The sequence below is a fragment of the Haemaphysalis longicornis genome, unplaced genomic scaffold (assembly GCF_048455015.1).
Source record: "Haemaphysalis longicornis isolate Haplotype H1 unplaced genomic scaffold, Haemaphysalis longicornis Haplotype H1 scaffold_7, whole genome shotgun sequence".
Classification (NCBI taxonomy): Eukaryota; Metazoa; Arthropoda; class Arachnida; order Ixodida; family Ixodidae; genus Haemaphysalis; species Haemaphysalis longicornis.
This window is the reverse complement of record NW_027526422.1, coordinates 67,976,801-68,083,224: the sequence shown is the minus strand read 5'-3', so window position 1 is coordinate 68,083,224 and position 106,424 is coordinate 67,976,801. Positions and strand designations below refer to the sequence as shown.

The 106,424-nt window shown below is 47.3% G+C and overlaps 1 protein-coding gene and 1 pseudogene across 1 annotated transcript; both read left to right on the top strand.

The window, feature by feature from the left end:
* The first annotated feature begins 29,934 nt into the window (after window positions 1–29,934).
* On the top strand, window positions 29,935–100,787 carry LOC144144430 (uncharacterized). The gene is made up of 7 exons (XM_077675869.1): window positions 29,935–30,164; window positions 54,382–54,467; window positions 65,951–66,028; window positions 73,683–73,857; window positions 81,855–81,937; window positions 92,601–92,678; window positions 100,127–100,787. Exons 1-7 carry the CDS (start codon window positions 30,008–30,010, stop codon window positions 100,523–100,525), a joined length of 1,056 nt encoding a protein of 351 aa, XP_077531995.1. The 5' UTR covers window positions 29,935–30,007; the 3' UTR covers window positions 100,526–100,787.
* On the top strand, window positions 88,602–88,732 carry LOC144147432 (U1 spliceosomal RNA; annotated as a pseudogene).
* Window positions 100,788–106,424: the final 5,637 nt, after the last annotated feature.

Sequence of the window (106,424 nt, the reverse complement as noted above, 5' to 3'; positions counted from 1 at the left end):
GGCGATTTCTTCTGTAGTGTCGTAATCAGGCCCACAAGAAAGAAGTTGAGCTTTTGTCTTTTGTGGCAAGGCAAATAAATGGCGCAAAACATCGGGACGCCAAGGATGCGACACTTTGTCACACATGGCCCACAAGATTTTAACGCTGTGTTTCGCATATAGCCGGTTTTATTGGGGCGTGTTCAGTCGCCGAGGGCATTTTTCTTGCTTTTCGGCATACTGCCTATACGAGCACAATAGCATACAACTATCCTTAATTAACGGCCTGTTGATCGCTTTAGCGAATTGATGCACAGAACCTAAAGCCCGACAGCAAGAGAGAAAAAAAATGTCCAAGAAGTGCCTATTCACAGTCTGCAGACAACGGTCAAGCTGAGTGTTGGGGCCTTGCGAACGAGGACTTGACAGTAGAACTTCACAAATGTTCATGCTGTTAACAGGAGAACGCCGGTATGCTTTTTCTGTTCGCAACAATTCTGTGCTCGCAACAATTTTTTGTTGTGTTCGCAACAATTATTACAATTAAGGGGTGCCATCTTAGACTGAGTGGTTATGTTAGGATTTGGTTGGAACTGTGAATATTCACCACTCTAATCAAACGCTTCTCTCAAAGAGTCTAGAAAGAGACTGGTAAATAACGAGTCCGGTTGTTTTGTCATGCGTGGCAAACAACGCCTCTTTCTGATTGCAATTGGGGGAGTTGGGATTGCGTCATGAAAAGCCTCTAAGAAAGAAAATTGCCGGATCGAACACATTGGTGGGAATCGAGGTAACGCGAAGCTTTCATCGTGGCATAATTGAGTTGAAGTGAAATGGCGTGTGGCATTTTAAGGTGTGTTACTGTGCTTGGCATACTTACTGATTTTTGAGAACGGTGAGCAGTCGCGAGTGCGCTGAGTGAGAAATATGAGACACAACTAGAGACATTCAACATCTCAATCTGCCTGCTGAATACGTTAAAGCCCTGAACAAAGAGAATGTGATACACGCCGGACTCTCTCTCTCTCTCTCTCTCTCTATCTCTCTCTCTCTCTCTCTCTCTCTCTATCTATCTATCTATCTATCTATCTATCTATCTATCTATCTATCTATCTATCTATCTATCTATCTATCTATCTATCTGTCTGTCTGTCTGTCTGTCTATCTGTCTGTCTGTCTGTCTGTCTGTCTGTCTGTCTGTCTGTCTATCTATCTATCTATCTATCTATCTATCTATCTATCTATCTATCTATCTGTCTGTCTATCTATCTATCTATCTATCTATCTATCTATCTATCTATCTATCTATCTATCTATCTATCTATCTATCTATCTATCTATCTATCTATCTATCTATCTATCTATCTATCTATCTATCTATCTATCTATCTATCTATCTATCTATCTATCTATCTATCTATCTATCTATCTATCTATCTATCTATCTCCCCTGCTAGTCGCTTCTTCGATTACCTCTGGAGTCTCGTACGGGGAGGCTAGCGTTATCTCGTCTCACTTCCCCGAGCACCCGCACAAGTTGCTTTCTGGGCCCCGCGGGTGTCATACGCTGGGGCCAGTGCTGTCTGGAGCATCCGTCTTGGTAGCAACAGCAGCAAAATCTTTCCAGCAGCACCTCCCAGCAAATCCTGCATAATAGCCAAAGAAAGCTTCAGTTTAAAAAAAATACAGTCTCGATAATGCTACTGTGTAAGACTAGAGACAGTGTAAGCATAGACGACAGGTGCGCGACCGTGTCGCGTGGATTTCTTTTTCAAGCGTCAAAACACACACTGATGCATGCATGCACGACCAAGGCGTATGTTTTGGAACAGCATGTACACCCCCCGGTTGTCATGAAGAAAATCACGATGAACTCCTGGGCGTTTGATAAGGTATGTCCGTCCCTTTGTGTTTATTTGCTGGACTAAGCTTGCACTGTTGCTTACGGCGACGCAACCAGGCCGTTCCTCCACAAGTCTCGTCCAAACATGTAGGCTCTCCACCCTCGAACCTGAACTAGAGAGAGATAGGGAACTACAATAACAAGGTGCAGCCGGAATTCATCTCCGCTGATTGTCTTGTAATGCGGAGCGTTCTTTATTTTGAGAGAGTCGCTCGATAATACCTTAGAAGCACCCAGATCGTCTTCTGTTTGGACTGTCTCGACCCCAGCCGCCTGTGCTTTGTAGAGTGTGGTTGGGAGTGGCCTTCACGGAAGCCTACTCCTTCCCCATCGGGATGGCCAGAAACCCCCGCCGTGACGCCCTTTCCATCCTTTTTTCTCCTCCTCACAGATCAAGATATTTGGATCTATGCAGGAAAGAAGTGTTGTAATGCGAGTACGATGCGGGAGAATAGTGCGGCTAGTAGGAGTAATGTGTATTGTTCAAATTAATGCCAACATTTGCTTACCGCCATTACACTTTTTCTCTTGCGAGGCACCCTTTACCGGCATTCCGGAGATAGATGATTCGGCGAAAGTAGCAAGAAAGTCTCATTGCCAGCCAGCGTAATATACCAAAAGTTGGTATATTATACCAAATTAATATACCAAAAGTTGGCCCCTAAAAAACCTTGTTTACCCCCTTTTGTGCAAGCGGCTGCTGTGGACCCAAGCGCGATTTAGACAACCACCACGCCTTGTTCGTGCACACGCCTGGATACTTCAGTCGAAGACGCTGTTTCGCCACACATTTCAATCATCTGTGCTGTGGCTGACGCGTCCACTACGGTTCCACTGCAGTCACCGCATTACACCCACGGGACGCATGCTTTGTCACTCATTAGCAATCACGACGAATGCCCGCGTCCTCCGACGAGCTGCCCCCGTCCCATACGACCTACTGGTACCAGGACACCGATGGTAAAGGCGGCGTCACCGACAACCTTCTGGACCATGCGACCAGCCCCGGCCAGACGACTCTACATTGCAGTTTTACCATGGCCAGCATGGCTGAGTGGACGCGGAATTTGCGAGGCACAAGTACCGCACGTCCTAAGAATCAGCCACAAGGTCAATGTGTCGAAAACAATTCCTCTCTTGACTTGACGCCACCCCGCAAGCAGTCATTTCCGCCGTCGAGCTTAAACGGCACCGCCGACGTCGGAAGCGCTGACTACAAAGACGGTATTCGCTAGCACTACAAACATGTTTGCTCCGAATATGTCGCCTGGGCTACACTCGTCGTCGGTTTCGCACTTAATGTCGCCCCCTTTCGGTGATAACCCCAAAACGAACATGCGTCGTCTCACGGTTCCGCGTAACTGTGTGGTAGATTTAGTAACGTTTGTACAGCACAAAAAAAGCCGCAAAAAACCTCTCGCAGCCCTCTTTCTTGACGTCAAGGGTGCCTATGTCAATGAACTTCACAAGGCTGTGCTAGACGCCATTCAGCACTTTGAACTCGGTGGGAAACTTACAAATGGATACGCAGCTTTTTTTCATTTTTTTGTAATGACAGAAGACGAGGTAACATCGCATCACACCATTCAAAGTGGTGTTCCTCAAGGTGGGGTGCTAAGCCCAACCCTTCTTAACCTAGCTATAATCGGGCTTATACACACTCTACCGAAGACTGTCTATGTATCCATGTACGCCGATGACATCTGCCTGTAGGCTTCGCGTGTTAATCGACCTCAGCTGCGAGCACGGCTTCAAAAAGCGTCCAATGTGACGAAGGACTACCTCCGAAGCAGGGACTCAGCATTTCTAGTGACAAGTGCGCGGTGGTTGCACTTACCCGCAAAACCATGTTCCGATATCCCATAACCATCAATGGAATGTCGATACCTCACTCCAGAAGTCACAAAATTATGGGCGTGGTCATCGACAGGAACATGCCATGGAGCGCACATGTGTCTTTCTTAAAGAAGAAACTCACCACCATCACCCACAATTTCAGATTTCTCGCAGGAAAGACGTGGGGCACATCGGTCAGAGGAATGCTGCAGCTGTACCAGGCACTTTCCGGGGAGTTTTGTGCTACAGCTTGCCAGCGACATCCAGTATATGCTCTAATAACCTTCGGGCGATCCCGAGTATCCAAGCGCAGTTTCTCCGCACGTGTCTTGGTTTGCCGCGATGTGCGTCAACAGTGGGAACAATATACATTGCCCAAGACTATCCTACAGCAATTTATGTGACCGCTGACCGAGGCTACCATGTCACCACCTTGCTCAGCTTCCTCAGTGTCGACCACGCTCTTCCTTTGCAGCCATTGTCGCAGCGCACAGGGTTGAGGTACCGTCAGGTTACTCGCCTGTGGTCACACCGTTCTCCCTGTTGTGGTGCCTGGCAACACCGGAGATTCGTCTCCATGTTCCGGGCATCGGAAAAAAGGCCGACTTACCGCCACTGGCTCTCAGACAGTTTTCAATGCAGTTACTGTACGAACAACACCATGACCGGAAGCATGTATACACAGACGGTTCTGTGACGTCCTCGAGTTCGGCAGGTGCGGTGGTTATACCATCAGAATCAACCAAGATTCGATTCCGTGTCGCCCATGTGGCGAGCTCGACGTCTACTGAACTTGCAGCCATCCGTGAAGCTCTTCAATACATCATGGAAGCTTCTCCCCAAAAATGGTCCATTTTTACCGACTCCAAAGGCGCCCTGCAAAGCTTCCGAGCAGCCCTGCGCTACGGTCCTTTGCACCAACTTGCGACAGAAATTCGGGAATTATTTCACCAGGCTGTCATAAAGAGCCATAATATTGTATTTAAGTGGCTTCCAAGTCACTTTGGAATCACCGGCAATGTCTCGGCTGATGCGGCTGCCCGGACAGGCCATGTCAGTGAAAGGACCATCTTCTTTCCGCTTTCAAGGACTGATGCCGCTAGGATGCTTCGTGAGTTCGCGCGCAGGACCTGCATTACTCAATGGAATACACCGGACTTTGTGCATCCGCGCCTCCACAACCCCGACCATGTACTACAGCGCCGGCTTCCATGTGGGCTGTCCCGATCACAGTCCCTTTACTTTGTACTGTGGTTGGGAGTGGCCTTCACGAAAGCCTTCCTTATCGGGATGGCCAGTAGTGCCCACTGCGACGCCTGCGAGGTTGAAGAGACAATCGAACATGTGCTTTGTTGTTGCCCCTAGTATTCATCGGAAAGACGCGTTTTGGCCGCCGAGCTCAACCGATTGGACAATCAACCGTCCAAAGTAGAGATAATTTAGGTCGTAGACGCTTATAATGAACTTTGCACAAGGCAACAAAAGCCCTTCTGCGTTTCATGAAGGACACACGCTTGGATGAAAGACTATAGTGCCCACAAAAGGACTAAAGTGTGCGCGCGGCCCCGCTCCTATCCCCTCTTTTTCGCCTGCACTATCTTTCATCCTCTTAACACATCTTCCCAAGTGCAGAGTAGCAATCAGCGCTCTAAGCCTGGATATCCTGTCAGCCTTTCCGTTTGATTTTCTTCTGTAGATCCACTTCCCCTCCTCTAGATCCCCGATCAGTACGTATTAAATTATAACCCGGTGGTACCAGCTCGTTGTCCAAGATTTTCGTCCGTAGCCACGTTTCGTTAACAACAACTGTGCGGATCATGACTGAGCAGTGTATGCTCTACTTCAGTAATTTTGTTTACCGCCCTTCTCTCATTAAAATTGATAAGCCTCAGATTCGTTCCTCGTGAGAGGGGATGAGGTCAATGTTCGTCTGCTGCGGGAATATCTTTCTTGACACGGCGAATTTTCACTCAGAGTGTCCTTAGGAAACTCCCAGCAGTACAAATAATTGTCGACGAGTAGCTTATCCATACGCACTTTATTTCCCTCCTCTTTTATTTCAACGCAGCTTGCCAGAGAACCTTGCGCTTGCGGAATAGTTTCCTTTGAATAGCCATCAGCAACAGACAAACTCGCACCTTTTAATTTTTTACAGTTCGCAAATATTTTATTTTTCGTTGTAATCGTAAAGCTTTAGTATTGACTGGACGTGGTCGTAAGTTCTCTCCGGAAGATGATTTCCTGAGTGGTTTCCAGTCCGGTGGATTCGTTCAAGTGAGGTTATTGCGACACCAAGTTCTTGCTGAAAAATGTCTGTTATAACCTTCCGGTTCAGGTCACCTGGGGTTTCTTTTTCGCTTTCTGGAATACCGAAAACTATCAGGTTATTCCGCCTACATCTATCCTCTAAATTATTCAGTCTTTCTTCTTGTTTTTCCAAAGCTTTGTTCATATCGCTAACTGTCCTTTGCAACTTAGTTGTACTATTTGCTTGGTTTCTGCAAAGCTCCATGACTTCTTCTAACTTCCTAAGCCTGTCATTTCGGTTCCCAAGGTCTGATTGTATGGCTTTCTGGCCTTCACAAAGTTCTTTCAGGAACACTTTTGTATCGGGTCCAGGGTTTACTTCAACATCCCTGCCAGCAGCAAACACAAACATGCAAACATGGAAAATAGCAGGCTAAAAATAAAATAATGAATGAGCAAACAATGAATATAAAGTACAAGATAATAGATGTAGTTATGGTCGCAAAATTAACTGAGCGCTATACATTTCCTTGAGTAGTAAATTAGTGCTTAATAACACTCCCATCCGGTACAATTAGGAATGAGCAATCCTTAAAGCGCTTAGTTGCATTTTTGCACCGCAAATTATATCTTTCAAAGCATTTTGATGAAATTTATCGACGGCTTTGCGTACCAACCACTTTTTTTTGTTAAGCTGGATTTCTGTTTCTGATTGTGTGAAGTTCAATATGCCTGAAGATACTCGCCGCTTTACTTACATTTGAATGAAAACTGTATGTTATTTCTTTACAAATGCTGAATAAGGGCAGTAACTGGTATTAAAAACTCTTTCTACGCTATAAATGTCCTCCACCCCCCGCAAAAATTTCATCCTGGAGCAGGAACAGTTCATCGGTACGTAGCACTGTGGCTCACCCAAAGAATCCACACACGTACATGTACATAAAGCCCAGCAGACAGGAAGTAGACAATCACCTTTGCACGGTTCGCGGTCTGGTAGCCAGAGGACTTCATTCCTTTGTAATTCCGCGTCTCAACGACGAGACTTCGTGAAGCCAACTACCCGGAATGCCGGCCAGCCTTTTTATCTTCGTCGCTTTTGTTATGGGTAAGGAATGTAAATCATATGTTGTTTATTAACTTGTGCAGCTTCGGTATTGCTCGTAAAAGGAGTCATTTCTTATGATCTCCATATTTAGGTATTTTGATATGCACAACAATTTCTCTATGCCTTCGAGGCGCTACTCATCTCACTAATGTGGGAGCCCGAAACTCTCATGCCGTAGATATTCTATACACTTCTATTTTTCAACGGGTTTACGCTCGCGAACATCTACTGTCTGCATTATGGTCTGGCTTGAGGGTCTCATCAATAACCGAATGCACAGGTCAAACCAGTTGCCTAGCTGCATATGTTCGAAATCACATGGTGAACCCACGTTGTGTTTGACCACCTAGACATTATAATGACAAACAAACCTGCCACTTGCATTACCACAATCCCCAAATATCCTAAGATCTATAAGACGCATGTGAACTTTTGTTGTTCGCAGGGGGAAGTTGTTTTTCTTTAGCAGCAGATTTCTTGTCGAGGCACTTTTTTGTTTCAAGCACAGGGTTCTAATTTAGGATAATCGAAGTGGTGTTTTTTCAGCATGGGACAATCAAATGTAGCAGGGCATACGAATATTCTTTTCTCTGTTGATTTAAATACTCGCCGAACCGTTGACGCGATTTAATTGCGGCGAACCATTTACTAAGCCCTGGTATTTTAAAAAAAAGTTGCATCAGCGCGAATATTAACAGCGATGCTGTTTAAGCTGTTGGTTGGGCAGGCGAACGTGCGCAGAAAACCTCGTCAAGTGATGACGTGATGGCGCGCGCCGGAACCGTAGCTTTGTCTCGCCGCGCTCGGGCGTGACTCGTGTCACCACCTGTCAGAGGCGCGAGATAACTGGTACAAGCAGGGCTATGAAACGCGTCGCGCGGAGGCTCGCTCTATCCCTTGTTGCGACGAGTGGTTCAGTTTTGACGGGGCAAAGAAAAAAATTGATGCAAAAATGAAAGAAGCCGAAAGACACAGAAGCGATAACATTAATCAACTTCCTAATTAGCGTCCCACACGCCAGACCACAGATGGCGAACGGTGGTCACAGAAGAGTTTAAAAATTTTGAGCAAACCATCACCCCGCTGCATCCTCCGGTACTCTTGGAGCTTCCCGCAAACCCGGAGGGCACGCGTACATTGCACATACTTTAATGACCGAGTTTTCATTGCTCGTTGGGGGGCTAATGGCGACTCCACGCAGAAAACTTGACCGAATCTCCAGCGTAACTACGCAGAAAACTTTGCCGAGTGTCCATATAACCGCGCATAAACTTACCCGAACCAAGAATAAGCTAGGAGGGGCCGCCAGCTTCGCTGTTTGCATAGTCTTCAAGCCACTAGTGCGAAGGTGCCCCAATGTTTTGGCAATTTCCAGAATATACAAAAGTTCTCAAAATATGGTTATAATTATGTTGTACGTGTTCATGCAAGGTGCTAGAAAAAAATCAAGCTACGCCTACGTAATTATTAGGAGAGATTAGTTCGTTATACACAATTAAAGGAAGTGTGGTGTAAAAGCATAGACTCCTCTATAGCCGTAATAAAGGAGGGTATGGTATCACCCAGGCGTACTTCCAGCAATGATTTATGGAGCCGAAGCGTGGATCCCCACTAAACCCCCCGAAAGGGATTTTAGGTCATACTAACGGGCCACAGGAAGAATGGTATTAGTGACACTTACGCATAAGGTACCAGCCTCATAGATTTTAGTAAAATATGGGGGGAGGGTGGGGGCGGAGTCAAAGCCCGATTTACGTCAAAAAAGTGCGGTTGAGATGGTCATTTATTCCTAAAGACAAGCAAGACGTGAACACCGATTTAGTGGAATGGCTACCGCGGGACGGGAGAAATAATGCAGGAAGACAAAGCTTGATGGAGGAATGAGATGAGGAAATTTACGGGCAATGAATGGACTCGGAAAGTTCTGTATAGGAGCTGCTGGAAGTCTGCGGGAAATGGTTTGTCCTATAGGGGATCCAAATAGGCTGATTATGAATATGATGATGATGGTGCTGTTATCAACAAAAATATTGGGCAATAGTATCAAGGGCGCCCCCTAAAAAACTTTGGCTGAACAACTCATATTTGACAAACCCCCTTGGGAATCCCACCCTACACCTCATCAAATCCTTCCCAGTCCTCCTCTCCCCGTACCCCTTGGCTACACTTCTTACCCCACTCTCCCTCATCCTTTGCTTCTCTCTCGCTATACGGCTGCACCTTTTCCCCTTTCTCCTCCCATTATATCTATCAACTAAGCGTCCTCCCCTCTCCAGGGTCACGTCAGCCACCAATGATTCACGGGCAACGTATAAGTAGGTCCATAGTTGGTAACCGGTGAGTCCCTAAATATTTTGGGTCAGCAGGGATAGCCGACTATTCACCTGCAGGCCCCATGACCCACTAGGGAGCCACGGGTCGCCGATGCGTGTGACACTAATCCGTCACCATTCGGTCACTGACCAATCAGTTGGTCAGTGACCGATTAGTGAATGGGCTCACCTGTAACGTTACAGGCTGGTTCGGGTGACTCATACATACAGACAGACATATCAAACTCTTAGCACTAAAGTTGCCCACAAAAGGCTATCGTCACTATTGTTGAGCCACGCTTTAAACCTGGCCATCAGAATAAAGCAATAAACATTTGAAATAAAACCAAAAAAGCTGCGGAAGAAACGTTACCGTGTTAACCCATGGGATTCCGAAAAAAGGCTGAAAAGCACGCAATTTGGATTTTTGCACTGCAATGGCGACCTGTTACAGGGGCCATCAGGGCTATGGCGTCATAGCTAGCTACAGCCAAGGCAGGAACTTTTTTGCAGTTGTTAATTTTGATCACTACGACTGGATGTGTTCCTTCCTTTTGAGGGGTGGGATATGTACTCAGCTTTGTAGCTTTTTTAAACCCCGCTCACCTCAACGTCATTCCATTTTCTTGAGCTCCTGGAGGCTCAGCTCAGCGGAATAACCAATCCAACCGCACCATCATAGATTACATATCACGCTGTCAAGCCTCTTTCTGGGCACGTTCAACACGGGCGAAGCCCCGCCACAAGTTTTTTTTTTTGGCTCTCGAGAGCCATACCTTGTGCACAAGTTTCTCGGCGGCAGCGAAAGTCAACGGCGCGCCGTTGGCACTGACATAACGTTTCACCACGCTGTTCGATAGGGAATGCACCCAGCTTGAGAGGGCGGGCGCCAAAGGACACCGTTACCAGATCTCTGCGCGGAGGCATTCGTTTCGCATCCGAAAAGAAGTCCGCCCTTTCTTGTATATATCTTCGTAAATGGTATTTCATGGCTCGGCGTTTAGTTGGTCCGAAGGAAAACGCGACTTCTGCCTCCATTAACCAGGTCGGAACTTCTCTTTTCTGCACTGATGTCGGTGGCAAGTTTCGCAGGCATACGCTATGAGCTTATACAGTGCCCGTAGGGATGACCGGGTGGCTCGATGCTTGGCAACAATCCTTTCGTATACCTCTTCTCAAACAACAGGCGAACCTACGATCTCTGTAGTTATTTACAGTGCCTTTCATTCTTCGACGTCCGCCCTTTGACGAATTGATTTTCGCTGCCCAAATACACAATATTCAACTGGCTTCCCTTTCTAAATGGAAATGCAAACCAGTTTTTAACACATTGATGAGAAGCGGCCCCCCCGCGACGCCCCTGGGTTTTCAAGGCAAACGTTTTCCTTGTTAGGGCCACCATTTATACGCGTTTCTTCTAGCTAGTATACCACCCTCAAAATAAAGCCGCTTGAAGGTAGAGCTTATGGAAACTGTAGATTTTTACGCGGGCGCTTATATGGCTCTCGCTTCGGAGGTACACGTCGCGGGTGCATCAAATCAGGCTATAAAAATTGGCAAAGCACCATGAATGAGGTCTGTGGTGCAACTGACACGGTTAAATTATGCAAAAATATGGTGGTCTTCAAGTGGGTTAATATACAAGAAATAATTAGGCAAACAATAACGTGAACAATTACATGAAGAATACACGAATGACTATTTAAACAATGGCGGCAGAAAAGAAGTAAAGTACACTCAGCGAAACACGGGTTCACTTCATGAGCGACCTTTTAATTTTTTCTTGCATTACTACAGAATTACCAATCGGGCTTTTTGTACTTCAATCCTCTGAGTAGGTACATGCCATTTTTTTTATTTTAAAGATTATGCGTGATGCGAGCTCACCACTGGGCTCAGATTCAATCACGACTGCCCCAGATACCAAAGTCCGCCGTATGGCCCGTGCTCAGGGGCTAAATCCACATCGGTGTTGTACTCGCCCACTGCAGCGACTTTCAATTCGGGATGGAACTAACGAGAACACCCCCAGTGAGGACTTAAAAGCCAACGCATGCCCCGTACAGTCACCGACAGCCTGTCTTCAACTTCTGATGGCTATCGTAAGACCGCGCACGATGACGTTTACTGTACCGCCGCGGTGAAGAAAAGCAAACCCTCATCAGCGAATATCTAGTATTGGGCTTTGCGTGACGCACAGCGGGATAGAGTAATTATCCGGCATGTTTGGTCTGAAGTGCCACTAATATCTGCGCTCTAAAAATCTTAACTGCGATGACGACGGAACATCCACTCTACACTAAAATGCTTGAGCCCCCGTGCCTTCTATTAAATACGTTTTTTAAGGAAGTCTAAAGGCAAATCATTTCGCACCTAAAGCAACCAAAAGATCAATGACAAGCAATACCGCAAGTTGGTTGAGGAGGTACATGATTGAAAACTTCAAAGCGCAGAAATAACGGGGACTACAGGAGCGACACACACAAGCACTTACTCGCAAGTGTCGGTTTATTGAAAAAACACAAAATTTATACATGAACACAAATAATAGGTTCTAGAAACATGGTGCCGATTAGCGCGTGCTCCTTTCCGTGTGAAGGAGCATAGATACGTAACGCTGGTCAGATGACGCACTAAGCATTAACAGAAATTTCGTGCTCTGCTCTTTTTTTATTATTTGCTTCAGTTGCGTTCGACGGGGTCGCACTATTACCTCAACGTCCACCAACAGATGGTAGTCCAGAGTGTAATCAGCCCTCAGTAAGTAAATGAACTCAGCCGTTTATTTGTCTATATGCTTATTCCGGATAGTACTATATTAGACATGCATAAGACAATATCCAAAGCAAGATGAGCATTTACATCGCTAATCCCTAAAAGCCTTCGCTAATTCTTGTCACTGGAAAACAAGCCGTAATTAAGCATCACGCATTTTCATAAAGTTAATAAGTTGCCACGAAAACATCGGTAAACAAACGTTTACGCATCTAAAGCACAGACGTGGTAGGAAATGCACAGACCTAATAATACCGACGAAGACCATGCTAGGTCTTATTTTATAAAGCGTGTCAACCACGAGAAGTTAAGGCCTGTATGCTAAATCGAAAAAAAAGCCGGAAACTTTTAACGGTTCATGTAACAATTGGTCAACAATTTTACTGCAACCAACTGTAAAATGCTGTGCATATGAACGAATTCTTTTTTTCCCTCTATTACCTCATGAACCGTGTTTTTATCAGGTGTTCCTACCATACTCCCCCATCTAATTCTTCTAACCCGTGATATTTATTTAAGAGCTAAACCTTGCGTTGTTGTTTATTTAATCATCGCATATCAATACTTCCTATTGTTATTTATTTTCTTTAGGGTTATGTCTATCGAGAATGCACAATGAGATGCAACGGCGATGGTATGATTGTACTTAATGGTAATCAGACATGTTATGTAAGTATGCAAGCATGCACTTTGTGTTGCACTTTGTGGTAGGCTAGAATGCATTTTCTGCCTGTATTTTTTATGCATTACACTCAATGAATGAACAGACCCCATTAGAACCATATATGACCGCTACTCTCCAGCTTAACCAACAAATATATAGAAACAAATAATGAAAACAGCAAAATACATGACGGTGATTTGCGGAACACGGTGGAATTTTTACCGAGCTTCGATCGTAATTTTAAACGGTTCTGAATTAATTTAGTTAAAAATGTTTATGTAATCTTTAATTTCAAAAGCCAGTTCGATTAAACTACGGGCTCGAGAGACACAGACATACGGGAAAGTAAGTGTTTAACGGAGGGGCTATTTCTTTCACCTCGTTAGAGCCTGAATTGCTAGAAAGTCTGAAAATTGTTTACGACATACACGCCAGCAATCTTTAAAAGCATAAATTCTCGACATTAATTTAAAAGCATACGGAACATGTTGGCCCTCTTCATTTGTTACGGCTAAAGTGTCCGAAACTACTGTAGTTTTTAATGCGAAAGCCTTGTATCACTATGGTCCATGGGACGCGTGGGGTATAGAAAAGCATACAGAAAATGTGCCTTACAGACAATCGGAGAGCGAGCCAGTGCTCACGCGAAAAGAAATGGAGCCAGCAGCGCTGGAGGAAGGTCCTAAAACAGGGCAATGAAGCACGCCGGGATAGAACGTTTTGGACATGTTAATGCGTCGCCGCGTGGGCTCAGAGCCTGACTCCATATCTCTATGAGTGGCAGCACACTATAGCCCCTGTGGCAACCTGAGAAGACCGAGAAAGTGCGCCTCGGCAGTAGAGGCTAGAGCAACTGGAAATGCCTCCAGTCGTGACCGCTGCCGGGAGGAAGCGGCTATGGATGAAGCTAAGGGAGCGGCCCGACGAGTGCAACTGAATGTTCAATAGAAAGTTCAACAGCGGATCAGCAGAAGATCCAACAAAGCTTTCGCGTTCCTATTCCTAGAAAGTTCTAGGCACCCCCTGTAATTTTTAAACACTTCTATTACGAACATTCCAATGCCTAACAGATATTATCCGTCTACGTACGTAAAAAGTATGAAGTCCCCATCGACAACACGATTAAGGTATTTGCGCCTTAAGGAGGACTATTTGCGGTGATCCCGCTTTACTTAGCGTCTACCTACGTTGGCGAAATTTGTACACCCAAAATTCTAAGTCCCTACGATGGGAGATGGCGAATAAATTAATGAACCAATAAGTTGATCGATAAATCACTCAGTCGGTCGGTCGGTTAGTCGGCCCCAGCTCCATTCGAATAGGCTTCCCGCACTGGTCTTGATAAAACGTGGTTCAATATTACTCAAGTAAACGCATTAGAATTTCCGAAGAAATTTTTTAGTAAAGTTGTTTGGCATACAATACCAAAAAGGTCTCGGTAGCCCGGAACTTTCCATAAATACCCTTCACTCTAAAGCGACTGTTTTGCTTATTGACCATTCTCGCGTCGAAAAGAGGAATGACGCCAATTATGGTGTTTTTTGGAAGGAACGACGAAGCAATCGCGCAATAGATATCTTGGATCAACCAACCAATATGTAATAGCCGAGACCATCACAACAACAGATGACGCTGTTATATGTGAAAATAGAAAAGAAGACCTTGTGTTCTTTCAGGAGAAATCTAATGACGTGTTATATTAAAAGATGAACTCAGCAGTAAAGCTGGGTTGTTACTAACGCAGTATGACTAGGTTGTTGTCGATACCAAGAGTAAAACCGAAAAAATGTAATTTTTTTACTACCTATCGTAAGCAGCGTTTCGAACTCCGGTGCAATTTATTATTGAAGTTTCTGTAGAAGCAAGCGTTATTTTTAGTCTTTAACAATACCAATACCACTCAAAAATAAAATTGGGGCTAACGTTCACCCAGCACGCAAGCGGGAATGTTCATTCATCCTCTTTATCCGCCTCCCACCTCTCACTCCCTTCCCGCCAACCGTGTGCGAGAAACAAAACATTAGCGCTAGTAATTTCCAATTTATTCTTCTTCTGAAATAATTACTACCTCTATTTCCCCCTTCCCACCTCTCACCCTCGTCTCCTCCACTCTCGCTACACAATGAATTTTTGATCAATTCAATTCAATTTTCCCGAGTTCGTATAGCTCCCGCGCTACCAGTTGGAACAGCGCGCCGCTTTTTGTTGCGAAAATTCCTAATTGTGTACACCTCAATTGCAAACTAATTTGTTATCACGTGTAAGCAACACGTTTAGCTAAACCAAACATATTGCCCATTTTTCTTCGAAAATGGTCATATCATATTCGTTTTAGTTAGCGTAACTGCACTGAAGCCTTGTGTCAGTTTTTGTGACCCTGTTTGTATGCAGCTTAACGGGGCAATAACGGTGCCAGGACAAGTCATGACACTTCCACGTATGGAGACTGGAGAAAGAGCAAGAGGAACCTGCGTAGATGGAGAATGCGTACCTAAAAACAAAACTCAACCTTGGATTCATTGAATCGTATGTTCTTTAATATCAAAATGTGTTGAAAATAATAAAGTATTCTTTGTTTCACGAAGTTTCTGATTACCTTTTGATGAACCAGCTAGTTTCTGAACATGGTTGGTACAAAAGTCAACTGTAATACCGTCTTCTTTGATTTCACGCAGTTTTTTATCCTTTTGGAGATATGATAACTTCCAACGATGCCTTAGCAGCTCTAACCAGCGGCAAGGCTTAGACCGTCAACCTTCAACCTTAGCAGCTCGGTCTGTTTACAACTCTAATAGTTACAATGCACGGGTATTCTCTTGCATGCAACTTTTAGGGTTTTCAGATGCATAGCGTGGCTTTACAGCGTTATAGCCGACCCTAATCGACGTGATTTTGCCGTTCGAATGATAAATTCACTAGCAACTAGACCGAATTCAGTTTCATTGTACTGAAACGGTCCATATAAGTTTAGCGTTATCCGGGATGGAGCAGAAAATTTCTGTCAATTTTATGGCTGACATACATGCCAGATTACGTATGAGACATTTTATGTCTCCGTTGGAGGGATATAAACGTCCATTTTACCCGAATTGAAGTCAGTTTTGTATGGTATTGAATAAAGTTCGACCAGCAACACATGCAGAAGTAGAAAAGTATTGAACATAGCAGAAGTCGTAGTTTATAGTGTAACGATTTATGGAGGAAACATGCGGCGCAACCTCCTATCTGGTTCGCCTTTCGCGGCTCCTGACACGTTTCTGACGCGTTAGCACACTTTGATCGTAATGGAAGCGTGTTGAATTGAAACGTTTTGAGAAATCTTGCCCATACATAGGAACCTATAGCCAACGAGCCTCTAAAGATTCCCTCCGAAAGAATAAAACACCCACCATCAGCGTCGTCAAGCCCGCTTCACGAAACAAGCCGCCACCTCAGATGTCGCTGCTCTTGCACCGTGCAAGTCTAAGTCATTGGCTGCGGAGCTACCTAACGCCCCTTTGCGATACCCATGGAAGTTTCACGAAATCGCGGATACCCGGCCTGTTGCCGGCACCCATCCTGCAGGTGCTCCCATTCTACTGTCCGTAAATGCCGGCAGCACTTCGTAGACCCTAATTTTTGAAGACCCAAGTCCATCCAATACTCTCTTTTATACCGCTTTACTTTGTCCTAAACATGGCATTCTAATATCACGTGGCAGTACATAGCGATAATGAAGTGCCTGTCCACCGAAGCAGCGTTGCTCGCGCTGCGGGACGCGCTGCTATACATACAACTACGTTTCTGTCTGCAGCTTCAACAAAGCGACATCTACTCTGACACATCAGCTGCTGTCCGAGGGCTGCACGGGACTTTTACGTACAGTGTACTTGGCCTCGGTCGAATTTGACTCGGTCGATACCCTAGCAGTCATTCAGGCATTACGGAACGAGGGGGTAGATGAGCATTATGTAAGAATACTAGAGGATATCTACAATGGGTCTACAGCTATCATCATCCTCCATAGGGAGAGCAGTAAAATACCTATAAGGAAGGGTGTCAGACAGGGAGACACAATCTCTCCAATGTTATTCACAGCATGCTTACAAGAAGTGTTCAGAACGTTGGAGTGGGAACAGGTGGGAGTAAGGGTTAATGGAGAATACCTCAGTAACTCAGTAACCGGTGGCAGCGATGGCGTAGAGGTAGAACACCCGCCTCGCGTGCAGAAGGACCGTGGTTCGAATCCCGGTGCCGGACAATTCCCACCGGATTAAAAAAAAAATCCGCGTATTGATGGAATTGCACAAAGGGGCTTGGGGTGCGGCCTGACCCCGGCGACCATTGCCGGTAATGCACTCCCTCACCAGAGCAGGATTGGCCACCCTGGTGTAGTAACGGCCACAACCTCCCATGAATACGCCAATTAACCCTCGGCCCTCAGTCCCCAGCGGCTGCGAAGCAACTGACCACGGCGGCGGTCAGACCTGTGACGCAGCAGAGGGTGCTAAGAATCCCTGGATCCGGACAGGCCGCCAATGGAATCTGAACCTGGCAACGTTTAACGCGCGAACCTTATCTAGCGAAGCAAGTCTCGAGGTATTGTTCGAGGAATTAGAGGGCATTAAATGGGATTTAATAGGGCTTAGCGAGGTTAGGAGGGCAGGCGAAGCCTTTACGGTGCTGAAAAATGGACACGTCCTATGTTACCGTGGTCTAGAGGACAGAAGAGAACTGGGAGTGGGATTTCTAGTCAATAAAAGCATAGCTGGCAACATAGACGAATACTATAGCATTAACGAAAGGGCAGCAGGTCTTGTAATTAGGCTCACTAAGAGGTACAAGCACAAAATGGTGCAGGGCTACGCGCCCACATCCAGCCACGACGACCAAGCAGTGGAACGCTTCTATGAAGATTCGGAATCGGCAGTGGCTAAAGTAAAAACACAGTATACCGTAGTTATGGGGGACTTCAATGCTAAAGCTTTCACTTCAATGCCAGCTTTCCCACTAAGAAAACGGAACTTCCTTTTACTAGTCTGATGAGCTATTCAAGCGGTGTGGATATGGCGAGTCTACAACTTGCCGTTCGGATTTAAGTGCGAAGCTTGTGGTCGGTGGTGTCCCATACACACCCGATAGACTCCTGGAGTCGGTACGTTCTCGTCGGAATAGTATCTCCTGAAAATATTTACCTTCGTCTCTGCAATACTGGGACGCAGCGCAATTTCCAGACAGTTTTGCGCATTCTATTAATGTGAAAACCATACATTTCACATTGATGGGAAAGCTGGTGTCCGGTGCCTGCAGCAGCAAAACGACTCCTACCCCTGCCGTCAGCTGCAGACGGTAGAACATACCCGCCGAGGTGTATATAGCGTTGCGCTAATGCGTTCTGATTAGCCCCGACGAGGCGTTCTGTCGGACGGCACTGCCCTTCCGACAGTGCCCTTGGGGCTGACCTGCCCCAAGGGCACTGCCCTTGGGGCTGTCCCTTGGGGGGGCATGCCTTTGGGGCTGACCTGGAGCGCTGTCGGACAGCACCGTAGATAGTGCGTTTTAAGCTAAGCTTGCTACTCCAGGTACAAATTCAGGAAGCGCCTAGGTACGCCCTCTAACCTTCAAGCTCAGCCAAGGTCAACCAAGAGCTTGGTTTCTAGGCGGTTTAATTCGCCGACAAAACCAATTCGTGGTGCTGACTGTTTAGGGGTGAAAACATCTAATCACTCGTGCGTTACAAATGGAGGGATGCGTAGAGGGGGATAGCGGAAAGAATAAGAGAAAACTCAGCCAAGGTAAACTAGCGCTTCCTGCGCGGCCGCAGTGAATGGGTCTAGTCGTTAGTTCCTTCTGAGGGGCGGGATGCGGAGACGGTGATAAGGGGAAACAGCAGGTGCAATGAGAAAATGCTACAAAGAAGCACTAAATGCACCGAAGTTCACTGCGCGTTCGAGCCTAGAGCAGCAAATGCGCGGAGAAGCGTCTATGATAGTCTGGGTTGTGCGAGCTGTCGCCCGAACATGTCGCTCGACAAGCTTAGTTTAACTGGGTTCAACCTGCAAAGAACTTGTGGCTATGGTCGCGTGTATATATCATGGCCAAGACACAAAACTATTTCTGAGCAACGAGCGCCACCAACGCTCGAGCGAACTGACATTTCCTCATATCATTTCTCCTAAATTCGGTGTCACCTCAATGTGATGTTAAAAAGCTCCTCCGGTCGCGCACCTTCACAGAGTTGAATGGCTGATCTTTTTTTCATCATACCTTACCCCTGCTTGATGCTTACGTTACAATAAGGGATGCCAATAACACTTTGCTGAACGCCACTGCCTCTTCCGGTCCTCACTTCAACGCTAAAGCATGCGGAGGAACAACGACCACATTTGAGCTTTTGTTACCTTGTTTCACCAGTTTTCAGTCATCTCCTTTCGGAAACTTGGCTTTCCAGCTGTGATAAAGATCTCCAACTCTGTGGGCTACAGAAGTGAATATAGCCATAACGCCGGTTGCCCGTACGGAGTCTCAGCCATTTAAGTTTTGAAGAACACCACACATAAATAGCATGTTGAGTGAAATATATATTTTTGTTCTTTTTGTGATTTTGTTTCGTTAAAATTTCAAGCATTTTGAAAGAAATATTCGCCTAATATTGTATGTGGCTCAATATCGCTCCCACTTATCTGATCCTGCTATTTTTGTAGCGTGCTGTAGGGTATGCTTCAGCAGCTTTATCTAAAAACAAAAGCATTTTCATTTTCGGAACCAATGACATTAATATTTTTGGCGATTTTATCCATGATACCCTGAATGGTTCCCGGGCCTAACACCCTGCCTGCAGGTGCCCAAATCATTGCTCACGATCAATCCCTAATTTACCCCATTCTGTGAAATTTCAGTCCAACCGTAGAAGCAAGTGTAACTGAAACTGAAGTTTCTTATTATTACCCGGTATTAAAGACCGCTAATGTGACGGTTCCTGTTATCATCAAATCATGCTTTAAATCGATTTTGTTGCGGAGAAATACACAAAGATTACGTACGTATAAACTGCTCTGTAACAGTTGATATAATGAACCCTGAAATAGCCGTGCGAAAGATCAGTGAGGTCGTTTTAACAGCTACTTCGTCCTCTTCTATAAGTTCATGTGGCCAAAAGACGCTACCACGTCCGCTGTTGTCCTTTGCTATTGACTACTTTCTAAGTTCTCAACGAGAAAAATGGCAACTTATCTAAAAAATTTCACCATTATTCAGCTCCGTGCCGTTGACCATTCAGGTTGTATTCGTGACACGATGACACGTCAGTTCCAATTATTTACATCACACGTTAAATGAATTTTTCGTGGCCGCAGCCCCGTCACCGTTTTGACGCCGTCTCTTGCGCCTTTCCTCCCGCGCCGCCAGATATGTGCGACGTTGACGGTTGCGCTCACCGTCAGAGCACCGTTATGCTTCCTGGTCCGCCGGATCGGCCGGACGGTGACGCCTACATTCAATTGGGCGCGCTCGCGGTCTCTCCCCGCCGTGGTGGCGGCAGTCACATATTCCCGTCGCTTCTCGCAGCGTCGTTCCTCGTACCAACACACGAACCGCTGCTAGAGCTCTGTAGCTACACTGGCCTAGGTTGAGCAGTTTCGCGTGGACCTCGAAGGGCCATGCTGCACATGCGTGAGGAGCATTGCATTGGATTGGATTGGATTCGAATAAATTGGATTGGAATGGATTGGAATCCAATCCAATTGGAGTACGGGTGTGTAGAGAATTGAGTCTCCACATTCGCCGGTCTGTGCATTCCAGAGGAGTGACGTCATAGCCGCGGCGTGACCAGTTGTGCGCCTCCGCTGCGCAGTAGCCAAGTCTAACGCTGCGCTGTAGCTGCTTGATAGCCGTTTAGCGTGGCTCCTAAAGAGCCGTGCAGCGCATGCGTGAGGAGCAGTGACTGGACTGGAATGGATTGGACTAGACTGGACTGGAATGGACTGAACTGGACTGGATTGCATTGGATTGCGTTAGATTGTATTGGATTTGAAATCGTTTTAGCAGCAGTAAGCATGATAATCAGCTAATCCTTGACAGCCAGGAAACCTAAGAATAACCAGCTGAACCTTAGCTCACGCTACGAAAATCGCAGTTCTCCGTGGCTTAGGTGCATGTGCCACTATCCTACCGCGACGTTCATCTGACACGCGATATGAAGTCAAGTGCCGCAACAACAGGCTAACCTTGACACGTGCTGCGTATCGTGATGGTGACACACTACGGCTCAGTTCCAGCTCAAAATGTGTTTGTAGCGGACCTGCATTAGGATTTCCATACATTTTTCAATGCCATTACATCAAAACGCCTTGCAGCAAAGCTGACTTTAACTACGCGTCTTTGAAGTGCGAGGCGTTCCATTGACCAATGTGTTCGTGTGTGTCCATCTGCGTGTTTGCCAGCTTGCTAACTTATAGGATGCTGTTTCTGTAGGAGGTGTCCAGCAGTACAAATTTTACTCTCCTAGCCGAACATGCTACAGAAAAGCATCAAGGTGACGTGCAACACAACCCATTTTAAAATTAACTTCTTTTGTGCGTTGTTACTCGAAGGCAAAGTAATGTCTGAACTCCCTCACGCCAAGGACGTGGAAAATTTCCAATCGTGTACGGCGTCTCTGTGCTTAGAGGTGTCGTGCCACGATTGTACACCACGAACCGCTACGTGCACTTCTTGATTCCAGGCTCTGCATTGTCTAGGATTGAATCGCATCGAGTAACGCCTAGTTGTCACACGACTTTTAATGCGTGCCATTCTTTTTCGAGTAACCCCTCGCCCCCCCCCCCCCCCCCCCACCCCGCCACAAACGTGTGACGCCCTGCATTTGCACAAACATGCGTAATTGGCGTAGGTGACACTTTTAATAGTTATAATACCGAATATGGAGATAATTTGTTCAACAGAATATTAAAAAAGCAGCACAGCTATAAAATAACCATAAAAATAAGAAATACTAAGTCAACTTTCAAATAAAAAAAAATTCAGAGAAGCTTGCACTCCCGCCCAAGACCTGAATGACGAAGCTGTTATAGGTGAGCATTGTAGGACACAAAGTTGAGCTTCAGTATAATTGTGCATTTGCATAGTTGCGGTGCTAGTAATCGCGGCGAGTATTCTTCGCCGCGAGTGGTTGACGGAAAATCATCCTCAGCATTGTAGACTTCCACCAGCTGAACCGGCGAAGCCTGCAAAAAGCCGCGCACGGCTTGAACCATAGCGAAGCTCCAGGATGTCTTTATACGTGAACACTGAAGGCCACACCCCCACGCATTTGTGGAAGTTTGAAATTGTTTATTTACATGTTCCGTTGTCCCTTCGCACTGTGCTTGCAGTATACGTTCATATACATCCATATCGTCGCGTGTTCCTCAGGCCAAGTACTACATGCGCGGTAGCGCTTGACGACAGCGTTGGCTTTTTTTTTACAGCAAAGCTGTAAATGGCTAGGATCCAGCAGATCGTCTGCGGTCCCAGAGCGATGTAGACAGGAATCGCTAGCTAGCGTGGCGCCACGTTGCGGAGCCCACTCAAATCCCCGGAATCGTAAAACTGCGCGCCACACCCCCGGGGAATGGGAAAAATCATACAAAATAAAAAAAGTGCTAGGGCCTTCATAGAGCATGTGCCGTGATTACCATACCCGCGCTATAATAAATTTCTACCCACGATTCCTGTATGTTTTGTAGCGTAAGCTACACTGGCGGAGGTTGAGCAGTTTCGCGTGTGCCGTGAAGGGCCGTTCTGCGCAAGCGCGAGGGGCATTGGATTGAATTCAATTGGCTAGGCTTGACTTGGCTTGACTTGAATTGGATTGGATTAGATTGGATTTAGATTGGATTAAAGTGGATTGTGTTGCGCCACAGCCGCGGCAGACGCACTGGCACCGGCGCGTGCCCAGGTGTGCGCCTCAAGTGCGCAGTAGCTAAGTCTGACGCTGCGTCCGAGCCGCTTGATAGCCGTTTCACGTGGTTCGTGAAGAGCCGTGCTGAGCATGCGCGAGGAGCAGTGGCTGGACAGGACTGGACTTTCAGTTAATAACCAAGAACAATGCTCAATCGCAAATTTCAAACAAACGTGTTTTGCTTCGTGCACCCCTTGGACTACGACCCAGTCAAACCTCACGTTGAGGCTCGGCACCGCAGCTTTGCTGGCCATCCCTCTTCACGGGGTGGAAGGGCTCTGAATTTTTTTTTTTTTTTTTTTTGTTAAAGCTACTGCGTGAGCCGAGGACTCGGCGGTCGCCGCGAGGGACGCGCTCTCGACCACTCGGCCTTTTTTCGCTCCTGATGGTTTTTGCCAGTTCTTTATTATTATTATTTTTTTTTTTTTTTTGCTAAACCACTCTTACACAGGGAACGCTCGGCGGTTGCCGCGAAGCGCGAGCTCACGAGTACTCCGCATTTTCTTGATATTTTTTTCTGCAACACCGAAGGCTTGTAAGTTGTAAAATGGCTCCGCTGTTAAAAATAGGCCGTGTCTAGAGTGCCGTCTGACAGTATTATAAACACTCCACTATATCGACATCCACCGGCGTTTTATAACGATACTGCCGCGTCTGGCAGTACATCGCTCTAGATAACGTAAAGCTAGGCAACCTAACCTAAACATAACATAAGATAACCTAAGGAACACAAGAAATTATTTAAAACACCAAAACTAACCTAAGGCATAAAAATTACACTTCAATTAAATAATGAAAAAAAAAAACCGAGGCAAGACCCAGTCTCGAACCTACTTCGGGATCAAGAAGCTAAGACGGATCCTCTACACTACAACGACAGACGTTTTGGCCGGTGCAAGCCTACTGTTCAATATTCAATGTTGTCGGGCGGCACACTAGCTATGCCTGCAACGATCAGCTAGAGTGCCGTTGGACGGCACTCTAGACACTACGTTAAAAATATGGATCTTTTTCCCACCCCTCCCCAAAAATAATGACGAGAAATTGACCAGGGATCGGCAATCTTTTGAGACGGAGGGTCGAGTTGCATGAAGCCGAACGGCAAGTACCAGATTGGAGTTGCATGTTTGGTTCAGGTTATGGAGGTCTAGGGTTCTAGCCTCGAGGTTTCCTCTGTTCTCTTTCCGTTTGAAGTTTAATGCCCTAGGGCCTAGAGGAAGAAAGGGAAGGCGTCATCTGGCTAAGTGTGAAGATGCGGGCAGTGCCATCTGTAATCCATCTTTCTTTGTTCCCGTCTAACCCCACTGCAGGTCAAAACTGCCATGTCGGCATTCTGACAGGAAGTAATGAAGGGAGGGGTTGACGTGGTGCCGGGGGCCGCATGTACCCCACGGATCACAGGTTGCCGACCCCTGACATAGACCTAAAAAAACCCCACTGAAACACGAATAAAAATCGTGAAAACCGGCAGAACCCTGTAACTCCTCTCATTTACGCTAAAAAGCATAATTACCGCAGTTATTAAAGCAATCAATGGCTATAATAGGGTCAATGTACATCATTTACGATAAAGAACTAAGTAAAGGTGAAGAAAATAAAATAAGTTCTAAGCCAATAATTGCCAAACCAAAATATTCATAGCCAAACCTGGCTATAAAAAATTCACACTGCTGACATCTCACTGATCCCCAAACCTGGCAAACCAATCGAGATACCAACCTGCGTCCCATCTCCCTTACTTCATGCCTCGGGAAACTGCTTGAACACATGGTTTCCAATCGCCTTACGGCGTACATAGAAGATAACAACCTCTTCCCCACGACCATGTACGGCTTTCGACCTCAACTGTCTACCCAAGACGTCCTCCTGCAGCTCAAGGAAGACCTTCTCAATAACCTTCCGAAGCATCACAAACACTGTATCCTCGCTCTCGACATCAAGAGCGAGTTCGATAACGTTTCCCACGACGCGTTACTAAACAGCCTGGCCACTCTCCATGTTGGGACACGACTATACAACTATGTGAGAGCCTTCCTTACCAACCGCACCGCTACAGTGGGGATCTCTCATTTACGCACACCCTCCTTCCCAGCGCTTCCCCGAGGAACACCACAAGGCTCCGTCATTTCTCCTTTGCTATTTAACATAGCTCTCAAAGATCTGCCTCCGCTACTGGACACCGTCCCATCCCTCCACCATGCCCTATATGCCGACGACCTTACCATATGGACCAACACAGGTTCCATCGGCGAACAACAAGAATCGCTTCAACGAGCCATCGACATCACTACCATATATCTCTCTAAATGTGGTCTTACCTGCTCCCCGGAAAAATCCGCACTGCTAACCCTTCAGCAGAGAACTCGTGGACGACACACGGCGCCGACGCCGGACCCGGCTCTTACTATAGAGACTCGCCCCGTTCCTGTAGTAACCCATCTCAGGGTACTCGGACTGACAATCCCACGAGATGGCTCCGGCTCGCACACCATCCTCGCACTTCAACGCACAGTTACTCAATTGGCACAACTAGTTAAGCGCATCACCCACCAACGTACTGGTCTCAAAGAAGCTGAAACTTCCCGTCTGGTTCAAGCTTTTCTCATCTGTCGCCTTACATACGGAGCTCCTTACCTGTCCCTCAAACCAGCAGAGCACAAGAAACTTGACATTTTAATTAGGCAAGCATACAAAATTGCACTCGGCCTCCCCACTAACACCTCTACTGACTTGTTTTTACGCTTGGGAATACATAATACTTGGACAGAGCTGTGCGAAGCTCAACGAACTTCGTAATTCCAACGCCTTAAGCTTACACCCACTGGCTGTAGTACTTTAGCTCGCCTGGGCTATCCGACCCCGACTCAGCCTCACCGCCTGGCACGTCTTCCCCCCCTACTACGCGCTCGCATTAAAGTCGCCCCGCTACCCCGGAACATGCACCCAGGCATCCACGATGGTCGTCGCACAGCGCGAACCAACTACATCCGCACCCACTACCAGCATCTGCCGGACACGCTTTACGTCGATGCATCCCCATACCCCAACCGATCGACTTACGCCGTCGCGACTGTAGATAGTCAAAAACGTACCGTCGCCACTGCCTCCACGCGAGCCTCAACACAAACTGAAGCGGAAGAGATAGCCATTGCGCTGTCCCTTACCTCCACTCGTCGTGACTACGTGACAGTAATCACGGACTCGCAGGAAGCCTGCCGACACCTTCAAAAAGGTCTACTCCCTCGCACTGCCCTACGCATCATTGAACACTCCTCTTACCTCCCTGAGGAGTGCCACATTTTATGGACCCCTGGCCATTGTGGGTTGGCCGGCAATGAAGCGGCGCACGACGCGGCCCGAGAAGTGGTACACCGGGCCATTGCCCCCGACCCCCCTCCTACCACCCTGGATGCCCACCCCCTACTCACCTACAATGACATACTCACACACTACAAGCTCTCTCGTAGCACCTTCCCTCCACCTCACCTGTCTCTAACAAAAGCGGATGAAATCACTCTCCGTCAACTTCAAACCCGGACCTTCCCTCACAATACACTTTGGCATTTGATTTTCCCCACCTCTCACTCACCACAGTGCAAGTTTTGCCCCGAAAGGTGTACACTGTATCACATCGTATGGGAATGCTCCCACACACCCGACCTCCCTCCCAATCCCCACCCCTCCCCTTCACAGTGGGCGGCGCAGCTGTCCAGCTCTGAACCCGGCTCCCAGCTTAACCTGGTGAGACGGGCCCGGACTGCCAGCCAGAGCCAGGGACTCCTGGACTAAGGAGTCTCCCCGCTGGTCTGCCTCCACACACGGAGTCAGATTGGGCCTGAATAAAAGTTTATTCCTCCTCCTCCTCCTGAAGACAAACGGTGTAAGAATGGTACGCATTAGTAGAGAAGCATGCTCTGAATTTCTGCTAACTTTTAGTTGCGGTGCCACCATTCCTATGAGTGCAGTGGGTGATTTCAATGTGGATGTGTCGGGCCGACAAGGGGGTGATATGAGCATTTTGTGTCGGAAATATTTGGTTTGCAATGCCACCCCGATGCGACCTAACCGACCACTCAGCGGCGTACGGGCATCGAGTTGACATAATATAAGAATGTGTGTATCGGTAGCTGCTAGTATGCCGCGGCAAAGACGCCATTGGGATCGTGGTTATTTATTGTCAATTATTTGCAGCTCCGCGGGTCGTCCGCAGGGCGGTATGATTTTGAATTTATTTAGCGTCAGGCAAAAAAAATGGTACTTTTTTTTACCGGGCAAACAACGCAGGCATACGGCAGCGTAAGGTACTTAAGTCTCTCACTAGTAAAAAGTAGCATAAAGGTGCTATAAGCCGTTAGCCTCTGTCTTTGTGCTGTCGTAAAGTTGTTTTTCCGTTAGTCTCGTCCCCACAGTATTAGGCTTTTCGAGCCTGTTTGATATTTTCAAGAAAGAACTTTGCGTTGTTGCCTCAGACATGAAGGCTCAGCGATATTATTTTCAAGATCAAAATGAAGCTCTGATGGTTGAGGGATTTGACGAGCGGCGCAAACGACTAATCAGGAAGTTGAAAGGGCTTTGAACTCTGCACGTCCATCGCCATACTAAAATTAACAAGATGTTCACTCGTCTACGGGACACGAATGCCAAGCGTTGCCTTCTCCCGGACATGTACACATACTGAGCTGTGGCACTGATACAGACGACACAAATTACTGGAACTTTGGGAGGGGGGGGGGGGGGGGGGGGGGGGGTAGCGAACTGACTTTCACGTACACGGGACTGTCTCCATAAAGATAATTTATGCATTAGACACCTGCTTTCGAGGAAGGTTAACTGAAATTTCATAGGCCTGAAGGATTCCTCAAATTTATTGTTTTAATAAAGAGATGAGAGTGCCTCCTCAAACCTTCACATCATCATTCAGATAACCGTAAACCTAAAAAATGTTTCTTTTGTACCTCCGAGAAGCCATTCACTGAGTTTAAATTATTGATTTTTTATTGATTTCGCACTGTCATAAATCAATTCACCAGGTGAGCGTCGTAAACTCTCTCTGTTAAGTGTGAAAAGATAAGGAAGCGAAAAAAAAACCTTCACACAAATTCACCGTCAAAACTGGACGCCATAAAAAAATCACCTTCAGGAAGGCAACTACCTTTATGCTGTAGTTTTTACGGCGTGTCATGACGTACAATCTTCCGATTAATACTTTCATAAATCACCAAACGATGCAAATAAAAGGTATCGCTTAACATTTGTGTATAAATATAATTAACCAAACAGGCAATTGAAGTGGCGGAAAGACCCACCTAAACGTAATTAAATGGCCAGAATAACGATGTCTTTTTATTGGAAGGATGTCCATGAGAAAGAAGAGTCAGCGATTCTTTTACAAGATACGAGCTTGTGTACTGAGGAGACAACAGGGATCAACAAAGCGAACTCTTGAAATCTTATTAGTGTAGGTAAAAAGCTGCGTGGGGAGTGTGCCGATGTGAACTAGGGGAAAAATACCTCCCACTAATCGGTTTCACCGAAAGACAGAGCAAAACATAAAAGTTTACAATCATCTTCAACTCTCATCTTGTTTCTGATTCGAACTAAACATTCGAGGTTTTCACGTGAAGCGAGAAAAAACAAGGAAGGGTTGGTCAGCATTTTCCCTTGTTTAATTTCAAGTTCAAGCTTGGGAACTTCCGGTGTACTGCAGTGTGCATGGATGGGCTGAGAGAGTGCAAAAAGCAACTCTAGTGATCCATCAATCAATCAATCAATCAATCAATCAATCAATCAATCAATCAATCAATCAATCAATCAATCAATCAATCAATCAATCAATCAATCAATCAATCAATCAATTCCAGCCAAAATTTCTGGGTTCTCTAAATCCTGTCCGACCAATTATCTCCTACTACGCTGTTATAACGATTACAGGTGAAAATTTCGCGAAATCTTCATTATTCTGCAACTACAGGGCGTTACACGGTTCGCCATTTTCCATAATTCTGTCGTATTATTTTATTTGTTATTTTTTCAAAAATGTCGTTTGACCAACTATGTCCATTTACGCTATTATAACGATTACAGGTAGAACTCTCGCGAAATCTGCATTGCTGTGGAAATGCCGTGCGGTATACGTTCTCACCTTTTACATACTTTTCAGTATTTTCTTATTTTTTAGGTTTTTTCAAAATTTCGTTTGTCCAATTATCTCTATTTACGTTATTATACCTATTACATTTGGAACTTACGTGAAATATTTCTCACCTTTTACGTACTTTTTTAGTACTTTCTTATTTTTTAGTCTTTTTCAAAATTTCGTCCGTCCAATTATCTCTATTTACGTTATTATACCTGTTACATTTGGAACTTTCGTAAAATCTGCAATATTCTGAAAATGTAGGGCGTTACACGGTTTGCCATTTCCCGTAATTATTTTGCATTCTTCTTACTTTTTTTTTTAGTTTTTCAAAATGTCGTTCGATTAACTATGTCGATTTACGCTATTGTAACGATTACAGGTGGAACTTTCGCGCAATCTGCATTAATGTGGAAATGCAGGGAGTTACACGGTCCCGGCCCTGGAGGTACTCGGCAAAGAATGGTACGCATTAATAATAGCGCACAGACGCCACGAGATACACAGATACCGCGTTGGGCACCAGGAACACTTTTTTGTGCCAAGTAAGTAAAGCCCCCTCCCCACCATAATTAGCCGCTCTAGTGTAGAAGTACCAACATTTCAGCAGGTTCTCCCAGGCCCACATAAGAAAAACAACATGTATGATTACTCGCAAACTTAACACGATCATGGAAGCGCATGACTTCGCGTACGGTGTACACAATCTGCCGCAGCGGAGACTGTATATGTCTTGGCCTAGCTTCCGTTCTCTACTAGTCTGCCCTCATTTTCCTGGTCACCTCGTTGCAGAGACCTGTAGAGCTTTCATCCCCGTCGCTTTTAATGACCCATAATTCCAAGGATACGGCCGGCAAAGCCACCGGCCAGCATTTGATATTCTTGTGACACATACAAGAAAACGTATCACTCAGACGTCCTGTCACCTTTAAGCAACGCCATGACGTTCGAATAACGGCATCAAAAAAAGGCCGACCGAGAAAGAGCCAATCTCGTTGATGCACGCCAGCTGTGATTTTTTTTGAGGCTCTTCAGTACACTGGGCTCCACACACATTTATTGCTCACTGAGGGCGACGTGCAGGTTAAACATTATTTCCAATCTGTGCATCAGACATCCGTCGAGATAATGGGGACCGTCATTCTTCTCTCTGCTCTTCTACTGGCAACTACCGTTACTACCATTGTTAATTCTACTCCAATTCTCGGTGAATACCCTGTGGAAAGTGATATCGAAGTTGGGTCGTCGTCCGTTACCAGCACTGCTTCTACGACTACTGCAGAACGTAAGAAACCACTTAGTTTCTGTATCTTATTAAACTTGTGGTGTCAATAGCACGGGGAAATGTTTCCACACTGAGCGAGGATAGTCACCGCGGTTATCTCATTATTCGTCAAGAAAATTCTTAGCACCGAAGTAAAAAAAACACATCAACTTTTTTGGTCCACCACCATAATGCTAGTATCTTTATAAAGACAACCCAGCTGATGTAGCTACAGTTCTTTTTCATTGATGCATGCAATTCGGTTCTTCCGTTCAATCACATCCACATGTGTTTACTGCTCCGTGTGAATTTTAGGTGCGGAGTACCTTAGGACCGCACAACATCCGTCCACGTCCATTCGCATAACATTTACAATCGCAAAAGATCCACACAGGCATCGACAGGATTCGAGCCTGTGTCTGGTAGACCAGACAGTGTTAGTGTCAGTTGTCTTACCCATTGGGCTATGACCTTTTTTTTCTTTATTGCCGTTGGGCTACGACAGTGAGATGGTACCCGAGAGTCAAACAGCTTACTCCCTCACCTGTAACGATGCGGAGCACCTTAGGACCTCCCAATGTCCGTCCGCGTCCATCCGTGCACACACCACCATCAAGCGAAAATCAAGCCAAATTCGTTTTGAGCCGCGAGTTGCAGTTTCATTGAGGGAACAATCAAGGTTTGAGCCGCGAGTTGCAGTTTCATTTAGGGAACAATCAAGGTGCAACTTACCGTTAAAATCAAATAACGGTCGGGGCGCAAATCGGATGTCACTCGGGGCGCACCCTCGCCATCATCGACAGAGTGAAGATGCTGCAATTTTTTTATTCGCCTTCGCGCTTCATTTTAAATGAACGAACCTCTTAGAAACATAACCACACGATACTAAATCTCACTATCCCAAAAAAGAAAAGTACAGCAACCTGTTATGTCAAGAAAAACGAATTTACGGGTTTTGTGCAAACCAGCGATTCCAGTAACACTAACAGGCCTGTGAACTTTTGCCAACACACGTTTCTGGTTATTTTCTGAGACACCTCGAATATTGTCTAGTAAGAGCTATCGAGAGATTTCTACGTTCAAGCAAAATTATGCTGAATCTATTTAACATCGTCAAATAGTATTTGCGAAAGTAGAAACTCCCTTTTATGGAATTGCTTTATTATATTTGCATGCAGAAATATATTAAAGCGACGCTTTCTATCCCTCACTGATGGCGCCCGTCGAATCACAAAAAATCGTGCAGGAAAGCCAACGTTACACCATGGGTTTCACTAAAGGATGACGAGGATAAGCGAAGCGCCCCACGAAAAAAAAAAAAGAAAAGAAAAACGCTTCACGTGTTCGGAATCGTACCTGGGTCCCTCGCGTCATGTAACTGACGTCAAACCGATGGCACCATCCTGACATGGTAGCAGCTGTTTGGATTTAAAAAGAATCTTTCTTGGTCTCACTGATGGCGACCGTCCTGTCACCAAGCGGTGTGAACCTTTATAACCGCAAGAACAGCTAACGAATCCCCCACGAGAAAGCTTAGCTTTTCAACCATTGTTACCGTTAGACGAACGGGAGTTAGTTTTTTTTTTGTGGAACTTTAGCATGTAACACAAATTTAGAAAGTCGTCGGAAGGTATTATTGATGCGCCTATACGCATTCTGAAACAAGCGTTTAAACGTTCCCATCAATACTTTCTCTATGTGACCGCCAATTAAAACTGCTGCTAGTAGGCTTTTTTAGACAAGGGAGGCATTCCGGGAGTTACGAAAACTCCTTTAAACAAGGGCTTTTTCTTTAATCTTCTTAAAAGCAAGAAATATAAAAATTTATTACTGAGATTTTTTTATTTGTATCAGTCATCTTTTCTATAACTGATTAAGAGAGAGAGAGAGAGAGAGAGAGAGAGAGAGAGAGAGAGAGAGAGAAAGCTTTAAAGGAGCCATGAAGACAAAATACAAGTTGGGTTTTATTAGAAATACTGCTTAGTCCCGATAATATTGATACCAATATCATCGCAATCTTCGAACAAATAACGGAGATATGAAAGAAAACGTGTGAAGCCGTGGCGACCCCCTAGCCAATTTCCCGCCACTTTTCTATGACGTCACGGAACCTTGTTTGTGCGATTGGCGGCCGCCTAACTGACCTGTCGCGACGACACATGACTGGACGTCTGTAATTGTGCCTCTAGTTCCATTTGACCGCATCACTTGAATGGTAACGTGCAGTTAACGCACTGAAAATTATATTTTATTGTTGGCCCGTATGACGTAATTCTTGCTCATAACACGTCACTGTGGAGCAAAATTTGAAACCTTTTAAATACTTCTTGCTTTTTTTGTTAAACAAATCTTTTGTGGCTCTAATGGAGCTGAGTCAGATACTGAATCCTAGTTCTTTCGAATTAAACGAAGTTGTATTTTCTCTTCATGGCTCCTTTAATGAAAGAAAAGAAAAGTGGACGCATTACGTAGCAACAATGAATAATAGAGAGAAGGAAATAAAATCAGTCCGGAGCATAGAAAAAATTTAGAGCACTAGGAGAAAAAGAAAATTTGAGGATCACAAGGTTAAAGAACATCTATTAATCCCGAGTCAGGCAAAAAAGTTCAGAGCCTTTGTTGCTCGCGCCGCGACAGCGTAATTTCGCCACGGACAAAGACAGTGATGCAGCTCTAAAGAGTTTACGCGTAGAAGTCGCACAAGGTAGTAACTGTACGGGACCAATAGATTGTGCGTCAATGTGAAAAAACATTTAACTAGTTGTTCTTCATTCACCCCGCTAGGATTGAAATTGTAGATTTTTCTGAAAATGTTTCCATACCATTTGTTTAACTAATCCTCGAGCCGACAAACTAAAGGAGAATTTTAGGCTGTTAAGATATACTGATGAAGTTGTGAAACCATGCTTAAGGACGGGGAGTTAATTTACCTTCATTAAAAATAAAACATTGAAAAAATTATCCTAAAATTTGGTTTTAAACTTAGGCATGAATTTACTTATACGTATGAAATTGTTCAATACGGTTCGCACCTATCAGATATTATTGGACTTGTGAAACATGTGTACGACAAATCTTATTAATTTCTCTTTTTTAAGCATTTGTGGAATCAAGCGCTTGACGAGGGGTACGAAGAGGATGACAGAGAGAAAAAAATTTTTTGAACCGGCGATGTCAGCAAGTTTAGCCGCCAGACTTATTACGCAGGACGGCGATGAACGCAAAATAAAAAGTTCACTCACACACACAAACATAACAACGCACATACGTGCTAGACACATACACACCCACGCACACACGCACACACACGCACACACACACGCACGCGCACATGCACACGCACACACACGCACGCACACACACGCACACACACGCACACACGCACGCGCACGCGCACACGCACACGCACACGCACACGCACACACACACACACGCACGCGCACGCACACGCACCCAACACACACACACGCGCACACAACACACACACGCGCACGCACACACACATGCATACACGCACGCACACACACACAACGCACACGCACACACACAACACACGCACATGCACACGCACGCTCACACACGTACACACGCAACACAAGCACGCACGCATGCACGCAAACACACGCACACGCACACACGCACGCACGCGAACACACACACGCACGCACACACGCACACGCACACATGCACGCGCACACACATGCGCACAGGCACACACGCACGCGCACACGCGCACGCACACACGCACGCGCTCACACACATTCACACGCACACACGCACACGCACACAAAACACACAGGCACACAACACACACACGCACACGCACACAGACGCACGCGCAACACACACAAAACACACGCACACGCACACACACAACACACACCCATGCCCACGCACACGCAAACGCACACACGCACACAGCACACACACAACACACACAGAACACACACACACGCACGCACGCGCACACACACACGCGGACACGCACACACGCACGCGCACGTGCACACACACAAACGCACGCACACACACGCGCGCACACGCACACGCACGCACACGCACGCACACACGCACACGCACACAACACAACCGCGCACACGCACATACACGCACGCGCAACACACGAAACACACACGCACACGCACGCATGCACGCACACGCAAACGCACACACAACACACACACACGCACACACACACGTACACAACACACCCACAACCCACACACACGCACACACACACGTACGCGCACACGCACACACGCACATACACACGCACGCACACACGCACATACACACGCACGCACACACACGCACACACGCACGCGCATACACGCACACACGCACGCACAAGCACACGTACACGCACACAACACACAGGCACACGCACATACACACACACGCACACACACGCGCGCACACGTACACGCACACAACACACACACGCACGAATGTACGCACACACACACGCACACGCACACACAACACACACTGAACACACACACTGAACACACACACATACGAATGTACGCACACACACACACGCACACGCAGACGCACACACGCACGCGCCCACGCACACAAAACACACGCACGCATGCACGCACACACACGCACACGCACACAACACACACACGCACACGCACACACAACACACACACACGCACACGCATACACTCACGCACACACAACACACACAACACGCACGCATGCACGCACACGCAAACGCAGACACAACCCGCACACACACACACGCACACAACACACACACGCACGCAAACACGCACACACGCACACACATACACACGCGCACACAAACGCACACGCACAGACACGCACGCGTAACACACACAAAACACACACGCACACGCACGCATGTACGCACACGCAAACGCACACACAGAACACACACACACGCACACAACACACACACAACTCACACACACGCACGCACAAACACACGTACGTGCACACGCACACACGCACATACACACACACGCACATGTACACACACACGCACGCACACACGCACGCGCACACGCACACACACGCACACACACGAACGCGCACACGCACGCCCAAGCACACGTACACGCACGCACACACACACGCACACACACACGCGCACACACGCGCGCGCACACGTACACGCACACAACACACACGCACACGCACACACACAACACACACATGCTCGCATGCACGCACAAACACACGCACACGCATACACGCACACACAACACACACACATGCACGTACACACACACACGCGCACACGCACACAAAACACACGCACACACACGCACAAACACAACACACACGCACACGCTCACGCACACACGCACAACACATACACACGCACGCATGCACGCACACACACGCAAGCACTTGCAAACAGGTGAAATAATCATATGGCTTAGCACTTAGAGTATTGTCGAGTCAAGGGACTGTCTTCATTGGGCAACATGCCGTTTCTGAAGTTGACCGCTGCCAGAGAAATTCCCGTAAGAGATATTGGACGGACGCGGTCAAGTGCAGGGAAACAAACACGGGGCTATGTTCAAGTCAGTAACGAGGACATGCAGAGATAATTGTTTGAAATCCTCACGAACTGCACAGGTTAGCGGCAAGGGGGGATAAGTCGGCCCAAGCCTAAACCAAGCCAATAACTTTAAGGGCTTCCAAAACATTTAAGACTCTCTGGCAACACTCTTGTTTTCTTCACCGGCTCATGGCTAAATAATTGAAACATCCCACCTTTTCGAGCTTATACATCAGAGAAGAAATACACTTTTATAATTCCAAGGCTACATGCATACAGGCGTTGATTGGCCAATAATGAGTCAAACAGTCAGTCAGTCAGTCTGAAACATCCAAATCGGTTTAAAGGGAAGCTGAAGCGCTTTCCAAAAAATTTGAGTTAGATTAACAGTTATATAGTTTCTTGCGCGCTGATTCCGAATATCCCATTGAAATTTATCGTACATGAGTCCAAGTGACATTTATCTTGCAAAAAGCGCGGCCCCGTTTGAAAGACGCGCGCTTTTCGTCTTTTGACGCCCTTGATTGGTTGCGCCCGTCATGACGTCAAAGGAGGACACCCTTCGGCCGCGCGGGTTGTCGGAAGCATTGCGAACGATCGCACGGTTGCCTTTGCGGCGATTTAGCTTGCAGTTTAATTTTCGCACATGACTGGAAGTTTGTTTTATAATTTCCCGTGCTATTGGTTCAATTATCTTGGAGCTTAAATTTGCTTTAAACGACAGAGAACCCCAAAGCAGTGACTGTGACGTCGTCTAGTGGGTTCCATCACAATATTTTTGAATTAGGCAACCAGCATAGGGGGATTTTATACCTTATGCTAATATTATGTACTGCCTCAACTGTTTCTTATTATACACAAAACCATTTATGCCGAAGATTAATGGGCGTTTTATAATCAATCTACCAACGAAAAGCACGTACGTGCACTGCGCGAAAAAATAGCATTCATGCGCTGTAAACGTATATGCTAGACACATCTTGCCGGTACACGCATAAACCAACAAGCAGACTCTGCTTCCGCATTTCCTTTGTTCGTTGTCGCCCACCCCAGCCCCGTTACTCATCCCCGTACACAGAGCCACACGCACGCGCCATTTCGGCAGCGGCGCTACGGCGCCTCCACGATTGCTAGCTGCACTTCGATGAGTGGCGTCTTACTGCTTCACATGCATTTATTCTAAAAACACTGCAGCATACTAGTGCCTGCTGAGCATTGCTGGCTGTAGAAGGGCTTAATTTTCGCTTGTGCGTTGCGCATTCTGCTACAATATTACGGCCACCGCGTTATAATTAACAGACCAGTCGGACAAGGTAGTTACGTTGTAGTTACGTTACTTTAGGTAACAATCACCAAACGTTTGTGATAATGAATCGTTGGCCTGTTTCAGCATTTCTAGATTTAAGCATTTACCGCGCTAGTCGGACAGAGGCCGTATATTTACTCTTCGCTCCTAATTATTTTAGTATCATCATTATATATATATCACCGACTATCACTGGAGCACACTTGAGGTTCAGTGACAACAAGTGCTTGCCAGGTTATAATATGCATGCCACACGGAATCTTGGGCAAAAAATTAGGCCCCCGCAGTCAACACAAATTATGGCACGGTGGTGATTCGGAGTGGTGTTTTTTTTTTAATTACATCACCTTATCGTGACATGTATACTTGCAAAATAAGTAATCTGGTTGTCTTGGTTCTTTTACTTTGTAGGAATACTGTTTACCTCTTAGCCGGGAGAGAACTTCTATCAGGATTGGCCCCTTGTTTTAGTTTAGCGGAAAAAAATTCCCCCGCATTTCCCCGAAGGGGAGTATGAGGAAGTGCGAAGCACGGGGTGATGCTATGAGGGGGAGTTTGTTGAAGTTTGGTGGCATTTTGCCCGTTAGTTACATTAACACCCCCTCGTGATCACATTCGGCTTAACACACCTCGTTTGTCCCTCTGCGGAAATCTTGGTGAATTAACGTGTATGTTCGAGAGGAGGAGCGCACCGCACCGCAGCGCACCGCAGCTGCGAAGCGCCGACCAGAGTGAAGGGAGAGGAGGCGCAGTCACGTGAGAGAATGCAGAACTAGCGGGTTTGTAGTATCACGTGTACACCACGCAGTTATCAAGCCGCTATAACGCCGCTGAGTCGCCAACGCACGCCGCTGACGACGTAGTTTGAATGCGTTAAAGATATAAGGCGCGTTACTAACACTAGCTCCCCAGGTTTCCCCGGGGAAAGTCATGCGCCCGGAGAGCTCTCCGAGAAGGACCGGCGCGGCCGCGCCGGACCGGTTTTCCAACGACTCTCGCCCCGCACCAGCGGCCGCGACGGCCTACCGGACCTTGCTGCCCACGCTCCCGACCGGCAAAATGAGTGAGAACGCCGTATTCCTGCACGCGGACCCTTCGGCCAGACCGTACGGCATCGACGACATCGTCGCAGCGATATCTGCGGTGGCGGACCTGAAGACCATCACCAACATGGGGCCCTTTCAGTTTAATCACGTGTGGATGGTGACCTTCAGGACGGAGAAAGAAATGCAGCAGCTGGCATCGCTAACGGAGATCGAGCCCAAAGGGAGGAGGTGCCTGGTCATCAACCCCAACCAGCAGGAAAAAGAGGTCAAGATCCATTGGATGCCGCCCAAAGCCCCGGACGAGCTGCTCACACGACAGTTCGCCCGCTTCGGCCGAGTACTGCGCGTCGTGAGAGAAGGGTGGCGCCGCCCCGGCATAGAGCACATGACCAGCACAACCAGGGTGGTGCCCATCATCCCCAGGGAGCCAAACTCGCTCGACGCAGTGCCGCATCAAGCCCTGATCAACGGGAGCCCTATACTGATCGACGTACCCGGCCGACCACCCATGTGCCTGCGGTGCCGCCAGATCGGTCACATCCGGAGGATGTGCACGACACCGTGGTGCCGCGCCTGCCGTTCGTTCGGGCATTCGCAGGCAGACTGCTCGCAGTCATACGCAGCCAGGGCTAGGCAACCTGAGGCAGCGCAATCTCTAGAAGAATACATGGATGCCGAAGAGATGGCGGCCATGTCTGTGCCACTGACAGCAGCCTCAACCCCGCCGAGCGAGGAGGAGCCCTCTCCGGCGGCCCTCACCCACCCTCCGGCAGTCGAGACGAGCCGGATTACCGCAGCGTCCAACACTACGGCGGTCGGCGGTGCAATGGGAAAAGAAGGAGTGCTGCAGGCACACAACACCCTTTCCCCGCTGCCACAATGCGGCGACGGGGCCCACGAGAGCGGCGCGGCCGGCGAACTCAAGGAACCGGTCGCCGAGCGCGATGCTGAGGCTTCCCCGACCGTTGCCCCAATGCCTCCTGTTGCCCCGACCAACCCCAAGCCCACGGCGGACGCCGAACAGTGGAGTGAGGAGGCGAAAACCTCCGATGTGGAGGGAGAGGAGGCGGCCTTCCTGAACGACCAGCCAGGAGGGACCAGCTGTGACGACGCGGACGAGGAGCTCCCGACGAAGGTCGCCGCAGCACCGCGCACGGGAGTTGAGAAGCGACGGAAGGCACGCGGGAAACACGGCGGTGCAGCCACCTCCAAGCCAAGCCAGGGAGACACCGGGTCAACAAACCTTGGGGGAAGCTCAACAGGCGGAAGGAGTTGAAAGCCCAGTCGGTAAGCGCCTCTCTCACCATGACAGCACACCAGAACGCAGTAACGCTAGCCACGTTAAATGTGGTGAACCTAACCTCACATAAAAGGAAACATTGGCTGGCCGACCTTCTAAACGAAAAAAATATAGACGTGGCTTTTCCACAAGAAACCAAAATTGCCTCACGAGAGGACGCCCAAAATTTCGTTCGTTTTTTTGGCCACCAATTTTGGTGTTTTTACACCCTCACTCCTACGCGAGCGGGTGGAACCGCAATCCTAATCCGGAAGCATGATTTCTTAACCGTAATTGACTGCGAGCTGGCAAAGGACGGGCGTTTTTGTATCGTCGGCGTCCTGGTGGGAGGGGAACTTACACGCTTTGTGTGCGTTTATGCGCCGAATGACCAGGCCGCGCGTGCCGACTTCTTTTCCTCCATTCGGGACATTCTCGTGGTTCCGGGTCGTCTCGTCCTGGCAGGCGATTTTAACTGTGTTGTCAATGCCAGCGACAGAGCGGGTGCTAGGGGTGTAGTGGACCCATCGGCACGTATCTTGAAAGCTATCCTCCGCGAAGGTGACCTGATTGACGTGGCCCTGCAGCGCGGGTGGTCGACCACTCGCTTCACCAGGTGGCGTGGCACGTCACAAGCTCGTTTAGACCGGGTCTACTTGACGGGTGACGCGCTATCACTGGTGACCGATTACACCGTCACCCCTGTCGCTTTCTCGGACCATGGCCTCGTAGCATGCTCCCTCAAAATCAGGCCTGAAATCAAAAGAAAGGTCGGCAGTCGTTGGCTGATGAACGCTATGGTCCTTGACAACGCTGCCTTCGTCGACCGCATAAGAGGGGAGATAGATGCGCTTAACGCTTCTGCCGTCGACGCGGTGGCGTGGGAGCGTTTTAAAAAGCGCGTCAAAGGAGCAGCCATTGCGGTCGGGCAACAGGAGGCGCGAGACAAAAAGGCGAAATTAAGTCGGCTAGTAGAATGTCTGCGCTCTCTTGTAGAAGCGGATGAGGAGAGACCGGGAGAGTTCGCTGAGGATATTCGCAGCGTCAAGGAAGAAATCCGGTCTGAGCTCGAGAAACGATATTGGGGAGCTCTTGTGCGGAGCAGGGAGCAGCTAGTAGTGTCCGAGGCACAGCCATCGAAGCTTTTCGGTGCCTTCGAGAGAGCAAGGACCGCCGCTAAAACAATTTCCGAGGTGATCCACTCTGGAAGCATTGCTAGTGGGAGTGGGGAGGTGGCGACTGCCTTCTGTGAGTACTACGGCAAGCTGTTTTCCTTGCGCTCGAAGCTTGACGTTCCCCCACCGGACGTCCTTGGTGAGCTGCCAACGGTGCCAGATGACGTTAGAGTCATAATATACAGCCCGATAACGGTCGAAGAGGTAAAACACGCGATAAAAAAACTGTCAAAAAATAAGTCACCGGGGCCTGACGGGATTGTTTCTGAATTCTACCAGGTATTCCGTGAAGAGATAAGCCCTGTTCTGGTATCTGTCTTCGACAACATCCAAAACACAAAAGTGCTGCCACCTTCAATGCGGAACAGTAATTTGTGCCTCATACCCAAAAAATCCGTCCAAGATACGGTACCGAATGTGGAAGATTTCAGGCCCATCAGTTTACTGTCGACAGACTATAAAATCCTAGCACGTATCCTGGCCCGACGACTCGAGATGGCCCTCAGTGGTGTGGTGGGCCCACATCAGACATGCGGATTTAGGGGCCGCTCCATTAACACCAATTTGCATCGAATGCGGACGGTCTGCGAGGTGGCAGAGTCAGGCACTTACCCCTTAGCTGTCCTTCAACTCGACCTTAAAAAGGCCTTCGACCAGGTAGACCACACCTTTCTGTTCATGCTCCTTAGTCAATGTGGGATCGGAGATGCAATGGTAGATTGGATAAAGACCTGCTACACAGAAATAACTACAAGCATCATCACGAATGGGGAAGTGGGGCCGCCAATCAACATCGGACGGTCGGTCAGGCAGGGCTGCCCCATGTCCCCTATTTTTTTCGCACTGTACATAGAACCTCTCTGCAGGATGGCAATAGCGTCCAAGTCGATCCGAGGCTTCGTCCTTGGAGACGAAGAACTAAAGGTCCTGGCCTATGCGGACGATGTTGCCTTTGTGTGCACATCGAGAGAGCAGGCGGGGGAGGTTGTTGCACTGGCCGATGAATTCTGTCGATTCTCCGGGGCTCAGCTCAACCTTTTGAAGTCGGAGGGAGCATGGCTCGGCGAATGGCTCACCAAACCTTAACAACTCTACGGAGTTCGATGGAGGGGGGCCATCACCCGCTACCTTGGGGTAAACCTAGATACCGGCGCAGCCATCGCCCCCCGGTGGCAGACAAAACTGGCAGCGGCTGGAAGGAATTTGGAGCCCTGGAGAGCGCGACATATTGCCCTCTTTTCTAGGGCACATGTTTGCAACGCCGTGGCATATCCGGCCATCTTGTACACGGCCCGCGTCTCGACTATTGATGCAGGCTCAGTGTCCAAGCTACACCGGTTGTTTGCGGTTTTCGTCTGGAGATCCACGTATGAACCCATGCGCCGCACTAACATTTTCTGGAGCGCCGAAGCCGGGGGTCTTGGACTCGTTAACATGGAACTCAAACTGATTGTACAGAGATTTGTGTACTTCCGAGATCGCAGTGATGGCTTCCTCCAGGCGGTTCTCCAAAGTGTAGGCGCCCTACACCTGGCCCCTTGGCTCGTAATAACAGCAGACCTTGCACACGGCACCCGTGCAACAGGCCTTTACAGGGAAGTGGCGGGGGCACTGGCCCTCTTGCAGGAACTCTTCTCCTGGGAGTATTTGTGCGCAGTGAAGCCGAGGCAGCTCTACTGGGATTTGGTAGAACAGACCCTCCCACCCCCCTTGTACCGCTCCCCACCTTTAGGCCGCCTTAAAAGTGACGTCTTACGGTGAGTGCGGAAACTCCCCGTTCCAACAAGCTCGAAGGACTTCTTTTTCCGTCTGCACGCAGGGATACTCACAACTAAGGCAAGGCAGGAAGAGCGGGGTTTCTTCCTCCCTGGAGGGGCCAACTGTCCGCTGTGCGGAAGGCGGGAGACGGGCGAGCATGTATTCTTAGAGTGCAATACGGCATCGTATTTCTGGGACGAGCTGCAGTGTTCCTTTGGCACACAATGGCAGCTCACGTGGACCAACCTAAGGTTCTTGGATGCAGACACGGAACTCCCACACCTTCGAGATTGCATCCACGTCATGGGACTCCACTCGCTTTGGAGGGCAAGGGTGGATGCTGTTGAATGCGCTGAACACCCTAGGCCGGCGTGGAGGCATTTTGTTCAGCAGGCGCAGTGGGCAGTGGCCGCCCTTGACGGGCCTGACTCGGACACCGAGCTGCGTGATGCACTGGCGCAGGGTTCGCGTGCCCTTTCAGAATTTAAGGTAAAGGAGCGGAGGAGATGGGACTCAATTTGATGGCTAGAATCGGGTAACACTCCTGCTCACCTCTGCTTGCCCAGAGCCTTCTGCCCGTCCCTCCGCTCCGATCCCATTCCCTTCAAGCGGTTCACAAAAGGCACTGTCATTCATTGGACAACGTTCGTGCTAGTGTAATTACCGCGCAACTCTGCGGCTGTGCCAGCATTGCGACGCCACTAGCTTACACTTGCCGGCAGAACATGCTTTCGCCATGCTACCGTAAAGGCAGTAAGCGCCTATTTTTCTGCATGCGTAGAGCTGCTATTGTGTACGACGAATACGCTGCATTCATCTGATGCGATCCTGTATTTATCTCTGTAAATAAAGTTTTTTGTTTATCAAAAAAAAAAAAAAAGTCGCCTCCGTGGCTTAGTCGGTAGAGCGTCGCGCTGCGGCCGCAAAGTCCTTGGATCGAAACCTGGCGCCGGATGCTGTTTTTTTTTATATAGTGTAGTGGCCTGGCTGGCGCGCCGAGAGAGGGTGTTGCGAGCTGGAGAGTAGTAAAGGGGCTTTAGGAGAGTAGGCGAGGGGGGAGAGGAGGCGCTATGCGAGCGCCCTCACGCGTCGGAAATCCGGCGCCGTTGCTAGGCACGGTAGCTAGCTCCGTTGCTAGGCTGCGGATGGAGGACGACGGTGGAAGCAGGAGTAGGCCCGACTAAGAAGTGCTTCGCACTTAAAAATTGTTTTTTTGAACCCTGTCCTGAGCCCATAGGGAAAGAAAACCGACGCGTTTAACGAAACAAGTATTTCCTGAACAAATGTAACTTGGTTTCTGGAATGGAACGAAACATCCCCGGCCAAAGTACAGCAGTACTCCCCATCCTTCCTAAATTTAGAATCTAATGCAAACATTCACGACCGTCGCATAAAAAAAAAAACCGCATTGGAGCGGTTTACAAAGTATTTAACGTAGTGTACTATATTCTCTGTCATCAAGCACAGCCACCTCGGCTTTCGCTTCCGTATGTTATCAAGCATCCCGGCGTGGCATTCTTCTGCTTAGGAATACGGCATGATAACGTATGCCTCGTTTGGCGTTCGTGCATACTTTTTGAACACGAAAATTGTACAAATGAGTGCTATCAACCACAACAACAAGTATCATTCACAAGGAAACACGGCGAAAAGAGCATGGCCGAGGGGGCCGATCCGGCCGGAAGTCCAGGTATGACGTTTTTCAGCCGGTTTTCGCCCGCGCTCTTCGGTCTTCCGGCATCGCGCGGCGAGATGGGGGCGGGGCATCGGGCCACTTTTGTTTGCTCATTGCGCCGCTTCTATTACATGTTTCGCGAAAATATTTCGTACACATGAACTATTCAATGTGTACTTGCTGCTAGTCAACTTTTCTTTTAATTCTAAAACCGCTTCACCTTCCCTTTAAGCTTAAACTGCGAGCGCCTGTATTTAAGTGCTATGTACACTTCGAACACACTTCGCTCAATTGCGCTGCTGAGCACGAGGTCGCGGGTTCAATTCCCGGCCGCGGCGGCCGCTTTTCTGATGGAGGCGAAAAGCAAAAACGCCCGTGTGTACGAGATTTCGGCGCACGATAAAGATCCCCATGTGGTCAAAATTAATCCGGAGCCCTCCACTACGGCGCGCCTCATCGCCTGCGTTGCGTCGGCGCGTTAAGCCCCACAATCAATCAATCAATCACTTCGCTCAAATGGGGCATTGCGCGTGCGCGGATCTCGGATGGGCTCGGGCCGCTCGCACTTTCTCATGGTTGCACCGCAAAGCGCTGGACACATGTACGACTGGTGCACGCGATTCGCATGTGACTGATCGCTACGATAGATCGTTAGGACCTGTTTCGGCGTCGTTCGCTGGTCGGAGGAGGCTCACGACGTGCGACTGGCAAGCCAGATGCAGTCGTGCCATCGTTGAGATCGTCGTGAGTCCACAGCCAATGAGAGCCCGCTGAGCCCGCAACCGGCTTGCGTTGCTCGGGTCGGCTCGGGTGATGGGAACTTAAGGCTTAGCATCCTGGCGGATATTTCATCGCCGCTATCTGTGCAGCTGCGAATGACAATCCGTAACATAACATTTCACCACACTATCATCCCCTTTCTCGCATGTGGAACTTTATTTAAGCTATAACTGCCGTTTGAGCGATCGGTGACCAAGACATCTGCGTAGCCTGTTTCGATGCTTCCGCGCAGGTATCGCCATCTCTCGGCCGCTCGGCGCAACGCCCGCCGCGGCGAGCGGTCAGCGTAGGTTTGGATCGCGGCAGATATGTGATCGCCGCTTTTAAAATAAGCCTTGACAACAATCCCTAGCACAATTTTTCACCACACTAACACCTACTTTCTCGCATGTGGAACTTCATTTTAGCGATCAGATTGATTCAGAAGAGCAGCGACAAGCGGTTGCTACCGTGGTCTGCGCCGGTTCGAGCCGCTAAGTGTGCCGAGCTGGCAGGTGCCGCCGGCGTGTGCGCGGACTGTTTCCGAAGGCAGGAAACGCTTCACGATGGGCTGATTTATCCATTTTTTGCGAACAAACGCGCGGAATCTACAAATTCACCTCAGCGATCGTCGTAGTTGACCATGGAGCAAAAGAAATTACGCCCACCTCCCCTCGCGGGAACCCTGGTGTGATGCGGCGCTGAAGGGGGTTCCATTGTGCGTTTCCGTTGGGTCGATTACTCGAATTGCGTGAGCAATCGTCGGGTAATGCGAGAGAGAGAGAAAGAGAGAGAGAGAGAGAGAGCAATCGTAGCGCGGACGACCGTCGACTGAGAGACCGGCCGGAGTGCGGCATTCCGCTTGTATGCGCAGCGCGCCCGAAGGAGAGGAGACCGCGAAGAGAGAGGGCGCTGCACATGCGCACAGCGCGCTTGCGCCACGCGCAGCGCCGCCCACCGGCGGAGTGAGAGAGCGCGCCGCACTGCACGCGCCACAGATGTTGGGGGAGAGGGCGCGCTATCACAGCGAGAGGAGAGGGGGTGAGCGGAGGAGAGACGCAGATGTGCGGACGCGGACAACGACGACGCAGGAAGGGCAGGGCCGCCGGAAAGAGGTGCTCCTCTCAGCGTCGCATCTAAAACAGTGGGCGGAGCGACGCCGAAGACGCATCGCATGCGCGCATCGGGTCATGTGTCTCAAATTTACGCGTACGACTAGTCGTGGCGACAGTCGTAACGATCAGTCGCATGCAAATCGCGTCTTCCAATCGTACATGTGTCCAGCGCTTAATTTGCAGACGCCGCCATGCAGGAGGGGCGCTTATCTTTCGCAGTGCCAGCCGCAAGCGGTGATATGGGCGATAAGTACGTCATCTGACGCCGTTTAATATTACCGCAGGTAGATATGTAATCGCACACATCCACTTGCGCTTATCTGATTGTTATGCCTAGCAACCGAAAAGAACGCACCCCGAAGAGCATGCTGTGCTTTCCGTCGAACTTTTTGTGCGACTACGTAACTGCTTGCGGTGATATTGCGGCTCGTCAAACAACGAAGCTTTTCGCGCGTGACACCACTTCCGGATGGCAATGCGACACAGAAGTCTCCTTGTGGGTGGTGGCGTTCGCTGATTAGACGGGCCTATGCGAAATGACTACAGGCGGAAGCCTACATCGGCGAATGCGAATATCGAGCTTTCTCCAACCCAACGGACGCCAGCAGGTGTCGCCAGCATGCTCCGGAGCGATGCGCTCGCTTGCCCTAGGCAAGCCTTACGCGCCCTGTACAGCGTAATGGTGAATTTAGAAATTCTTTTTGTAGCATAAGCTCCACTGGCCAAGGTTGAGCAGTTTCGCGTGGACCTTGAAGGGCCGTGCTGCGCAAGCGCGAGGAGCATTGGATTGGTTTGGATGGGATTGGATTTGAATTGGATTGAATTAAGCTAGATTGTATTGAATTGGATTGGAAATCCAATCCAATTGGAGTACGGGTGTATAGAGAATTGGGTCTGCACATTCGCCGGTCTGCGCATTCCATAGGAGTGACGTCATAGCCGCGGCAGACGCACTGGCGCTGGCGCGTGCCCAGCTGTGCGCCTCAGTTGCGGAGTAGCCAAGTCTGACGCTGCGCCGGAGCCGCTTGATAGCTGTTTCGCGTGGCTCCTGGGGCCCTATTATCGACTGCACATATTCCCGGGCAATTCGCCATGTTTTTTTGCGCAAGCAATCAGGGACGTGCGCAATCAGTTACATAAGTGACGTGCGCAATCCGTGACGTGCTGCCTGTAGCGAGCGCTGCCTGTAGGGGCGCCACTGAAATCCCCCTCGCGGCCCGTTTCGAAAGCAGTCGCGGGAGTTTTAGGTCCACTCACCCCTGTCGCCGTTGCTTTCGGGGCACATTCGCGACTGATATTTTCCATTTGTATGCGTTGGAAATACATATCAATGTGGAGCAGTCACTTTCTTCGCAAATGTTGTGTATTCACGACAGTGTAAATTCTTCTGACGCGATGTTAGGCTGGTACATTCGGTCCGCATAAGCGCCAGGTGGGTGTCACAGGCCGGCCTCGAGAAACTGCATATACGTGGAGCTGGTTGTAATTCCACGGCCCTGAAATCTACAACAGTACCTCCGTAAGCAGCATTCTTTTAGATACTCATGTTACGTAAATCAGTTCCGTGTGCTTACATAATCTAGCGGAGCACAGCTCGCCAGTTACGCTTCGTATCTCAGATAATGATCACTACCCTGAACAAGGCAATGTGGCATAAATTCTAGGGACATTCTACGAAACAAGTACGATGGATAACGCGAATTATATTTGGGAATCAGCACACCACAAAGAATTTACTGCTGGGTCGTCTTGTTCATCATCTGCTACATATATTCTCCGCTTATATTGCACGTCCGCGACTAAACGCTTCCTCGAAACATCGCATATGACATAGGCAGCCTGCAGAATCTAGCAAAAATGTGAAATCAGAGGGCCTCATTGGGTACAACACTCTTCCAACGACATCTTTCATAGCTTGTGACTACGTGTATACTTACCGTATACTTCGAAAAATGCGTCCGCTGAGTGGTCAGCTGTTCGTTAAAGTCGAAAAAATAAATAGATGTGAACGCGCAGCTTGTGTGTGTGTGTGTGTGTGTGTGTGTGTGTGTGTGTGTGTGTGTGTGTGTGTGTGTGTGTGTGTGTGTGTGTGTGTGTGTGTGTGTGTGTGATTACTAAAACGTCCATTCCTTGATTTCGCTCCGCACTTGAACACAAAGTCCATTAAGCGTCCCTCTCCCGTACCCCCCACCCCCCTGTTTTGCGAAATAGCAGTGCATTTAGCATCTAGTGGTCTGGTAAGTTCTACCTGGCTTAAGTTTAACGATCGTCTTTAGCATTTCCGAAGCGACGCTGCTTTTTTTTTAATTCCCGTACGGGCTATTTCGTTTCTCCTGGAGTTGCAGGCCGTTTGTTTTTCCGTGGTTTCATTAACAAACATTGGTTCTTGCTATAAGACGTTAATGGGCAGATATTTCATGACGCAGAGCCTTCTAATATACTTGACATTTTCGCGTGGCCTTTATTCCCATAAAAGGCACAAGTTATTATCAGGTATTCGGTAATCACATCCCCGAATAATATTTTTCTAGTACGTATATTTTCGAAACAAATCCGCATTCGTTGTCCGCGCTTCAAAACGAAACCAGCGTCTCACTGTGCGAGTACGAGGTCTAAAAAATGCGCCAAAAGAATTCACTTCCGCCTGACGTATTCGGAGGTGACAGTGGTGATATGCTGCTGCTGTCGCCGACACCCGTAAGAGCGGCGAAGAAGCGCGCACTCCGCGTCCCCGGATAGCTCTTGTTGGCGTTCGAGCAGTCTATCAGAAGTTTGCCTGTAATCAGAGGCAAAAGAAAAACCACCATTCATTATGCCCAGCCGGCCCACCAATTGCCGTAATGACATCGCACTGATTCACATTTTCTTTCTTCATATCTCGGCACCCAGAACTTTAATTTACACCCATTTAATATTTAGGTTGGATTTTCTGTTCGCTCATGCGTAGATTTTACAGGATAAGCATTCTATCAATCTACAAACGTAAGCCCTCTGGATGAGCCAGCGTGTTGCCACACCTGACGTCACCAAATCGGGGAAACAGTGCGAGAAAATGGCATTGTGGAAGGCACTCTTATCGTTAAATTCGGGTAAATCTACACCATAAACTTCGAATGGGGGCTATACCACACAATTTAGACTTAACTCTGGCAATTGTAAACAACAATACATGAAGCAAAGAAGGTAGCCAAACTCGTAGTTGGAAACGAAGAGCTCAGTGCTGGTAAAGAAATAGTGCGCCTATGACGGCTGAATGACAATATGCCAAGTGCCGGGAATACTTGAGTGGTGGCTGCGTAACAAACAGTGTCAAGTGCGGGACAACCAAAGCAGGTTCACAAGAACACTCTGGTCGTCTGTACATAACGTTGTCTCTTTCTGTGCTGTTTTCCTAATTTGGGTTAAAACGAGTGTGAGATATTGACTAACTTGATTTCCGCGTTTCTCCCTCGTCGAACTCCGTAATTCGAAATGGTGGAGTGCGTCTAGGTCGGTGCGCTGTCACCACAATTGATGGCTAGTGGCGGCCGAGCAGCAAAGACTATGGTATACCCGCGCGTGCAACAGTGTATTGTCAGTATATGCCGATGTCATGCCTTCTCACGGACACACGGGCACGAGTTCAGACTCGACCATCAATTATAAGCTTACAGAAACGGCACTGTGAGTTAGGGGTTGCGTGTGCACCACTCCCTGTACTTGACCTCGCGCCTTCAAGCAAAATGTACAGAACGATGACGGCAGCGTCGTGACTACCAACGTACGTCTAACGCGATGCTCGCGTCTGTTCATGATCGAATGGGCCTCAGTAGTTCACTTTTTTTGTATCAGTCACTCAGCACACCGTCACCAAGCTGAAATGCAAGACGGGTCAAGAGAAACATGTGGACAATTAGCTGTGAGTAAGAGCTGCCGACAGAAATAAAAACACTCCTTCAGCAGCGAGTAAAATGTGAACGAATAGAAATGCGATATGAAGTATACTTCATATCAGCTTTCGTGAGATTAAGTTGAAGGTAAATTAGGGCGAATTTGTGTTATTCATACTTAACTACCTACTCATGGATACACGGTGCGTCAGACAGAGGTTGTTGTGGGACACCGTTTCCACAGTCTTCGGCCTTTGTCCGGTTCGAGAAGCACGTTCTGAATTGCTAAGGAAGAAGGACTTAAGGCGTTGGTCTCCATTGTGTGGTGTCTGCCTCCTACCCGTCTGCAATACAGGCTTCACAGACGTTGACTCTAGTTTTGCTTATCGAATAACATAAGCACGATATCTGTACTACCAGGCTTTGTACCTTTAAATTATTAAATTTATGGATTTTGAAAGTGGCGCGTCATCGTCTGCTTGTCTGGCCCAATTTCGGAAGTTTCGGAAATTTCGGAGCAATGTGCTGTTTTTCTCATTATTTGATGTGTGCGGCCCGATCATGCAAGCCGAACCACTCACACCATGGAATCGTAACCATGTATGTGCTTTTACGTATCGGCTGTGGGCTGGGTGCCGTGGAGACTGAGCAGCGCGGTCAAGTCAATTGCCTGTCACTGCGATTCACTGCGTTCGATTCCCATCAACCCAACGATTGCGGAACGCCAGTCGTCCAATAAAACGTCGTTGCAACCAATGATTCGGTATGCAGAAGACCTCCCTAAAAACCATTCGACGCTTCAATTAATACAGCATCCTTCTACCCACCGCCGATGCAACAGGCCCTCCTCATGCGCACTTATTTCGATGCTAAAAGTTTGAATTTCAGCGGCGTCGATAGTTGAACACTAAGCGCCGACTGTGTGAACGGTGTTAGAGCGCACTCTGGTTCCTTGTTTAGCTTTGCGTCCATCCTCTTTTTAGCAAAATGCCCCGCTGAAATCAGCTCTAACTCTAGTCTTAGATGCAATGCGCCCGTGTGTCGGATATTTCCCGACATTGGCAAGTTATGGCAGAGCCACGTGAGCACTCCTTAGTTCAAAGCGCCGTCGACAGTCTTGATCGCGCGAGCATACCCCACCCCCCCTCAAAAAAAAAAAAAAGCACTATGGATAGACAGGAGAAAGTAGATGCTCCAACTAGCTTTCCCCAATTTCTCCAGCACTTACCTGACCAATTTTAGGGAAAACCGGCTGAACGTTAAAACAAAGGACTACGTATTAACAAATAAGTGACAAGGACAACGCTGGACTACGAACTGAACGTTTATTACAAGGGTCAGACAAAAATACGTAAAGTGAATGCACAGCAACGTCCTTTCAAGGCCGAAAAAGCTATTGCGAAAATAGGTCCCTTTCTTGCCCGGTGAACTGCATTTTCGGACACGTCGGCATCAGGGACAGGTGCCGGCATAAGTAATTGGAACAAGGATTTATGATTATCACAAAATATATCTCTTACTGGCTATATGACAGCCAATACCAGTTTACAGGAATATTTTTTTTCTCTAATTGATGACTTCTTAAAACGCAAACCAATGCAGTTAGGCAGTTTCCGGAAAAAGAAATCTCTGTAAATTTACGAGACCGTGTTCCAATTGTTTTTGACGGCACCTGTAGACTTTTTTCTTTCTTGGAGAGCAACGCCGATGGGCTGCTCACGCATCCACTGCCTTTTCCGTCAATTAGAACTGCTTCCATGGTTTCAATCGGTAGCTTATTTTTGTTCTTTCCTGCCATAGCAATGTCAAACAGGCAGCGCTGCACCTGCTCTGTCGGCAATACGTACTCAAAATTCGTGCAGCCTTCGTTTTCAAAAGTTCTGCGTATTCTCTTGCCATGTCATTCACGCGCCGGCCTGTCTAGCCCACATATTCTTTGCCTCAGGGCCCCAGCGGTATGCTGTAAACAACGCCTTTGATGCCCTCACAGTATCTTGTCCGGTGATTCATCTTGCATATTTGTTCATCTGGGGCATTGTTTCCTTGACCGGACAGGGTGTATGCCTTCAAGGGGCTCAGCACACCACCTTCACACGCTGTCATGCTGCTATTTTCTTTATATCTTGGGACAGCCCGTGCAGAACCACAGTGACCTTCTTTGTTTCCTCAGTTGTGTTCGTCGTGATTTCGTCCTTGCACTTGTGCTTAGGTCTCTGCAGAATTGACTAGCACACAGCTATGAATAATTGGTCGTGATACCCAGCCTGCTTAAATGGAGCCCCTTCCTTGCCGAAGCTCACGCGCATCCGGTGGTGACAAGACCTCTGAACGGCTGACATGAGGGCAGGGAAAATCGGTACAGCTGGAGTAAGCAATCTCTTATTAGAGCACCACCAGTAGTCGAGAAGCCAGCGTTGATGAGTGGTTGCCGCATAGTTGCCCGCTTTGTGCACTAGCGCGATGATGAAGATGACAGCGCTCGTTGGTGGCTTCCTTCCACTTTCTCAACCTGTGTGCTACAAGATACATACGGTATTTTTGCGATTCTAGAACACCTCGATTCTAAGGACAATCCCCTACTTTCAGAACAAAATAAATTTCAAAAAAATATTGCATGCGAATCTTAGCAAGCAGTCTAAGCAACCATCGCAAGGAGGATTTCGGACGCGTGTTAGCGGGTCCCAGTTGATGTTGTGACTATGTCATTCATTCATGAAGTGTTCAATTACAAACCACTTCGACGGAACAGTAGACTCTCTGTGGGACACAGAAAGCAGCGGCTCAAACGGTGCAACGGACTCGAGTGGCAGTGAGGGTGGCATAGTGTCAGACGTAAGCAGTGGGTTCACAGTCTGTACGAATTTTTCTCTTGAGTGTTTGTAAATGAAACATTATTCCTTGCTCCCGTCTCGTCGACGTACCGCCCCAATATCGTGTGTGTGTGGGATAAGCGGTGTAAGTTAAGTTTTGTGAACCTAAGCACTTCCCCTCACTTTTGGCATCACGATCGTAGAGAAAAGGGTGTGCTTAAAAACAAGTAAATACGGCATATATATATATATATATATATATATATATATATATATATATATATATATATATATATATATATATATATATATATATATATATATATATATATATATATATATATATATATATATATATATATATATATATATATATATATAAATACGGCATATATATATATAAAGTAAAACTTTGCAGACGGTAGAGAACACAAGAAAACTTTGAACAAGGTAAAACCACGATTGTGGCCAAACGTTTCAGCAAAGAGACTTGATGAAAGCAAGTCTGACGAAAACAAGTCTCTTTGCTGAAACGTTAGCAAAAAGCAAAAATCGTGCTTTGACCTTGTTCAAAGTTTCCTTTTCTTGTATATATATATATATATATATATATATATATATTAATATGACAGGAATTAAGGGTTGGCAGTCAAGAAAACCTGGGAAAGCAAAGGGGAGGTTGTGGTGGGTCATAGAAAGAGATGAAGACTTTTTTGAGTCGAAAAGAAAGTGGTGAAAAAATGCCCGCCGGGTGGGATCCGAACCCACGACCTCCAGAATACCGGTCTGGTGCGATAACCACTACGCTACCGGCGGGGCTGTTTCCCCAGCACTTTCTCGGGTATTTATGTTCAGGTATTTTTTGTTTCCTGCACTTGGGGGTAGTAGCCAGCGCCACTCGGACTACTCGGGGTGAAGGGGACCTTCTTTTTAACCCCCGGGCCGTGACTCGAGTGTCTACGACATGTCGAGAGTGGTCGACCAGCGTTAAACCCTCTTAAGCTCCCTTTGGCACCAAGACTGCCAGAACAGAGGCCCTCGCTAAGCATGTGGCGAATCAGAAAATTGGAAATGAGGGGCTCAGAGAAATAAGACAGGAAATAAGGGTTGGCAGTCAAGAAAACCTGGGAAAGCAAAGGGGAGCTTGTGGTGGGTCATAGAAAGAGATGAAGAATTTTTTTAGTCGAAAAGAAAGTGGTGAAAAAATGGTTAAAAAGTGGGGGTTAAAAAGAAGGTCCCCTTCACCCCGAGTAGTCCGAGTGGCGCTGGCTACTACCCCCAAGTGCAGAAAACAAAAAATACCTTTACAGAAAGATACGGGACGAGGGACTCAGTAAGGACACATATCAAGGTTGCAGTCGTCATTGCCAGTGCTATTCGGCTGTTTCCGAGATATTTAATAGTGCCGAATGACGTGTGTTTGTAATGTTTATTTAATATAGTGCTAAATAGGCGAAAATATAAGTCTAGAAAAAATCAGCCGTTTTTCCGGGAGCGGGAGTCGAACCCACATCTCCGCATAACGCGTGCGGTGCGTTATATATATATATATATATATATATATATATATATATATATATATATATATATATATATATATATATATATATATATATATATATACAGAGTGAAATAAGTCGACTGTCACGTTTTCCTTTTTCTGTTGCCAACAGATACAGCCCTGAAGAAGAAAGAAGTTTCTAACTCCGAAACGGTTGGCAACAAAAGACGGGAAATGTGTCAGTCGACTTTCACTACTTCTATACTGGCCCATCGAACCTCATGCATATATATATTATATATATTGTACATCTAGCTAGCGGTGTGGGCCATCTTGCTTGAAGTATTAGGGCAATTAGCATTATATGACTGTCGGTATATTACTTAAACTGTTATTTCTACCCTAGCTGAAGACCAAACGCAAGAAAATAACGATACTGTTACAACCCCAAGGGATGCTGACCCGTATGACTGCAAAAATGCCACACAAAAGGTAAATATACCAAAATTCTGCATCATTCCCTAATATATACAAACATGGTATATACCCTCGTATATAGCTCACTTTGCGTCGACGTGGGTTCAGCAGTAAGTGATTATCTCAAACACTTTCAAAGCTGGAGAGAAAGTTCGTGTATATTCATGAATGCTCAATCCGTACTTAGAAACGTACCTGCACATTAACAGGCTCATCACCCCTTCTTGTGTATATGATTTGCAGCCAATAGCAGACTGAGTTCCCTTGTCCCAAATATTTACTTTAAAACGGTGTCCTACTTTTCACTGCGCGCGTCGCGTCCTACGGAATATTCGTATGTTGGCCTTGAGATGTCGGGAAGCGGGAAGGTTTGCGTGGTCGCTGGGTACCAACATCCAGCATTTTACAGTGGCACCTGAAAGCAGTTTTTTGTAAGGGTACTGCTTCTCTTCCCGTGTCCACCGGCTGTGCGGTGAACAAGATATTTTTGCTACATCAGCAGCTCTTGGGACCGAACCTAGGCGCGTGTGTTTGTGAGGCAGGATCATTCATAATCGGCCACGAGTGATAGGTGTTTAACAAGTTACGCTTGCGGGCTTCATATTGAAATTGTGTACCTGGTTATATCCCGGAAGCGGACAAAAGTTCACCAGAGCGTATTCTTTTCTCTTCGAATTGAAACAGCAGCTTGAGAAAACGCGCCATCGCAGCTTCGCATTCAAGTAACCCTCTGCTGCACGCGGGATTATCCAGAAATACACGGGTATGTGTCATGTACGTTTTCGGCGTCGTCTGCACCAGGCCGTGGAGTGGAGAAGGGATTGAGAATACCAGGCTAACCCAGGTGTTCCGAATCCTTCCTCCACTCGAACCTCCAGTGGAGGAGATCCTTGACAGCGGTTTCCCCATGCATAAGCATTGCGGAATCCTACACTCAACCCAGTGGAGGGAGCCAATGGCGTGGAGGAGGGACTCAGAATAAGGCCCTAAGTGTTGATTGACTGATTGATTATAAAGTTTAAGGTGGCGGGTCAGGCTACCGCGGCTGGTCAGCCTGTGTTCCTTTGAAACCGTTGCACATGAGGCGTATGTGTAGAGTAATGGTTTACGCACTTGTCTGTCTTCGGTTTTTTTTTCTGTTTTAGCTGAAGTTACGTAAAACATTAGGGCGATACGGTGCTTACAACGCCGGGTATTTAAGACGACAGTATTTCTTGGGATTCTTAAACCCGAAAATATTGGTTGCTAGTGCCTGTCTGTCTGTCTGTCTGTCTGTCTGTCTGTCTGTCTGTCTGTCTGTCCTTCGATTGAGCTACCCGACGGAAACTTAACTGAATTATTGGACGAGAGGTTTCTACAGGCAGAACCCTTCAAACCATTAAATCAGTCGTAATAGTTCAGACTTGTCATCATTTTTTCCCGCAAAAGAAAAACGTTAGGAATATTTGAGGCTAGGCATCAAAACACAAATAAAATTTGCATTGGTCTTTAGTTGAAAACATATGCGTGCTTGATTTTTGCCTCCTAAAGTGGAAAAATACACGTTGAAAACAATGTTCTGATACAAAAATACAAAAACGGCTCGCGCCGAAGCCTAGACCTTGTAACGACATTCGAATTCGAAAACTATAGAGATTCCAAGTGATGGCGGTGCGAGCAGCGGAACGCAGAAAAGTTGAATTGACTTGAGCATAACTCCACCGTGTTTATCGTTTGAGGAGCGGTACGGCAGGGGAAAGCGCGAGATGTGGGCGAAGGGGAAATAAGATGCATTTACGTGACAAAGGTGATACATTACAAGGCTATCCCCTTTCGACGATATTTGCAGCAAAAAAAGCATATACACGGCCTTCTTTCCCCTTATGTATGGCGTATATTGTTTTCCCATAAAATGATGATGTTTAAATAAACAGTGGACGCTACTTGGCTAACAGGGTGCGAGAATCCGCGCCCGCACAGTCTTTCAACAGCGGGAGCTCGTTACCGTGACATGGCTGTCGTGATGACGCGCTTTCTTAATTGGGCTCGATCTTCACAGGCCGCGTAAGCACTTGCTAGCCTGTGCGCCCGCATCGCACACGTAGCGCTTGTGTAGGTTGATAGAACGGCAGCCACGATTGTGCAAGGAGCAATGGGTAAAGTTCTCACGAAAACTGGAATTGCAAGGTACCCTATGAACTCACGCGAGTGTGTGTGTCCCATACGCAATACAATTGACTAACACTTTGCCTTAATTGTTAGAGGTACACCGTCAGTGCCTACTTCGCAAAACTGTCGTTAAAGGACCTTCATAATGAAAAAGCTGGGTGGAGACAGGTGCCCTTGTGGGTCGTTCTTTATGGAGTGATCGTTTGTAAATTTGCGGTACTGCTGCTTCTAGTGGCACCAGAACGGCAAGACATGATCAGCCTTTCTGCGGGCTTGCAGCCTTTAAACCCAGCCGCAAAACAGGAATACGTAACACGTAATTATACTGCCGAGTGGTTATATGTCCTGCTTTACAAGCAGAGTGACTGCGTTTAATGCTCAGAACGTTTTGAATACGCACAAACATTTTGTTAAGATTTCTGTTTGGTGGGCTCATGCGTCATGGTACCGTCAGATCTTACGCGTCGTTGCACGCACGGCCACACAAATAGCCAGAGAAAAAGTTTTCGTAAAATAAATTGCTGTAATCTGTCGCTATGAAATTTCATAATAATGTTTATGTAAGCCATACTATCACTATTTCACCCAACTTTAGAAATAACTTTCGCCCATGGTCATACAGCCCAGCTTGAATATAACGCTTGGTAACCTTCAACACGCACAGTCCAGAAATAAATATAGCCCATGATCATTCGAGCTAGTAAAGGGGAAACACAGCGGTCATATTGTGGTGGTGATCACTTACGAACTGTTTTATGGGTTGGTGGAAGTAGGTGTATTAAAGCGAACCTTTGGTGTTCTATCTGACGGCGTCTGTAACGCGCGAACGCCGAAGGGGATGAAAAACACGCTTGCTGTGACCGGGATCGAACCTGGGTCGCTCGCGTGTATATCCGATTGGTCCATTTCGACATGGTCGAATCTGTTTGGAAAACGTAGACGACAACCAAAGAATTCGTTATGAGTAAGCTTGCGTTCACCCATTGTCGTCGTTTGACGGAAGGGCGGATAATTTTTATTGGCGATTTCAGGACTTTTCTGCCCTTAAACTATTAGGATACTGTAGTACTGGTAGTCGGTGTATTTTAATGGCTCAAGAGCAAGAAAGGTAACATAGGGACAAAAATGTTCAATGTTCATTTTAAGTTCAGGTGACGTTAAAATATTGATGACCGTAATAGGATGTCCCTAAGCATGTTATATATGAATTTTGAGGGTATATATAAAAAAATGCGAGGGGGGTCATGATGACATGATAATTATGGAACGGCGGGAAGACGTCCAGAACCGAGACACGTGAGGCACAGTGAGGGTCCTGGCCCGCACAAAATAAACTTCAGTACGTCTTCGCATTTCAGGAGGTCTGGAGTAGCATTTGGTATGAAATAAAGTGCCTCAGCGCAGGTTACAACGTGTTTTCTTGTAACCGTCGCCTGTAACTACTGAAGGACAACATTGTGTTTTGTAGGTATTAACACATATTTTCACATAGCGATGGTGCTACAAGGTTGCGGTTATGATATATTTGGCATAGATAGATTCAAGATCAAGCGGTAAGTGTTGAGAGGCTTCACAGTTTTTACACAATACACCTGGAATTTTCTTTCCGGGATCAAAACCAATATCACCGGCTTTAGACTTCATTACCGTGTCTGCGTACCCCGGAGTACTCTCTCAAGTCCTCCTTTAGTTCAATTTTAGCAGATTTACACCAGTTTTCTACCTTAGTGAGCCCGGCCTTCCCCCTCGTGGTAGGCCTAGAAAAACGTACGATCTATAGAATGGCGTGGAACGTCCACCCAACAGTAGCAACCTGCAGAAAATAAGAGTGCCTGCGAGATATCCGTGTTTGCTGACCAAATTGGTCACCAGTTTCTGCTCTACATCAAAGCTGCTGAGCACCGGTGCTTCTTCGTCAGCGGCTGTTTCTGCCTAATTCCTTTCATACTGTTCTCATCCGCCACCCAAAATGCGGCCGTTAACCGGATGCGGGGGTACAGGTACTTTAATTTCACCCACGGTAGAAAACTACGCGTCATTCAGGCTTATCACAGATGTGAATATCTGAGCCACATTCATAAGCGGCTCGGATGACGGTTTATGCAGTAGTTTTCATTTCTACTATCAGGGCCTTTTGTGAAGCGTTGTTCGCTCCTTGAGATCCGTTTCTTTGAGTAATAACAAGCTGTCGCTGGAACTACTGTCGTCACTTCATGGCCGTATCCGACAACATGTCGTTACAGGCCACCGCTCCACGGATCTTCCACCTGTCGTGTACGCCGCGCGTTTTTACTACAAGCAGAACAAAAAACAACAAGAATAAAGTTGTCAGACGAGTTGTCAGTTGTCAGTCGAGCTTCCAGTTGGCAGACGAGTTTACTCGGATTGCTTGTAGCTCTTAAAAAAAACTCCGACATCCGATGGGAGTGACGATTTGCACAGAAACCATGCCGCGGTGGTCCCATGGTGCGCACTGCTACTGGCCGCACGGGAGGATTCCTCCGTCCTGTCACTGACACACGTCACTGCTACACGGGTTCTAACTGATACCTTCTTCGAGTCTCACTCGAAGCCAGGTGGACCCATAGTGGGACGAATTCAGGATTTCGGCATATGACACAAGTCCCAATCAAAGGCGCGAACTATAAAACCCATATATGCAAGGCGGAATGCTCTCGTTCGGACAAGTTCAGTAGTAAAGGAAAGGTGGTCACTCTTCGCAGCGACAATCACGCGACCAGCAAGCGCAGATTGTCTTCTCAGAAGTGAGGGATAACATACAGGCGAATATTACACTGAACGAAGCACCGAATTTCGGCTATGAAACTCTTTCACGTCTTGGAAGCCAGGCACAGTTTTAAAGGACGCTCAAAGAAACACGCATAACTGCTGTCTGAAGGAGCTCCAAGCGCAACTCAGTAAGCTGGCGGTTGAGTAGGCTGTGAACCTATGCGAGGAAAATTGGCTTATGTTGTGCGACGACATGCACCGCGTTTGCCGCATCCTTGTAGATGATAAGGCGTCCTTGGCTAGGCTGTCAGCATGTTCGTTTCCCGCTACACCAACGTGCGACGGGATCCCTTGGAATTTCATGGTGAAGCCTTCATGCTTGGGCAGCTTTTGTAGAAGTAGGGATCGCTGACAGGTTTTTTCCACAGGTATACCCCACTGCAACAGGTAAAGGGCTGATTTTGAAGCACTGAATATTGCGACTTTTTGTCCTTCAACCGATGACAGTTGGCGCAAAGCAGCTTCTATGGCAACGCACGCGCTCCCTGTAGATGAAACGAAAGGCGTCACCCTGGCAGCCCACGAAATATTCGAAATGGGTATGAAAAAAGCTGCCCCAACACCCCACCACCGTGACCCCACCATTGTGCCAACCGATCAATCAGTGCATATGTGCAAAGAGCCCCGTATTCCCGTTCCAAATGCCCCAGCACCAGTGATCGTGCTTCAGCAATAGGTATACAACGCTTCGAGCGCATTTGAAGGATGGTCATTGCACAATACACACTCTCATGGGACCAAGGCGGGTCCAAAGTAGCCCTTTGTCCAGGCCATTTGGAACACAGCTCTACAAGAGTATTTAGGGTTGCATATGCACGAGACTCTACCCTTAATCGTAGATGCCGCAGTAATGTTAATCCTGCACTTGTTTCTCTGAGGCGCAACACTTGCATAAGCAAACGTCAAGACGCCTGAAGACAGAGAGGTGTTGACTATGCCTCATGGAGAATCTTGTTTTTTCCAGCTGCTTGAGGAGCGCCATAAGACAGCCTAAACCATTTCCTGTGTAAGGATTCCAACCGCTGGTATTGTGTCTCTGAAGGCAATATAAGAGGCAGCTGATAGAACATGCGGTTCAAGATTAAGGCTTCGTGCAACTTGGTCATAGGGGCTGGCACGTCACACCGGCAATTCTCCGCAGTGCATTAAGTCTGGGCGTCACAGAGGAGACTGTAGAATTGGCAGCCTTTCACCGATTCAACCTATGGTCGATAACAATTCCTAGAAATCGCACATGAGTAGCTTGGAGGATGGGAATGCCATTCAGGTCTATTATGAGACGTGCCGACCTGCGTCGCTCACAAGGAAATAGAACAAAGCACGCTTCCTCCGCTGGCAGTGTCAGCCCTTCTGTTGAAACATACGTTTGAATAGACGAAACAGCATGTTGTGCTATTACACACAAGCGCTTTGTCTAGTATCCGGTGAGCCAGACGCAGATGTCGTCCGCATATACGGACGTACGAGCTTTTGACCGCTGATTCTCTCTATCCACATTTTCCATCCACACCTGCATGAAATGGTCGGTTAAGAAAACTCGAATGAAACGGAGTAGGTTACCTGTTACCTCAATTTCGAGCAGATGACTCAAAATCCCACTTTTCAAGATACAGTCGTATGCCCTAGCTTCATCAAGAAATAGAGGAATCGTGGACAAACCATATGGTATATTATGTTCCCTGTGGCTGACCAAATCCAGCATACTGTCTTGGGCGCTCAGCCGCTGGCGGAGTCATGCAGGCGGGAAGCTTTTTCCGATGCTCTAGCCACCACATCAGACTGGCCAAGACTAGCTTTTCCATGAGCTTTGAGACACAAGAAGTAAGCGATACCGGCCTTTATGATAAGAGGTCTCCTGTATCCTTGTTAGGTTTAGGAACCGGTACCACCGAGGCCAGCTTCCACGACGACGGTATGTCGCTGGTCGTCCAGATATGGTAAAAAACTCAGGAGACTGCGCTGGGACTCCAACGGCAAGTTAATCAGCATTTGGTTCTTGATGCCGTCAGAGCCGACTGCACACCGTTTCCGTAAGCAAGCGAGGGCTCTTTGAAGCTCCCTAAGCGGGAATGGGGTATCCATTGCTGAAACTGAGGAGCAAGCGCAAGCCGTTTACACACTACTGCGTAATGGCGGTGACACTTCTGGAACGTATGGTGATGTCGAATATGCGTACATCTCAGCGAGCTCTCAGCCAGAGATGGTAAAGTCTGTGGGAATATACGTAACAGCATCTTTATAATCAGGGTTCTGCATACCTGGTTGGCCCCTGTTCTACTCACGTGCCGTCAGGCTCACGTGAACGTGGTATGTACTATTCCACAACGTTGACATTTCAAATTAATAGTTTTGCGAATTTTGTGAACCAAGGGCAAAGTTCCTTGTTCTTGGCCAACCTACCAAAGTGTGTATGTGGCACGAAAAACGAAACAACAACGACAACAATTTCAGATTTATGGCTGGCAGTGTGAGGAGGTGGCTGCAGTGGGAGGCAGCGCTGCACAGCTGTACCGCCGAAGATCAACAGGCCCTGGGCCGAATAGCAAGAGAGGCCGCTGACTCCCATGGGGTCGGCCGAACCCTTGCAAAAAAAGAAGACATAAGACCAGTCTTCTTATTTGGGCCCATTAAAGTCTTGTCTCTCTCTCTCTCCGGGATAGCGCAATGAGCTGCTACTGTGCCGACGTGGGTTTGAAATACCCTAACATCATGCTTGTATTTTACTTATTTACGCTTCCAAGCAGCGGCCATTTTCTTCACGCAATAAAACTACGGCGATGACGGTTTTTTGCCGCATTGTGAACTTAAGGCTTTTGCCTTAAAATTAATGTCCACGTACTTTGAATGCATACAGGAAGAAGGCAACACGCTTGCAGTCATCGTTGGCGACTCTAATGCGGATGTGTCCAAACCGATGAATTCGTGGCCTCTGATGTTCGTGAAGAATCGTCTCCAGTTTGGGCTGAATGTACCTGAATGTACCGCCACAGCCATCAGGTCACGAATGAAAACTCTTCTAACGTGTATCTCTTCATGCTAAGTGATTTTTTGGTGTTTTCTCTTTGGTGCATCGAACAGCTTTTCTGGCCATCCACTTAGGTAGCACAGGATCGCTACGCAGTCGTTTTTTGGCTCCACCGACTTCATTCCTGTAGAGGAGCTACTTCCCAGTATCCTGAGGTCCGGCAGCACTTGGACATCAGGGCTGAGCAGCAACACCTCCTATAATACTGCTCGCTAAAGCATTCCTCCGCACCGCACCTAACCAACGCACGACTTGGAGCCTGGCCCACGTCTCCCCATTCTTGGTCCCGCCCCCACCAGCCAAAAATGTGTTGGGTAGACTACCACTCCACTACTTGTCGGTGGGCGGCTGTGTAGTGATGTGGCAACGCTTGCAGTTCGTGTTAAGTTGTTACTGCCTCCAAGCCATTGGCCCAGTGAAAAGGCAGCATCATTGCCCTGTAGCACTTTCGCTTTCCCCCCCTCCTATAAACACTACGCTTATCCTCAGCAGCGTAAAAAGCGCAACAAAATTGAAAAACGTGTTTTCAGTCACACAATCGGATGAAATGTGTTTGCGATTCCAGGCCTGTTTCTGAGTCCTCAAACGTGACACACAGCACTTTGATGGATTGGTGCAAAATGACGAGTTGAATTATGAGCTACATATACCTGGAAAATTTTTTTATTTCTGTGCACACATATGCGCAATGGCGGATGAAATTTAAGTGCCGTAGCTGTGACCGCAGGGTCATTAGCGTGACGGATGACATCATCGCTTGTCACTCAAAGCGTTCATTCTCGCATATTGTCGGCTAGTGCGTGTGCGATAAACCATTAAACACCACATAGCCCGTGAACAACGGCAGCATTATTTACCACAGGACACGTACTTTATCCGCACCCAGGCCATACCAAAAGCTCCGCCATGGCTATTTAGCCGTACACTTAGGAAGGGTTCAGAGTCAATTGAGCACTTTGCAGCCCGAAAGCGCAGCTGTGGTGTCAGGGCGTTGTCTGTAGCGAATACAACATGCTGCGACAAAGCGTTTTGCAGCAACGGCAAGTTTATATGTGACTTCAAGTGTGAACTCGCCATCTGGAGGCGAGCGGGAGTATTGTAGTGATGGTCACTTCCACTTGCTTTTAGTTCCATGATGCACTGCAGGTTTACTCCTTTTCGTGCCCGTTTCTGATCCCAGCTATCGAGCTTCGATGTTATAATGCAGCCACACAATTGTTCAACACGGAAAGCCCTTCTGCAGTGACGCTGTTTATGCCTTGGTTTTCTCATACACCGTGCTCGGAGAAATCGGCATAGACTGGAAAGCATACAGGGCAGCTGTATATGGCTGAGGTTCCATTCATTTTTCTTCTCTTTCAGTAAAAACGCGCAGGCATAGGCGATCCACCTGTGTTTTGTGTTTCCTTCTTGGAGGTCTCGTATTTTCACGTTTTTGCAGGAGTTTTTTGGTCCAGCTTGAAGGACTTCCACGGCGACATTTTGAGTGGTGTCTAAGCATGTGCACACCACCGATTACCATTCATGAGTGCACGGGTGAAGAAGGGAAGGGGAGGTGGGGGGGGGTTGTGAGATGCATGAGCAACCAGGCTTCATGTGCTTACCGATGACATGCCCGTTGTGCTGGTGGGAGATTTCAACGTGCAAGGACGTCTCATGGCCCGATGCACATGTACCCCATCGTGGTCGTCCGTGGTCTAGCGGTTTGGAATGGTGCGTTACACCGGCACTAAAATACCTACGACGCGGGAGGGAGATGGGCAGCCTTGCGTTGTCCGGAAGTATAAAACTCTAACCCTTCCAAGTTCCATCAAGCTAATTCACTAGGAAGGATGCTCGATCGTAAATTACTACAACCAAACGTGTTTTTTTTTGTGAAGTTCATGGACAGCTTTGCCGGCCATTCTTCTTCACAAAGTGTAAAGGCAGTGAATTTTTTCGTCTCGAGAGTTAGCGTGTTCTGTTGCCTTCTTGAAGAGCTCCTAGCGTGACGAATCACCCGGTGTTTTTTTCAGTACAGACACGAGAACCTTGCAGGACTTCCGAAGCGACGTTTTGGGCGGTGTCTTTCCCATTAAAGCGCGCACTTATCACCGGTCGCTCCTTTATGCGCGCAAGGGGTGGGTAGGGGATAAGGACGTGCACGCGTAGCCAGGCTTCACGCGCTTCATCTTTTTGCCATAACTAGTTAGATCACAGTGAAGGAATAAATGACACACGACTCCTTTCTGCTGTCAACACATGGCCGTCTACGGAGTGAGTGTAGTTACAGAAAATGGCTGCAACTGTTGTTTTATCGAAGCTATGTCGAATCAAACTTATGTGACAATTATACGACAATTTGCAGCTAAGAGGACTCTAACAATAAGGCGAGTTTCGTCTGTTTTTCTTAATTGCGTAGTTCGCAGGGGAGTTGTAATTTACGTTACAGAATTTCCGTCTGCTGTCAATACACATGCTCCTACGGGAGGGGAACAGACAGCCCATATTTGTCCGCCAGAATAAAATACTACTCTTTCCAAGTTTCATTCAGCTAATAACTTGTAAGTATTATATATCCATCGCAAATTACAAACAAACGTGTTTTGTTTTGTGCACTCCATGGACTGCGCCCAGCTTCGCTTGTCGTCCTTCACAGAATAGAACGGCACTAAATTCTTTTTTTGGGGGAGGAGGGGGGGGGGTGTAAGGGTGAAATACAGAAGCGAATTATACTTGTTGTGACAACCATCCGCGAGCCGCAGATGATGGGGGATGGGGGACCGTTAGGGATGAGAAACTTGAGAATAGAACATAACTGGCTGTGAGCACGGTACTTGGCTGTAACAAGCACCTCGCTCGGGATGACTACAACAGTCGAGTCAGCTGTGATTTTTTTGGGTAATGAATTATTTTTCTCCTGGCACTGAGCAGCAGCACTCATTTGGTAACCTGGCGTTAAAGGTTTTCTTTTGTGTTGCCCGCGTGAAGTGCCTGCTTGCTTTGTCACATTCGATGGGTGACGCATGTAATTTATTTCTTGAAGCGGAGTGCTGACACGCGTCCAAGTTGTCGCGCTGTACGTTAAGAATCCGACGTTCCGGGAATTGCGAGCTCCACACCGTGGTGCATCCCATGTCCCGTTCCGCTCACGCCGAGGGACCGCTTTTATTTCTTCGAATTGCGAACCGCTAGTGCACGGCTAGCCTAGTCGTTCTCCGCTAAACGTGCTCTACAGGCATTACGCATTCGCAGTGTTCCGAAGTTAGTACGCGGTACGACAGCCGCATATTATAAAAAGTAGGTTTCGTCCTGTGCGCACAACATGGACATTCAGAACCGTACTAAGGATTATGGCAGATTACTTTATCATGCACAGGAGTCTCGGACAAACGGGCATTTGAAATTTCACCTTTGTCCCGAAATATACTGCGCATCGGACGTGTGTCTGCCGCATCGGGTATAACTGAAACGCGTGCTAGCACGCATTCCGAAAACGAACGCAAGAAACGGGTTCTCGTTTTCTGACGTTTTGACTCTTCCTCTGTCACCGCAGGGCCACATTTACCTCTCCTGCCAGTATGGCTGTGGAGGGGATGAAATGCTTATGGCGTTGGATAACGCCACCTGTTATGTAAGTATGTTTTACTGTTGATAAGATTTCTTTGTTTGAAAAAAAAGTTTGTTTTCGATTTTAATCATGTTGGTCAATACTCCGCGGGAACGATTGGTTTGGCTTTGGTTTGGTAGTTTGGCTTTCCAACAAAGCGTATTACTAAACCTATTTTCAAAGTGCAAATACTTTACTTTACGTCTTTAAATCCTAACCTAAATTGCGACAATTGGTCGTTATTTTACACTTTGCCGGCTTTTCTACATATGCAATTCTTCTGCTTTGTCGGCTTAGCCCCTCGCGACAATTCTCTACAATACAAATATTTATTAGACGCTGCCAGCCAAAATGAATATCGCCGAATTTGATCGAGTGATAAGCGAATTCGCACGGTGAGTATCGAGTAGAGTACAAAGGCAATTAAATAACTGTTCAGTAGTCATTCAGTAATGAGATATTTTCTTAAATAACAAAGCATAAGCCATTCCTAGCAACATTTAGATACAGAAGCCGAGCTGCGAATTAGTGAATACTGAACTATATATATTAATTGGTACTATGTATAGTCAGGTTCTGTGGTCGCTGATTTACTCCAGCGACTATCAGCGGGGGTGAAGGGATTCATCGTAAAAAGGAAAACAAACCCCATGAGTTTTACAAGGACTAAAAAAATACAATGATAGCATAAAGCATCCATAAAACGTTCCTAAAGTTCTTCTAAACCTTCGCAGTATTAAGGTGTATAAACTTACAAACTAGTCATGCAAAGTAGCTGCTTTAGAGCTGCACAAATACTAAGGTTAACCAGGTGCTGAATACACGCTGTATTTTTTTGTTAGAAGACGTAGGCAAATTAATTAGAACCAGGGCTTCTGAGGGATAAGGCGAATAAAAAGACATACATGTTGCTCCTACCTCGTGCCGGGAACGCAATTTCAGAAGGAAAACGCCCGTGCAAACACACTTGAATGAGCGGAGCCGTGAGATGTAAGTGTAAATATAGAAATGGGCTCTCACTAGGTGCATGGAACTCCAATGTGCTGAGATTTGAGGTTTACCTCCACTTCAACACAGAACAGTCTGAAAGAATTACTGGAGTTCAGCTCCTCAAAAAGTAATGTCACTTAAGCAGAGATAGAATACCACAGTTACCATAGAATACCATAGAATACCACAGATAGAATATCACACCCATGGTATAGAACATGCGCGTAAAGACATTGTGTAGTCAACAAATGTTCGACGTCTTCAAAGGAACCGACAGGTGAAAATTGTCGACCGTGAGCCACCTGCCCGACTGAAGTAGCATCAATTAAAACACGTTGCATCAAAATGCAGGACGAGGATGAGGAAATTCTTTTATTGAGTATCCTAGACGGCCCAAGGGGCTCAAGGGAGTGGTTCCTTCGTCACTGGCGCCCATATGTAGTCCGCCCCGCCGGTGCTCTGGACACCATGCATATGAAGCTGGAAATGGGTTTGCTAGAAACTTTGCGACTATTTATATTCGCATCTCACAGCTCAACTGCAGTTAGCTATGAGGCCCAAAAACCAAGGTGGTCGCTTCCCCCCATCATAGAGTTTCATACAATAACACTCTGGCGCTGCGGTCGTACGCCTCAATGGGCGTGATGGGTAGTTCTGGATTCGGATTGGCGCTCGATGGCTTGTGGAAGTTACTATGAATTGCAGGCAGTTTCGTTTTCGTTTTGAATTTACATGAACGCATTTGCCTACGCAGGGTGTTGGAAGAAGCTATCAAAAATACGTTTCTCCTTGAACTGTATGGCGCGCGCGCACTGACGCCGCCCTGAGTAGAATGTTTTATAACCGGAGCTGCGAATTGGGTGGCTTATCGATTCATTGCCGGCACAGTGAGCACAAAAACACAAATGACGGCGCTTTGTGCGGCGAAGTTGTCTGCGAATTAGGAGTTGCGGCGCTGCTCATTCGGCAGAGCAATGTATTGTCGAAGCTGACGACGCTTGCGAATCGCTTGGAACAGCCAAAACGTCCGTGCGAACGCCGGCCCCTACGGCGTAGACCAGCAGTACCGGCGGCCGATAGGAACGCAGCTTGATGAATGTCACTAATTCAGGCAAGAGTAACTCCTCCGAAGGTAATCGGTTTCTTTTTTTTTTTTTTTAATGAGCCCAAACGTTTCTCTTTCTATTACAAACCACCAGCGCCGAAACTTTTACAAGTAGTTTTTTAAAGAAGTCCGCGTCCTGCTGTAATTGGCGGCAAATGGCAAACCTGCTCCAAAACCTCCTCGACTCCACGTCTGCTTTTATTTAAACACGCCGTTTTATTTCGTACAAAACCAGTTTTTTGTCACTAACTTTCTTGTTCGCCATGTAATTTGTAAACGTAGAACCGGGCAATAAGAGTTTTTTGTCAAAAAACACAATTTCCGCTGCCAGAGGCCCGTTTCGATACCACGGAATCCGGTTCCAGAAGTACCCATCATTCCCATTGTAGCGTAAGCGCCACCACCGTGTTCGCGCTGACACTGGCGCCAGTTTCCCCTCTAGTTATTATTGTATGAAACGATATGCCCCCCATGACATGTAGTGACGATGCGACTTTTGATTTGTAACGAAGGGAAGGAAACATTGTTTCTTAGTGTGGTCTTGTCTAAGAAAACATAAAGTCGACAGATGGCTTGTCATTCGTGAGTCTATCTGCGTCGTTGGTTCCATTAACATCCGCTCATGAACCCCAGATTAAGGTAAACCATGTGGGGAAAAGCAAAGCAAAAGTGAACCCAATTCCAGCCGTAGCACTAAATGTACATACCACCAGAAGTAACACGGACAATATACAGGCACTGGACAAGCAGACTACACAGTTCATCGGCCTGCTCTGCTGCGTCCTCAACAGAAAAGGGGGTTAAAGATAACACCACCAAACTTGTCTAGGCTTGAATCAGTAGCCGCATTATCTACGCCGCATCTGACATGAATCTTAACAGGGAAGAAAAGGAGAAGTAAACAACATAATTAAAACAACATACAACGCAAGTGACAGGTTTGATTCCTCGGGCCTTCACAGCCACATCGAAGAACATATAGAGGCACAGTAGGCAGCACACACAAAAGGCTGTCCAAAATCCCTACAGGGCGTAACAACCTAAGACAACTTTGCATCCCTTACGAATCGACACATGCAGAAGCAGTGAACCTACCCGCCGTACAACGAGGGCAACTATGCCCTGCTTCACCACACTTATACATGGATCCAACGGAGAGTGAGAGGCAACACTTTAGTTCAAAAGCCGTCTATGCCAGGGTGGTGGCAAGAGGCTGCACTCTCTGGTGACGATGGCGCCTCTGGCCATGAAGCTTTGTTGAGTCGCAGGTGAGAGCAGCCCAACGCTGCCTCCCACTACTCCAGGGTTGGGAAAATGATGATGTTGACAAGACCACATGTGATGGCGAACTGTGAACGGAATTTCACAATGAGTGTATGGTGAAGCGGAGAATAACAAAGGGTGTATATGATGGAGTACCACCATATAAGAAAGAGATTCTGTTTGGAAAGTCGTGGCCGTGGTGGTATCGGACCACACCGGACAAACCCTGCTTTCAGCGAAAATACATCTGCAGAACGGGCGTAAATGTTTCTAGTTATCAACACAACTCGAGCCAGATGCATATATAACAAGCGACTCCAAAGCCTACATACACAGCTATAGGAAAGGGTAGATTTTAAATACTACACCTATGAGCACTTAACTATAGGACAACTAACTCCTGCACGCGAAGACTTGCGGGCAACGAAGCAACTGACACGGCTGCTTGCGAGATCGTCACCCTAGCAGAATTAAACGCTCCTCTAGCCGCAACAGAGCGCTTACGCAAATTCGACACCCAAAACCTATACAGAGAAGTTCAGCAGACTTGGAAGCGGCAAATTCCCACCTAGACAATTTGCATTTAACTCTAAAAAGGCCAAGGCACGGGGAGAGATTGCTTCCTTTAACTATAGGACCATGACTTCACCCAAATTACAAAAATTAACAAACCGTGTAACGCCCTGCATTTTAACAAAAATGCATAGCTGGCGGAAGCAACACATTCAATCGGTACAATACGGTAGATGGAGATAATTGGTCAACAGAATTTTGAACAACCAATAAATAGAAAAAAAAGAACAATTAAAAAAACTGAAAAAAGTGGTCTGACTAAATAAAAAAATACGCATCTGATACACACCCGCAAAAAAAAATCAAGAATAAACGAAAGAGCCCAAAAAAGATCGTTTCAAATACCAATAATATAGCGACAATGAGCAAATCGTGTTACGTCCTGCATTTTCATACAGGTGTATAACTGGCGGAAGTAAAACATCTGTTCGTTATAATAGCCTAAGCGGAGACAACTGATGGAAAAGAATTTTGAAAAACCAAAAACAACAAAAATAGGAAAAGTAAAAAATTTACCGAAACGATCAGGTGAATGGAAAAATATACATCTTATACATCTCCTCCAAAAACCGAAGACTAAACAAAAGAGAGTCTGAAAAATAAAGATCGAACTACGAATAAACAAATAGCCAGATTCAGCAAACAGCGTAACGCCCTGCATTTCCACAAAAATGCATAAGTGTCGGAAATAAAACATTTAATCGCTTGGATAGCCTAAATGGAGCTAATGGTCGACATAGTTTTGAAAAGGAAAAAAAAATTAGAATAACAGAATCAATCAAAATTTTACAAAAAAGATCAAGCAGAAACGATCAAAAACATGCATGTGATACATCTCTTCCAGAAACCGCAGTAAAAATTTAAAAAAAAGGGAACAGATCTTTAGAGATACGTATAAGGATAGCGAGAACAGACCAACCCTCTACTACACTTTAAACCTGCGGGAAGACACATAATTATCGAGGTAGAGGCACTGAATCGCTGTAATACGATAATTAAATTTACATAAATGGCGAAAAGAAATTAAAACTTCAAACAATAAAAAACAACGCCTTTGCTCGCTCATAGCCAAGTCTGTGTGTAAAAAACTCACACTATCTACAAGTGGCATGAGAATGCTGCGAATTATTAGAGAATTCCCGGAATTTATGCAGATTTTACTCGCTTAAGGAAATGAAGGTCGAGCGAAAGACAACTCATGCACAGCCTTAACCAAAAAAAAAAAAAACTCCCACCTCCCCTCGCGTGAACCCCTGTGTAGATGCGACGCGTAGGCGGAGCGGCGAAGGGACCGCGTTTTATAGCGCGCATAACGTTGAGGGGACTGCGTAAGCCGGTCCCAGTCGATGACGACGTTGGCGTACTTGTAAAGCGGCGTGGACTCTAGGTGTTTGAGCCAAGCGTGGATGTTGCTTCGCCGGAGAACGGCACACCGGTTACATGCGCAGCGCGCCCGAAGGAGAGGAAACCGCGGAAGAGAGAGTACTGCACATGCGCCGGCCCCAGCGCGTCTGCCGCGGCTATGACGCAACGTGCCGCAGCTATGACGCAACACAATCCAACACAATCCACTTTAATCCGATCCAATCCAAATCCCATCCAATCCAATCCAATCCAAGCCAATCCAATCGAATCCAATCCAATGCCCCTCGCGAGAGAGTGTTCGCTATCGGAGAGGAGAGGGGGTGAGCGGCGGAGAGCGCAGCTGGCGCGGCGAGGAGAATGGGGGAGGGATGGACAACGCCGCCGACGACGACGACGACGGCGACGACGACGACGCCGAAGGGACAAGGCGAGTGAATCAGATGCTCTGCATCTAAAAATACCTGACAACCCTGAAACGAATACAATTTACCGGAGCAGGGCGGGCAGGGGCTGAAATTGAGCGAGGAACGCAGGTTCTGATGAGAGACACGTGGGCGGACAGCTGCTGCGCGGTAGAGCGCACTCTCCCTGGTGGCGAGGACTGTTCAGTTTGGGCGAGCTATGTACTATTGTGAGCAATATGAAAGGGAACACAGGAACGCATAGAAAACATCCTCGTACCCAGCTATGCGTAATACGCAGCGGCCGCAATCGGAAACAAAGTGGAAAGTGGGACTCTGTTCTAACAACTGTTCCCATTCCCGCCGTGCGTCTTATCGGCTGTCGGACGATACAATTATATCAGCGAAATGACGTAACCTGCCGCTTTGTTGAAATGCCAGCGTGGTGGGAGTGCCAGCAGTTAGTGGAAGAGCTCCCTCCTTCCCCACTTTGTTTGTAACAGCAACCGGGAAGGGCGGTTTGCCGAGGCGGTGCTAGACACTCCTCCGAAAGGGTGAGGGGAGGACTGCCAAACCCAGACGAACCTGCAGCAGACACGTGTGAAAAAATTAAAGGCGTTCCACTCAATGTGAATACTGTACGGAGAGCAGATCACTTATTCACCATAATGGGCTTTGGCGCAGTTATCCGCTCACTCTTACCACCCATTACGCTCTTTGCCACCCTGTCTCATTCTTCTCCTGATGAGTTCAAAGGAGATTTGAGCAATGCATATCAAATTTCACGCCTTCGCAGTGATCGCGCGCCCCTTGCCTTAAACTGCGCCAGAGTGAGTTCTGTTCTTTATATGCTTGCTTTTCCTCCCGCACGTGCCGGCGTTGCACTGCCACTTTTTTTTCGCTTACTATCGTAAATACCAACCCACCTAACTAAGTGAACGCGGGCGCTGCCGTTAAATTACGTATGTTTTGCTTCAAATGTACCTCCAGTATTTTTTGCGCTGAACAACGGGGAGATGTATGACAACCGCCAGTGTTTCACGAGTTTCGAACGCTTACGAATATATAAACCGCTTGGCTTTCGAAGCCTCTGGGCTACGCCGCGTCGACGGAAGACCATGTGGCTCTGCTTGGGTATAGCGAGCGAGCTACGACGACATGGCGAGCCCCTAACGTGCTTTGCACTTAAAACCTCCCTTGGCGTCTAGTGGCCCCCGAGAACGGAAATGCAAAACCAGGCACCCATGGAAGCAACCACAGAAGCCCAGCACGCGTTGCGTGCTGCATGTATCTTAAGGTCATCCGTCGTTGTCCTCGTTGCGTGTATCATCCGAACCACCTGACATGTGCGGGGGAAGTTCAAACACGATTTCCAACAACATGTTCGGCGGCGCCGACGCGTTACATGACAACGGCAGAGCAGCGTGTGCTGCCGTGCGTTCGCTGATCACGCTATCACTTCTTCAGACACAATAGCTTTGCGCCTGGACCAAGATAACTGCAGTTCGCTCTGCGCACAAATTTTGCTTTAGGGAGTATCGTAATCGTCATGAATATACTAAAGTGCATATCGATTGCGTTTATTGCTGCAATTGAAAGGAAGGCGGCCAATAGTCGCTACACTGCTGTAAGTACGTAATTTGAGCGCTGGAATAACGCAAAGACTGAGAAAGAGAAAATTTCCTTGAGCAAGTTTCTAAGTTGTCTGATTGACATAGACCAGCGATTTCTGCCTGAAGTGCTTTATGACCCCGTATTTTAAGTACTAGATGTGTTTGTTGACTGCGATCTGAAAGCATTTAGGATTTTGAAAACATTAAAAAGATGTCGCAGGTCCCATTTAAGTTATATGTACAACTAATTTGTATAAAGTATAACGTTCATCAAATGAACATAGCCAACGGTAAAATTGTGACAAACAATGAGATACCCGAATGCCCTATACTTCCATTATAAGTGTTCTTTTCGTGCTACATTTCAGCTACATCCTCCAAATGAGACGACCGAACTTCTCATTGAAGAAATGTATAACAATACGGAACCCCACAACAATGAAACCGGCATCTGCTTTAATGGAGAATGCATTCCACGGCTGACTAACGCTTCAGAGTCCTCCACGCAATCATCCCCGACCCAAAGCAGTATTAACCAATCAGGTGACGAAACAAAAAGCAATGTCTGTCTGTCTGTCTGTCTGTCTGTCTGTCTGTCTATCTATCTATCTCTCTCTCTCTCTCTCTCTATCTATATATATATATATATATATATATATATATATATATATATATATATATATATATATATATATATATATATACCAGTTCATTTCCGTACCGAACCGGTTCACGAATTGGTTCGATCGATGAGTTGAATTATCACTGAAATTAGAAAAAAAAACATTTATAGTTTAAAACTACATTCAAATCAAAATAACACAAAATTTCAAGATTCTGCTGTTCCCCAAGGGCAGGGGCACACTTGCATAGAAAAATTTAAACAATTACGAGATATTAGAAAAACAGATGAAGTGGCGACGATGTACCGCCTACTTTCTTGCCCAGAATTTATGTTTTCCTAGCGAGTATTCATAAAGCCGCCGCCAAGAGATGTGACAGTGGGATATATTTTCTGCCCTTTCCTTTTTTTTGTTGAAATCGCAATCGTCACTACGGAATCGCTCATTACGCTAAGCTTGAAGCCTTAAATTTAGGCCTGCGTGCTGACGCGTTCAAATACCAGCGCTTGATACCAATGGCGCACATTCTTTATATTTGTAACAAAACAGAAAATCCGACAACAGGCACATAAACCTACCAATGAATTAGATTATTTGGTCCCCCTGAATAATTGTTAGCTGTCACCTTATCGAATGTGTTAGCCACACTTTTGTTAAAAGTAAGCTTTAGTTAACGCTCAGTCACTGTATTATTGCTCTAACCTCTGCAATTCCTTTTGTGATAGCTATACCGGATGTGTGCATTACAATCAGTATGTCATCGTACCGCCTGACTCCCGGCCATCGTTCCGTGTGCTACATTGCGGAATCTTATAATAGATTATGCTATTACAAAATGTAAAGGAAATTTGACGCGCGGAGCATGAGATGAGACTTTTTTGGGTGGGCGCTCTTTAATTCGTCCACAGCAGTTCTCCCGTCCGGAAGGAGTCACAGTAGAAGTAATGTAGCGAGTTGGGCAGCCGGTACAAGTGCACCTTAGAAAAAAAGCAGATCTGAAAGACACAACTGTATCAGCAGCAAACGGCTTAACCACTTGTCAAGTATTAACAATTGGCAGGTGTCGGACCTTTTAAACAAATTACGAAATGCAAAACGTTTGCACACATCGGGTGTGGGCTTTTGCTGTTACGCAGTGGAGCACTACTGCAGCCTGATTGCTCCGATAAAGTCGCAGCTAGGGAAGGGCAAAGTCGTTTTATATCCCCTGCAAGCTGCCGAAATTGACATTTCGTATGGTCAGCCAGCACTACGCTCGCGCTTCAAGCAGCTACAGACCATTGCTACATTGGTGCTCATTCATTTCCCCTTTTGTTACATGGAGCGTGATAGTGTTCAATTCACCCGCCGTGGTGGCTCAGTGGCTAAGGCGTTGCGCTGCTGAGCACGAGGTCGCGGGTTCGATTCCCGGCCGCGGCGGCCGCTTTTCTGATGGAGGCGAAAAGCAAAAACACCCGTGTGTACGAGATTTCGGCGCACGTTAAAGATCCCCAGGTGGTCAAAATTAATCCGGAGCCCTCCACTACGGCGTGCCTCATCGCCTGCGTTGCGTCGGCGCGTTAAACCCTACAATCAATCGATAGTGTTCAATTGTCTGGAGGGGAAAGTGCGCGAGCGGGTACGAAGTTGATGGTACGTGAAAGAAGAAAAGGCGTGAACTGCTTTGACTGTGCAATATCAACAACGGAGGGTCGGACCGTTTCGGCATGAACCGGTAACCATTATTTCTTTTTTCGGTTCAGTTCCGGTTCGGATTCACCGTGCTCAAAAAATGACGGTTCGGGTTCGGGTTCAGTTCCGGCAAAAGTTCCGGTTCAGTTCCGTTTCGACACCCTGATATATATAGTAAGGAAATGAGGGGCTCGTTGAGGAAATACAGAAAGATAGGTCGGCAGTCTAGAACGCCAAAGGAGGCATAGGGGTGTGGTTAGGCTCTTTTTGTAAAGACGATAGTCGTTCTTGGGCTACTTAAGCCCAGAAATTTTGGTCTGTCTGTATGTCTGTCTGACTGTCCGTCTGTCTGTCTGTGACTAGATTCAGCCACCCGGCCAAAGCAAAACAATGCCTACGCAATAGTCTTATATAGTCACAGCTAAATCTACCCGTCTACGTCCGGTGTAATGTTCATACCTGTCAACATTGTTGAAGAAGAACAAGACATTACGCAAATATGAGACAACAAATCAATACATAAGTGATATTTGCAGTGTTCCTTTATAAAAAAATCAAACATGCTTGACTTTTGTGAAATTAAATACTTCATCAACTGCAGCAAAAGAATTCCCTCCGCCGTCGCCTGCTGTCGCCCGCGCCATAGCTTCTGGCGCCATTTTAACAAATCAACCGGCAACAGTTACGCAAGGTTCCACTAGATAGGTTCCATGTTCTGCTTGCAACGCACGTGGAGTAGGGAAACCCGGTTCTATAAACGTTGAAGTAGGGCGCCTCGATTAACGCGCGTCTTCACCGTACGGCAGCGTTCGCATCGAGACACCCGGTCTGGAGAAGTGGAACGCGGGGAATTTAAAATGATTTAAGCAAACCTTTGGCGTCTTTACATTAGGAGGAGCGCGACGCGAGAGGAACAACATGAGAGGTGAGCGGGAAAACGAAGGGAGGCATGTACTTCGCAAAAGCGGATAAAGACTATCGTCTTTTGACGGCATTTGCAACGAAAGGAGCAGATACGCGGCCACTTTTTTACTACGGGTAATGAAGTTAACATTTTTTTAAATATACGGAAGAAAGAAAGAAAGAAAAACACGCGCCCAGAGTGGGGACCGAACCCACGCCTTTCGATTAGATCTCGAATGCCTTACCAATTCGGCTATCTGGGCGACTGTGTTCTCCTTCACTTTCTGGACTATTTATATTTACTGCAGGCGCCCCGCCTGCAGAACTCTAGCCAAAGTCCAAGCTCCTCTTGTGACGAAAACAAACAACACGAAGTGTCCTGTAGCGGCGCTGTTACCATGGAAGTCATAGGCCTTTTAAAACATGATACGGCCCCGCGAAGGTCTTAACACGGAATAAGAACCAAGGGAGCCAACCTTGCCTAATGACGCCTTCTTTCGCAAAAAGAGGGCGCAATGTGTTCTCGTTGGCGGTTCAGAAAATACTCGTAATACCGTAAGCATTTTTGGGATCTCTTCAGCGCCGCTCACCTGGTGCTCTCCCCCAGTGTTATTCAACCGCTCACCCGCCCCCTGTAGGCTGCTCTTCCGCGGCCGAAACGACATTCCCCGCGTCCCCGAGAGATGTAGCCGGATGTTAGAGGGTGTGCGGGAGTACGGAGATCGCGTGACAATGCGAAGGAAGGGGAGATGTTGCGTGACTAGTGCGCTGGTGCTTGGACACGAGAAGGACTTAAGTGACGGGCGACGACGAAGTCGGTCAGTGCTGTTGTGTGATGAGTCTGATGACTGCGATGATGTGAGCAAAGTTCATTACAAAGCCGTAGTGCACGTCTGTTCCTTTTCATGGGGTCGGGAGCAAGTTCACAAAGTTTGCCGGCTGTGAGATTCGAATGTGCTTCTGTTAGGATCGAATGCAGGCATTTATCTCACTACACTATAATATTTCGTGGCCGAAAGAGGCAAAAAACGGCTCTGAGTCTATCACATTTCGCAGCCATAGTGATGGGGCAACCATAACAACCCTGCAATAAATACCATGTAATAGGGATGGGGCAACCATGTAATAAAAATGATGCACCCCTGCTTCTAACAACGACGGGAAGCTTTCTCGGGATGGATTCTTTGGTTGGCCGATCCCACACTGCGAGTATGTGCTGGTCTGGAGGTACGCACCCCTTTTCTAGAATACCCACAGCGAGGAGGAGGAGGAAAAACTTTATTGATGGCGAAAAAATAGATATTTGTCTTCCCAAGTGAGAGGAGCTCTCATTACAGAGCGCCTGTAGCTTTGGCTGTCGCTCGAGTCCTCTAGACCAGTCTGCGCTGATCTTCCAGGGTCGAGCTGGACAGCACGGCTTCCCACTGTTCAGTCCTTCGATTGTCGTTCACAGGCACTGTCCATAGCTTCGGGACAGGCGCATGTGACGTGGTAGAGAGTGGCTTTTTCTCACCCGCATAGTGGGCATTGATTTGAAGGTAGACTGCAGGGTATATCGAGTGAAGGAGGCTGAGATGTGCGTACGTATCTGTCTGCAACAGGCGTCATTCTACTGTTTGCTCTTTGGTTACGTGTTTATGCGGCGGAGGAAGAGAGCGGCGCCTTAAACGGGCGAATGTTGGGTCAGTATTTTATGAGCGATCTTAAATGTTCGGCCTTTGCTAAAGCTGCGACAAGCTGCTTGTGAGTCGTATCTGTTGAGTGCTTTTGAGTGCTTTTGAGTTTGAGTATCTGTTGAGTGCGTTTCGGTGACTGTAGGGTGTGCACTCGGCAGGCCTAACGTTTGGGTTTGGAGTGTACGGCGTGAATCGGTACCTGCTGCTTGGCGTTCACTGAGCAATTTTTTAAATGTGTGCCTGTTTGAGGTGTTAAACCATAAAATGTGACGTTAAGCCTGACATCGTAATCGTAAAAATGGGAAGTTAAGCCTAACGTCTTGTGGCTAACAGCTTTAAGGTACGCAGAGCAATACTATTCTCATCCTACGTCGGCCTGTGGGTAACGGCTGTCGATGTTCACTTCACAACTTGATGTTAAGCCTATTTAAGCCATGCTGTCGCGCGCCTGCGTCGCCTCCTCCCTCTGCTGCTCATCCGGAAATTGCGCGCGCTGCCTCCTATTCAGCTGCTGGTCAGGTGAAAAGCGCGAATGTCATTTAATCACACCCTTACCTTGTACCAGTGCCCGTGCTCTGGTTACTGCAGTGGCGCCAAAATGGCCGCAACCACTAACTAATGAAGACCATTGGTGCTCTTGCTTGGGCAAAGAATGATATAAGCGGGTTCATCCCCACAATGCTCGGGTCGAACTTCCTCGAGGCATCGGTAAAATAATAGAATGCACAAAAAAATTTTAATTGGTAAACCTCCGCGCTTTCAGTTCCCATAAATTGCCCAAAGCAACAATGACCAGGACCTGATTGTTTTCTAATTTTGGCTCCCTGCAGAGACTGCCAGGGAAATGATTTTGCCCTTTCAATTCGTGAATTCATCAAGCTGAATTGTTCTACAGCGAAACTGTCTGTGTACATGTGGGTTCTGCAAAAAAAACGTGTTTCAAGTAAAAAACCCAATAGCTAGTGTTTTGTTTCCTTCTCAAGAGCTGTTGGTGTGGCATTTTGCCGGTGTTTTTTCCGACCAGCTTCAAGTTATTCAGGAGCAATATTTTGGCAGGTGTCTTTCTAATCTACGCAGAGAGAGAGAGAGAGAGAGAGAGAGAGAGAGAGAAATATGCTTCATTTGAAGAGAAAGGAGAAGTCGACTCAGCCTATAACCGCCTCTCCGGTTGAGGGCACCTCATTCAAGACTCAAGGTAGGAGGAGGATAGACAGAATAAAGAATAGACAGAAAAAGAGATAGAGAGGGAGAAGATTATGTCGGTTCACAAGCCGCGCAGTATGGGCAGCAATGAAAGCACCATAGCCGGTCCGAGAGTCCCGTGTCCTATAAAAAGTCCATTGGGCGACGGGACGCTTTTTCGCGCTTGAAGGACAACATTCCGGGAGCAACAGCAAATGCACATCGCAGGTTGCGCATCTGTACAGTCTTGCACGGGTGGGGGGATGTAGAAAGGGGGGTGGGGGGGCGGAGGCGTGCACAAGCAGCCAGGCTTAGGTACTGTGCGGCTCAAGGGTTCTGTGCTTCGGCGTGTGAGCGGCGCTCTCCCGCCTGCAAGTGACGACTCCCACTAAGCCGGCAGACAGGTTTTATTGCGTATCATTCTTCGCCGAGTACCCCCACCGCCAGGACCATGTAACGCCCTGCTTTTCCACAAAAATGCAGATACCGCGGAAGTTTCACCTGTAATCGCTATAGTACCGTAAATGGAGATCATTTGTTGCACGAAATTCTGAAAAACAAAAAAAAAAAACAAAAAAAAAACAAAAATTGCGGGAAATGGCGAAAGGTGCAACGCTCCGCCGTTCCATAATAATGCAGATTTCGCGAAAGTTCCACCTGCAATCGTTATAATACCGTAAATGAAGATGATTGATTAAACAAAATTTTGAAAAAATAAAAAAATAAGAAAAATATAACCCAAAGACCGAAGCTGGCGAACCGTGTAACTCCCTGCATTTCCACAATAAGGCAGATTTCGGGGAAGTTCCCAATGTAATCGTTATAACATCGTAAATGGAGCTAACTGGTCAGACGAAATGTTCAAAAACTAAAAACTAAAACCATATTAAAATATAACGGAAAATGGCAAAACGTATAACGCATAGCATTTCCATTATAATGCAGATATCGCGATAATTTCACCTACAATCGTTATAATAGCGTAAATGGAGATTATTCGCCGAACAGGATTTAGAAAAACCAAAAACTTTGGCCGTAAAACAAAATTCACACTCAAGACAAGCGGCATGAGAATGCTACGCATTAGTACATAATTATCTGAATTTCTGCAGAATTTATACCTCCCCTTTGATCTCCCCCTACATTTCTCACCGCGACACTGCTTTGTATCCAGATGTACCCTGTGACTGGGCATAGGGATATCCGGGGTACATCCTTCCCTTCTTATTCATTTTAGGGGCGTAGCCCCTTAGGGGCTGAAGCTGTTGGCATGTCCTGTCGTCGTCGCCGTCGTAATCGTTGTCTCATGTAGTCACGGCACTAAAAAAACCCGGAACACAAGTTAACACCTCGCGCTAGAGGGCTCCATGCTTCAAAGACACGAGACTTTTACAGCAAAGCTGCATACCTGTAACCCCCAATGGTTTCTTCTCCGTTTGCAAAAACGCCAAGGCGCCAAGAATACGTTCATACACTGCATGCTTCGCCCTTCCCCAGGTTTTACCGTAGCTGAGATGGCACGAGAATTGTTATTGTATTTTCTTGTTGATTAAATGCATGTAAATAACACGGAAAAAATCAAATCAGTCAAAAGATAAAATTGTTGAGCCATTAGTAAATGTTTCAATTCAGTATAGGTATAGCTGGTTATGTGGTTCATTGTCGAGGTCTACCCAGGCCAACGAGAACCGCCAACAGCAGGCTGTGAAAACTTGTTGACAAAGAAACGAATGCAAGTGCTCTTTTTTTCTGGCCTGTTTCCCCTTCTCTCCATGTTGCCAAATGAGGTGCCAATAAATTACTAACAAAAATCATTTCCCATTTCCTATTTCTGTAGGAGTCCGCTAGCAGTTTACAAGCCCACTTCACAGCAAACAGTGCATGTTCTAATCATTATGCCGTAATAACACGGTGCTACATATTCAATCATTTGCTTCTTCTCTCGTAGGAAGTATCAATCCCTTTCTTGGAGTGAACAAGCTGCCTTGGTAAACAGTGAGGTCACAGTTTTTTAATCAATAAAAAATAGAGAACCGATGACGTGCCCGTTGTGCTGGTACGCGATTTCAACGTTGTCGATTCACGGCCCGATGCGGCCTGAGTGGTCTGCTGTCCTCCGTGGTCAAGCGGTTTTGGTTGCTTTGTAACACAGACAGCACGATGACTAGGATGCGGCAGAGAAACGGACCGCCCCACGTTTATCCGCAGGAATACAGCTCCAGTTATTCCAATTTTCATTCTACTGACCAGCTAAGAAGTATCCTAAATAGCAAATTAGAAACAAGCGTGCTTTGTTCCCTCCACACCTTGGACTACGTCTAGCTTCGCTGGTCATCCATTTCTACAGAGTGGAACGGCCCAGAATTTGTTCCATTTGCATCAAGCATATATATAAGCTAGCGTTCTAACACAACTGGCGGGAAGTCAGGTCAAATAGGTTTATTTGACGTTGGTACACGACTCAAGGTGCTATTTTCTCTTCTAGTTGAAGGCCAAACGCAAGAAACTGATGTGCTTACGACACCAGCCGATGCTGACCCTTATGACTGCAGAAATGCCACGCAAGCGGTAAATATAAAAAAAATTCTGCATGATTGGCTAATATATATAACCATGGTTGACACCCTCTTATATTGCTCCCTCTGCGCCGACGTTGGTGCAGTAGTGATTAATTCAAGCGCTTTCAAAGATGGCCAGAAAGGCCGCGTATATCCATGAACGCTTGATCATGACACAGAAACATACCTGCACATTAACATCATCACCCATTGTTCACTATATGATCTGCAGAAAATACCAAACGGTAGTGACTAGTTCCATTGATCACTTGAAAACGTTGTCCTAAATTTTCACTTCGCGCTTCGTCCCCGCCGCAATATTGGAGTGTTGGTCTTGCTATGTCAGGAAGTAGCAAGGTTTGCATTGTCGTGGGACAAAAACATCTAATATTTCGCACTGGCAACTGAAAGTACTTTCGTTTATAAGAACTGTTTTTTTTTTTGTATACTGTGTGTGCTCCGAACAAAGAAAGGTTTTTCTACTTCAAAAAATTTTGAGATTGACCCCAGGCCCTAGCGTGTCTGAGGCAGGATGATTCACAACCGGCTGCAAGGGTTAGTCGTTAACAAGTTACGTATGCGGGTTGCATATTGAAATGTTCTACCTAGGTTAATAATTCGGAAGCTGAGAAAAGTTCATCTCAGCACATACTTTTCACTTCGAATCGAAACAGCCGCCCTCGAAATACTCGCCGTTGCACCTTGATGCAAATCAGGCGGGATTATCCGGAAATACATGGGTATGCGTCATGTACATTTTTGTGGTCATCTGCACCAGGTCAATGCCCATATTACACACGTGGCACAAACACTGATGATTTATAACATAAATGGAATGGAATGGGTGACTTTATTAGGAGAAGGCCAATAGGCCGTGGGCCCCCCGCGGTGGCTCATTGGCTAAGGCGTTGCGCTGCTGAGCACAAGGACGCGGGCCCGATCCCGGCCGCGGCGGCCGCTTTTCTGATAGAAGCGAAAAGCAAAAAAGCCCGTGTGCACGGGATTTCGGCGCACGTTAAAGAGCCCCAGATGGTCAAAATTAATCCCGAGCCCTCCACTACAGCGCGCCTCATCGCCTGCGTTGTGTCGGCGCGTTAAACCCTACAATGAATCTTAAAACCAATAGGCCCTGTTGTAGGACATGGGAAAAAGGGTAAGGAAAGATGGTTCATATGAATCTTTTCACTGCACTGTGAACGTTTACTTATCTCGGTATGTCTAGTTACGCCCATAGGGGTACCATATGCACAGTTGAAGTAGTGGCAAGGACACTCTGATTCGACGGTCGTGGGTATCCAAAAGAAGCCGTTCAGGAGCCACAAATAATGTGTTTGGGGGACCATTTAGAAAGGGGGTGAACGATCCGCCATCATGCTACATTATAGAGACTTGTTTTTAGACCGAATTCTGTAATTTGCTGTAACATTTGGGGGCTGTTGATGAAATGTTGCCTCTTTAGCTAACGTGTCCTGCATTTCATAAAGGTGAAGCTAAAAAAATTACAGATGGCACTTAAGCTTCCTTACGTGGTTTCAATGCGAACTCATTATAGCAGTGGTAATTGGTTAATCGGCCCTGATCATCTGACGGTAGCCGTAATTTTACTGACCAATTCCTCTGAGTAGGTGTCTAGGGACTATGGGTGGGTGTGTTGGGGTCGCAGATAAATAAAAATTGGCTAGTCGGACGCTTGCTTCTGAAGGCAGTGGCCATCGTCTTTGGCCGATTGCCTCGAGTCGAAATGTCCCCAGTCTGAAGACGATTCCGGACTATGTACTGAGAAGTTAGGATACTGTAATATATCTTCATAGAACCAGCATTACACACACGCAATGCAGCAGTAGAGAATCTCTAGCGGTAACTACATTGATTAGGCCTTCAAATCACGTCATCAGAGTGATATGAACCACGAAAGCCGTGTTGTCGACATCGACCAGTCCCCTTAAAAGCACGTTAGCAGTTCAAATACCATTGGAAACTTCGTACTCAAAAGCAATATTACGGCCGCGTCTTGGAACCAGCACGAAACACTCGCGATGTAGCACTAATGTGTCGCAATGTCAAGCCAAAATGCTCTTGCATTCGAATCCTGCAAGCAGCTTACGTGTATACCTCTGAAACCGTTGTTCGTAGGGCATATGTGTTGAGTAGTTTAAGGGACTTAAGTTTAAGTAGTTTAAGGGTTTAAGGGACACTGAAGTCAATATACAAGTTGCACTCGATCGCTAGATTAGATCACCCAAAACACAAATATACCATTCTTGCAACTAGAATATTTTAATAAGGCACAATATTGCGAAAACGTGATGGCAGCTGTCGCTGCCACAGGGTATTGCTTGTATTCACTGGCGAGGCGCGCTTGCAGGCAACCGTGTGAGTGCGCCGTCACTGGTTACCTTGGGCTGCGCGGGATGGCGGTACTTGTCCGTGCTGAGCACATGACCGTGTTGCACGTTATAATCTCTACCCCACCGAACGCAAAGTATTGTATCGAGTCTAATGTGAGTGCAATTAATAACATCTGTGTTGATGCCACCGTTCAGAATCGGATTGAAACGGAGCAGACGACGCACGCCGGTGTTTTCGTTTTCTTCGGCGTGCGGGCGCAATGGCCCAAGCCGCGCCATTTCCATGGTGCATCGGCCATGTCAGTGGCCGTTTCCAGTGTCGACAAGCGAAGAAATCGACAGCTAAACTTTTGAACGAATATCACCTATACCGCCCAACTTACACCAGAAGTGGTTCAAATGTCTGGCGCCCGGAGGTATGGCGTAAAAAACGTCTTCACTGGCTGTCGCTGGATGGTGCTACATTCCCACACTTGGGGAAGCGGTACCGCTTTGCGAGGAAGCGTGCGACTTAGGAACCCACGGTTGCTTCGACGCCAACCTCCGCGAGGCATAAAAAACTTCGGCCACCTTCAAAATTGAGACGCGAAAACTGAGGAAACAGCGGAGATGGTGGTCTTCACTAGCTTTATCTTGACTTTTCTTCTGTCTGCCCCCATTATCTTTAGATCTGACGTTGATGCCGCCCGTACTTCGCAAAATACTGTCCTCAAAGAATCCGCATAACGAAAGCCGTGCGATAACAGCTGTAATTGTAGGTCGTTCGTCTTGAAGTGATCGTTTGGGAATTCACGGTATTACTGCTTCCAGTTGTAGCAAAGCGACAAGCCATCATTAGTATTTCTTCCGGCTCGCAGCCGCCAAACCCGGACGCAAAAACGAATACCTAACATGTAATTATACTCACATATTATGGAATCGAATGCTTGCTGCCGAGTGGGTATGAATCCCGCCTACCAGAGTGATTGGATTTAATGAACACAATTTTTTGAATAGGCGCAAACGTTTTGTTCCTATGATTTCTGGTTGCTGGGCGCATGCGGCATGGTGCCGGTGGAGCTAACATATCGTTGCACACACAGCCGCGCAATACGTCGAGAAAACGTTCCCCCGAATATAAATAATTAAACTATAAAAGTGCCGTCTACAAAATTAGAGAATCATGTTTAAACAAGCAGTCCTATAATTATTCCACACAACTTTGCAAATAATATCTGGCCGTCGCCATGCCGCCCGTCTTCAATATACATTTTTGTGACCAACACACACAGCCCCGAATAAAATTTAGCACACGATGATTCTAGAAGGTAAAGCATAAACACAGCTGTCATACTGCGATGATGATTCGTGCTTACGAACTGCATAAGAGGTGGTAGCAGGTGTATTTTATTTGCGCTGCCGGAGTACTGATAGTCGGTGTAATCGTTCGAGAGCACCAAAATCCATACAGCAACAAAAAATGGTCGATGTTCATTTCCAATTCCGGCCGGCGGTATCACTAAAATATTTATGAGAGTAATTTGATGGGATTAAACGGGTTATTCACGGGTTCAAAGGCCATTTATAAAAAACGAGAAGGAGGACATTCTGATATATGATAACTACGGCTAAATACGGAGGAAAACAGACAGCGCATGTATCTCCGCTAGAGAAAAGCGCTAGTGTTTCCATGTTTCATTCAGATGATTACTTGGACATATTCTCCATGACAAATTACAAGCAAACGTGTTTTGTTTCCCGCACTCCATAGACTGCATCTAGCTTCACTGGTCGTCCTTCACAGAATTAAGCGGCAGTGCATTTCTTTGGTTATCAGGGTGAAATACAACTATGTATACTCGTTGTGACAAGCATCCGCGAGCAGCAGACGACGGGTTATGGGCACCGTTACGGATGAGAAACTTGAGAATACAACAAAGTGACGGGGAGCATGGTAGTTCGCTTTTCAAACACTTCGCTCGGAATGACCACCACAGATGAGTGAGTGAGTGAACAACTTTAACGGAGCTTCAAATAAAGAATGGTGCACGCAGGCACCAGATGGGGTGGTTCCCTATTCGCGGGACCCATATGTGTCCAGTAATTCTTCTCCTCGAGCCACCAGCTGTTGCTGAATGGCGAGGTCAGAGCTGGACAGTAAGGTCTCCCATCGCTCGAGGGGGTTGGAGTTGGGGGAGGGGGGAAGGGTGTAGGGGGGTGTCTTGAGTTTTTTGCACTCCCCAATAATGTGCGTGAGAGTGCCGTCTCCCCGGCAGAACGGACGTGTGTTGTCGTGTTCTGCAGGGTGCATTTTGTGCAGAAGCGCCGGGTGTGCGAGCGACCCTGCCTGTAAGCGGTGCAATATCGTCTGCTGCCGTCTGCTTAGTTGCTTGTGTGGCTTCGGAAGCCTCGTTCTACTTTCTTTGTATAGACGGACGATCTCCTTATAACTCGTGACGGGGTGTGGTTGCTCTTCCTCGGCCCGGATGGCTAGTTCTCGGGCATAGTGGTCGGCGGTGACGTTGCCTTCCACGAGCGAGTGAGCCGGGACCCACACGAGCTCGGTGACTCGTCCCGGTGTTGTGGGATGTCTCTCGAGTATAGTTGCTGCCGCAGAGGAGACGGTTCCCTTCCGATAGCTTGCGTACGCTTTCTTGGAGTCGGTAACCACCGTGCTGACCTCCGGCATGGCTAGGTCCAGCGCTATGGCTACCTCTTCTGCCATGGTCGGGTCCGTAGTCTTCACCGACGCGCAGGTCTTCAGCTCGTCGATGTCCGTTACGGCCACCACGGCCTTTGTTCCGTGTTTTGGGAGTGACGCGTCCACGTACCGCAACTGGGGGTCCTCCTCCAGCTTCCGGGCCAGGGCTTTGGCCCGCGCCGTCCGCCTGCCTTCGTGCCGTTCCACTGTCATGTTGCGCGGTAACGGTTTGGTTGTGATGGAGTCACGCCATCCCTGAGGGAGTGGTGCCTCTTCCGTTTGTGGTTCAACCTGCCATCCTATCTTATGTAGGACGGCTCTTCCGTGTTCTGTCCTGCTCAGACGAACTCTCTGGTTGGACAAGTGTGCTTCGATGAGTTCGTCCGTGGTGTTGAGGGTGCCCATTTCCATCAATCTTTGAGTTGACGAGTACATTGGCAGACCCATGGCTATCTTGGTGGCTTTACGCATCGCCGTGTCCAGCGCTTCCCTGTCCGCCTTCGTTAGCCGGAGGTGCGGGGCGGAGTCGGTTACGCGGGACACGACGAACGCCTGCACAGGCCACAGTGCGTCTTCTTCTTTCAGACCGCGGTTGCGGTTCGCAACTCTACGTATCATGCTTGCGATCTGTTCAGTCGAGTGCTTGATCTTGGTGACGGCGGCCGAGGCTTTTCCGTCTCCCCTGAGTAACAGGCCCAGGATCCGAATCTGTTCATTAGGTATGATTTGCGTGCCGTAGATGGTTACGGTTACGTTCGGGGGTGCTTGCTTCTTTGGCCTGCCCGGTTGGACGATGAGCAGTTCTGACTTCTGCGGGGCGCAGTTCAGGCCGCAGGACGTGGTGTATTGGTGGACAGTCTCCGCCACTCTCTGCAGCACTCCTTCTATCCAGGCGTCAGAGCCCGCGCGGTTGGTCCACACCGTGATGTCATGCGTGGCTAATGCGTGGCTCACACCGTCTATTCGCTCGAGTAACGAGGGTAGGGGAAGGAGTGCCATGTTGAACAGCAGAGGCGACAGGACAGACCCCTGAGGGGTTCCCCTGTCCCCGAGCTCCACGGGCTCTGACATCTCCTTGCTAATTCTGATCATTGCCGTTCTTTTGGTCGGGAAGTCTTTGATGTAGCCGAACGTACGCCGGCCGCATCCCGTCCTTCCTAGATTTTCCAGCACGGCCGCGTGCGACACGTTATCAAACGCCCCTTTCAGATCTAGGGCCAGTATCGCTCGCGGTGCTGTCTTCGTTGCTTCCTTCACCACCAGTTCACTGAGCTGGATCATCACGTCTTGCGTGCTTAGATGTTGTCTGAAGCCGTACATCGTGGCCGGCATCGACAGCTGTGATTTTAGGGGCTTGGGCTGTCGGCTTCTCATGTCTTCGTAGTCTCATGTGGTCACAATACTAAGACACCGAGACACTCGTTTTAAAACGCCTCGCGCTAGAACATAACGCTTGCTGAAAGTGTACAAGGGATAAACCCCGTTCACATTACATTAACATATGATTTAAAGATTTCTGCAACGCTCCCTGTCCGCTTCAGGAATCGTCAAGCATAAGAAGAAGCTGTTTTTGGACGGGCTATAGTTTGTGTTACACTCAAGTACACACCGGAAATTAGGCCTGATCAGTCGAAGCAAGAAAACGCATACTTACGTGGTGCCGGTGCCTCGTTGATCACTGAGGACGAGCCCCAAGGGCGAGGCGCGGGCATTGCATTGCGCTCGCGTTGACCCCTGCCACTACCCTAAACAGTGGCAGATAGTGCATGCAACTTGCTTAAATCCAGTTCAACGGAAGAGAGGGCGCCACCGCCTCAGCAAGCGCGCAATTCCTCCCCTCTCACCATCATCCTCCGGCGTCCAATCAGCGCGCGCCGTGTTTCGCCCCCACCCCACCCCCTTCCTATATTTTACGTTAGTAGAGATGGCTAGGGAGTTTTTTTAACATCAGTGCTGTTAAAGCCGACGCAAATGCGTGCGGCGTAGACAGAAAACCCCGAGCGCAGGTGAGCGCGTGCCTCGCGGCGACCGCCTGGCGTCGCCCAGCCTTGCGCGTGGGCTTAAGCCACATGATGAGCTCCCGCTTTCATCGTCGTCGTCCTGTAGCGACCGGCGCGCCATGGGCCACCGCGCCGAAGACGATGACGACGAATTCGTCAAGCCATCCGTACACAATCCATACTCGTGGAGACAGCCACCGGACAAGCTGGCAAAGAAGTGAGGTCTACCGAAGCAAGGACGCGGTACTAGAGGATTTGCCCTACGCGGCTGTGCCGTCGCAAGACGATGACGAAAGGGATGACAACGATTGCTACACAGTAAAACACTGGACATACTTTAATTGTCTTTGTTTTACAGTGCCGTCCAAAACGGCCTTGCACTGCTGGGATCCGGCTGTTTCCCCTCTCCTGGGATCCGCCGTCAGTAATGGGAGGAGCTAGGTCTACTCCTGGCTCTGCTGTTTCACCGGCCTTGCGCCACTAGTGGAAGCTGCGCCATTTTTTTGGGGGTAATGAATGAAATTTTGCCTGGCACTAAGCAGCAGTTCTCATATGTTCACCTGGAGTTATCAGTTTCGTTTTCCCTTGCGCGCGTGATGAGCCTGTTTTAATGCGTATCATTCTTTGCCGAGTACCCCTACAGCCAGGATCGTGCAACGCCCTGCATTACAACAAAAATTCCGATTTCGTGGAGGTAAAACCTTCAATCGTTACAGCAGTGCCGGTGGGCATAATTGGTCGGACAGAATTTTGAAAATCCAAGAAATAAAAACAAAAGAAAAATGCAATTTTCACAAAAACGATCTGCAAAATCAAGAGTATGCATCTTATCCATCTCCCCCCCCCCCCCCCCAAAACCGAAGAATAAACAAAAACAAGACCGGAAAAGAACTTTCAAAATACGACTAAGACATACCCAGAATGGCGAACGGTGTAATGACCTGCTTGTTCCCAGAACTGAAGATTATTTGGCGGTAGAAAAAGCTTTAATCGTCATGACATTGTAAATGGAGATGATTGGTCGCACAGAAGTTTGAAAAATACAAAACATTTGGGACGTAGAAAAAAATTACTAAATCAAAAGTATGCACCTCGTACACCACCCCCAAAACCGAAGAATAAACGAAAAAAGTCCGCAATAAACGCTCAAAATGCGAAAGAAATACCTAACATGGTCAACTGTCTACGCCCTGCATATCCACAAAAAATGAAGATTTGGATTATGTAAGAGCTTTAATCATTATAATAGCGTGAACGGAGATGATTGGTTGGACTAATTTTGAAAAACCTAAAAAAGGAAAAACAGAAAAAGTAATATTTTCACATAGATGATCTGTCTAAACCAAAAATGTGCACCTTATACATCTCGCCCCAGAAAACCGAGTCATACACAAAAAGAAGTTCACAAGAGAACGTTCAAAATACGAATAAAAAATTAAAATGGTTAACCGTGTAACACTCTGCATTTCCGAAAAAAATGTAGATTTCGCGGAAGTTAACACCTTTAATCTTTATGGTACCGTAAATAGAAATAATTGGTTGAAGAGAATTTTAAAAAGCTAAAAAAAGAAAAAAATGTCATTTTCGCAGAAATCATAACAAGAAGTCAGACATGTGCACCTTATTCATCTCCCCCCAAAACATAAGACTAAACAAAAAAAAATTGGCGCAGCGTGGACTAGTGGTGCAAGGCTGGAGAAACAGTAGAACAGGCGGCCCCTCCTCTTTCGTAGGAGGCCCGGCTGTTGTACGTCACATTTATTTGCAGACTTGCCCCAGAAACTTCTTGATGACTGGAGGGCCCGGATAGTTTGGAACGCAGTCTTTCACATCTCTTTTAAAATGGACCGCGCCCGAACCCGCGGCCAAATCCGAAGTCTACGCCCGCGCTACGAACCCAAAGGAAATGCTGTACGCCCGGAATGTGATGATAGTTATATTGAATAGGCACCGGTTTAGTAACACGAGGGACTCAGGTTGGATTCCGACCACAGAAAGCATTTTAATGCGTGCCATTCTCTGCTCAGCACCCCCACAGCCCGGACCGTGTAATGCCCTGAATTTCCACAAAAAAAAAAGCAAGTTTGGTGGCAGTTCCACTTTTAATCTTTAAAATAGCGTAAATGGAGGTAATTGGTGAGGGTGAATTACGAAAAAAAGTAAAAAAAAAGCAAATTTTAACAGAAACGATCTGACGAAATCAAAAATATGCATTTCATACATCTCCCCGTAAATCAGACGACTAAACGGGAAAAGGTGCACAAAAACCGTTTTAAATAGGAATAAGAAATGTAAACAGACCAACTCTTTAGTACGCCTTGCATCTTCGAAAAAAAAAACAATTAGCGAAGTACAGGAACTCCATCGCTATAATGGTATAAACTTACATCATTGGCGTAAAGAAACAAAAGAAAACTTAAAAAGACAGAAATAAGACTACGTCTTTTGCTACGCATAGCCATATTTACCTGTAAACAATTCACACTCTAGACAAGCGGCATTACAATCCTCTGCATTAGCGGACAATTCCCTGAATTTCTGCAGATTTTGTTTTTCTTTCCATTAGGCTACACATGTTATCGTTCCCCGCCGCGGCTAACCCCATACCCCTCGGGCCTTTCGGTTGGGTCTTTGGTTAGGTGGCCGGATACACGGCGTTAAGATCCCGGGTTTGATTCCCAGAACCTTTGTCAACACATTTATTTTTCTTGAGGCTTCGAGGATTTTGGTGCGACGGACGGACAAAGCTTGGCCTAAACAGCTCTGCTGTTAGAAAAGTCCGCGAAAGCGCGTTGGAAATTGATATAAAAAACACCGCAAATGGACCAACTCTGCTGTACGCTTTGCATCTTTGGAAAAACAAAAACTAATTTGCGAAGTAAAGCACTTCGTCGCTATATTGGCATAAATTTACATTATCGGCGAGAAGAAACGAAAGCAAAGTTTAAAAAAAGTATTCCAGCGTCTCTCTCTGCTGATAGACATATTTGACTTTAAAGAGCTCACACTCTATACAAGCGGCATAATAATGCTACGCATTAGTAGACAATTTTCTGAATTTCTGCAAATATTTCTTTGCCTGTTCTTTTATCGCTTGTGGTACATGGGATGATTTCTGTGGATGGCTCGTTCAAATCATTGCTTGTAGCAGAGATCCTGCGCGTTTCTGAGCAGTCACTGAACGTAAGAGCTGACGTTCTGGGGATTGTGAGCTCCGGACTGTGCCGCTTCACATGTTCCATAGCGCTCATGTGGAGGGACCGCTTCCATTTCTCTAAAGTTCGAATAGTATGTGAGCGGCTAGCTTCGTCCCTCTGCGTCAATAGTTTGCGCATTACACGCATGCTATGTTCTCAAGGTTATTACAAAGTGCGACAATCATGTATTAAAAAACTAAATTTGTTCCTACGTGCACAACAAAGAAGAAGAGTAGTAAGAATTACTGCAGATTAGTTTATCATGCACAGGAGTCTCGTAAAAACTGACAATTCAAACATTACCTTTTTCCACAAAAAAGCCGCGATTGAGACGTGTGTCCGACGCAGCAGGGATAACTGAAACACGCGCTTGCACTCATCGCGAAAACGAACGCGAAAAAGGGGGTTACCTACTTTTGACATTTTGACTCTCCTTCCGTCACCGCAGGGTCACATTTATCTGTCGTGCTCATACGGATGTGGAGGAGATGAAATGCTTATGGCCTTGAATAACGCAACCTGTTATGTAAGTATGTTTATCGTTGACAAGATTTTTTTTGTTCAAAAGATTTTGTTCTCTATTGTAAGCATCTTGATGAATACTTCGTTTGAAGAAAACTTTTGCAGACATTGTAAGTTTTAACTTATGGTGTTTAAGTAGTTTGGCCTGACACCAAATCTTATTAGGAAACGTACTTTCAAGTGTAAACACTTTACTTCAAGCCTTCAAATTATAACTAGGATTGCGATAACTTTCGAGATTTTCTACTTTGCCGGCTTTTATATTGATTTGTCGGCTTCGGCCACGTCATAACACTTTACCACAATGCAAATGTTTCTTCCGAAGGCTCTGACCGTATAAATTATTATCTGCGAATTTTATAGAGTGATACGCGAATACACATGGTGGCATCGAGTAAAGCACAAAGGAAATTGAGTAATTGTTTAGTAGTGATATAGTAACGCAATATCTTCTTAAATGAGAAAACATAAGCCAACACTAACAGCATTTAGGCATGAAACCCGTACTTGTGACTTGCTAAATACTTAACTATGTAACTGCTACTCTTGCCAAGGCCTGTGGTCACCCATTTTTTTCAGCGACTATCAACAGTGATGCAGGGAGTCATCCTAAAAAGGAAAACTAAGGCGGGATGTTTAAGGATGTAAGGAGCGAAAAAATATGATTATAACGTGAAATATCTACAAAAAGTTCCTAAATTTCTTCTACAACGACTGAAATGTTAAGGGGCATAGATTACAGAAGTGGAATCATGCAAAGTAGGACTGGTAAACTTCACAAATACTCAGATTAATCAGGGGCTGAATATACCTGCTGCCTTTTCCAGTTGGGACAAGTGCAAATTAATTGGCACCTGGTCTATCGAGGGATCACGCTAATAGGGCATACTTGGTGCTTCTACCCGTTTCGGGAAAGCGATTTCTGGAGGAAACGCCTGTTCAAACATATATTTGAATAAGCTCAGCTATGAGATATGTGTGTAAACATACGAATGGGCTCCCACTGCGCACATGCAACTCCAATCCGCCAAGATTTGAGGTTTACCTTCAGTTCAACAGGGAAAAGTGTGACATAATTATCAAAGTCTCAGCCCATCAAAAAGTGGCAGCAATCAAGCAATGATTAAATACCACCACAGTTAAGCCAGGCATGGTACCAAACATGGGGGTAAAGACTTTAAGTATCCTACAAATATTCAACTCCTCCAACGTAACCGACAGCTCAAAATTGTCGAGTGTAAGCCAGCTTGCCCAACTGAAGCAGCATTAGTTAAAACGCATTGCATTCGAAGGAATCAGCTGGAAACTTTACGAATATTTTACCAAATCTAGTAGTTCGAACGAAGTTATTTAGAGGGCCCAACAACCAAAGTACGGTCTCAACTACGAAAAGACAAAAGCGTCAGCCTTATAACATCCTAATACACGACATCTTATTCCTGACTCTGACTGCGTCGTTCGTTCCATCCACATCCACTCATAAACACCAGAGTGATCTGTGTCCCGAGGGGAAAAGCATAACCAAGGTGAACTCAATTCGAATACTAGGACTAAATATACACACCATTTAGTGTAAAAAGGAAATTATACACCCTCTGGACAAACAAATTACACATATCATCCGCCTCATCTCTCGCAATCCCCAACAAAAAATGAGATTAGAAAACTTCATAAAACTCGTCTATGCTTTTATCAGTAGCCGAATTATCTACACAACACCTCGACTGAACCTTAAGGAGGATGAAAAAAGAATTGGAAATATTAAAAATATGAGTAAAAGAACATCAAACACAAATGACATATACGACGCCTTGGGCCTACACAACCGTATCGAAGAACTTAAAGAGATACACTAGGCTGCACAATATGAAATGGGTCGTGTTACGGTTCAGTGCGCCATTACCGTGTACGCGAATTATGAAAGTTATTGTGCAGTGTGTTGAAGGTTTTGTGTGTAGCGGTAAAGCTCACCCTCCTCAAACAAGTTACCTCAAGCCTGATACTGTATGTCGCACGGATCCTCGTTGTCGATGATACGCGCCAGCAGCAGCTGCAAAATCCGGAACAAACTGGTTCTAGAATTGCGAGCGGACGCCACCCACGGAAATCTATCCATTCCCTTCTCTCTCAGGCACAACTTGCGCCGGCTATCACGAGAGCGGGAGAGGGAGTTGTGTGTGTGTACTTTTTCGGGACGCCCGAAACACGCTGGAAAGCTGGGAAACGCTGGCACTTCTGTGTATAAATTTCGCTGTATCGGCGACCCGTGCCAGGACGCATCGGACTTATGTAAAAGTGTTGCTCTGCTCGAGTCATGATGTAAGCCCGCAAGGGTGCTGTTCCTGAATCATCGCTGTTCATTTCTCGCCATAATACTTCAGCCTCGACTTATCAGGCTCAATTCCAGCATATGACCCAAGCGGAGTGGGCCCGACTTGAAGCAATTAATACAGCTGCAATGCGGACGATAACCTGCCTCCCTCAAATTACGCCCATACCATATCTTGAAGCAGAAGCTCAACTTAACCCCCTGGATGAGTTTGTACATCAGCGGCGCTCCGCCCGCCAGCACAAACTTAATTTTGTTGCGGAGGCAGCGCCGTTGGCGATCTACATGGGCCGTCCTCTACCCGCCTTACCAGCCCACCCTGTAACTAGGCCACCCTGGATGTACCATCAAGTGACCGACAACCGGCTACTAACTAGACTGCATAGTCGGTCGACCGGAAACACAGACGCGCAGTCTGCGGGCCAACCATTACTAGCGGCTGTGAACCAGCCCCAGGTTGTAGAGACATTTGTGGACGCTGGGGCGTGTAGCGACACCATAGCCATCGTCATCATCAGCGCCCAATCATCATCAGCACTATCAGCCAGATCGCGCCTAGAACACATTCGACACACCTCGGGAACGGCACCCTCGTTCTACACACCTCGTCCTGTCCATGGCACAGACAACGCAACCGCAATAAACGTGAGCTCGGCTTCACCGCCTCGTCGGCCGCCATAGGCCTAAGACGGAGTTCTACGGCGATCGAATGTCCCTCTTATTCAGAAGCGAACCAGAACTGCGCCTATGAAACACTCCGCACCTGGCTTTCTATGCCCGAGGAGCTTACAGCCATCCGGGACGGACTGCTAACGCTACTACCGGTACTTCAAGCCCCTGAACGTTTTACTGTACAAATGTAAACGGACTCAACGGCGGCCGCAAGGGATTCGCGCCGTGTAGCCTCCAACTCATCTGTCTCAAGAGACATTCATAAGCTACTGGGTACGTACCCCTGCCCTCTCCGACTGTAGTGGATCTGGCGTAATACTATCACCGCTCATATTTCGGCGGATAGATCCTTTTACCTTACGTCAGTTTCACGAACCCAGCATTGGCTGTCAACTGGCCCACATGAACAATTAGTCCAACTCAAGAAACATCTGCGTCGTGCCACACGCGCTCTCATCCCATCGTGTGGAACAGACCTTCCCAACGGGCTCGCTCGCTGGGAGGAGGTCCTGCTGCGTAGACTTCGAGTTGGGGTGGCCCTCTCCCCTGCGGTAACCCGGGCATGGCCACCGCGATACCATGCCCCGTTTACCATGAACTGCCCCTTCTGCACGGCTCCTGCCGAAGACGCTGACACCAAGCACATGCTATAGACGTGCCCTTCCCTGAGTGCAGCGAGAACCCGACACCTTCGCGGCACAGGCCTGCATCCTGGGAGACCCTCCGATCTCCAACAATGGCTGTGGGGGCCCCACCACCGGTGTCTTCTGGACTTCCCGGGAAGCGGGTGTCAACTTGTACCTGTTGGACTTTATGCCAAAGGGCATACTATCGCGATTAAAAAAATTAAATTTTTCTCTCGGCTCTTTGTCGTCAACACCGAAACATCTGCTGAACACTCGCCCACCACGCTACCCCTACATGACGAAGGTGACGGAGCTCGGTACGGGGCCGCCCACGCCGAGAAAGAGAGGTAGAGAGAAAAAAAAGAGAAAAAAACTTCAATGAAAGCTGAAGAGGTCAGCCGCACTAACGGTAGGGCTTGCTACTGCAGATAAGTGTTAATACTGGGATATGAAGGGTGAAATAGAGAGAGAGAGAGAGAGAGAAAATAAAAAAAAGGGCGGGGAGATGTATACATATATAAAATGTACATGCTCAAAGGGTTCACAGGACCTCTTCTAGCCCAGTTGCTGCAAGACGAATAAGCAGAGTTGTTGTTCAAAGCCCTGCATCGACATGATTTCGCCAAGGTACAAGGAAGTGTGAAAGTCTTTAACATGTCCACGTCGGAGTCGCACAAGTGCATTCGATGCTGTTCCCGTTGACTATCATATCAAAGGCAGCGGCTCAAAGTGTGCGTAATGTGTCCAGTAGTACAACTCACTGAAAACAATGACGGCTCTAACGAGCCCAGCTTTAACAAGTAGCTTCGGGTGTAGGCAACGTTAAGTCGCAGCCGGTGAAGCACGCCTTCTGTGCGCTTTGGCAGACCCCGCGGATGACGGAAGTCGCACTTAGGGTCTATCTCATGGAGAGGCGTATACATTATCAGAGGATCGTTCCAAGCCTGCAGCTGGAGTTTCCATCCTAGGTCAAATGCAGCTGCTTTGCTATCCTCGTTGAAAAACGGGACCGTGGGCCTCTCTGGCGGCCGCCTTGGCGACAATGTTGCCCGGATTGACGTGGTAGCCACTGAAGGAAAATTCTATGCCCTTCACTATCCGCACTTGTGTCTATTTCGTTCATATCCCAGACAAGTTGGTTGCGACAATCAGCGGCTTATTTAGAAATTCCAAGGCTGGCCGGCAATCGCAAAGATTTACCCACCGCCGAGCAGGACTTCCGCTTATGTAAAAGAGTGGTGTTCTGACAGCTCCTAGCTCATTGGCGGTGAAAGAGCTTTTGTGGCTGAACTTTTGTTTAATGGATCATCCCGCTGACGAAATCTATACGCCGATTTCCGAGCAGACCGGAGTCACAGAGCTATCCGTGTACACTTGGATGTGGTCTGGATAACGGGTGTGGATATGATCCAGGACAAAATATGTCAAAGCCGATGCGGGCATAGACGACTTTTTGCATATTCCAGGTACAGTCGTGCACACAACCCATGCTGCGCACAACCCCGGTTGAGTAGCAAGCAGCGTGGGTCTCAAGTAATTAGATGTCACGATGTGCTCGAGGCGAGATGCCAGTCGATGAGGGAAGCATCGAGAAGCATGTCGGAGGCCAGTACGGAGCAATTGTTGTGATCGGGGAGTGGCGAGAGAAAAGCACCTTGCCTAACATAAGGTTCCTATCGTGGAGGTGCATTTTGGGAGGCCCAAGCATATTCGCACTGCTCGAACTTGCAAACTGTCCATAACCGTCAAGTTTGTCCTGGAAAAGCACGTAAAGGCAGAAGTCTATAGCGCGACAGGCCTAAGAAGAGCCCTTTGTAGAGCCGCAAGGATGCATCAGAAAGGGAAAAAATCGAGTTTTCCCCACCCTCGCTGCGACTGGGTAACAACAATAGGGCAGCAAGACTGCTGCCTGCGCTACGGCGAAGGCCGACACTCAAAATGTGCATAGTAGTTGCATTTCATACTTTCGTGCAAAAAGGTCGCACACATGGAGAGTGTAAATACTGGAGGAGCGGACCCTCAAAGACGGCTCGGTGGTAATATCAAATGCTCCAATATTGTTTGACAAATGTGTTTCCATGCGCCCAGCACTTTACTTTAATTTATTACGCACCGAGTTCTGACACGAACTATTTATACTCTTTGTTGCTGCACTCAGCCATCGAATCAGCCAAACACCAAAAGGCAGGTTTTGGGCTAAACACCCGTTCCTTTGTCTGACCTTTAACATATCCAAAAGTGTAATCATGGCGAATGCAGCGAGCACCGTGGTGCCTGGCGTAATAGTCAGTTTTTCAGTACCCGTAGAGTGAACATTTTCCCGTTTGTAATGGATCCAAATAATGATAAGAAATTAAGCAGAGAACGCTGTTAGCGTAAGGCACGCACTTTTTCCTTTTGCAAGACATTATCTCCCGACCTTGCAAGTGGTATGTTTTTCGTCTCAAATTAAAAACGGCACTAAAGAAGTAGAAAACACATGCAGAAATGCAGACCGCTCCCGCATTATTCCATTTCCCAAGGGCTAATACTTTTTGTGTGGTTTTGTCTTTTCAGGGATGCTTGTTTTGGGATATGCGCTCTACTGCCTAGTTTAACTCACTGCTCTGCTGCTACTGCTTCCGGAGGGAGGGGGCGGGGCAATACTGCTGTCGACCATTTAAAGAGCACCTCCTGAAAACAGTTCAATCTCGTGTTTTACGAGCCACTTCCCCTATTCCCCTTCTCCCTATAGTCCCTACTCCCCATCCCCCGCCCTGGGCTGTATGCTGGTGAGCGGTATTATATCCCCCATGCACTCCCTTTCCTTTCCTTTCCTTTTCCTTTTCCTTAAACCACAACAACAACGACAGTCTAATCGACCTTCACTTTGTAATCGCATTATCTGTTATAAGATTTCGTAGCTTAGTGGACAGAACGGGGGACGGCGATCAGGCGTAACGGAAACATAGTGACTTACGCATCCTTAATAGCTATCTAAAAATGCGTCCCAGTGATCAGAGTAATAATTAGTGATTAAGCGTTAACTAAAGTTCACTTTTAACAAAATTTGGCTCCCACTCTCGCGTTGGTGGCTGCTAATAAATTATCAGGCGGTCAAACAATCGAATTTATAGGTAGAATCTTACTGGCTGCTGTAGGATTAATATTCTTACTCTAAAACTTATGAAAAAAGTACACTGCTGGGATTTAAACACGTCCCCTACTAATGTACCGCGAGGACTAGATGGTACCCAGGCCTAACTCTAGGAGTCTAAGGTTCAGGTTCATGGGTGATTGCAGCGAGGAGATTGCGATTTCAACAACAAAAAAAGGAAGTGGGAGAAAAAACTTATCCTGTTGACAGTTTTGACCCTCGTTGGTTCTAAGCAGTCCCGATGATAGCATAAGGGCTGGGCGTGAAATTATCTGGTAAATCGTCACTACTGAATGTGCTTTTTTATATCTAGCCTAATTGCTCACTGTTATTTCGCAACCTTTATTGGGAAAAAGCAGTATTTTAAATGCACCAGGATTGTATTTACTTTTTGCGGTCGCTTTGAACTGCAGCGATTTTTTTCGCACTTCGCTAGTAAGTTAACTCACCGATCCGGTTCGCGAACCGGTTCAAGCTTACGAACGGGTTCGCGAAGTGGTTCGGGTTGTGATTTAGTAGAACCGGAACTGAACCGGCATGAAATGAATTCTCCCGAACCCGAACCGTAACCGAACCAGCATTTTTTTCGGTTCGACACACTGAAAAAAAAAACTATCAAACCGTCATAATCAGTGACTTGGGGAGTTTCTTGTTATTACATTATTTTCCTTTCCTTTGTTACATTTCAGCTACACCCCCCTAATATGACAGGCGGTGTTCCCAGTGTCGGAGAGTATAACTCAAAATACAACTCCAACGAAATCGGCGTCTGCTTCGAAGGAGAATGTCGTCCAAATTTTACTGACACTACAGCGGCTACCACAGGATCTTCTACGGGTACTACTGCGACTACTACTACTGCCCCTGATGAAACAAGTGGCGAAACGGCAAGCCCCGTAAACGAGGACGCACCTAGCAAGCCTGAAGAACCAAAGGATTCTTTAGAGCCGGTCTCGGAAGATTCACACTCCCAAGATATACCAAAAAATGCTGTTGGTAGTTCTGAAGATAATGAAGACCATGTGGGCTCACCTGACGCGGATGAAGTTACTTCGAGCGCACCACATGTTCCAGTAGCTCTACCGTAAGCTGTGTGCCATGTCTTTAACAGTTTCGTCATTAGTTCTGGTGTAATATTACTAAAATGTTTCACCGTATTAAATTCTTTTTATTGAAACACATACGCCACACCAGTTTACTATAAAATACCTCTGTTGTGTTCTCGACCATTTTGTGAGGTTCAGAGCCACCAAAAAGGGTGCCCATCAATTTATTGTTCGCTAACATACCTGTATTATCCCGCAATTATATCTTTGAAAAGACACTCAATAAAAACCAAGTTGTCTTTCTAACACCACAGTATTACCTTTTGTAGACTCTCGGCGTCTTTTTTTTGGGTGACAAAGTGTGCTGTGACATTTTTAGTAACTTAGAAATAGCCAAATAACACAAGCTGTTCCCTCTCTATCCCACAGCAACGTTCGTGAAGTGCCAAAACACATGCGAGGGAGAGCGGAAGTTAATAAAATTTATTAAACTAAACTTGTCCTTAGTGTTAGAAGTTGGAGGTCGTTGGTACAGTAAACCCCCAATAATTTGAAGTCGCATAACTAGGATTGTCGGTTATTTAGAAAAGAACTGAAGGTTCCATTACGTCTCCATGCAATGCTATGCGACACGTGCTCGGTAATTGGAAGTTAAAGGCCCAGAACATCGGGTAATTAGAAGATATTTTTTATTCAAAGCCTTCAGGCAATCAGAACGTTTAATAAAATCTCTACTTTAAAGTTCAATTACGGCTTTGTGTGTCGCACAAGTACTATTAGCGGCATCGCAGCTGTACAGGTCAATATAGCAGCTCAGCCTGGAGCATCGCCGCAATCGCTTGACACCAGACTTACAGCTCATGAAGCGACAAGCCCTGAACTAGTGCAGTGCACGGGCCCGGGCCGGGCTCGGGCTTGAACCAAAATTTTGTCGGGCCGTGTCGGTTCGATCTGGCCCGGGAACTTCCTGAGGTCCGGCTATCCTGTGCCGCAAATTCTAAATTGTTGGCAAGAGAAAGTTTTCTTGTTGATATTTCAGTTAAAGTGAAAACAAAAAAGGAAGTGCTAATTCACTACCGTGCCATTAAAAGATATGATAAAAAGTCGATTGCACTTAGAAAGCCTTTACATCAATAAAAGAAACGTCTGGGTCCCATCAGCTTAGTGGGAGAGAGCGGGCCAGAACACATGGGCATTCCAGCCACAGACTACAACATGATTGTATTTTCTCTCTGCTTTTCAAACTAAAACAAACAGAACAAACGGGACCTGGGTTTTGCAGTATGTGCATGGTTTGAAGAACCAATTTTGTAAGCAGAGCCCATGATTTTCTCACGCAATAATTTTTTTAGAAACACATGACTAAACGCAAGAAAGAACAGAATCACAGATAAAATCATGCTGCCAACGTAACTAGAGGGAAAGACAAAAATCAAATGGTGAAACCGGATGCATCGTCTGATCAAATTTCAGCAAGGAATGCAAGAACGAAAGGTGCAATATCCGTTGAAGAATTGCAATAATAAAAAATCCACTTAATCGGAATCATTTACGGTATCTTCGGTTGTGCCTTGATTTCGAAAACTATCAAATGAAGTGGTAAATGAAGTTACACGGCTACAGAAAATACAGCTTCTAAGTGAGGATAAGTTGCACAAAGTTCAGTCCAAGTTTTAAGGAAATTTCTGAAGTAGTCGTACTCGCTTTGAGCTTACGCTTTTTAGGTTAACAGCAAACTCCTTCAAGTTCATGTTAATATCCTGTCGGACTAGGGATGATATTTAACAACACTCTGGAGGGCTCGGGCCGGGCTCGGGCTCATATTTTAGAAGTTTGTCGGGCTCGGGCCGGGCTCGGGCTCAGATTTTAAAAATTTGTCGGGCTCGGGCCGGGCTCGGGCTCAATTTTTATACATTTCTCGGGCCCGGGCCTGGGCCGTGTCTTTATCGGGCCGGGTCGGACCGGGCCTAGAAATGGGGGCCCGTGCACTGCTTCACCCTGGACACACAGGCCTGGCCTAAGCAGCACGTCGAAAACTTTTCCTCCGTATCGTTCCTGGAATTACTTGCAAGTGCGTTGAGTCTGCTCTAAGTGAACTCGTCATCGTTGCTATTTTCTTTTCATGCACAGTGAACTTTTGAACTATCAAATGCCCATTTTGATCTTTGTGCTTAATTAATTAGAAGTTCGTTCAATTCGACGTTTTTCCGGTCCTAGTGAACTTCGTATTAACGGGAGCTGACTGCAAGCCCTTACGACCAGGGAGGGACCTCCCTGTTGTGAAATGCCAGTGCTTCTCTGCACACTTTTCAGCTGTGGTGGTTCGAGGATATGGACTTTGGGGCCACGCCCACATTATGTAGGATAGGGTGGCTGGAACCATAAGATCGCGCAGTTCAGGGAAGGGGATTGTCCTGGGTGGATGGGTGCAGATGGGTTTGGTGTGGGTATGAGTTACTGCGTAGACTTTTCTGCCGAGTACCCCTTCCCCATCCCCGCCAGCACCATGTAACGCCGTTCGTCTGCACAAAAAGGCAGAAGTGGCGGAAGTAACACATTCAATCGTTATAATAGCGTAAATGGAGATAAAAGGTCAACGAAAGTTTGATAAACCAAAATATAATCGAAGTAAACAAATAGAAATTTACCAACTTACCAAATCCATAATATGCACCTTGTTGTGCCAGAGCACCTGGCCCAAAGGCGTTGCACGAGGCGACGCGCCGACAGCGAGGCTGAGTCACGCCTCTCCCTTTCGTCGCTGCGGCGCGGCCGAATCCCGCATCTAAGAACGACCAAACAAGGGCATGTCGCTACGCCCGGAGGCGAGGTCACGGAGACGGCGGGGGCATCGCCCTCCCTTTCCCCATTGGCGGCGCAGCTGACTCACCGCTTCGCTACCATTCGTCGGAATTCAAACTTCAGGCAGCGAGAGCCCTGATTGGAGCTTTTCGAACTTCTTGGGGCCACAACGAACTTCCCGGGCTATAAAAGAAGCCCGGAGGCTCTCATCGTCGGCATTCCTCGGAGGCTTCTCTCCGGCACCAGTCTCTTCGAAAGCACCGAGTGAAAAGGGTGCTGTCGCCTTTGTGCGAGTCATGTAACGTTTGCTTACCCTGTACATACTGTATATAAATGTTACTTTAAGTTTTCGTCGGCTCGAGAACTTCTTCGCTCTGCTCTGCGCCGCGTCGATAGCGGACGGAGCAAGGCAACGTCGCTACACCGGTGACTGCGCTCGGATGGCCAGTCGCAACAGTGGAGGCTGCGGTGAGAGGGCCCAGTCCCAACAGTGGTGACAGCGTCGGGATGGCTGATTCCCAACATCGGTGATGAGCTGGATGCGAGTCACAACCCTGGCGACCGCCCTGGGATCCTCATTCCCAACAGTGGAGACAACGGTGGGATAGTCATTCCCAACAACCTTATGCATCCCCTCCAAAGAAAAGTAAAGGAAAAAGTAAAGAGTAAAGAAAAAAGGCCCTGAAAAGAACATTCAAAATACAAAAAAAACTAGAATTAGCACACCGTGTAACGCCCCGCATTTCCAGAAAGATGCATCACCAGCATAACGTGAATGGAGAAAATTGGTTGATCAGAATTTTAAGAAACCAATAAAGGAATAGAAAAATAGAAAGAATAAAATCTTACAAAAGCTGTCTGAAAAAAGATGAAGAAAGCTCACACGATCGCGTAAGACTTGAAGGTTGCGAAGCTGTACGCAACCTTTATGACCATCACGACGGTTAAAGTCCACGATTACAGCCGATTTGCTTGTTCGTTGTGGCAAGGACCTGTGCTTCATCTTTGGTATAAGTGTTAGCTTCCTTCATCTTTGTAAGTTATAATCATTGTTCATCAAACGTTGTATCTGCATTAGCACGTTTGACCACTCACGGTTGAGCCGAGCGTCGGCTCCCTTTACCGACGGAGGTTATTCCTGCTGACGAGCGGTATCCGCTGGACGTTGCCAGTTCCCGTCAGGCACCTTCGCCCAGTTGCGTTGAACGGATTCGGTGTTTTCAGTCCACCGACGTCTCTTGGCAGCATTCTCTGTCGCCACGTCGTCCGTGTTCGCTCGCTGGACTCGTCTGTTCTCTCTTTCGAGCACGACGAGGGTCGCGGCGGGCGGCCTCCTCATCGGGCGTGCGGACGACCCATGGGTGTCCCACCCCTGAGCCCGAACCGGCGCACTTCTAAGACGCATGCGAATGAAGAACGCGCACAGCCCTATATCATGTGGGAACCATCTACGCGAGCACTGTGATTGCGATAGTGAAAATGTTCCCACGATTGCGCTGGAGTTTTTTTTTTTTTTTTTTTTTGCAAATATCTCTCCAAGGGGTATGCTTGGCGTGACAAGTGTGAGGCGGAGTTTTGACTGCTGGGCAGTCGTCAGGAGGCACGAGTTCACGTGTGCGTGCTCTGCAATCTCTTGATATTTTTAACTGCGGAGACGAAAATTTTCAATTTGCGAAAGAGCTTCGTTCTTAAAAACCAAAAATACGCATCTTATACATCTCAAAAAAACCAGCCTAAGCGAGAGAAGCCCGCAAAAGAATAATCGAAAATACACCAACCCTGCACTACGCCTTGCATTGGCGGTAAAATACATGATTGGCGAAGCAAATGGAATTCACAGCTATATGCGTATAAATTTACGATATAGGCCAAAAGAGACGAAAGTAAACCTTAAAAGGAGGCCATGAAAGAGGTTTTACCGATACACGGGTGTTGATATTTTCAGGTAAATCAACATCCTAGTAATTACCTCCTTCAAAGATTTTGTTAAAGTGACTGGTATTAGTGGAGTTATTGTCAGTCAGACATCGCATTTTGCGCCCGCGCCGCGATTGGCCCTCGTTTCGTCAACCTCCGCGCACCGCGCGAGCGTGACCGCCCCCGATGCCGCGCTTCTCGGTGACGTCTGCAAGAACACCCGGTAGCGATGATATTACGCTCGGCAGCTTCGCTTTGGAACAGGGTCATCTGACCTTCTGTGTTAAGTTTAGGGCGCTTGTTCATCAGTTTGCTTATGAATCCTGCCCTCCGCTCACGGCTGGAAACGCTGATGGAAGGAATGAGGCTGGTCTTTGTGGTACCGGGGTTCTTGCACCCGGCCGGGGTTCCCCAGAAAGACACTGAGCCCCCTCAATCACACCTTTACTGGTAGTCCCGTTCCGCCAAGGTCCACTGCTCAGCCGATCCGGATGCGCACACCTAGCCCAGCCGAGTCCGCCATGTTCAACCTCGCTCATCTCGCGCCACATCTTCCTCTTCATCCGGCATATGTCCATCCTTTGGGATTGTCTCCCGCCACTGTTGCCCGGTTACCACATTCTCCCCCCTCCGAAGAAAAGGTTGAGACACAGTCTTCGAGGATTCCGAGAAAGAGCCGAAAGTAACTGGACGGATTTGACGTTGAAACACCAAGATTATGACGTTGTCCACGAAAGAGCTGTGGGACAGCAATGTGAAAACTTGAAGATGTCCTCTGCGAAAGTAGCCACAGGAGGATGCCAGCACAGGTACTGTCAGGGAAGCGTGTGGATCGCTGGCGCTGCTGGAAGAACCCATTACAAACGAGGCCGTGTCCGACAGCCTCAGAGCGAAGAGGTAGGGCCTCCAACCAGCAGGACGCACAGCCAGAGGGGAGCCGAGAGCAGCACAAACAGTCCACTTCATAGACTAGAGCACGCCCGCCAAGGTAGCAAAGTGGAGAGGAAGGAACAGCGACGGCCTGGAGCAAGTGCTGTGGTGCCAGGAAGGTGGTCTCAAGGCCAGGGAGTCAGGAGCCCCGGATGCCACCGGGTCATGCACAACGCGCATGTCAATGTGGCAGTGGTCAAAAGTCGTCCAAACGGTGCGGCGGTGAATGCAGGCGCAGCCGGAGCGAATGCCAAAATGGATTCTGGACGCGAAAGAAGCAAAAATTAACGCC

Excerpts from the sequence above, each read along its gene's own strand:
- LOC144144430 (XM_077675869.1), top strand. The coding sequence starts at position 30,008 with ATGGGGACCGTCATTCTTCTCTCTGCTCTTCTACTGGCAACTACCGTT. Across the intron at positions 54,468-65,950 it reads GCAAAAATGCCACACAAAAG|GGCCACATTTACCTCTCCTG; the intron begins GTAAATATACCA and ends CTGTCACCGCAG. Across the intron at positions 73,858-81,854 it reads AAGCAGTATTAACCAATCAG|TTGAAGGCCAAACGCAAGAA; the intron begins GTGACGAAACAA and ends TTTCTCTTCTAG.